Source organism: Aulonocara sp. 'chitande type north' Nkhata Bay, linkage group LG3 (assembly GCF_057382095.1).
Source record: "Aulonocara sp. 'chitande type north' Nkhata Bay isolate Kocher_YH1m ecotype deep benthic linkage group LG3, A_spYH_male_GT1.1, whole genome shotgun sequence".
Taxonomy (NCBI): domain Eukaryota; kingdom Metazoa; phylum Chordata; class Actinopteri; order Cichliformes; family Cichlidae; genus Aulonocara; species Aulonocara sp. 'chitande type north' Nkhata Bay.
In genome coordinates, this window is record NC_141346.1 from 35352887 (window position 1) to 35486895 (window position 134009).

Consider the following 134009-nt stretch of genomic DNA (forward strand, 5'->3'; position numbering starts at 1 on the left):
ACATATTATTCACTTTATAGGGTTTATTTCTGTGATTTCGCACAACCCAGGATTCAAATCATGAATACATAATGGGCTTGGATTTACAACATTATGAAGCAGCCGGCCCCTCTCCCCTGTCAACAGGTTGTGTGGGAGACTTTAAATCACCAAACTGCAGTGTAGATTTATTTTCTTACGCTTCTTATATTTATTGTTTGTTTACTTGCACTGCTGTAACTGGAGCCTCGTGGTCTCGTCTCTCTATATACTGGACTGTATGTAGCGGAGATGACAATAAAGTTTACTTTGACTTCAGCAGCGAGCAGGCGCACCGAGGGCTCTCGCGCTCACTTTTCGCGTGTAGAATTTCGAAAAAACGTCGGTGCAAATTATAAGTCTGTATCATAATGTCCGCTGTTTTAGTGTTTGTTGTTTTTATTTTGTTTTATTTTGCGAGTTGGTTATTAGATGCTGCTCCAGCCAGCCAGAGAATCCCCCGCCGCCCCGCCCTCTCCTCCCTGTGCCGCAAGCAGCAGGCGCACCTCGCAAACGGAGGACGCCCTTACTCCCAGCAAATGGGCGATAGAAAACCGATCGGTGCCTATGCCATTCCCGATGTGAGTACGAGCATTTTTTTTCTTTTTTTTGCCGATGCCCGTGATGCCGCCCCGGGCAACCGCCCGTGTCGCCCGTGTCAAAAACCGCTGCTGCCCACGCCCCACACTGCCGTATTTGGTAAAGTGCTAAAACCTCTTCTCGGGGATGGCTTATAACTCAATAAAGGAACAAATAAGAAGGTCATTACTGGCATGTCGTGCTCCTCACTAGAGATGCTTAGTTGTGTAGCGCTGCTGGATGGGCGTGGAAGCTTACTGCCAGTAAATAAATAAATAACTAAATGAATAATTAAATCAACCGGCAGCGATAGGTCAAAAGTGTGAGTTATGTCATTTTGTGTCAAAATTCTGACACAATAACCCCACAGTATTACTATCTCGAATTTTCTAGTTACTTCTGAGTAGAAATGTCAAGACTCCTGAGTGGAATTTCACAGAGAGGAAGCAGTAAGTGAGGCTGGAAAGAATCACATCAAGCATCCAGAAAATCACCAGGGGCCTCCCAGGGTTGTGTCCTCCTCTCTCCTCTCCTCCCAATAAGCAAACCTCAGAAGACCCGTCTGGTAAAATCGTGAAGTTCACAGATGACATGTCATTAGACTCATCGAGGATGGTGATGAGCGTGCATAAAGATGTGGGGTTGAACGGTACTGTGTGTGCTGTAAAATTCTTCAGATTTCTGGGATCCACAGTCTCCCAGGATCTTAAGTGAGGACAGAGCAGAGGATAGACTTCCTGCACCAGCTTAAAGGTCAGCCTGGCTCAGGAGCTGTTGATCCAGTTCTACTCTGCAATAATCCAGTTTGATCTCTGCTCATCCATTACTGGTTTGGATCAGCCACAGGACTACAATGGTCTACAACGGAAAGTCAAAAATTCATTGGTGCCAACTTGCACTTCATGCGGGACTACATTGCAAACCAATGACACGCTGGACACAAGCTGTTCCAACTGCTCCCCTCTAGGCGCTACAGAGCACATCAGGCCAAAACAACCAGACATCTGTACAGTTTCTGTCCATAGGTCACTCACATATTGTCTACTACTAAAAAACCCACCGTACTTGCTACTGAACCAAAGCATGCATAACTCAAAATTTTGTGATATGATTCCAATACCTTGACTTGCTCACGGGAAAGAAAAATCATTGAAAGAAATATAACGAAACATGAAAAAATATATTTTCCATAATTTGTTAAATATGATGATATTTATTTTTTATGAAAATATGTTTCATAAAATCTGTGGCACAAACAAGCTAGAGTGATAGCGACGGAAAAAATAAATATTTATGTCAATTATTTAAAAATATATTTTTATTAAAAAAAAAATAAAAATCTTTCCATAAACGGATGCAATTCAAACTTATCCTGTCTGGTTACTGTCCGGTTGTAGTACACAACCCTGACCAAACGAGGGCGCTGTTTACGCTCTGTGTGTACGTCGTGTGATCCTTGAGGATATGGTGGTGGATCAGCAGCCAGACAAGACAGCAAGATAACAGCACAGCATACAGCTTAATGTCAAGGACTTTGGAGAGGAGATAAACATATGCTACGACGATTATTAATTAAATCCGGGTTTTTGTGGCAGACCACGAGAGGGAAGCAGATTCTGCTGTAACCGCTGTGTATTTGGAAAGAAGACCTGAGGAGGAGCTCTTACTGGAATCGCTTTGCCTTCTCGCTAACTAGCTAATATGCAACTCTGCGTGTGAATTTGCACGAAAACAAGACTGCTGGATATAACAAGCCGGGGCTTGCATTGACTCCCCTCCCCTTTCCTTTCTCATTGTGATATCCACCTGCTCACATGCAGCTAAAGTCATGCCGGTCTTTCGTCTTGCAGATATAGCCGGTTAGCAAACTAGCTCGGAGGCTCGGCAGGTGAAAGCCGGGCACGCAGCGCTTCGGTTCTGCGTGAGACACAACGCCATGCCGCTGGTTGAAAGAGGCCGATTCGTAGAGCTGACTTCACCGAGCTAACGCTAGCTGCAATTAGCAGGCCGCTGCAATCATCTTCAAGTCAGCTAATTACACAAAGCCACAGGTGAACGGTGGAGATCACCTTTCGCTTTCTTTCTTTGCTGTGCTTACTTGTATATAAGCTCCATCTGCGGGGTGAGCCAATACCCAGTAATCTGCTAATCGGCTAGCCCTTTAGTTAGACAGTAGCGTTAATGCAAAGCCATTTGTAGCGTCTTGGTTTTGCTGTTGTTTACATTGTTAAGAAAAACAGACTGTTTTCTGTAGCTTACAGCTAGCTCGGGTGAGTGATAAGGCTGTTTGTAAACGTGTATATATATATATTTTTTTGTTTCACTAATACACGCAGTTTGATACTTGTGTATTGAGTAATTTGCACTAGATAGCCACATGTACATCACTACAGATCATATTCACTTTGTGGTGGCTTTATTATTTTTAAGCATTATCAGTGAAAGCAAAGTGAATGAGCAGTACTCATTTGAATGGGGTTATTTAGTCTGGGATCTCTGCTGAAGCCTCCACATGTAAACAAGTCTGAGTCAAGTGAGTGTCAGGTTCGCATTAGTATTTCTTTTAACTGCACGTAATCACCGAATATCCAGTTAATCCTCTGAACGTTATTTATCCATGTTGAAGCAGTTACTTTAAACCTGACACAGACAAAAACAAAAAAACAGCAACAAAAAACCCAAAAATGGGATGTTGTTGACCTCCTGGAGCATAGCCAGACATATCAGCCCATTCATTCATGATTGATGATCTTTGTGGAAGTAGGTTGTCCTCTATCCATTTGCCACTAATGTGAGACCTCAGCACCAAGCCACCAACGATCTGTATTTAATTTTAACCACTAATGTAAAGGGGTGAAGACAAACCCTGGGGAGATTTGAGCGTTTATAGTTTTAGCAGCACTTTCCTTTAAATCCTACTGAGCCTAAAACTGGAACCACTGGTGTGAAACATGAAGAGCACTGTGTCTGATCTAAACCCGCAGCCCTGTAGCGTGGAGATCTGATCAAAGCGCAACAGAAAGGCTCATTGTACGGACTGATAGTTGAAGAGGAAACGGAGATCATGGTGGTGATAACAAAAGCAGCCCAGTGACAGCTTTGAATCCCACACCAGGAAGCAGAGGAGTGTCTATAAAGGCTGCAGATATGAGTCTCCGCCAACCCACCTCCACGCTGGACAGGTAGGAGCCTCACATCCGCTACACCCAGACAGTTTATGTGGGTAAAGGTATGCCTCTTTACGCCTCGCTAAAAAAATGTGGTATTCCCAGGTGAGCATTGTTTTTATCTAACGGATGTGCAGTGAGGCCACCGGAAGAACAGCTCAGACGGCTTGTTGACTTCAGGAAAAAAAGCAAAAGATTGCACAATAATGTTCATTTATGTCATTCAATCTGCATCTCCTCTAATAAAACACTGGATGTAGTGCACCCCGTCTTGTTTGTTAATGTCACCACTTTCACCATATATCCCTGCACTGTGTGATCGTCTTTGTGATGCATCTTTGTTGTTTATCATGTGTCTTTCCTCTTTCTCCTGCTGTATACTGTTTTCCCCGATTTGCACGTGCCCATTACCTCCCACTGCTGTGTCTTTGTGTGTGTCATGTGACGGCAGGGCAGCCAATAAGACAGACAACCAACTGTTCAGGTAGGACAGCTGCCCGGTGGTCGCTCATGTCAGGGTTTGGGGGTTAGTGAAGCCTACAGATTGTACAGCTGTGGCAGCAGATTTCTCAGCGGTTGGCTGCTTGTTTTTTTTCACAGTGCTTTGGAGACATTAGGAACCCAAAATACAAGAAAAAAAACATTTTATGACCTCGTTACGTGCACGATCCTTACATGAACACTTAATTTTAAGTGATAAAGAAACACTTTGACATCTTTATCTATATACTGCCGTTTTGTCAAAGCCGCTGCTGCAAGTATAGCTCTGTGCTATGCCTATGTCATAAGAGCTAACCCTTCTGATACCCCTCAATCTAACCTACAGCCCCAATGTTCATGACCCTGGAGATATAACTACATGTGACCATTGACCAACGCATGCAGGTTTAAATGATGGCAATGGTGTTCACCACCTGTGTAGGTGCTACGTAGATTAATTGCAGAAGTCTCAAATCAAACACCAGAAATTGAGAGGGTTCCTACTCTTAATTTGTCAGGTATGGAGTGAACTTGCATTACTGGGTAGCTTAAGCCTCGATTATACTCGTGGTCATGGACACGTACACAGACAGCTGGAGACACCACAGCCGAATATCATTTATGCTATCCTTATTTGAAGTCCACCATGTGGTGCATGTGCATAGTTGGTGCATTTAAATATCCATCCATCCATTTTCTACCGCTTATCTGGGGCCATATCACAAGGCAGCAGCCTAAGCAGAGAAGCCCAACCACCTCCTGTAGCTCATCTGAGTGAACACTGAGGTGTTTCCACACCAGCCAAGAGATGTAATCTGTCCATGGGACTACCCAGGGACATCCTCCTGGTAGAGCACTCCTGGAACACCTTAACAGGAAGGATCCTGTTCAGGTACCCGAATCATCTCAGCAACTCCTTTGTTTGTCAAGGTTATGCTGATAGTGTCTCCTAAGGCACGTTGGTCCGGGGTGAGCTACTTTGCCCAGGATAGATGTACCAGAGCCCTGTAATACCTGGGATAGGCTCCAGCCCCCCTGAATTGGATAAACAGAAGAGCATGGTTGGAAGGATGTAAACCACTGAGTGAAATTAAAGTGTTCAAGTGAAACTACTCAGAGTAGGAAAACAAAGCAAAAGGCTTCTGGAAGGACATGAACTGCAGTGTAGCAGCCGAGATGTTGGTGATTTTTGCCGTCTGCTGCAGACTGTCGCAGTTTAAAACAAAGCTGTTCCACATTTGAGTAGCCAAAACCAGTTTGATTTGAGAATTAGAGAGATTCTCAAGATAAGTTTTTCGTTCAGATTTCTTTTGTTTCTGTTTTCTGATCACCTAACCCTTAAGTAACTGATCGTTTCGGTGCTACTTGCCTATGTGAGGAGCTCTATCTGTCCTGATCACAGCACATTTCTTTGGATTTAAAATGACCTTTGTTTGAATTATTCCCTTCAACCTTCCATCACACCCCTTCATATAAATATATTCCTTGAAGTCATGGCTGCTTTCAGTGTTTACAGTCTGTAATAGTCTGAAGGGCATAGTGATGGTTTAAGCAGCCTGCCCTCTCCCTCAGTCTGTTTCTCTCTGTTGTTTTCTCCGTCTTATTCTTTATTCTGACTTTCTGCTTCTTCCCCCCTTCTCTGTTTCTTCCTTCTTTCCTGTCATGCTTCGCTTTCAGCCCTTTTGCCGCTTGGTGAGTTTTCCTGTCAACTGCTATCTTGTCTCTTCTCTGCTATTCATACACTTATTACTGTTAATACCACAGCAAATATAACCGTGTGCCTCCATTGAATCTCCTTTTCTCTCTTCATTTTCTGCATTCCTGGCTAAGCTTTTTGGCCTGTTCTCTGACTTTTGATTTCTCCTCCACTGACCCTCATGTTTTTCATTTATTCCCTTCAGAGCTTCCTTGTCCCTCCCAGAGCGTTTCCTAAATTGGCCTGTTCAGTATCATGCCATACTAAAGTCTCTTTCTGTTTCTCGTCTTTCAAATCCAGGATCAACAGTTTGACAATTGGGGACTCGGAGCGTAAATCCTCTGGCCCTCAGCAGAGAGAGCCAACGGCAGAAATCATTTCTGACAGTACAGGTAACTGCGACTTATGATGGGTTATTTTTAGTTGCCGTTATATTCTTGTTTCATTTAATGTCATCCCGCCGCTCATTACGGCTTCTTCTTCTTCTCCCCAGGCACTGGACTTGTGCACAGATGTGTGGTCGTGCAAAAGGACCAGCTGGGCTTCGGCTTCACCGTGTGTGGAGAGAGAGTGAAGCTGGTACAGAATGTCCGACCAGGTGAGACAGAGATGCTGCGCCTGCGTTGTCATAGAAACGTAGACAGTGTTAAAAGGTGAACGCAGGTGCAATTACATCACCTTTTGGGTTTTAAAAGGCTCATTGAGCATCGTTGCCAACCTCACCTTAGTTGCAAAACCCAGAGAGGAGTAGAGGCGGGTCTGACTGTGAAACAGCACCCTCACTGGCTAACAGCTTGTGATTGACATGTTGTTAGCCAATGAGTGAGCAGATAATACTGCAGATAATTGCCCTTTTTAAACGTAATTTAGTGAAGATTTGTTGTTCAGTATGGTAAACTGAGTCCTTCTCACACACTCAAACACGTTATGCAACACGCCACAGCCCCACCCATTCATAAGTGGACTTTTTTCTATGCTTAAGTGTTTTCAGGCTAATATTTACTCACATTCACGCCCAAGAGCAACTTGGGGTTAGTATCTTGCCCAAGGATGTTTGGCATGCAGACTGGAGCAGGGATCAAACCACCAGCCTTTATGATTAGTACATGACCTGAGCTACAGCCATCCTGTTATGATGACCCAAAACGAGTGACTGAGACCGTAAACTCGCCAGGATTGTGTTTACAGAATCCAGTTTCCCATCTGTGAACATTAACTAGCATTAAATGAATGCGATACAACAAATAACACCATCTCATTTGCTAATATGCCAGCAGCAATCAGTAGTTCTATTGTTGTAACACCACTTCGGGCTTAACGGCGGCAGTAGCTCAGCTCCAAGGACGGCAAAGTATCCTTGGAACCACGAGGTGCTCTCTGATTCGCTTATCAGAGTGAATGTGATTGAATTTTTGATAGATGGAAGAACAGTGTTTGTATGACTTTGTGTGAGTGAGGCATGTCACCGTGGATTTCTACGAGTCATCACTGTAAAGAACGCTTGTTCAAATGCAGTCTGACCCACGTGCTCTGGTTGGTGACGGATTACAGCCGTGCTGACTATGTGTGAGTTAAATCGTCCTTTATCCTTTGCATGAGTTTGAATGTATGTTTGTATGGATGCTCTTCAGGTGGAGCAGCAGTGAAGGCTGGTGTCCAAGAAGGGGACAGAATCATAAAGGTTTGTACTGCTTTCCATGTCACTGAATGTGGGAATCTGTGCTTTTTGTTCCTATTCAATAGTAACATTACTGATTCTGTCTCTCTTTCTGCTCAGGTGAACGGCTCGTTGGTTGCCTCCATGTCCCATCAAGAGGTGGTAAAGCTCATAAAATGTGAGTATATGTTTGGCTTTAGTGGTTACATGTTTTTGCTTTTCTTGTTTTAACCTCATTCTTTTATCATTTATCATTTCAAAGCTGGATCTTACGTCGCACTTACACTACAAGGGCCGTCTCCATCAACCACCTCCTTGCCCTTAGAGCCCCTCGCCACTGATCACACTCTTAATCAAAGATCATCTCTGGCTGGGGAGGCTGCACCTCCTCCACCTCCACCCTTGCCCTCTGGACTGAGCAGCATCCCCTCCCAAAGGATCACAGGACCCAAACCACTACAAGTACATGAAACTTTCAGGACTGATATCTAGTCGGTAAAGCTTACTTACCAGCAGAGTAAACGTCAGTGATTTACAGGGGTTTTTTTTGTGTGTCACACTCATTTTTTAGGACCCACAAGTACAAAAACATGCGACTCAGATACTCAGGAAAATGCTGGAGCAGGAAGAGGCCGAGCTGCAGGTATCCATGCCACCTGTGCTATTTGTTTATCGATACATATCAGTGAGCTGCCCGTGTTGCAGAAAAATCTAGTGCATGCTGTCTCCCGTTATCACCGTGTACTTGAATAAATATTTTTTTAAGCTCCTTTGGCCTGTTTTGCTTTTGGAATACTAGTTAAGATAAAGTTGTGTGGATAAAATCTGCTGTTTATAACCAGACGGAGACTGACTTGATTTGCAGGACTTGATGGATGAGCAGCTGAGGAACCCGTCGCCATTGCTGGAGGAGCGAATTGAAAGCGCCAAGAGGAGAGCTCACCAAGTCAGAGTCAAGATTCAGCAAGATGTGGTGAGGCAACCCGGCTGTTTTACTCTATTACAGTTTCTGTAATCGCTGAAAAGCTCCTGTAACATTCACTTAATGATCTTACTAGGACAGAGCATACACTAAGACACAATAAAAAGAACAAACCATATTACTAGAAAGGCAACATGACCAGATAAATTCAGTTAAGTTAAAAAAAAATGTTTTCAGGGGAAACATCAAACAGAACGATCTGACTAACATGCTTGGTGCTTTTTTCCATTTGCATCAGGGACATAAAACAATGTCATTCTTTTAAATTGATTTGCTGCTCTAACTGTGCAGTATTGCTCTCATGAAAGACTTTAATTCCTATCCTGCAAACCCTGATTGATCCCCAAAAATGAATTAATTCTATCATAAAGGTAATAAACAAGCGTAACTTCTGTTTAAAGCTTGTGCTTCAAATCCATTTAACTCGCTTTATTTTTGGTTCGTAGGAGGGAACGAGGTCAGAATCTGTCACAGGCTACTTCATAGCAGGAGAAGGTTTGTATCTGTGGGTCTTTGTAAAGCTTCACAATATACAGTGCTGTTTAAAAGTCTCGAGCCACGCGTCATCTTTCTTCTTTCTTTTTTTAAAGAGGAGTTGAGCAACAGGCTTTCTGAAAGTCTTTCAGAGCTTCTATTTGGACTTGTCTGCTTTTTCACTCATCTTCAGTCCAGTCCTTGTACCTGACCATTTTCAGAGGAATGTTTATTTTTTTTAAGCTACTTAACAAATAAGCTGTGTTAAGAATGAAAAAGGAAACTAACTGTAAACTGAACCTAACTAAAAGTGACAAAGATAACACAGTATGAGTCCCATAAAGATATTAGCCGGAAACTTGGCGATTCTTCGCGTTGTGTGCAGTGAGTCATTAAAAAAAGTTTCTAGAGTAGATGAGCGGTGTCTTAAAGTCGTGCCATTAAGAATCCAGTGAGGTGAGGGTCCTTAGTCATCTATAAAACACAGTGGAGGCTCTGTCATGGTGTGAAGCTGGTCTTTTGCACAGCACTCTGTGTCTTTTAAGCTTTATTCACTAAAAACTTTAATGATAGATTTGGTTGCTTCATAATCGGTTTCAATTGATTCTTTGCTTTCACAGGGCGACAATCAATAGACTCCAGTGAAGGAGACATGGAGGTAGGCGCCACAATCTCTCTTTTAATAAGCTTGTTTGTGTGTGCTTGTGCATGTGCACTCATCCCGTCCCGCTCGTCCTTCTTCATTCCCTCCTTCTCCTCGTCCTCCTCCCCAGGCCTTTGAGAGTCCCCACTCCTCCCCCTCATTTTCCTTCAGGACCCCCCTGCACCGGCGCCAGACGTCCGACATATCCACCTTATCTGATTTGGTGAGATTGATGCACATATTCACTGCAAAGACTTTTTCCTCTTTCTGCTGCTGGAGGCACACAGGACTAATGACTGAAAGAATCAGAGGATCATCATCACACGATTAAGATAAATGTGTACTGGAGTGGTAGGAGGGCATGCAGGTCGAAAAGAAAAAAAGAAAGTGAGAGAGGGAGACGGAGAAAGGGCACCACGTTAATGTATCACTTTGGAAATTTCAGATTTAGTGGTGTCATGTGATTGTTACCAAACCAGGCTGAATGTTATTAATCACTTTTATAGAGCAGAGTCAGTAACTGAGGAGACGATGCTGTATTACACAACATTTCCAGTCTGTACTGGGAGTCTGCGTTCGTACCTGCATGTTCTGCATGGTTCACTGTGACACGCCGACCCTTCAAGGCAACGGCTGCTTTCCTTCTCAGACATTCAGGCTGTCGCTTCCTGCCTGTTTCTGCCGTGTGGCACTTTGATTTGCCCTTTCCTTTCAAATGCACCAGACAGTCGCTGAGATCATTTTTCAGCATGAATATATTCATTATTTATATCGATCCCTGCACATGAATTATGTGAATTAAAATGCACATGTGTGTTTTCCAAAGTATTTTCCGTTTTCTGAAATCTGTGTGTGTCTGTTTAAGGGTGGAAAGGCTCAGATCATCGGGCCCGAGGAGGAAGATGAAGAATATGACGGCTATGCATTTAATGAGGTGACATAGATAGATGGATATAATTTTTATTTTTTGGAAGATGTCTCTTCTTTTTTTGTACATTTTCCACCAGTTGAGCATCCCTTCATATTTTTCCCGTCTTTCTCTCAGATGGACGGTCCATACCAAGATATTGAGCTGTTAAAGGCACGACCAGCACACATGGCAGTGTTCATGAGATATGTCTTTACCCAGCTTCTGGATCCCAACCCTCTGGTCAGTTTATATTATCTTTTGCACAAGGTTCAGTAAACTCCCCATTTTCCCAAAATTTGAATTTTATTGCAGTTATGTCATGTTTCAGACTTTAAGAGGAGGTTAAGTGTGGGACGACACTCGAGTTCATATGTGTGTGAAGGCAGATAAGCAAATATTTGTGGCAATACAGTTTAGCTTTTTATTCAAGGCCTCCAATTTTAGTAGTTCAAAATGTTTCTGACAATCCAGAATCTTATGTATATTTCAATTAAATTGGTGCATGTCAGCACTAAGTTACACAAACGCACGTGCATGTCTGTGTTTGATTTCTTACTTTCATGGTTGTTTTCTGTGTTTCTGCATCAGCTGTTCTACCTGTCTGTGGAGGCTTACCTCGGCTCCCTTCCTAAAGATGCCCGCACTCTTGCACCTCAGATCTGCTCCCTGTTCCTGGAACCAGATGCTGTATGTAATGAGTCTAATCCTGTTATCCCTGTATTAACTGACTGGTGATGATGGTACCACAATTATCTTGTGTGCTCCGGTTAAAAAGGACTGACTCTATATTTTTACCATAGAGTAACTGTAAGAAAGAAAACATGTGTGTTTTTGGTTACAGCCCCTGAAGATTAAAGTACGAGAGGAGTATCTTGCTGATATCGGTAAGTGAACTAAAAGCGTGTGTTCATGTTTGTGTTGATGTATCCAGTCATATACAGAATTTTCTGTTTTGTGAAAAAGCCTCCAAAAGTCAACCTTTACCACATTTCATTAAGGTAAATTGGCGAAATGAAGGTCTTCAAACTGTAGCATCATGTTTGTGTGATGTAAGAATTGTGCAGGCAGTGAATTCACAGCAACTCAGTGAGCGCCATTCCTGCCTCATGTCGCCTACCCACTTCCTGCTCAGTGCCAGATGTGGGAAATGTTATTAGGAATGCCTGCTCAACTGTTATTAATGCAAATATCAAATTAGCCAGTCGCATGCCAGGAAGTGCACACATTTAGGCATGTAGACATGGTTAAGATGACCTGCTGAAGTTCAAACTGAGCATCACAGGAAGGTTTAAGTGACTTTGAGTGTGGTGTGGTTGTCGGAGCCAGATGGGCTGTTCTAAAAATGCTGATCTGCTGGGATTTTCCCACACAGCCATCTTTAGGGTTTACAGACACTGGTCTGAAAAAGAGAGTGAAAATGCCTTTTTGATGCATGATGACAGAGGAGAGCGGCCGGGCGGTTTTGAGGTAATGGGAAAGCAACAGTAATGCAAATAACCACTCATTATAATCAGGGTTTGCAGAAGAGCATCTCTGAACACCCAGCACATCAGCAGAAGATTGCAATGGGAGAACAGCAAACTCTGACTGTAATTCATGCAAACTCAAAAAAATTGGACTTGAGAAGACTGGACTGGATGTGGCCTGGTCTGATGAGTCTCTGTGGACATCATTTGGACTAAAATCTCAGAGGAATGTTTCCAGCTCTTTGATAAATCTGTGCCATGAAGAATTGAAGCAGTTTTTAATGGAAAAAAGGGGCCCAACATGGTAGCAGCAACATGTACCTAATAAAGTGGCCAGTGTGTCTCTCTTCCCCCAGTGATCCACCAATGCAGTGCATCTTTTGCCCACAAGGTGGAGCCTGCCAAACAGTTTGAGAGTAGCTAGAGTAAACAAATAGTAGTCATCAAGTTTAAAGGTTCATGTTATTCTGTCAAAGCAAACATGTTATTTATTATTATTATCAATATTAGTTTTATTTTTCCTGCTGACTAACTGTACCCTTTGCTATTATGTCCATTGTCTCATAAGAAAATCGACTTCATGCTCAGGAGGACATCCGGGGACCTCTGTCTGAGCTGCAGCAGCTTGTGCTGCCAGAAATCCAGGACCAGCTGCAAGACTACAGGTACATCACAGAGGATTCATTTTGTTTGTTTATTCAGTGGAAAACATTGTTTTTAAATCCGAAGAAGAGTTTCTCAGAGGGTTACATTAACCTCGTGTCCGTGTGTTTCAACAGGAACAAGCAGATGATGGGTCTCGGTTCTCTGTTTGGAGAAGGAGACCTGCAGCACCTTGATGGAGACACTGTGAAAGAGAAACAGGTGGTGGACAAACAAGTCACCGCCCTGTGGGAAATACTGTGAGTCTGTCTGCATTTATCGTGGTATTTTAGCCCTAAACTGTAAAGTTTAAACCACATCGAGTTCAAAGTGAAGGCAGCGGTTTGTTTTTGTTTGATCGGCTGATTCAGCTTTCTGTGTTGCTGTGTCCAATTAAGTTTATTTACTCGTGCTCTCACCACACGCGCACACACAGACTGAGCCAGGTTTCCCTAGCGACGCCGTCAGTTGTTCGGCGTCCAATAAAACTGTTATTACATATCAGTAAAGCTATCATGACAAAGGTCATTCATCCCGGCCACAAACTCTGGAAAAACCACATGACATTTCCTCCTCTCACGTTATACACACACAGAAGCTGCTTCCCGTCACATGACTGTGGCTCGGTGCTGTTTCTTGCGTTCTTATTTGCACCTGAATAAAGTGGATTTAAGTTTGAGGAGCTCTTTGGAAAAGGGATTTTTGTCGTGGAGGGAGTTAACAACGTTTTGTCTCTTTGTCTTCCTGCTGCAGATCAAAGCACGAGGAGGACAGAAGGTAAAAGAAGAGGCTCGCCTGTTGGAGTGAAATATAACAGCTACACCTGCATTAGAAATTTCCTAATTCTTCAAACCTTCTTTTCTGGTCTCTGCTCTTCACTCCTCTCCTTCAGTTCTCCTCTGGCTTCAGCTGTGATCCTCTACCTGCGTCATTCTGGGATCAAGCCTAGAGACTCCAAGGTCTTCCCCGGCCTGACCACAGAGAAGGACAAGTGGATCACTTTCTTAAAGTCCAAGAAGGTAAGAATGGAAACTTGCCTTTTATCTTGTCACCTTCTGCAGCTGTAATCATTAATGTGACGGCGTCTTGAAGAACAAACAAACTTGGAGAAAGTGAAAAGGACCTGGCCTGTGATTTTCTACCACAGTATTAGGTACACCCTACTGCTACCATGTTGGACTCCCTTTTGCCTTCAGAGCTGCTGTAATTCATCATGGCACAGATTCAATAAGGTGCTGGAAACATTCCTCAAAGATTTTGGTCCATGTTGACATTCATTGACATTCAAGTCATTGTCACGACAATATCCCCCCACACCATTACACCACCAGCTGAACAGTTAATACAAGGCAGGATGGATCCATGCTTTTGTTTATGCCAAATTGAGATCATCCAGATTTTGCAGAAGACAGGAGTGACACCATGTGTGGTCTTCTGCTGCTGTAGCCCATCTGCTTCAAGCTTTGAAAGAGTTGTGCATTTAGATATGTTCTTCTTCATATCTTAGTTATAATGAGTCGTTATCTAAATTACTCTGGCCTTCCTATCAGCTCACTCATTCTCCTCTGACCTCTGACCCATCACTGAGGGACTTTTGCCCGATGAACTGCAGCTCACTGGTAGTCAAAACAAAGAGCAGCCTTTCTTTCTCATTCTGAAGCTCAGCTCAAACTTCAGCAGGTCCCGACTATGTTTACCTGCCTAAATGTACTGAGTTGCTGACGTATGATTGGCTAATTTGTGTTATCGAGCTGTTGAACAGGTGTACCTAACAAAGTGGCCAGTTTCTCTGCATTGATTGCATGATATTCATTTTGATGTGACTGTGTGTTTTCCAATTTTCTCTCTTAAAAGTTGTTGTTTGTCGCACTCGATCTCAGTGACTGAACTCAGACCTCCTCTCCACAGCTGAGCGGTACCAAGAAGGAAAAAGATGGAGAGGATAAAAAGAGAAATCCCATCCTGAAGTACATCGGCAAACCCCGGACCACATCCCAGTCCAGTAAATTAAACAGCACAAACACTTTAGAAGAAGCTTTTTAAATCATCATCCAGGCCCGGCTCATGGTCATGCTTCCTGCGGTCTCTCGACATTGTCTAATAACGGCTCCTGTCAGTGTCAGCTGATGGTTCGCTGACACACAACAAACAGCAGCATGCTGACACACGTGACCCTCTCACTCATTCTGCTTCTATTGATTCCTTTTTGTCCTTTGTTCGCCTTTTAATTGATTTTTCCTGGTTTCATGCATTGATTTATGGGATTTTCATTGTGTCATTATTCTGATTTTTATTGTTGTTTCTGTTTGGCTCGCTTTGATTTTGTAGCATTCCATGTCCCGCTGTCACCCACCGAAGGTACTTCACTTATAATTTCACTTTTAATTTTACCCTTTTGTGCAAATTTAATTTTAAGAATCATACCTGGTGATGGATTTGAATTTTGTTTTTGTTTTTTCATCAACCGTTTCTCCTTGTTGTGTGTGTGTGTGTGTGTGTGTGTGTGTGTGTGTGTGGGCGAAAGAAAGGAATGTTATTTTATTATACCATTAAAGTAATGAGTAACGTTTGTATTGGCAGTCCGGCCTGGCAGCGTGCGGAACATCATTCAGCAGTTTGAGAATAGCACCGAGACCGGCGAGGAAGTCAGCGACGGCGCTGACCCGCAAAGGCTCTCCTCCAGCAGCCTCGGGGATGAAATGGACAGGTAGCTGCGCCTGCAGTATAAGTTCACAGCCAGCTGGCAGCAACTGAGTGAAGCAGACTTTGCTTTATTGTTTTTGTTGGAAGTGGTTAAACTGATTTAGCCTTTTGGGTTTGCTTTGTGCGCTCTGTCCCCACCAGCCCTCTACCAGTTCGCCTGGCTCGCAGCGAGTCACTAAAGGCTCAGGGAGAAGGGCGACGGCGGGGCGGCACCTCAGGAGCCGAGTCTGTGCCCCGCTCTCGTAGCGATGTGGACATGGAGGACTGCGCAGATGAGAGGGACGGGCCAGGCCTGAGGCCTCTGCAGCACAGCGCCTCGTCCTCTGCATCCAGCAACTCTGCACGGTAAAGATTGACCAAGCCAGACCTGTCGGGGTGCTCAAACACCAACACACGCACCTTAGCAGCCTTAAGGCAGGAGCTGAGGTCACTTTATTTGAAGGAGAGACTTTTGATCCCCTGAAGCACATGTAAATAAAGTTTTTTGCCCCTGATTTGACCCTGAGAATTATAGGTTTTCACCTAGTGCCGTCTTTCTCTCCACTCTCTCAAACTCAGGTCTCTAGAGAACCCTACACCCCCATACACCCCTCGGTCTAGACGCAGGTGAGTTAAGCTGTTGTCACAGTAGATGGACAGGGCAAAGGAATAAAGATATGGACATTTGAAGATGAAGTTGGGTTCACAAGCAGGAAAATTTTTACTTTGATCATCTTACAGTACTAATACATTTTAAAAGAACTATTTAGACATGGAGTTACAGAGATGATCGTGGATTCACGGCTGATTATTTTCTGTCTCTTCGTGTGTCGTCCGCCACTGCTGTCTGCCCATCGCTCCATCTCTCTGCGGGTACACGTCGGTCCGCCTCATCCACCCGTGTTTCTGGATCCCCGTGTAGGAGCGTGGAGTCGCCGCTGGCCCTGCTACCCGATGCTGCAGCACTGGAGGATGACGTGATGGATAGTAAGACCTGGCAGGAGACTGTTACCCCTCAGCTCCTTGCAACACTCAGCCCCAGTGAGGTGGATAGACAGGCTGTCATATACGGTAAGAGCTACAGCATTTAATTCTCAGTACAATCAGCAGGTTTTAATTTGCTTTTATTTCCTAATACACATCTCTCACATATGCGAGGTAGTATGACCCTTTCCTCTTTCCTCATGTGGCCTCATCCTGTTCAGAGCTGTTCACCACTGAGGTGTCCCACCTGCGAACCTTACGGGTCCTGGACCAGGTTTTCTATCAGAAGATGAGGACTGTCCTGAACTCTGACGAGCTGGCCTGCATCTTCCCCAACTTGCCTCAAGTCTACGAGCTCCACGGTCAGTGTTTGTCCACCATAGCTGCTAAAGGCCTGTGAAAGTGTTTATACACAGGCCTGGTTAGTGACATTTTAATCAATACAAGCAAGAAAATGGAATAAAGATTGATGTTTGGATGTCTTCATATTAGTTAGATGAGTTAAATATGAAACGTATCCTGTGTAAATGGAAATCCTCCCTTTTTAAGAGCCCTTTGCTGTCCTGCTGTGTCTGTTTGCACACCCGGTGTGTTGTACTTTGAGTTGCTTTGTGTTCACTGCTCTGTGTTGCTAGGTAAACGGCAGCTTTTCTATATGTTTGCTGAGCCTTTATTTTGAGCCATGTAGACACTCAGTGTTAGACCACTGTACTCCCTCACTAAGGGGAAGCTTTGTCCTGATTCTTAAAAATACCCCGTGTGTTGTTTTCATGATTAATTTAAACATTTCCAGGCTTTGATGTTCTTTGTTGCTTTTGTGTCTCTCGTTTGCAGCGAGTCTGTGTGAGGCGATGAAGAAGCGAAGAGAATCGCCGATTGTTCAGGACATCGGGGATGTGATGCTGACCAGGGTTTGTTTTGCTCCTCCCGTCTCGATGGCAAGTAGAAACATGTTTTCGTGCTCCATATTCAGTGTGTTTACAGTTTGTGTGTGTTTGTAGTTTGAAGGGGCAGCCGGCGACGAGTTTCAGGAACAAGCGTCCCAGCTGTGCTGCCAGCAGTCTCAGGCTCTCGAGCTCATTAAGAGCAAACAGCGTAAAGACCCTCGCTTCGCTCACATTATCCAGGTACACACACACACAGCCTCTGACAAAACATGTAAAATATTCATGCAACACACACTTTGATGCTCCTTGTGCTTATTAAAGCTTTATGCAGTGAACACATCATTTTAAAAAAGTGTGTCATTTACTCACAGTTGACGACAGAAGTGTGTTCATGTGTGTACAGTTTGTCAGATTGTTCAAAACTGTGTCACCTTACAATAACTGCACTTCTAAGTTCAACAGTTCAGATTTAAAAGACCAAAGTAAAAGTCACACAGTCGGAGGGGCTGTTGTTTTTACTGGGACTAAAATATTTTAACATTTCATACTTTGTGTGTTTGCCTTCATTTTTAATGACATGGTCTCTTTTGGCACACAGGAGGTCAGTGTTGCATCATTTCTAGAGTTTTGCTTCCCCCCAGCTGCGTTTTCTTTTTCACTGTCTCAGCTCATAGTCTCTCTATTTTTTGCTTCGTGAGAGGACATGAATTCAAGCTTTCCTGTTGGGTATTGTTATGTTATAACACTCCTTACAGAGGAATCTTAGAAGTTCTGTAGCCGCCGTTAGGCTCTTATGATTTAAATGTAGTTTTTCCCAACATCCTTTGCTCTCGTGAAGCCCTGCATCTTCACACTCCCACATCTGTGCTTTCCTGCCGGGATTATACATTCACTGTGATAATCCTGAGCAAGTTCACACCGAACGTACAGGACGCCGTCTTAGTCTGAAGCAAGCCTTCGTTGTTTTACCACAGTGAGAAAGCAGCGAGCAGGAGGTCGTGTCTGTGGCCGCAGCTGCAGTGGTGCACATGCAGGTTTTTATCTGGCTGCTGATCTTTCTGCTTTCTTTTTATGTCTTTGTGTGAAATCTTTGCATTTTCCAGTTAATTTTTCAGGAAGCAAACATGCTCTGTCATTATCATCAAAAACACAGCGGCCACTTTATTAGGTATACCTTGCTAGTTTCAGGTTGGCCTTCAGAGCTGCTTTAATTCGTCGTGCCACAGATTCAATAAGGTGCTGGAAACATTTCTCCGAGATTTTGATCTGTATTGACATGACAGCATGACGTAGTTGCTGCAGTTTGTTCTTCCACTTAAAGCTGCTCTATTGAACTGTGATGTGGTGACTGGATGTGATTTGAGTGCAGTAAACTCATGTTCAAGAAGCCAGTTTGAGATGATTCAAGCTTTGTGACATGACTTGTTGTCCTGCTGGAAGCATCCATCAGAAAATAGGTACACTGTGGTCATAAAGGGATGGACGTGGACGAGGCAGCCTGTGGTGTTTAAATGATCAGTTTGTACTGAGGGTCCAAAGGAACCAGATGTTCACAGTCCCTTAAATCAGTTTGAGCTTCAGTAGGTCATCCTGACTGAGTTGCTTCCGTGTGATTGGATGATTGGTGACTGATTTGTGTTGAGGAACAGTTGTTATTAATCGCTTTATATCTGTGATATTCGAGGGTGCACTAAATAGTTCTGTGTACAGGATAGTTATTATACCGTGTATATGTGTCATAGGTGTAATAAAGCGTATAGTTGTGTTTAAACATGACCGCGTTGTTTTATTTGTTCAGGAGTGTGAGGCGAGTCCTCACTGCCGCAGGTTACAGCTCAAAGACCTGCTGGTGTCAGAGATGCAGAGACTCACCAAGTACCCGCTGCTGCTGGACAAAATCGTTAAATACACAGAAGGTGAGGAAAAGCAGATCCAACATAACCCTGACCACAAACTGAGCTGTTGCTAGGAACCATGATCTTATTTGTTTTTGTTGATTTTAGCGGGCTCATCAGATTTGCCCTTGCTCCAGCGAGCGCACGCGTGTTGCCGAGGGATACTGCAGAGCGTCAATGAGGACGTTAGGGAATCGGAGCACCGGCAGCGCCTCAGCGAGTACCAGTGCAGGCTGGATGCTGCTCCTCAGTTCAAGGTGGCGTACAAGTTTAAAACTTTATTTTTCTTCTGATTTTTAAATGACAACGATTCATTTTTGATCTGTAAATGTTTCGCTTCGTTCTTGTTTCACGCAGAATGTGGACCTCACCACGAAGAGAATGATCCATGAAGGTCCTCTCACCTGGAAAGTTAACAAAGAAAAGCTGATAGGTGAGCATCGCTGTGGTCATTATGTCTCATCAGTTTAGTTTCAGGCCTTCTAACCACAAATATCTGCATTCCTGTGTCAGAGATCCAAGCGCTGCTGCTGTCAGACTGCCTCGTCCTCCTTCAGAAGGGCCCGGACGACCGCCTACAGCTGCGAAATCATTCCAGCAGATTGGGTGGAGGCGGGGGAGGCAGCGGTGACAGCAAGACCTCTTTCAGCCCTCTAGTGAACCTGGCGTCGCTGCTTGTTCGCCCGGTAGCTACAGGTACGCTCGCAGCCTTTTGTTTCTCTGTTTTTGTAATTTTAAAATAATATTTAATTACCTTTTTTTTTTTTTTTTTACTAATTTTATTTTTTATTTCTGTTTTCTCTAGACAAGAAAGCTCTTTACATCATCAGCACCACAGATATGCAGATCTATGAGCTGGTGGCTGCAACAACATCCAAGAAGGAGACGTAAGCTCTTTTCTTTGATTCATTCACATTTACCTGAGGAAACCTGTGCTGTGCTGCACTCTTCACTTAATTTAAAATGTCTTAACTTCTTCTTGTTAAACAGCTGGAAAGATTTACTGGAAAAGGCCATCTCTGCCGCCGGCGGATCGTCACCTCTGATGAATCACAGCTCGATACCCATGTCGTGAGTAGATTTGATTTGAATCATTTCTTTGATGAAATGTCCTGATTAGACAGTGAAAAAATTGAACTTTTCTGTCATTTAATTATGTAACTATCACTTATTTATGTTATTGTCGCATGAGTGGTCATGTTTAAGCAGGAAAAGCTGTCAAACTTTACCAAACTTAAAAGTGCAGAGTTCACATGTTCCAAAACAGTCCGACTGGCAGGATTGGAGTCTTTGGTGGGCTGATTCTGGCCCGCAAGCCTTATGTTTGACCTCCCTGTTTTAAACACAATATGATGATCTGTATGTTCTTTTGATCTGTTTATTTTTAATCCAAAAATATGCGTCATACTCTTTATTCTTCCTCCAGGTCCCCGAGTCTACGCAGTTCTTCCCCCGTCTCGACTGGCAGCAATGCCTACGGAGGTAATGACCACGCCGCGATCGTCAGCCTCAGATCTGTAAACATTCTGCAGATGTTTTAAAAACCTTTCTCCAACTTCGCTGTCTCCCAGATAACTCGATGACGGAGCAGTCAGACTCCACGGAGACTCATTCCAACAGCGACGAGCCCGCGATCTCCCACAGTACGCCTGTGGACCAATCGCAAGCTTTGCTCAAAGGACAAGGCGTGGCGGAGGCCGCTCTGCAAGACGGTGAGAGCCTCCGAGTATTTTACGTTGGATTCTGTTTCTTCTGATTGTGGAACATAAAAAGTAGAAAAGAAAGAAATCAAACCTTTAAACCTGAATCATCGCTAATCCAAAATTCATCCCTTTTAAAAAAATTTACAGTTGAAACCCTGCGGCAGCTCATATTACAAGATTTCGGAGAGGACTGTTGGAGCCACGATTCAGATGATACACCCACCAATGAGACGGCCGCTGAAAGCAACTCATTCACAGAGAGGCAGCGACCGGAGTCTCTGGAGACGGTCCTCAGCTGCTGCACCGATGAATGGGAGGCGGAGCCAGAAGAGCTGCTGCTTGCAAAAGCACCCAAACCTCAGGTTGTGAGGAAAGGTAAACACAGCCTGGCTGCCGAGCACCCATTTTTTCATGATTTTTTTCAGCAGCCGCTCACTCACGATTGCACTAAATTCTCAGATAATTAAACATCTTAAGCTATAATTTGCACCTTTTTCCCCCAATGAGGTGACACGTGGTCACTGTCATCTGGGTGACATCTGGGTGTGAATAATGGCCGCCGTCCTTTGCATGTCTTCTCTCTCACGCACTTTATCTTCTCGCTGTTGAGAACGTGACGGCACACTGGTTGCTTTAGTTCAACTCTTCACTCCTTTACACCTTTCAGTGCACTCCTCTTTTGTCACAAGTCTATCCTCTGTGTGCGTAGCTGTGGTTGCGGGTCCTCCTCCTTCTTCTTCTTCTGTCGCTGAAGACATCACTGATGATGTCACCCTCCCCTCCAATCAGTCATCCAAGTCAAGAAGCGAGGCCAAAAAGCAGGGTAATGCTGACCGACCTGGTCCACAGCTCTAGTTTTTTTATAGGTGTAATAAAGAATATAACATCTGATGTTAGCGGTGTTGATTTTACTCTCTGTTCATTCACTAAAACACTTCTTGTTTTGTTACACCTCTGCGATTCAGGAAATACCTTCTACCTGGTCATGCCCATAGAACAGGGCGAGAGCGTGACTGAAGATCTCAACGACCCCCCTACACCCACCGCCAGCCACTTCCCTCCACCTGTAGAGGAAATGACGTTGCCACAGACGCAGATGGAAGAAGAGCCGGCAGCCCGCGGCCCGGAGGCCAACCAATCAGAGACTATGCAACTAGAACAGGAAAAAGAAACAGGCCATTTGCAGGCTGCGCAACACACTCACGTAATCAGAAACGTGGATGAGATTTTTCATACGATTGAGGAGCTGATGACCAAGTTGCGCCACCTGAAGGTGAGTTTTGTGGAAAAGATGGCAACAAAAGAGCCGCCGGCGCAAGCTGGTTTTCTGTCTGTGCCAACTGGCAACTCCACACCCCCGACCATGTTCAGTGTGTGGTTATTAGACCTGAGTAACAGCAGAAGATTAGATATTAAATGCTTTAAGAAACTTTTGAGAAACAAGAATCTGAAGAGAGGGAAAAATGTGCATAATCATCACAGTTAATCTTCAGTCTGTCCAGTAAAGAAACATACATCATTGTGAATAGGTTTCATTAGCTTTGGTGCGAATGAAGGTGATGACAGGACACCTGTCATAGCCTTAGATTGTGTCCGGTGCACAGATAGTGTAGCTCCCCAAAGATCGTTAACTGTGTCTCCCAGCACAGTCTGAAGGTGTGGAGGAGATGGCAGGAGGTATGCTGTTACATGAGGACGGCTGGTTAGGGTGAAAGGACTCCTGCATAATGACCTCTAGGAGGTCACTCAGGTGGAGGTTTGTGACCAAGCTTTAGTCAGACTGTATTGCAGAGACTCAAGGGCCCAACGTCCTTCAACGTCCCAGGATACCCACCGAGTCTGTCGCTTTGATTGTTGTAAACAGACGGTGTCATCACACAGTTACTTCTATTTTTGCTCACCGTTAAGGCGCAGTAAGCAGCTGCAGTATTCTCCTGAAAGATAGGTGTCGCCACTCACACAGCATCACCACATAAGCACTGAAAGTGGAAGAGAAGTCTCATATTTTTGAAACTGTTGCAGCATATCCCGCTGCGCAATCTGACGATCTCTGAGCTGCTTTACTGAGCCGTCATTTAAACGGTGGTTAAAAACCGACATGATCGTACACTGGTGTCAGTTTTGTCACACACAGCCATGCAATAGGGAGAGAACAGAAAGCATAAAAGCACCATTAGTAGGACCTGTGCTCACAGCCGTGTGCCAGTTAGCATTTGGTGGCCTGTTCTCCTCACAGATGAGAGCAGGTTCACCCTGAACACGTGACAGACGTGAAAGAGTCAGGAGACCCCGTGGAGAACAGTTTGGTCTACCCTTGGATGCTCACAGACTTTCCCTTGCTAGCCAGCGTTCACATACCAGAAATAAGTGTGTTTCCTAAAACTGTTAACTCCTTTGCAGGAGATAGAGAAGGCCCACTATAAGCTTCTGGAAACTCTCAGAGAGTCCTCCATCAGTCAGGAGTCTGAGGACCAGCAGTGTCGCTCGGCAACCGTCTCCAGGACGCCGTCTCTGGATCGTAGCTCAGGAGATGGTGAGCACGCACTGAATTTGCAGCTTGAACTCTTACATATTGTTGGCCGATGATAGCAACTTCTCCTCTTGTGCTACTAATTAATGCTTTCATCCTTCAATCACACCAGGCAAAGAGAGCAGACCTGCGGAGCCCAAAATCCTGTCGACTGGATTCTGATGCGGCTGCATGGTAAATCCATTTGCAGTCGCTCAATCTTGATTGGCAGTCTGACGTAGCTATCCACTTTGGGGCTTCCCCTTAGACCCGGTTCCACTCACCCATCAGCCCCGCGTGCACCAGCCTGTGGCGCAGAACATCAAAAAGCCCGTCACCATTTCTTTGTTTCTGTTGCCCTGATATAACAGGAAGGTGAACTGACTCATCGAGGTTTCTGAGCTCAGTAAGCGCAGAATGAACGGAGTCCACGGAAGTTGAGGAATAAATACGAAGGAAAGGAAGAAAAAAGCAGAAGACAAGTTGACTGTGGAAGAGAGAAGTTGGAAAAATTGAAAGTGGAAATGTGAGCAAGTTTGGATATTTGTGAAGGAAAGAAGTGTTCATGTAATGCTTTTGGAGAACTGGTTGAAGGAACAGAGCAGCAAAAATGTTTAAATGTTAATTTAAAGAAGAAGAAAAAAAAAAAATCAGAGGGACCCGTCACCCCAGCACTTTACCCACAACGCACCTGTCTGTCATGTACGTCCTCTACAGCGGACAGATCAGGGACTGAAGGATTCAGGCTTCATTTAGGGAGGGTGGGGTGGAGGGCTGAGACTGCCTCCTGATGGGGTCTCCCTCCCCCTCCCCCTTCGCTGTTTGCTTTACACCGACTTCACCTGCCACCTCGGCCGAAGGACTGTGTCTATATAATTCAGGTTATTTGCACTGGGTAAGGAAACACACACACGAGCATAGCCGAACTCTCATTCATCTCCTACACCGACTGTGGAAGAAACTCTTAATTCATTTCGTTCACACGCCTTCTTTGAAGCAACAGGAAGGCTTTCATCAGTGCAACATGTTTCACATTTTTGTATTTTGGAAACAGTACTACGCTGTTTACTACTGAAAATGCTGGCAGGATTTATTTTCAGCGCCGCTTCAGGGGCGCACAGGGATCTCAGCGGTTCTTACGTGCTCAGCGGATTCATGCAGTTGCTCGACCGTGTACAGCTGTTGGAACGTTTTGGGGAGATTTACAGTATGTTGAGGTGAGACTCAAACCTGGGATGATTCAAACTTAAGAAACTTGAATTTTCACCAAGAACCTGTTGCCAAATAACCAGACTGGCGTCGCCTGTCTACACTTTAGGGTTTAACTGTGCATCCCTCTCTAGTGTTTTGTGTATATGTGTAGTGACCCACCACGGTGAATACTGCGAACCAGCAACTTCTACCCATTTAATATTAAACCCATAAGTAGTGTTTATATCCTCCCAGGCCTACACTAAGCCATGAAAACGACTGCGCTCCACCCCCACTCCAAGCACACATCCACTTTGAAATTGTGGAAGATTAAAAGCTTTGTAAGAACCTTCTGACATTTTACGGGAAAACACTCAGTTTCGTTGCCTTAGCAGGTGGTTAGCGGAGCTTAGCATCAAAACTGGAAGCTGGGCTTGACCAAAAGTAAGCAAACCCACCTGCTAGCACCTCCAAGAGCCAATTTTCACATCTGAACTCAGCACAGCATTGGGAGAATCAAGTCAGGATCGTTGTCCAAATTAGTTTGCCTTTTCTCACATGTAGCGCACAACGGGATATTTTCACAACTGGAAACACTCAGTCTGGACTTAGTGGGCGCTACCTGGTTTGCAGATATAGTAAATGGGATATGTGGTGCTCTCTAGTTAGCACACTGTGAACTATTTGGATTATTACCTACTCTGTTCTCACTGAGCTTAGCAGGTGGGTTTGTTGCTTCTGGGAGGAGCCAGACTGGCTCTTTCAAGTCCTCATGCTAAGCTAAGCTGGCTAGCTGTTAGCTTAAGTTCTGTATTCAAAGCACATACGTGAGACTGGTGATGGTCTACACATCGAGGTGTGTTTCCCAGAAGTCAGGCCGTTCCTTTAACTATTTTTGGGAACATATTTAGGATTGTTTTATTGCTACTGACATTCAAATTTTTTGTTGAACGCCTTGTTTGAGGCACATCTAACCAGCAATGACTGACACTAAAGCCAAGTGATTTTTCTCTATTCTGTCCTTTTTCTCTCAAACTACATCTGTCTGGTACTAATTCTAATACACGGCAGGACAAAATGTGTATTTTAAACTGCAACTAAATAGCAGTTTAAGTGTTTTTTGTTTTTTGCCTCTTTAATGCTCATCGCGCTGGGCAGAAACACACCGCGCTGAATTTGATTTGAGCTGGTTTCAAATACTAACTGAGGAGTGAGTAACCCTGATTACAAGCTCCATAACTAATCCTAACACTAAACTGATCAAAACCAGGAGCAGATTCAGTCGTTCGCACTGTCAGATTCTGCCATTTGAACGGATGTTTCACTGCCCAGTGGAAGGTTTTTGCTCTTCAGCCACCAACACTGTGTAGGAGAACGTGTGACTGTCAAATCACACGTGTACAAAACATTAAATGCAAATTTTAAAAAAAAGAAGAGAGATGATTAAAGCAGCGTTACTTAATGCCAGGATGGCTGATTTTTCTTTTCACAGCTGTATGAAATTTGTGCTAAAATGTAAAAATGTTTCACCAAAGTGATTTTTTTTTTTAACTCCAGAGGTGTTTAAGGGAACACGTTTTTTTGTTTTCTTTATTCACATTTTGGCGGCTGAGTTTCAAGCACTTCAGACCAAGAGACTGACATTATTACTATTAAACTTTAAAATCACTATTTTTAACACCTTTTCACATCGAGCTGTCAGCACACAGTTTTCACACTCTACATTTTATTTATAATTAAAAAACAAACACAAAGCACCAAATGGTCTGAGCTGGTTGAATGCTAATCTTTTCTTTTCTGCACATCTTTCGGTGTACTGTCCTCTTTGTTCCTCCAGAGTTTTCTAATTCCTACCTCTACACTTTCCTTTTAGTGATTTCCTTATCATTTTTACGTCAGCGCCGCAGCCCTAATGGCTGGAAAGAAGCTAGAATTGATTCCATTGTTTAAAAAGAAGAAAAAAAAAAAACTTGCACAGACAAAACTTCCCTGCACAGTGCAAACTACTGTATGCATAAACACATCAATAACTATCATCTCATTCTTTATTTTTGTGTCTTTTTTTAAAAAGAAGAAATCTTGTTCACATGTAATATAGAGATCAACCCACTTGTTTTATATACGTTAATTTTTTTTTCTGTAAAGCGTTAGTCATTGTATTTGATTTTATTTTTGTAGATATAAAAAAATGATGTATAAATTATTTTCTTCTCCTTTGTTTTTAAAATTGGTGAGATTGTTAGCTGCACAGAAGGAAAAAAGAGCTCATGTCTCAGATTCATGTGTTTTGTGAGATTAAAAAAAGAAACTGGTTAAAGAGGACTGGCGTGCATTGTGACTCTTTGATTCAAATATATTTTGTTGTGCCGTCTTTTGTTTTGTTTTTCTTCTCTCTAAACTTCGACCTCTCCTGTATCTGCACATCAGCCACCTTAGTCATCAGTTATAAATATTTTCCTGGCATTTCTGTCTATCTTTCATGGAACAGAAAGTAGGAAGAGACGATGTAGGAGAGCCCTCGTTTCCTGCCCCCCCCCCCCTGTGATTGTGATAGATTGTAACTGAAAAAGTTAGAAAAGTCTGATTAGTGCGTTTTTTTGGCTTAGAAACCAGATTATTAAAAGATTCATGGACAAGACAGGAAACATAGTTTCAAAATAAAAGCATGAATGAGAGTTTCTAAGGCTTTCTTGGTAAATCTGCTTTTCTGTATTATATGGAAACGATATAAAAATGCAGTTTCCATGTTAAGAGGTTGTAAATAAATAATCAGGTGGCTGTGGAAATACATCCAGGGAAGTTTTTAAGGTTTTTGCGAATATTTTCGCATTGTCTTTGAGTTTGAAAGTTCAGTCTTATTATGAAAATCCCTACCGGAAGCCGAGAATACACTCCAACTGTGCCGGTTCAGTACGTGCGTACGAGACCCCCCTCACAGCGGGACACCGCAGAAGTAGATCGGGGATGAGGTCTGACCCGCAGCCTGTTGTTGATGTTCGCTGGGAGGATTTTATTAAAGAGAAAAGTAAAACAAAGTGTGCGCACAGCGGAGATTCAACATTCACTCCTGCTGTTAACGAGCGAGGAAACTGTGGACAGATGAGAGAAAGTGAATTGGAAGCGTTTGGAGTCGCTTTTGTTGGACACTCTGCCCTCTGGCACCGCTGCTGCTGCTAACAGCGGCTCTTTGTGCTGCAGGCTGCCGCTTTTTCCTTCAGGGAGAAAGGTAGGACCTCTGGAAAAACCTTCCTGCAGGTATTACAGTAGTTTATTATACATGAATTTCTCCAGCACCACAACACTTGATAGAAGCTGGTGCTCAGCCTCTCATCCGTGGACTTTTACGCACAGTGTGCTTAAGGACGCACTTTGCGCCACGCGTGTGGGTAGACTTATTTCACTATCGTGAAATAAAAGACTGGTGACCAACTTATTTGCTGTTGGTCACCAGTCTGTGGCTCACAGCAGCATCACTTCAGCCTGCATGCTCTGCTTTGTTTTAACACCGATTCTCTTTGACGCTTAAAGTAAAATCGCGTTACGTGCAAACCTTCCCTGGAAGCGCCGTCACATCTATCATGTCAGCTGTTTGAGTGTTTGTAGAGTCCTGGATTATTCAACTACTCTGTTTAGGGTTGACTCTTGGAGTGAGGACAGGAGGCAACCCACACCTCGCTGGCTCACTGCCACCCGGAGGACAGGAGACCCCTGTGAGTCACAGAATTAGACATGAGGCTAAACAGCGACAGAGAGTTAAAAACATCCTAAACTGATTTAAAAAATACAAAGTTTCACCTGCTGACGAATGCATTTAATTTAAACATGAGTGGAGGGACACATAGTGATATGAAGGCAATGAAAGCTTTTTAAAAATGCAAATCCACAGATAGTTATCTCTCAGCATCAGCAGAAGTGGAGGCTAGTAAACACTGACAACAACAACTTAGGACTTTGAGGCAGGCCTCTTAAATTCAAATTTAGTTTAAGTGCTGGCAGTCCCCTTTCCACACTGCACGTGGAAAATCTCACATGACAGTGGACTGCAGTGTAAATCAACTAGTGAATCGATTACAGTGGGATAGCCTTATCTGATCAGTGTGATCGATGTGATTAACTGTGTCCTGTCAGCGTGAGAGAGAGAGAGATGAGGGGCTGGTTTTGTTCACATTCATGGCACAAAATAGTTTCCAATCTGTGAGAAACATTTACTGTAAATTCTGACATTTTGCATTAAGTTTGTGTTTGTCTGCAGAGATAAAATATTCTACTTGAGCATGTGTCAGTATGCCTCCCATAGTCAAGGACATCCATGGAGGTTTGCACTCTCTAGACACACAGAGGTAACTGTGGGGCTGTTTTTCACTCAGTCCTGATGGTTTGTAACCACCACTCTCTCATGCTCCTTTTTCTGTTTGAGACAGTATTTGAAAAAAACCCCAAAAAAAACCCCTTTGTCTTGATGAGAGGTATCATGCTCAAACTGCAGCAGCTCTGAAGATAATTTTTCATCGTGTCAACAGGGAATATGAGTTCTTAGGTCAAAGTGATTTCCATTTTTATCCAGAAAGTTGGCAGAGCGCTCTGCCCAGCATGGTGCTGTGACAGGTAGTCCATACAGCCATGTCTCTCTCTAAGGGGGCAAGAATGCCGTTTTATGCCCTGTGGACACAGCAGACAAAAACTATGCTTAGCAACTCATTGCTAAACTCTTCACTTCATTTATGTGTTCCCTCTTTTAGCTCATATACATTCAAAGAAGGTTTTACATGAAAACTGAGGAGACATTTGACTTTTATTGGGATAAAAGTCCTCACTTTTTAAGTAGAGATAGTGTCTCTCTCATGAATCCAAACCTGGAGCTGGTTCCACAGAGGAGGGGCCTGAAAGCTGAAGGCTCTGTTTAACTGTTTGTTCTAAAACATGGCCAGATTTCTAAATAATCAGGTCAGTGTATGTACAGTCAATTATATGTGAGCCACAAGCTCTAGGCCACATCCACACGTACATGGATATCTTTTTCAGTATCAGTATCAAGAGGCCAGTATCACTAATATCATCATCTCACACACATAGCTCTAGCTTTAAACACAGAACTAACTCCAACTTACTTTTTAAGTCTTCTGTTTATAAGGGGCTGTTAATCAGAAGAAAGCTGTCTTAAAAAGGAAGGTGTGAAACAGTTTGTCCGCTGTGAACCAGAAGCTCAGGATTCACAGTTTTCTTTCAACCTGTGTTTCTTCATTACGTCAGTGCAAGCAGATATCCTAATATGTTCCCTGATAAGGCACACATCTCCAGCTGAGAACAAAGAAGCCCCACCCATCTGCTGTTTAAATATTTTGTTTGCTAGGAGTAGCCAATCAGAATAAACTTGTCTAACAAGGAGGGGGAAGGGAACTAAAACTGCTTGTTTTTGACAGTGAAGAGAGGGGGTGCACAGAGCCCGAGTATAAAATGAATGAGGGTTATATTTAACTGTGAGTTATGCAAAACTGCATGAGTGAAGTCTAATAAATATATGGAAGTTGAATATAACATGTTCCCTTTTAAAGATGTGGTCCTCATTTCTGCATTATTAAAATAATAACAGCTTCTACAAAGTAAATAAATCAGTGTGTCAGAGAAATATTGATATTTAAGTGTCAGAAATTTTCAGTGACCCTCTGTGGATGTCAGACAACTCCACATGAAGGTCCGATCTCCTAAAATTTTAACCTACTCATGCGCCTTCTTGGAAAATGTTTGTCTTCAGAAGTCCATGTTTGAATCACATGAAAGCCGTTAAGTAAAACCTGAAGTCTCTAATGTGGAGATGTGATGCTTCAGGTCACGGCACAAACTGAGAGCACGAGGTGGCTTGTTATTAGATTAAGTGTCCGCTTTTTCTGCAGGCAGTTTGGAAAGTACCCATGAGAAAACAACCTGGCTCTATCTGCATGAAAACAAAAACAGATTACAGGTCTGTGGATTCAGAGGAATGTCCTTACAATGATGCCAGATTTGCTTAGTTTAAAAAAAGTCTTGAGGTGTGCAGTTGAGGGATAAGAGAACAGGATGGGGTGCTGCTGAGTTGATGTTTTGGTCGCCACGACAACTGCTCCCCCTCCTGTCTTTTCTCACCGCTAGCCTCCCATTCATCCCCATTGTAGTAGCTAAGCTCCGTTGCCCCAGGAGACCACGGGGGACAGTTGGGGAATGTGGGCGAGAATGCAGATCGCAGACCGACCCACAACAAAACACTGCGGAAGGTTAAATATACCGAAATAAATGAAGCTCACTTTAAAAAGCAACAAAGTTCTTTCTTTTTTTTAAAAACTGCATGTTTCCAAGTTTTTCACGTATAAGACAGCAGGAATATTTTCAAGCGGCTGCCATGTTGGGCATCTGTTCCTGTGTGTCCTGCACACTGGAGACTTGCAGCCTAAGAATAGAAGGTGATGTGGTTGCCCTTCATTGGCTGAGAACACACTTGGAGCCAAATCACTCAGTTTGCTCATTTAAAAAAAAAAGGCAGAATAATGGGCTCAGTTATGCTCTTCCATACACTTAGAGTGCCAACATTTCAACAAAGCTGTCTCTCTTCTTGTTGCCATTCCTCAGTATGTGTCCCTCTGAGACTGTTTTACTTCTGTCTCACATGACAAATTATCTTTTTCCTATCCCTCCTTCTCTTCATTCATCTCTCTGCCTCCTCTCCCCGCTCTCCCTCTCTCTTCTCTCTCAGCTTTCTCTCTCTCCCAAATGGTCTCCATGCCTTTTCCAAACACTCACCCTATGTATAATTAATCTCTCACTCTGTCTTCCTCCCCCATCTTTCCGTCTTCTCCCAAGGCTCCAAGATAGATTCCCTCAGGAGTAAAGTGGATCTGCTGCGCCTCCCTCTGGCCCTCTCTACCAAGTCCATCAGCAACTGCAAGAGCCAGTTGGGAGTGGTCTGGGACAAGGGCGGTTTGGGGACAGGAGTGGCCCGGAAACTCCGCCCACCGCCGATCACTGACATGGACAACGAGTCAACGTACTCGGGATACTCTTACAAGTCATCCCACTCGAGGAGTTCCCGCAAACACAGGTAGAAGAAGTAAGCTGAGCAGCAATGCTGTCCAGTGTTTGTGTTTGTGTCTGACATTGTCCTCATCCTGTTTTAAAATAGCAGAGCATTTCTGAAAGGCCAAGCTGAGGTCATTAAATCTAAATTCTAATGATCGATGAACTTTTCAGTCATATTACAGCTGGATGTCACAACTCTTACAGTAATAAACCAAATCTGTGATTAGGACGTGAGCAGCGAAACTATCGCTATCAAGTACTGTGATCACATGTCATCATGGTGCATAACAACCACATGACAACAAGCGAAAATGACACTTCTGACATCTTAGAAACCCACTGAATCATTTTCATTTCACAACAGTAACATCTAATTTGTATCCACAAAACTTTTAATATTAGACAAATATGCGAAATGCAGGTGTGATTTATCCACACCTCCCCGGTCCTCTGTGAAAAAAGAATTGCCCTGTTTGTTAAATCATGAATTAACTTTGATTAATTGCACTCGGGCTTTATTACTGCTAGACCTGTCAAATCAAGAAATCACAAAAGATCGCAAAAAGCAACACATCATGCCATGACTTAAAGAAACGGCTGACAAACAGCCAGTTATGTCTAAGCCATTTGTAAGGCTTTGTGATTCCATGAACCGCAGTGAGAGCCATTATCCACAAATGGATAAAACTTTGAAAAGTGGCGAAGAGTGTCCTGCCTACCAAAATGACTCAAAGAGCACACTGACGACTCATCTAGGAAGTCGTAAAAGAACCTAGAACAACATGTAAAGAACTGCAGGCCTCACAAGTCTCAGATAAGGTCAGAGGTTATGATTCAACAATAAGAAAGAGACGGCAAAAGTGCCATCCATGCGAGAGTTCAAGGAGAAAACCACTGCTGAGCAAGAAGAACACAAAGGCTCGTCTCACATTTACCAAAAAACATCTTTGACTCCCAAGACTTTTGGAGGAAAAAAGCTGAACTTTCTGGAAGATTTGAGTCCTGTTAGATCTGCATTAAACTGACACAGCATTTCAGAAAAACACCATCATACTAACAGTCAGACATGGTGGTGTTAGCGTGATGTCTGGGGCTGTTCTGTTGCTTCAGGACATGAATTCTGATCCCTACCAGATAATCCTGAAGGAGAATATCCAACCATCAGCTCATGCTCAAGAGCGGAACAAAACGTCTTCCACATGTGAAAGCCTCAGTTTTTTAGTTTTTTGGCACTGCCAGTTTTAGGGGCACTTGCATTTTAATGCAGGCTGTAGGTTTGGAGAACTGTTTTCCCCTTAATAATGAAATCATTGTCTAAAAACTCCAAAAGTTGATTCTGTTCATCTGGACGTAGCGTTTTCAGTGGGAGAACACGTCCAGAACACGTTGGATTTTGTTAAGAAGGTGAGAGATGTCATTATGGAGGCAGATGAAACCGTGGTCTCGTACGATGTTACATCTCTGTTCACTTGCATCCCAGTCACGGAAGCGTTGGAGGTAGTTTGTAAGAGATTACAGGATGACCTCAACCTCAGCAACAGGACCACTCTCAGCATCGACCAAGTGTGTTTGCTTTTCAAACTGTGTCTTCATTCCACCTACTTCACATACAAGGGTCAGTTCTACAGGCAGAAACATGGGTGTGCCATGGGCTCCCCAGTTTCACCTATCGTGGCCAATTTGTACATGGAAGAAGTGGAAAAAAGGGCTTTGCTATCCTACCCTGGAACACCACCAAGCCATTGGTTCAGATATGTGGATGACACCTGGGTGAAAATAAAATCTCAGGATGTACCACAATTCACGGATCACATTAACTCGGTGGACCGACACATCAAATTCACCAGGGAGGATATGAAAAGTGGCAGGTTAGCCTTCTTAGACTGTGAGATTTCCATCAGTAATGGGGGACATCTAAAAGCTGACGTGTACTGTAAACCTACACATACGGATCAGTATTTAAAGTTTGACTCTCATCATCCACTGGAGCACAAACTCTCCCACTGAAAACGCTACGTCCAGATGAACAGAATCAACTTTTGGAGATTTACTTACCTGGATGACTGAGCACGCATCAAGACATAGTCTAAAAACTGCATTTTGTCTTTACTTTAGTTATCTTTGTCTAGTATTAGAATTTGTTTGATATTCTGGAACATGTAAGTGTGACAAATATGCCAAAAACTAAGAAATCTGGAGGGGAGCAACTATTTTTTCACCACATTGTATTGCTATGTCATCAATGGACAGTCCGTTAATTGACATATAAATCATCTGACTAAAATCAAACAAACAACTCTAGAGCACGGGCATTCACTAGTAAATAAACAGTAACACATATCTTTAAAGACACTAGATAAAGTCAACACGCTGGTTACATGAAACAGTAGTGTATAATTACATTATATGTTCATAATAACAATGCAGTAGATTATGGAAAAATATAAAATGATGTTTTTTCTTAAATAGCAGAGTTTCACCACAACCGCTTCTGAAGAATCAGATCAAAATCTGCTGACATGAATTAAGTGTTGTGCGTTTGTAGACGATAACTACTTTTTTCTTGTGGGTGTGCAGGGAGAGAAGGGACAGGCATCGCTCTAAGAATCGCGATGGCAGCATCCGTGGAGAGAAATCTGTGGTCATCCAGGCTCCGGGGGAGTCGCTGCTGGACGCAGATTCCCCCAGAGAGGACGACAGGGTGAGAGATTCATTTTTCATTTTTAGTCTTGTAACAAATGTTCTTCATAGCCGCAGCATTTCTGACACTGACCTCTTCCTTCAGGATGACAACTGGGGTGAAACGACCACGGTGGTCACCGGCACCTCCGTGGACAGCATCTCAAACGAGGACCTGACGCAGCTATCTAAGGACTCAGACGACTCTTCAGCGCTGGAGTGCCGGCGTTACATCAGCCCAGCGCTGGGAGCCATTCTGGGCTTCGTCTCTCTGATCACTCCACTGGCCTTCTTGGCCCTCCCACAGTTCTTGTGGCGGGACTCACTGGACCCTTGTGGCACGCCGTGCGAAGGCCTTTACATTTCACTCGCCTTCAAGCTCCTGATCCTCCTCATCTCCACGTGGGCGCTGTTTCTCCGCCCGCCCAGAGCCGCTCTGCCACGCTTCTTTGTGTTTCGCTGTCTGCTGCTTGCGCTGGTCTTTCTCTTCGTGGCGTCCTATTGGCTCTTCTATGGGGTGCGGGTGCTGGAGCCCAGAGAGACAGACTACAGGGGGATTGTGGGCTATGCGGCATCTCTGGTGGACGCGTTGTTGTTCATTCAGTACCTAGCCCTCGTGCTGCTGGAGGTCAGACACCTGCAGCCGGCTTTCTCTCTGAAGGTTGTGAGGAGCACAGATGGAGTCAGCCGCTTCTACAATGTGGGACATCTCAGGTTAGTAACTGTGGAAAATCAGGAGTATTTGTCTATTTTTTGTGTCTCTTTTTTTTCTCGAGTTCTCTGAAATAATGCTTTTTAAATTTCAGTGACACTTGCTGCAGAGTTTGGCCACGCTGTAGTAGGGGGCAGCATTTCATCACTGTTTGATCTGTCTGGGTCATGTTCGTTTCAACCCACTGCTAAGATGTCCAAAAAAAGCCCACTTTGTTTCGCACATGCATTATTTTCTCCAAACCGCATGTGGATCAACCCACAAAAAAAAGTCCAGATTTTGTTACGAAGTTTTCCCCACAGTGTCGGTGGAACTGTTCAGTCCTACAACTTTGACTGACTCTTGACCTCAATGCATTGCACTAATTCTCAGTTTTAGTCATTGCTCTAGTTTTCCTGCAGTTACCAACCAAACCGCAGTGAGTGGTTTTTAAAATATGCAAAGATCGTGTGGATGGTGTTGCTTTCATTTTCTGTGGGTGGTTAGGAAGTCACGCCTGTGCTATGTGTGTTAGACCCCTCTTAACCTTTGGCTCTGCTGTGAAGCTGCAAGCATGTGCTGGTGGTGCAAGCAGAACGATCGGACTAAAAACTCAACACAACTGCAAAATATGTGGCCATAATTAGGTGATGATTTTATTTAGAGGATTGCAAATCACAATAACAGTCATCTTCAAGTTAAAGACATTATAGATGGAAAAAGGAACAGCCCAGCAACACTCGAGAAGGGGAGAAAAAAAATAAGCTCTGGATGGACCAGACAGCTCAGGAGGGCAGACGTATGCTATAAATGTCCAATTGCACAGCAGGATGGGTGAGAGCTGATAAGGATCACAGATTCAGACGGGATTAGGCCCAGATCCTGTTCAGCTCTGATCATTTTGCACTTAACTCAGGTTGAACATCCTCAGAGTGGACTGAACTCTGATCAACCTTTCTGGAACAGGAGACTCCAAAATTGTCGATCTCACAGTTATTCAAGCCACAGTTTCTTTTGAAACTCAGAGTTTGTTGAACCTGCTTCCTGTAATACGGCCCTGGTGACTGTGGAGGTCATTTGAGTGCAGTGAAGTCATTGTCACGCTAAAGAAACCAAGAATATTGTGACTTTGCGTGTTGCCATGGAGCTGTAAACACTGTGGTCATAAAGGGATGGACATGATCAGCAACGATACTCATGCAGCCTGTGGTGTTTAAATAAAGATCAGCTGCTATGAAGGGACCCAATCTGTGCAGAGGAAACATCCCCCACACCACCAAACCACCAGCAGCAGCCTGAACTGTTGATGAAGGCACGACGGAGCCATGCTTTCATCTTCTTTGTGCCACTACACTTACCATCTGCACCAGCAGGTTGTCTCAATCATGTCTACATGCCTAAATGCAGAGCCCTGTGATTGGCTGATCAGATATTTGTGTTCATATGAGTTGAACAGGTGTTCCTAATGAGGTGGCCAATGCAGCGTACTTCATAGCAGAGGATTGTTGCTGCATGTGATTTATAATTCTTGCAGTGCTGTGCACTTTTTCTTGTTTCACACTGTTATAATTGATGTACGTTGTTAGTCCACAGCAACCGTTTTTTGAGCGGCACTCCATCTGAGTGACTGTTGCTGTTTCTTCCTGTTTCAGGGGCAGTAAAGCAGCGAGGATGTTAAGGTTGCCGACGCTGATAACAACTCTGCGTCTGTTTTAACAAACTTTCTTCCTCTTTGTTGTGCAATGCAGCATTCAGAGGGCCGCAGCGTGGGTTCTCGATCAGTACTACAGCGACTTTCCGGTTTATAACCCTGCGTTGCTTAACCTCCCCAAGTCCATCCTCACCAAGAAAATGTCTGCTTTCAAAGTCTACAACCTGGGGGAAGGTAACAATTCAGCTGAGCAAAAAACCTTATCAGTCCGAGTGAAATAAATGACGCTGAATGAAAAAGCAGTTTTCACCTCCACATGTAAAGCCATAGCTTCAGATTGCATAGTGAATTTCACACAAGCACGAGTCTATTAATTTATTTCTTCCAAATTCTACATGGAATAATAACTGATAAGCTCATCAGAAGTATCAGAGCCACCCGTGTTACTCTGCTCACGAATTAAATGTCACATTTCTGTTCACAGACAACAGCACCAATAACTCCACAGGCCAGTCCAGAGCCATGATTGCAGCGGCCGCTCGGAGAAGAGACAACTCTCACAACGAGTACTACTATGAAGAGGCCGAGGTGGAGCGAAAGGTCCGCAAACGCAAAGCCAGGTACTAACGGGTGTGTGAATACAGAAGCATTCACTGACAAAGATGCAGAAGTTGCAGACTAGGTTAAACTTAAAAGGTTGTTTTCCTACTAAAACACAATCATATAAACATACTCAAAGATAAGAAGGAAGCACAAACACAATAAATGATGTTAAGATGTTTGTTGTCATGAACTAACTAAATTTGTGGAATTCATATTATTACGTTTTTACCTGAAAGTCCTAAAATTATGCCCTTTTTTTTCCCCCCTGGGGTAATAAACATAGAAGTATAGAATTTGTAGTTTGTAATGTACATGACATCGGTTTAGTGGAGTCATGGTCTCCTTAATCCTCACAGGCTGGTGGTGGCAGTAGAAGAAGCTTTTACCCACATCAAACGTCATCAGCAGGAAGATGCAGTCACTTCGTCTCCCAAACACCCGCGGGAGGTGATGGACCCCAGGGAGGCAGCTCAAGCCATATTTGCCCCCATGGCGCGGGCCATGCAGAAGTACCTTCGTGCAACCAGGCAGCAGACTTACCACAGCATGGAGAGCATCATCAGCCACCTGCAGTTCTGCATTACCCACAACATGACACCAAAGGTAAGGAGGGTCAGTTTGTGTGCATAATTTTCCCCAGTTCAGTCCTGGGAGGAGACACACATCCCTTTAGCGTTGTGTCAGGAACGTAGAAATAAAAATATGATACAATAAATGCACTATTTCCAGCTAAAGGTTCAAATAAATGAGTTCTGCTCTTATGTAAGTAGACAAAGTATGAAAACAGTGTGAATTTCTTTTATAAATGTTTTACATTTGATTACAAATTGTGATTGAAATTGTCCAGCATTAAAGTAGTGGCAGCATTTTATTTTGACATCACATCCAGCCACATTAAACAGTGTGATGGAGTTTGTTCACAAACCGTTCTGCGCATTTTCTGCTGTCATTAAAGGCTTTCCTAGAGCGTTACCTCGTCCCAGGCCCCACCCTGCAGTACCTGGACGGCAACAGAGGGCGCCAGTGGACACTAGTGAGCGAGGAGCCAGTGACCGCCTCTTTACGTCAAGGCCACGTCTTCAGCCTGAGGCGCCTCGACCTTTCTCTGATTGTGACAGTAACGCCGCTTCCTTTCTTGCACATAGCCGAAGAGTTTATTGACCCTAAAAGCCACAAGTTTGTCATGAAGCTTCAGTCAGAGACGTCTGTGTAGGAGGGGAGAGGCACCGGGCAAGGCAGAGGAGGGGCAGGATGTCGCATCATATGTACTAATAACTGAGGTCTATTTTTAATGTATCTTTTGTTTGTTCTTTATTTACTTTGTGGTATTAAAAACCTGATTGTTATGACTGTTTATTAGAGAAACGTGTGGCACAGAAAGGTCTTTACTGACATAAATATAGAACTTGTAGGAAAAACACCAAGGCCACAAAAATAGCACGTTACTGACGATCTTCCATTTACTTGCTTGAAAAACTGCTGACTGTTAACTTTGCTCTGTGGTTCTAGTTCCCATTGTTGCATTTTGTTTGCTCTTTAAATTAGATTCTTAATAAATATGATATTCCTGCACTGTTTACCTAAGATCCACCCATGACAGATCTATGGGAAATATTCAAGCATTTTTATTGTTCACAATGACTTTTTCATATGCAATCAGACCTGAAAGGCTTCACTTTATTTTTCTCAGACTATATCTCAGTTCTCTTTTCTATCTTTAGCATCTTCTTTTTTTTACTTTTTTAGTTCCTGCAAGACTGACCTTAAAAGGCAAAGAATGAACGGAAAACTTTACTAAAAGTTTGCCTGACATTTATAGACAGCTTTCATAGCCTAAATGCGGAGACATGAAACCATCTTTGAACTATTTCTTCTTATATTTTTTATTCCACATGAAGAAGGTGAAATGCTAACTTTGTAGTAAATAAGAAATTTTAAGTGAGTCTGGAAGGACAATTTCACTGTTTCTAAAACATGTTTTGTATTGTTTATGTGATTTGGTCACTCACTGTGAGCACCACTCTTAACCTAAAAACGTATTTCAAATTAAGATCCTAAAAGAGTTTCAGTGCATAGGTGCCCTTCATTACTGCAGGGTTTTTTTTATTATGAAACCTGTCCAAGCATTTACACATACTATATGTACAAACGGCTGGACAAGATTAAAGGATGACAATAAAACACAGTGTTAAAAGGAAGATGATTGTATTGTTACACTTAAACTGAAGCAGTAGAAATGCACCTATGCTTAGTTGGCGCAGACATTACACCATGGGCACCTGGAGCTTATCTAGCCCTGCTATGTCTGTGTATGGGGGTCAACTTTCATCGATTATGAGTAGATGAATCTATAACACTAGCTAGAGCTGGTTGTCTGGAGTAATAACAAAGGTATTGATTTTAATGATGGATATATTTATGTGTCTTTTGTCATTCAAAGATGTCTTTTTTTTACATTACAGATAGTCACATCACTGACGACCAGTTTATATGTACATTTGGAGTGTTTTCCTTTTTTAAAATGTAATTGTATTTTTTATTGGGTGTATTTTGCTCTCACTTTGTTGTACTGAAACTAATGTCTTAATGTCCTGAAATTACCACTTGTCTCTGCAGGTCACTGTCTCTTAAGAAAAGACTCTTGGAAAAAAAAGTATTAAATGATGTCAGTCAAACCTCATATGTGTCACCAGATAGTTGAGTTGTGTATTCGTTTTTTGGTCTGAAAAAAGGAAGTGAGGCTGACATACATAGGAGTGTGTGCGCCCTAACACGAGGTGACAAATTTCCACAGTCATGATATTCCATGTAGCTAAAGTTGACTGGAATTTTCCACACTACAGAAAAAATAACCTACAATAATACAAAATACAAATGCTATATAATTGAAAATGAAACCATAAAATACATTTTAAAAAACGGAAAGAAAGAAATTCAAAATGTACCAAATAAAAGAGGATGGTAACTTTGATAACGGACAATATTTTGAAATAAGTGATGAACATATTATAAGAAGAATATGTTATTTAAGGAAAAAGTAGGGTAGTATTTCTGTAGTAAATTGTATGATGTGGTAAAGAGTGTCCTCAGTAGAGAGAGAGTGGTGATTGGAGCTGACTTTAATGGACATGTAGGTGATGAGGTGTTGGGCAGGTATGCTTTAATGGAGAGAAACACAGAAAGACAGATAGTAGTAGATTTGCAAAAAGGGTGGGAATGGGTGTGGTGAACACTTTCCAGATGGAAGACGGGTAGGGAATCAGGAAGTGCAGAGGATAGCTAATCTGGATGACACACCTGGCAGGGCAGTAGGCTTTTTAACCAAACTCATTAACACAGTTTGGTGATTGACACAAAGAGTACTTTGACTGATTTTCAAGAACAAGAGTGATGTGAAGACAGGTCATTGAGATGAAAATGTTAAGGTTTTCATTGGTTGTGACTCATGACTAGGATAGACAGCATTAAGAGTAGATCAGAGGACAGCTCAAGTGGAGCGTTTTGACAAAGAGTCAAGACAAAGATGCTTTGTGCATGTTCAAAGGAGGGAATGTGTATATATTAGACAAACGATGCTGAGTGTGGAGCTGTCAGGAAGGAGGAGAAAAGGAAAAATATTCATGGTTGTAGTGCAGGATGACATCCAGAGGGTTAGTGTGATGGAGGCAGATGCGGAAAGAGGAAGAAGTGATGTATGAAATACAAAAATTACAGAAAGTCAAAGCACTTTGACTGTGTTGACGCCAGCTACCATGAGACTACCAACCCTTTTTATTCTTTTCTCTAAAGGTACGTCGTATCTGAAGCTATGTATCATCCAAAGATGTGTCAGACCTGGAGATAAAAAATGTTTTAAATATTTATATTTTTAAAACATATTATATTATATATATATTGATGTTTATGGTCAAAGATTATATATTTAAAATTTGTATTGATATCTACCCTGTCTTATACTGAAAAGGAGAATGTTGGATGTCTAGACAGATGGAGTCATTGGGATTATCAGTTTGACCCAAAAAGAAAAATATATTGACAACAGATGTTCAGTATGGCCTGCTTATCGTTGAAACTACTGTAAATACTGCTAAAAAAACAACTTGGACATCCACTGTCTTCATGTGTTGATTTAACTATTAAAACCACTCTTAAACGTCATTTATTGTTGATAATTTCCAATTATTTCTAATCAAGATCACCACATAATTATGTGACAGATAGCTGTCATTAGCCATTTTATGACAATATCGTATTTAGAGATGGGTCAAATGAAAGCAAACTAAATTTGTTGACTCATGCAGTGGAGCTGAAATGTTTAAACTTTTAGTTGTAGGTCAAAAGTATGTAGAGTAGTGCTTTTCCTTTCTTTTTTAGTGTTTAGACCTAAGAGACAATGTACATTGTTGCTAAATGTGTTTATATATTTATTTAACAGCAGTGCAAGGTGTTCAACCAGCAGCAGTAGCTAAATCACATCGCGAAGTCTCTGGGTACCTTGGAGAGAGCATCACATTGCCCTCAGGAGTCGACCCATCATGGAGGCTCATCAAAATTGAGTGGTCAATATTCCCCAACATCACTTTGATTGCCACTTATCGCAACAGGAAAATGAACACTGAACGTGTCCCTCAGTACACAGGGAGACTCACTCTTAACACAACATCAGGTGTCATTTATCAGCTTTTTTATTGCAAAGGAATTGCAGTTTTATTTCTTTCTTGATTTGGTTTCAATGCATTTTATTGTATAGGTGACCTAACAATTCACAACTTGAAGCAAAGCGATGCCAGTGAATACACTGTAGAAGTCTTCAACAGCGAGGGTGAAGACTTCTACAGCGAGGGTGAAGACAAAGTACATCAAGTCACAGCAAAACGTAAGTGATGTATAAATAAAAATGTATTAATAATAACAACACACACACATATGAGATGCGCAGATGCGGATGCAGAAAAAGAGGAAGAAGTGATGTAGCAAATACAAAAAAAATCAGGAAGTCAAAGCACTTTGACTGTGTTTCACGTCAACCACCATGAGACTACCGACCCTATTTATTCTTTTCTTTAAAGGTATGTCCTGTGTACATTATCTGAAGCTATTTATCAGACACAGATTTGCCAGACCTGGAGATTAAATACGTTTTGAAATATTTTTACATTTGCTTTAAAAATGAGTAACTTCCTGGTTTCTTAGGTAGTAGTGCAAAACTTAACTTTTGAATTAATCGCCTCACATGCTAGACATAAATGATGTAAATGTTACCCTTTAAATTTTAGATTTGTTCCAAGAAAAGTGTGTATAGTGAAATGATTTACTGTTGTACGTATTATAAAAAAGGAGGATGGTTAGCTGGTGTATAGACTTGGCTGCTGTCACATGGCTTCATTTCCGTTTCTCATACAACTTGTTGTTAACTCTTCTGAAAATGAGACCATATATCCATGTGTTTAGTGTTCATTAACATACATTCCTATTGTACAACCTATTAGCTTGACCATTTTTGTGCGATTTTGGAAATGCTTTGATCTTTATCCTGAAAGATTATATATTTTCAATCTGTATTGATATCTACCTTAGCTTACACTTTAAAAAATAATTAATTAATATAAAATGTCAGAAGGAATTCTCATTCTAGACTGATAGAGTCATTGGGATTATCCGTTTGAACCAAAAAGAAAAATATCTTGACAGTAGATGTTCAATATTGCCTGCTTATTGTTGAAACTACTGCAAATTCTGCACAAAAAACCACCAGAATATCCCAAGAATTTGATTGTTTTCAGTGGGAGAAAACGTTAGATGAACTGAATCAACCTTTTGGGATTTCCTTACCTGAATGATTGATCATCGTGTAATTATGTGACAGATAGCTGTCGTTAGCCATTTTATGAAACTGTCATATTTAGTCATGAAAAGCAAACAAAATTTTACAATTTCTGTATTTAAAAATTCCAACAAAATAACCTGTAAAAATGTCTAAAGATATCAGAGTAGCGGAGTTTTTGAAGCTTAAAGTCACGAGTATTTATAGAAGTTCTTTTCCTTCCTTCTTTGAGTGTTTAAATCTGAGAGAATATGTACAGTGTTGCTAAATGTGTTTTTGTATTTATTTGACAGCATTACAAGTTGTACAGACAGAAGCAGTAGATAAATCACCTCCAAAAGTCTCTGGGTACCTTGGAGAGAGCATCACATTGCCCTCAGCAGTCGACTCATCGTGGAGGCTCATCAAAATTGAGTGGTCAATATTCACCAACATCACTTTGATTGCCACTTATCGCAACGGGAAAATAAACACTGAACGTGTCCCTCAGTACACAGGGAGACTCACTCTTAACACAACATCAGGTGACATTTATCAGCTTTTTTATTGCAAAGGAATTGTAGTTTTATTTCTTTCTTGATTTAGTTTCAATGTATTTTATTCTATAGGTGACCTAACAATTCACAAACTGAAGGAAGGTGATGCCATTGAATACACTGTAGAAGTCTTCAACAGTGAGGGTAAACGCAAAACGAATCAGATCAAAATTACGGCAAAACGTAAGTGATGTATAAATAAAACTGTATTAATAATGAAATCCTTTATATTTTGACTTTTTTGTTGTATCATCTCAATCAACCATCTCTTATTTATCTTATTTAAAGATTTGCAGCATTTATGGACTATTACAGACTATTTTGAATGCACCCATGCTGCATAAATATAAAATTTAGCCGTCTACAATCAAATATACTGCTTGGTTTAAATTAAGCTATGCAGGCTTGTCTTTACTTTGTGTGAATTTATCATTTTCACTCTCCATCCTTGCAGAAAGGCTCCAGCAGCCATCCATCCAGATAGTCACGAGTACATCTGTAGAAAGTGGCTGTTTAATGGTGGTGAACTGCTCTTCTCTGGATGAGGGTGTTAACCTCTCCTGGGGTGTTGAACCAGTCAGTGTGCTCACCATCAACAAGAGTCATCCCAGTGACAGCTCTGCACAGCTTTTTGCATTTGTCAACACCAAAGAGAACTTTGCCAGTTTTACCTGCATCTCCAGCAGAGATACAGAGAGTGTTTCATCCAAACCTGTCACACCAAAGTGTGAGAGTAAGATCTGTGGTAAGTTGTTGAATGGGACACATTCTTTAACATATAAGTACAACATAGGCTGAGATGAAGATTAAACAAAAGATCCTGTATCAGTAACTAGTAGTGGTGTCAATACATCCTTTGCTGGAAGGACTCTAAACTGAAACTAAAACGGACAAACCAGTTGACACAGATAATTCACATATCTGATGATTATGTTTTTGCTTCCTCTGTATAGATTCAAATTGTACAACTCCACCTTCACCCACAACAGAGACACAGTACTGTGCTGGAAAAATTGTTATTTGGGTCTTTGCCACTTTTGGAATATGTGGCATCATATTTTATATGATTTATCGTTATCGAGGTAAGTGGAAAAATAAATCACCTCCAGAAGAAAATGTTTATTCAGTTTCCTCCTCTGTGTGCAGAGCAGTAGAGAGCATTGAAGATAATATGAGGTTAGACCCTCTTTTGGCAACTGTCATGTATTTTAGTATAATTTTCTGACATTGTCTTTTAATGTTATATTCTGCCAACTGAAGACTGGAGACAGGGTAGAAGGAAAACAGGTTTTAATGTCCATCTTTCTTGATGTTACAGTGCAATCATACAGCCCGCAGGGTGACTTGTCATGTATAACTCAGACTGTTGTTACTCTGGTACAACGAAGACGAGGAGGTAATTTCATAACACACTTTACAGCAGATTTAAAACACACATTACCAGAAATATGGCAAAAATGCAAACTGTTCTGATACTGTGAGATCATTGCTGACTAATACAATAGTAGATTATATTTCTTGTTATTTTTTAGTTGAATTTAATGAGAGTGTGTGTTTTCCAGCGCAAAGAAGAACTGACAATCCTGGAGAGGCTTTACAAAACCAGGAAGACCAAGGTGAGCAAATGGGCAAATAGTGAAGTTAGGTGGGAAAACAATGCTTATTTTTTCATAAAATAATTTTACATACATTTCATCAATACTTTCCAATAACACACTTAAAAATGCCATTTGAAACTCTAAACATTTTGATATGAAGAGGAGCAGTTTACATGATTCATATCACTCTAAACAGCTTGAATAGCTCACTGATTCTGATGTTTCGGCGGGTCCGCGCTTTGTGATTAAGCCCTTTTTGCGCTTGATTCTGAAGCTGCAGGTTTTATCTCTCTACAAACTATTTGACTGAACCAGCAGCAAAAGAAGATCCAAACTTCACATAAACATCGTCATGAATTCCGTCTTACTTGTGCTGTTTTGCTTCCACCACGATAAAATCACACTTCATGCACAGCTCTCTCTCTCTCTCTCTCTCCCTCTCTCTCTCTCTCTCTCACAGTACACTTCAAGAACAGTTTCCTGTCTAAAAATCTGTTTTCTGAATTATTCGCTTGCTTGTTATGCACAAGTCTACCGTTGTTTACAGCGCTGTTGGTGGCTGTTACTTCTAAAAAGAAAGCCTCATTTCTGCAGTTCAATACTGAACAAACTTAAACTTTTTAAAATTATGCAAAATTGCAAAATGCTTGGCTATGTCTCTAATAAAACCTCTGTAACTTTGCTCTGCTTCACTTTAGCAGCATCAGGTAATGTTCATATGTTGATTAATGGTTTTCTTTCGTTTGTGATTTACTGCAGAATATTTTTATAAAATCCCAGGCCAGGAAAATGACCTTCATGTTTTTCTTTGTTTTATCCTCAGCTATTTTGACACAAAGGCATCTGCTGTGATGCTTACACACCTTTGATAAAGTCTCGCAACTGTCAGCTTTCTTTTTATAGATATAAAAATATGGAAATGTACTGATGCATGATCTGAATTATAATATTTCTGAGGCAAAATTTCCCTGATTCAAATCGAATTGAATCGAATCGTAGAGCGAATTGACTTTAAAGACACTTTACCTGAAATATAGCAAAAGTGCAAACTGTTCTGACAATGTGAACTTTTACTTACTTGTTGCCCAAGCAGCATTGCAAACATTAGCTCATATAGGCCAGATAGAGATTATTAGCTAATTTTCAGAACCACTAGTTTGCTGGTATATTGCTAGTTCCCAGTCAAGGAGCAGATGTACTTTATTAATTTAGTTTGTTAAAGATTTCTATTTCGATACTGTTTGAATTGTGCTTCATTGTTTGTTTACAGTACACCTCCAGATCCAGGAGGCAACAAGTGAAAATGATGTTAGCTCTCGATGTCCAGCATCAGCTGGTATTCAACTGAAATTGCTATAAATGAATATGAATCAGTTTAGACAATTTATTAAATTCTATTTCTGTTACATTTACATTTTTAGTGGCAGTTCAAAGACAGACAGAGGAAGAGCAGAAAAGAAATCAAAATGAAGATGGCAACAAAAGAGCAAGTGAGCAAAATGAAACAAGTAAGATTTGACATGCACAAGTATGCGAAATCATTAAGCCGAGTGTTATACTATATATAAATGTGGATCTCCAACCTGCTGTTATAAATATTTATATAAGATTATATGTTCATCATGTTCTAGTTCAACACAAGGAGGAGAACAGAGAGCTCATACATTCTTATATAGTTCTATATTGTGTATTGTGTATTTTGTTGTACAGTTATTTTATTTTCAACTTTAATTTATATATTTTATCTTATTCTCCCAGTTAAATTTACCCTTCATTCTAATTTGTGTTGTACAGTTATTTCATTTTTAACCTTAATTTATATTTTATTCCTTCCTAGTTAAATTTACCCTTTTTAATTTTTCATATTTATTTCCTATCTTATTCATAGCCTTTTCCTTTTTTGTTTTCTTTAGGTCACGAGCAGTTGTCCAAGCATTTCACTACATATCGTACTGTGTATGACTGTGTACGTGACAAATAAAATTTGAATTTGAATTTGAATTTGAGCTTGAACAAGAGCATGAAGAACAAAGTGAGCAAATGGGCAGATTATGAAGTTAGGTGGAAAACATGCATTCATGGATGCTTTGTACCATGCCAGTACTACATGAAGACTTAAAAATACTAGTGGACATTCTACTCAAAATGCTATTCGTAGGGTGATGTTTTAGTGTCTGTATTGAATAGTGCCACTTTAACTGCTTGACTCCTTCTTTGTCATTAAGAAACTGCAATAATGTGTGCAAGTTTCTCCTCTTACCTGCTTTGTTGCAAATTGTTTAACTTACTTTGGAAAATGTTGGTCAACATGATTAAGCCTCTGCCTCATGCTATTGAAATCAATAATTTACAAGTTAGAAATGTACAAATGTGGAAAGAGTTGACTACATTTGCAAGCAGCATATTATGCATGTTAATTCCACTCATTGTGTTAAAATAAATATCCATTCACAGCACTTTTTTCCTGTTTAATTATTTCTTGAATTCAAAAACAGTAAAAGCAGCTTATGAATATGTACATAATAATAATAATATGTATATATACAAGAATACTTTCCTATAATTGAAGCAGTGAATGGTAAATCCTAATATTGTTTGCGGTTTAGCATAGAACAAATTAAATCTGGATGTGAAAAATTAAATTATGTACCTAATTTAGCAATGCTCAGTCACATGGTCCCTCATACGTGAATTACCCTTTTACAATTTGCCCAGGGGTGGGCCCATATTTCAAGCACTCTTTAAATGACTCAGTTACCATTTGGGCTACAGACAAAAGGTTCTGGAAAGAAAAGAAGATGAGCTTTGAGGGATATTTTATGTATAGCACGAAGCATTCAAAAGGTACTTGTACCTGAACACAGACAGAAAAATCAGCTTTGCCAAGATTTTACCACGTGCGCTTAGCATTACAGTAACTCCTCAACCAGTTTGGTCTAGAAATAAAATTCAAATAGTTCGTGAATGACGAGAATTATGATGCAATTTCACAGAATTGAAAATGATAAAATAAATGATGATAAAATAAGTCTAGATGGCCTGTATTATATTTAGGTGATAAAAGTTTAAAGGTAAGTTTCTATTTCAATTTTGTGTAGTTGCTAGCATTCATTACACATTTTTTATACACTGCCCAAATAACCAAGTTCCTTTCTACTTTATTATATGTCATAATAGTTTCAAGAATGTCACAACAGCCTCAACAAGAATTCCTGAATGAGTGCGAAGACATGACTGAAGACAAACGGCAGACAACCATCGTATTCGATTGAATGCATTCTGACATAATCTTCAGGTGATGGACTCAGTATAATGAATACATCAGTTATTTAACTGATAAAGTTAAAAATGAAGTGTCATAACTTAGACATGCTGATCGTTACTCACTATTGTATAGGTGTTCAGGATTCTTAAATTATCTCAAATATAGGTTTGAAGGTAATTATGTGTTTTTTCTGCCTTTTTAAAATATTTCATTATCTCAAATGTAAATCTCTCCCTCTCTATTTTTTGCTATTACATGTACAGATGTAAGCTATAATTACAGCAATCCAGTACTGTCCAGATTATTTCAGCTTACACTGTTTTTTTTTTGTTTTTTTTTTTGTGCTGTGTTCAGTTGTGTTTACTGGTGCTTGGTGCAAAATCAAATTGAATGTTCTTTCTGAATTATTTTCCAAATCAAAATAATTTTACCACATGAAAATTTGCATTCTTATATGTTAATTTTAAATGAGTTCACATAAACTCAGGTATATTTGTTTTGGATCATATAATATAATACATTTGTAAATAAATGCACAACCTTAAATACCGTAAATGAGAAACATCCCTCTATTTATAGGTTTGTCGTGTTGGACCAGTGTCAGGACGGTCAAAATCATGTATTAATTTCTATTTGATTCTGTTGGATTTTCTTTACTTTGAAGTTGTACATATGATGGTAACCGATCCCCGAAAGTCAGTTGCAAATTGGTCACAATGCCTTACTACTTCCAGTTTTATTACTTTAATCCTTTAATTCTGCAAAATAGAGTTGTGTGTATATTGTGTGCTTCACTCCATGGCACTACAATGTTGACTCTTACACTAAGTTGGATCACCAAGTGACAGTGGGAGGAAGACTAGTAGCAGAGCCCTTGAGTAAGCAAGAGTCATGTCAGTGGGTGTTCAGAATTCAGGTTGTCACCAGGGCTGGACTGGGACAAAAAAATCAGCCCGGGCATTTTGCCTAGAGACCGGCCCACCAGGTATTATAGGAAAAACCATAAAGCCTTTGAATGAAAACAAACTTTGTTGTGACAGTGATGTACACTGTCTTGTTGGTACATATGTATCAATCTAATAAACTTAAACCTACACCATCCTCCCTATTCTGGTATTCTAAACAGTACTTAGCCGAAACCCAAAGACTGCTTGGTTGAGTTAACCTCCTGAACTATCTACAACATATGGTGGAAACCTGAAATTAAGACAGAGAGGACTAGAGGTGAGACATGACCATTACTGAATATTAAAAATAATAAATGACAGATTTAGTGATATTTTCATAAACTATTTATTTACGACATCAATAAACAGCATGGCAGGGCAAAATATTTTTTCTAACATGGCAACCTTTTAAAAGTGAAAGGAGACAGAAAGACAGGTGAGCAAGAATAAAACTTAACTGACTTTTTGATGGCATTTTACACAAAGTACTAGTACAGTATCTAGAAAATGTGGGAAAATACTGGCATCATGTACAGTAATTTCTTCTGAAGAAATTATGTTAGGACCCTGAAAAAAACTTGCTATGTACAATAATGGATTTCTATACATTTGACATCAGATGAAAACTTTGGTTGTAAGATTCGGATAATTATTTGTTAAAAGCTAGAAATTTTAAATGAGAATAAGAAAGAAAAGTATTTCTTTGTGCCCCCCTTTCCCTGTTAATGTCCTACCTGGCCCCATGGCAAAACTTTGCTAGACCCGCCCCTGCACAGTTACCAGCTGTCAGCTACATAAAAAAGGATCCTGGTGTAAGTTGTCTCTCAGAAACAGTTCATAGCTTTCCTTCAACTCATTCATGTCACCTAAAAGGTAAACCTGTTTCTCCATCACAGCTCTGATGATTCAGTAAGAACATCTCCTGGTTTCATCTTCATGTTTCCCTCTCACCAGATAACCAAACCGATATCATGACCAGCAGCTTTTATGGCTGTGGCTCCAACAAACATCAGCTGATACTAGAAAGCAATACTAGATAAATTCTAACAACAGCTTATCAAGTTTAAAGGCGCTTCTGCTGTTTAATGCGACCTCCGCTAGTTTCCTCTTTCTGGCGCAAAGCGGGAGATAAACAAGCAAGAGAGACGGGACTTGCGGCAGAAATGCTGATCAGCTGATCATTGATCAGTTTCATGATTGAAGTAGCAGCAGGAGAGGGAGGGGGGAGAATGAGAGAAGAAGAGGCAGCTGACAGCGTAAAGACACAGAATAACTCCAGCTTTTTGTCTTTTTTTCTATTGTTTCTGAAGTACGGGACAAATCCCGTTTATTTTCAGCTCAATACGAAACACGTAATATTAACTCTGAATACCAGAGGATTCCGTTTTTTACTGGACGGATGGCAACTCTACTAACTAACCATATGAATAAAATAAAGTTCACCAGTAACATCATATCACCCACCCAACTGTATAGAAACTCCATCATGCTAGCTAGTACACAGTACGAGTCAGCACAACGAAAATAAACTCCACCTAAACTAAGGACCTGCAGTTCAAAAAAGCGCCCCTTCGACAGCCAAACCCATCTGTCCTCTGATTGGATAGTTAAATTTGTGATTGACATGACATTGGCCAATCAGATGAAAGGAAGAAAAATAGGGTCAAAATCCGTACTTGTAACTTGAAGAGTTTCACATGTTTTTTTTTTGGCTAAGTCCACACACAAATTCTTTTTATACATACAAATCCTGATTTACAAGTACAAAATATTTATGACCACAATTTGAGCCCATGTTGCTCTGCTAACATTGTCTTTAACTTGCTTTTTTTTTTTTTTTTTTACAGCACCTAAATCTCCTAATGTAGACACTAACAAAACATTAGGCTTGCATTGTATGGCACAACTTAATTTTTTCTTGGTGTACTGATAGCATGGAGTTTTATTTTTAAACATCTTCCCTTTAAAAAGTGCATCTCAGTCTTTTGTGCTGTTATATCTCTGCGGTGTGGCTAGTATGTATTGCTAACTTTTGGAACTATTGTGAGGCTCCATCATCCACCACTGTTCTAAATAAATGGTCCATTGGAGTGATTGGAGATGATGCGACTCTTCCATCCAACGGCTTTGACAAACAGAATATAACAGTTTGTTGTGATTGGCTGATGGAGAGTCTGGGACAGAATCAGAATCAGAATCAGAATACTTTATTGATCCCTGGGGGAAATTATTTTTTGTTACAGTGCTCCATTTTAAACCAACATTAAGACAAGACAGACAATACGCAATACAGACAATACAGGCAGCACAATTAAGGACTATGCTATGAAGGGGCTTTAACCCTGAGTTAATGAGGATTGTCATGGTTCAAAAACTCTAATTCTGTGTTAACTATCACTTTGTTGGTTAAGATGTCTGTTGATTCAGTGTTTGGGACTGACAATAATTGTAGTAGAATGAGCACTGCATACTATGACTGTGCAGGTAGTTTTTATAACAATAAAAAAAAATACTGGTAGAACTATTGTCAACAAAATAATTATTAACAAAATAATTTACAGTCACATTAATGCAATTAAGTGTATCAGAAGAAAAAAATCATAATATACTCTGTAATTTACATAATTTACACGTTAATGAATTTCCTCATATAGCTTACAACGTCAATAAAAAAAAGAGACACTTTCTCCAGTATTATAATAATAATATTATAAAAGTCACAGACTAAATGTAGTAAACAAATGTTTCCTCTTTTGTTTTCATATTAACCTTGTATTTTCTCATTCTGCTCATTTTATAAATTGTTGTTAAAAGCAAAATGTTAAACTTCACCTTTTTTATGTTTACACAAAAAATGGACAAAGGAAACTGTACACCAACTAGGAAACATCTTGGTAGGGGGACACTGAAACCTTCCTCACACGATTAAGCTGGATCTTGTCGTAGATGGTCTGAGGCTGTAAGTGTGAAAAAAAGACATCAAATCCACAGTTACTTGGTCTGTTTTAACATTAACCAGGATTTACAAAAAGTGAAGTATAAAAAGTGGAGTACTAAATATTGAGCACAAGGTAGGGAAAAGTATACTGTAGCGACTAGAGATGGCACGATACCACTTTTTTATGTCCGATACCGATACCGATATCATAAATTTGGATATCTGCCGATACCGATATGAATACGATATAGTGTTTTTTAATCAACAAAACTGTTTTTTAAAATATCTTGCTGCATTTTGCAAGTCTGCAAGTTCATACTCAAGTTTAAAACAACAACTACACTAAAGCTATTCTGTTATACCTGTATACAAAAAAAATATTTCATAGTTCAGCAATACTGATCAATCTAATAAACTTAGACCTACACCATCCTCCCTATTCTGGTATTTTAAAGAGTACTTAGCGTAAATATTAAGCAACCTAACTAATAGGGTTCCAACTCCCAGCAACAACATAAATAAATAAAAAATAGGGAACCACCCCTCACACTCCACCTCATGATGCTTAATCGACGTAATCAACCTTAATTTGATGCAGTGTGAAAAAAAATGCACAGAAATCAATTATTTTTTCAAGAAATATTAAATAGATTCAACATCTTTCTTCAACAAAATTGCAGACTGCACAGATGGTACCTTCCCAAAGGAAAAAGTACTATAGCTTACTAGGGTATATATATTAGACTTAATAGTCACTATATACAGTAATTGACTTCTATTCATTTTACATCAAATTAAAACTTTGGGTGTCAGATAATTATTTATTAAAAGCTCGACATTTTAAATGAGAATAAGAAAGAAAAGTATGTCTTTGTGCCCCCTTTTCCCTGTTAATGCCCTATCGGCCCCCCTGGCTAAACTTTGCTAGATCCGCCCCTGCACAGTTACAGCCGTCAGCTACGTAGAAAAAGATCCTGGTGTAGAAAGTAATATTAAATAAATTCTAACAACAGCTTATCAAGCTTAAACGTGCTGCTGTTGTTCAGCCGCTGGTTTCCTCTTTCTGGTGCAAAGTGGACCAAAAACAAACAAGAGAGACGGACTCGCGACAGAAAAGCCGATCAGCTGATCAGTTTCACGATTGAAGTAGCAGCCGGAGAGCAAGAGGCAGTCGCTCGTTAAGCTTAACGTGGGAATGCTTTACAAACATTCAGAGATGGACTTACACACTTGCTTTACTTCTCTCGGGGATAACTTTGTCGGAGATGAAATGCCGGGTTGCTAGCGAAGCTCCACATGCTATCCAGACCACCGACAGGTCCGGCATGCCACAGCCGCTCTATCACGTGATGCATACTGCTCCGACGTGCTAACGTTCTGAGGTGAGTTACGGTGTGTTGCAAGTTTTGTGAGGTGCTTTCGTGATATTTAATGGATCGGATTACATTTTTTATTTTTCTCCGATATCCGATCCAGTAATTTAGGTCAGTATCGGACCGATACCGATACGTAATATCGGATCGGTCCATCTCTAGTAGCGACCTGACATTATTTCTCCAAAAGATATCAATTTAGTCTTACAAGAATCTCAAACAAAGTTTTGCTCTTACCCCAGGTTTAACTGCTGGGACTCTGTTATCGATGGTTTCGTACACCGAGCAAGGCTGCATGGTAGATGAAGTCCCCTGAGAGTGGACAGAGACAAGTAAAATCATTGAAAGTAAAACTTTTAGGAAACACATAATTTTCCTAACAAAACTTATGTCTGCAAAGTGTATGAGCATACTTACGTCATCATTTGTAAGCTCACCAATATCAGCATACACAGTGAGGTCATTTGTGTCACTTCCTGGTTACAAATGGAAAACCTCAGATAAACTATTAAAATATGGCACTATTGATGTTATTTTAATGTTAGCTAAAAAATGGACACAATCAAGAGTTTCTTACCAACTTGTTTTTTTCTGCAGCAACAAACTCCCACTATAATGGCTATAGTGACAAGAATCAAACATCCACCAGCTATGCCCACGAAAAGGAAAATGTATTTTCCTGCAAATTATGACATTGTTTACATTAGGAACATGCTAGGATTAAATGAACATAACCAAAATAATGCCAAGAAAACATATGCAGATATGTAGTTTTTACAAGTTGAATGAAAATTTTAACTTCAAAATTTAACCCTATATGCAACATCAACACCTACAGCGATGTGCAAAGGTCCAGAACCGTCTCTCATTTCTTTATATTTTGCTTCCAAGGAACCAGACTTTCCAGAATTTTTTAAATTGGACTTGAGCAACAATTACTACGAGTTTCTGGTAAAGACAAAAAGGTCTTTTGAAGTTTTACTTTGGACACTGGCTGCGTTTTTAAGTCCAAGATACCTAACTCAAGGCGATAACCCTGTGTTGTGTCAACACATAACTAAAAATACATAACGACAACAGCCGATTTTACATTGCACCTTTAGAGTCTTTGGGCCAGCAACCTGTTGAAAAATATACTATTTGTTCACATTTCTTTGGTTTAATACATGAAAAAAAAAAATCCAAAGAATGACACGTTTTGACAAACAAAAAAGTATTTTTGCACCAACAAGGTCATTTTCAAAGAGCTATTAGCTGAACAGTTGTTTATATCTCAGCATGGTGTGCAATGTGTCCTTAAAAAACTGAGGAAACTGGACAAGTGGAGGACACAGGACTGATTAGTCTCTATCATGGTTCGGAGCTGCAATTGATAGAATTAAGAACACAGAAAAGTCTAGAGAACTAGTGATGAAGCCCAATTAAAGAAATACAAGGTAGCTTGCCTAGGAGAAATCAGGCTGTGTAGAAAAATACAGGTGCTGATACCCAATGTTGATGTTAACTCTGTTTTTGCCTTATATAGTGCATTTATGTATTAAATATTTATGTTTAGAAATGCTTCAAAAAGTTACTGCACGTTTCCTATTTTCTTTGCAAAATATACAGAAATGAGGGGTGAGTCAAGACATTTGCACAATCGTATGTAAACTATTTATCCTGCTATATCATTTCACAGATTTACAATATCCATGGTCATGTTTGATCTGAGGATTGCATCAATATACAGGGAGTGCAGAATTATTAGGCAAATGAGTATTTTGTCCACATCATCCTCTTCATGCATGTTGTCTTACTCCAAGCTGTATAGGCTCGAAAGCCTACTACCAATTAAGCATATTAGGTGATGTACATCTCTGTAATGAGAAGGGGTGTGGTCTAATGACATCAACACCCTATATCAGGTGTGCATAATTATTAGGCAACGTTCTTTCCTTTGGCAAAATGGGTCAAAAGAAGGACTTGACAGGCTCAGAAAAGTCAAAAATAGTGAGATATCTTGCAGAGGGATGCAGCAGTCTCAAAATTGCAAAGCTTCTGAAGCGTGATCATCGAACAATCAAGCGTCTCATTCAAAATAGTCAACAGGGTCGCAAGAAGCTTGTGGAAAAACCAAGGCGCAAAATAACTGCCCATGAACTGAGAAAAGTCAAGCGTGCAGCTGCCAAGATGCCACTTGCCACCAGTTTGGCCATATTTCAGAGCTGCAACATCACTGGAGTGCCCAAAAGCACAAGGTGTGCAATACTCAGAGACATGGCCAAGGTAAGAAAGGCTGAAAGACGACCACCACTGAACAAGACACACAAGCTGAAACGTCAAGACCGGGCCAAGAAATATCTCAAGACTGGTTTTTCTAAGGTTTTATGGACTGATGAAATGAGAGTGAGTCTTGATGGGCCAGATGGATGGGCCCGTGGCTGGATTGGTAAAGGGCAGAGAGCTCCAGTCCGACTCAGACGCCAGCAAGGTGGAGGTGGAGTACTGGTTTGGGCTGGTATCATCAAAGATGAGCTTGTGGGGCCTTTTCAGGTTGAGGATGGAGTCAAGCTCAACTCCCAGTCCTACTGCCAGTTTCTGGAAGACACCTTCTTCAAGCAGTGGTACAGGAAGAAGTCTGCATCCTTCAAATAAAATATGATTTCCATGCAGGACAATGCTCCATCACACGCGTCCAAGTACTCCACAGCGTGGCTGGCAAGAAAGGGTATAAAAGAAGAAAAACTAATGACATGGCCTCCTTGTTCACCTGATCTGAACCCCATTGAGAACCTGTGGTCCATCATCAAATGTGAGATTTACAAGGAGGGAAAACAGTACACCTCTCTGAACAGTGTCTGGGAGGCTGTGGTTGCTGCTGCACGCAATGTTGATGGTGAACAGAACACTGACAGAATCCATGGATGGCAGGCTTTTGAGTGTCCTTGCAGAGAAAGGTGGCTATATTGGTCTCTGATTTGTTTTTGAATGTCAGAAATGTATATTTGTGAATGTGGAGATGTTATATTGGTTTCACTGGTAAAAATAAATAATTGAAATGGGTATATATTTGTTTTTTGTTAAGTTGCCTAATAATTATGCACAGTAATAGTCACCTGCACACACAGATATCCCCCTAAAATAGCTAAAACTAAAAACAAACTAAAAACGACTTCCAAAAACATTCAGCTTTGATATTAATGAGTTTTTTGGGTTCATTGAGAACATGGTTGTTGTTCAATAATAAAATTATTCCTCAAAAATACAACTTGCCTAATAATTCTGCACTCCCTGTATTGTAGATAGACTTTATAACGACTTGTTATATGTCCTACACCTGTTGGACACTACCTGGTTCTTGTTGTGTGTCTTTGCTGCACTTCACTGTTTTAAATGCAGACTTCTCACTGACATGATTGGAAACTGTGCAGGTGACATTGGTCTCTCCATCCTGCTCCCTGATGATGTATTGTTGCCTGGGACCAGTTAGTGTTTGTTTTCCTACAGTCCAGTTGTAGCTGACATCACCAGTTGTGCTGCACTCCAGCAGAACTTTACATGATTCATTTGAGGGAATCCAGGTAGAACTGATTTTTATGTCAGGCTTAGCTATGGGCTCTAATGAGAAAACAGAAGGAGAGAGAGTCTGTGTCAGTTCACTTTTTGCTTCAGAGCTTAAAGTATATGTGGAGTTCTGAAAATGTATTATATAAAACTAATAATATATATAACTAACATTACAACGACAAATTCAGATAAGTACTGCTTTGCCAGTTGGTCACATCTGGTCTAAAAAAATGCAAAAAAAAAAAGCTCAAAAACAAACCAAATTGTATAAACTAAATGCTTTAAAGATATATTCTATTCCAAGTTAATTACCATACCAGCTTTATTTATAAAGCACTTTAACATTAAGATCCTAAAATGTACAGGTAGCCAGTGGAGTGAAATTAAATGGCATTAATAAGCTCAGACTTTTTTCTTCCAGTTAAAAGACGCACTGGAGCATTTTGCACAACCTTCAGATGCCTAATGGACGCATCACTAGCATCACAATAAAGGACATTGACAAGATTAAAGTCAAATCAAGAACAATGATGGGTGAGGGTTATGATGAGCAAAAACAAGTAGGATTTGCTATTTGAGCAAATATCTAAATGATTTCATCTTCATCTTAATTTTCAAGTTACTAAAAAATCTGGGAAAGACACAATAACAGATGTGCAGTAAAAAGAACAACAACAAAAAACTGAGGTTGATTAACCATTACAAACTGTTGCATTGTATTTCACACAGATTAGTATCAATAAACAGATATGTAGATATAAAGTTCAAAATATAAAATAAAGTCATTTAATTAGTATTTTACACAATACGTATTCAACATTAACACATTAAGGTGACATTAAGGTGACTGTGAAAGCACAGAAAACACAAGTTAATCAATAAAGTAATCAAGAGGAAAGAAAATTTAAAAAAGAGCTACTGGGGTTTCTTTTCATTAGGATGCTTTTAGAATTAAAACAAACAAGCAAAAAAAAAAAATGTCTCTTACCATGAACTTGCAGAGTGATGGTGACTGAATCCCTTTGCCTATCATTCACCTCTGAGACAAAAGTGAAATCACCAGAATCTTGAAGAGTCAGTTTTCTCACTGTTAAAGTAAAGTCTGTGAGGTTCAGCTCTGATCTGTCCTTAAATGGAGAGTCTTTAGAAACACCCACATCTTTCCCTGCAACTGTTATTTGTCCATATCTCCACGTTGCTGCAGTCACTCCTTCAGTTGGTAAGCCTGACGAAAGCTCCACAGTATCGCCAACGTTTTTATGAATGACGCGTTTTCCACTGGAAGTCTCCACATCTGAAAAACATACAAACAACTGAGTATGATCTTCATGAAAGTTCAAAGTTCATTCAGTTAGTGAGAAAAAAAGACCAAATTGCCTGCAACCATATCCTCTAGTTTTTGTATGAAAACTGTGATTGCTAATGCAAATATAAGACTGAAGACAATTGACATTTATGATATAAGTGACCTTGCAAAGCTAAAATTTAAATATGGTAAAAATAATTACATAGATGTTTCTAGGTTGTACTTTCTCTATGGACAAACAAAAAGTATTTATTTTGTAATTTTAGGATAACTAGAGCAGTGCATGAATAAAAAATGAATAAAAAACAAAAATAAATACTCAACGAAAAAACCAACTGAAGGAATCTAAAGGCAGTTGTTCATTAGTATTATTATTATTATTATTTATAGCAATAATCAATACTTTAACTCAACAATAGTCTGTGTGATTACAAAAAATGCTGCATTTTGATAAAAAAGAAAATGCTGCAAATTTGTGGGCAAAGGTTACAACTGCCCTCTGTGTTGTGAGCTCATCACTTTCGGCCAGTGCTGCAACTGGTGGAGAGCACTCAGGAAATGCTGCTGTTGCTAGTGTCATGTCTGACTCACAGGTTTTTCCATTTTGCTATACTGAGTTTATTTGTCCTTTCTAGTCACTACATGTTTTTTATGTATTTTTCTTTTCTTTTGTTTTTGTTTCTAAATAGAAGAGAATCAACACATAGATCAATTTATGTCTGTACAAAAGACTTCTGAAATGTGTCCACACCCCCATTTCAGTCAGATCAATTACTGCGTAGAACTGTACTGTATGAGATGTTATGCATAAGCATAAGAAGTATACAATAGAAAAATAAAACTTGCATTTTATACTTGAAAATACCTAAAAAATACAAAATAAAAAAATCAGGAAGCAACAGAAACAGAAATGATGATCAGTCCTTGAGTTTCTACATTTAGATTTCTAAACAGATGCAAGAGGAAATCTGAAGTAGCAAAGATGCAAACCAAACTGCCAATTTAGAAATACAAGATGTAACATGGTCAATGTTGATTAAGTTATAAATCCTCAAGTAGGGAGAACAAATTTTTAACATAACACAAGAACATGAGACTTAATCGGGAGAAACTACTGCTCTTAGAATATTTAGGTGTTGAAAAACATTTAAATTTTTAGTTATTTATTTTTTATATAAAGTTCACAAGTTCACATGATATTATAGCTTTAAAGTCACCGCTACATTTTGTAACACCAGGTTTAGAAACTCACAAGAAAAATACACTGCAAGCCTCTTCCAAGGAAGACACGTCACTTCTCAAGAGTTGAAGCACTTCTGATGTACTAACTAAGCATGTATCAGAGTTTATGAAGCAAACAAATACAACACATTAGTATTGTATTTGTGACACACATCTGAGAAAGATCTGAAAGCACAGGTGCACTTACAGTAGAAGCAGACCCAGAGAAGTAGCACAATGCTCTTAACGAAGTAGCTACGATAACAAAGTCGACCACCAAACATCGCTGTGGGGAGAGGAACAACGTCTGTTTCCTCTTCTTGTCTGTCAAACTGTGGCTTCACAAGTAAGTGCAGAGAAAAAACTGAGAGGGTGGAGAGTGGGGGGAGGTTTCAATCAACACAGAAGCAGAACAAGCGGTCTTAAACTTGCATGATATGCAGCAAGATTAATGTAGGCACGCTATTTAAAATCCATTAAAACACATTAAAACTAAATTAAACTTAGTTAAAAAAAAGATATTTGAGAGGATTTTCTAAGACACTGTTGGGAACAGTTAAGATGGACAACAGCGTTGCCTATTTTTGCTATAACAACATTTTTAGGTCACAGAAAGCAGCCTAAATAAATACAAATTCCTACTTACATTAAACATTAAAAATCCTGGGCCCTTATTATTGGTAGTCAGTCCTACTTTGCATTAACAGTACAAACCCTGCATTTACTGCTACAAACAACTGTATCTAAGCTAGATGTGAAGATAAGATGAGAGATTAGAGTCCTTTTCTAATAAGATTTCTGCAAGAAGAACATAACCACATCCTGCCTCAGATATGTTACACTTTACAGAGTGTTGTCCTAAACTTTATTCACCCCAGAATAGAGGAGAACATGGATCCAGATAATGAACTGCAGTTTAAACATTTAAATAAACCACCATCTCTGTTATGACTCAGTTTCTTATTACCACTGCAGCACCCTGTCTGTATATACTGTATGTAGACATACATACATACACATACAAAAATTATATTGGACAAAATGAATAAACAATTAATTAAAGACAAATGTGTTTGAGTTCCCCTCTCCTGAACAAGTCTTATCCTTGCTGAGCTGGAGATTTCTTTACAATAAGGAAATGATTTTGGTCAGGAGGAACACTGGTGGAGCTTTGTCCAATAAGTTGTGAAATATTTCAACACTGCTGCTAAGTGCTGTTTTCCTCTGCACACTGTGTAGATGAAAATATGCTTATTTTCTTATTTCCTCTGCAGGGCTTCAGTCTGTGCTTGCACGATGAGGCCTATAATAGTATATGCCTTAAGCAGAAGTTAGGGTTCTGTGGGGACTTAACACAGGAGGAAGTGAACTACACATCATCAAGATAAAGCTCATTTCTATGCAGCCTGCTCAGAGAAATTACATGTAAAGAGGATATATGACCATGCTGACCTGCCTGGTCTGTCCTGACTGATCTGATTCGCTGCAGCCAACAAAACAAAACACTTTTCAGACACATATATATTTTTAAACACACCCAGAGACAGATGGAGTGAAGTAAGTGTCTCGATGGACTAAGATGTAGGTGTATGGACACCATCTTTATGAATTCCCCAGACAAGTGCCTAAAGAGGTTCGACACTGTCTATCATTGGGGTTTACGTCTTATTACTGCCTGTGGAAACTGTGCACATCACTGCTGTCTGTATGCTGTTGCCAAGTGGCCAACTCTGTCTCTATCAGGAGAATCTCCCATTGGTTACTTTTTATCTAGAAATCTCCTCTTGGGCTGTTTTTTTCTTATCCGCGTCTATATGTGCAAACCCCACAACCAGTATAGCCAACACTTTCACAATATAGAGAACAGCTCTCTTGGTCAGTGTTGCTGCTTTTAATGTCACTCTTGCAATGATAAAGGTTTTTAATTTTAACACCCAATACATATCATTATATAACAACAACAACAACAACAACAACAACAACAATAATAATAATAATAATAATAATAATGGATTGCATTTATATAGCGCTTTTCACAAAGCCCTAATGAGAGAAAGTCAAATATCACACTTGCACTTTACATAATAAGGTTGATCTATTGTATTTTTAGCTTCAGATGAGTGTACGTTAAAGGTGAGTGCATCTTAACTGCAGCTAAGCAGCCAAAGCCTGATCTCCCACAGGCAACAAAAGCACTGGTAAGCAGTTAGGGTTGTATCACAACCCATAAAGGAGAATTGTTGCCTTTGGACAATTTTCTACTTTAGTGTCAGCTTTGCGGTAAAACATAAGCACTCAAAGAAAGAGCCTGTGTGTGTGTGATAAAAAAGCCCAGAAGCGATCACAGCTAATGCAATGATTGCAACAAAATCTGTCATTTAGCTGTCCGTTTGACATAATGGCCGTTCATGAAACAGAGCAATCCACCTTAAAAGTTTCCAGAAGCCTTTCAGTAAATCCCCCCTATATTTGATTCAGTCTGACATTAGTTTATGTTGTTATTTGACTAATGTGTGGAAACTTGCCACCATAACTGTGGTTACATAACTACAGAAAAATGTCACAGCTCAGTCATATCTGTGAACTCGGGTCCTCTAAACTTAAAGTAATAGTGAGCTAATAAGATTGCGTCTTTAAATGAGTATAATTATGAAAACGCTAAAATACTTGGCAACTGTAAGATTGCAACTATGTAGCAGTGATGACTTAGGGCTGATTGCACAGACAGCTACAGTGCTTTTCTCGTATTATGATTCGGATCAGTTGGATTATTTTTATATAGTGTTAGTGCATAACAGCAGTCACCTCCATGTGCTTTAAACTGCAAAGCAAAAACCTTAACAATATAAGAGAGAAAACTTCAGCAGAACCAAACACAAAGACAGGGGCAAGGGCAATAAATGTGAAAACAAAACAGAAGTGGAAGCAAGAGTCAAAGTCAATTTGATTTAAATAGCACATTTAAAACAACACATGTTGACCAAGGTGTTGTACAATAAAAGAAATACAAACGTAGGGAGACATGATACAAGTTAGGAGAAAGAATAATAAAATTAGAAGATTTGAGTAAGAAGTAAGATAAATGAAAGTAATACAAACTCATTCTGATTTAAAAGTCATGGAGTAAAAGTGGGTTTTCAGACAGGTTTTAAAACTGTCCAATGTTGGGGAGGTCCTGATTTGAAGTGAAGTGGAACAATTTAGGAGCAGTTACAGCAAAGGCCCAATCTCCTCTGTGCAAGGCGTTAGTTAAGTAAGTGTAAAGACAAAGATAGGAAGTTAAATGACAGAAAATGCACAAGGAAAGGTAATTACCAAAATAAAACAAGAAGCCAAAAACTCAGAAAAAGGAAAGAAAAAGTTGTGGAAACAGAAGAACGGAACAAAATAAATACAAGGGAGGAAATCAGTGAAACAGACCTGGAGAGAAACTCAAATATTAATCGACACCCAACAGAAAGCCACATACATTATTATACGTGTATGGAAAGTTACTCTTTATGATTCTGTATGAGAAGGCTTTTGCTAAACCTTATGTATATATCGATACAATAAACATAGTTTTAAGACATTTTACAATTTTTGTACTATAATCAGAAATAAGATGGACTAATATTGTCATGAGGGGGGTCTTTATTAAGAACCTGAAACTGTGTAGCTGCTGCAGTGTCTCTTTGGCCAGCACCACTGTGGTTTTCCTGGTGTCACGTGTTCATGTGAAGCAGAGAGAGCTTACCGACAATGACTGAAACTCACAGTGTGGTGTTCACAGTGGTCTCTTCACGTATGTGCACGCCATGAAGTTGAACGTCTTTTAATTTAAATTTTTTCTTGTTTACTTCAAGGAAAATGATCTCTCTGTAAACACACTGCTGATGAAACAAAAAAAGTTTTGATGTTTCCTGTTTAAAGCGTAGCAACACAAACTGTGTGTAACACCTCCCACATCTATGCTACTGACGATCAGCCACTGATGTTACTTCTCTGTAGATCAACATCTTTATGAGTTGTGAGCGACATTGTTTTCACATGTAATCACAAAAAAACATCTGAGCTTCAGTTTCATACTTTTAAATAAATCCAGTGTTTAGGTTACTTGTGTCAGACCTCGCATATCTTTCTCTTGTAAGAAAATAAAATCAGAAAAAAATAAAACTAGCATCATTAATTTTTTTTGAAACTACAAATAGTCTGGTTTGATGATGTTAACAGCAGCTTTATGGCTGGAAACATTTGGTTAACAGATCCGCAGACAGATATTTCACTGGTGGTTTACCGGTATAACTTTGTACCAAGTAGAATTTTGTAGCTGCACTGACTGCATAGTCAGTTAAGATTAGGCTGGAGTTTATCACCATTACCACCATTATGTTTAAGATTTTAATTTTTAATAATATGTCTTTAGATGGCTGACAGCCTCATAGGCTGAACTGACTTGGAATGATCCTGGGAGAAGACATGTTTTCCTTTGGAGTTGTAGAGCTACGCGGGGCTGTGACCCCTTATGAAAAACAGAGGAGCTTTTTATAAATCGTCGAAGATGTCTGCTGTAAAATCATTTTACCCAGGAAAAAGGACAGTTCAAAGGAATTATTCAAAACCCCAAATTACCATGACATTGTTCACTATGATGAAACTTCTGATGTCAACTGTAGCATCAAGTAGTTCAGACATGTTTGTTCAAAGACAGTTACTGTGTACGCTCAGATGAGTCTGACCACGTCTAAATGTACTGAGGCCTCTTAGCCGCTTTGAGATATTACACAGTTTCCTGTTTTCTGAGATATGGTGAGGGGAATTGGATGACACAGTTGCTTTTTAAAGAAGTGATCATACCATAAACACTCCCTTTCCCTTCTCCATCACGTCATTTTCTATTTATTTCAAGCATTTCCCACTAGTTTGTGTATAGGATCAACTGAGCTGGTCAGCCTTTGAGGAAAATAACTGGTGAAAACCTGAAGTGTAACAGATGTGTGGTTAGTGACATTTCGAAACAAGAAGTGATACAGTACTGGTAAAGTGAGGCCGAACAATGACTCATTCAAGAAACAGAACCAACACAGGACACCCTTAAGGGCACTCCCTGAAATATTTACTGGAAAGATCTTCAGCACAAACCCGATGAGTTCAAAAGTTTGTAACAATGTTACAATAAAGTTTCCACCAAGTTAGAATTCAGAGGTGCATGAACACTGCTACAAATAATGACATAGATATTACAATACAAAGCACATTTGTCCTCTAATATTACATATTTAAACGCAGTGAAGTTGTACACTTGACTCTTGCAAACCGCCATAAAAATGGAGCAGAAAGCAAAACCACAGAGCCCCACCACGTGGCTAAAAATGGTAACCAGCAAAAGTGATACCAGTGCCTTTAACCTTTGGCAATACACTCTTCTTCACACACACACACACACACACACACACACACACACACACACACACACACACACACACAAACGCTGAGTTGAGCATGCCTGTGTGTGTGTTTGTGATTAGTGTACATAGACCTGTTACAAACTGTTAACTAACAAAGTTTATCACATATCAACTCAGATGCTGACTGTAGTTCATTCATTCAAACCTTCAGACATTTCAACCGCAGTTAAAAATACTTACCTGCATTAACAGACACATGAGGTCATTGGTAGCTCAAGCTCATGGGAAACAAAGTCTCTGTGATACCAGGTAAATCGTGTGATAGTTTTAATGTTTAGCTTCTTCTGTTTTATATTTTCAAATCAAGTTTGAATCATAATTATGTTTACTTAAGATAGCCGCTAGCTGTTTGCAGATACACAGGAAACCAACTAGGACACTGTTGGTCAGCGTTAGCGGGTGCATTTCATGCTAATATTTCCTCTTGCAGAGACATCTTCCCACAGCAGCACCACTTACATACTTTAAGCAACACTGTTTAAAGAGTCTGTTAATACATTTTTGTCTGGAAAAATTTGTGCCACCATAATTTAGCATGTCAGAAATCTTGCTTTCTATATGTGTGATGGAAAAACTATCAATATCAGAAAGTGCACCAGAGAATACAAAAGAATAAGATGAGCATGGCTTTAGGTCTGCCTTAAAAAATAATGTTTTTAATCCAAATTGAATTACTTTAAATCCATCATTCAATCACTAATGAATACTAAGTTATTAACCCTTACAATCTCTTGCCATACATTATCCAGCATCTTCAGGGCCACTCATTAGTTCAGAACTGTCACCACAGCCGTCACCTACTGTTCTTTAAAAAGGATCATATAAAATAGTCTTTTTGTCTGTGAAATATTTAATACAAAATTAAGATTTTGGCATAATGATTTCTTTGTTATTATACTCTATACTCAGAACTCAATAGGGAGAATAAGTCATGCTTAGTATCTATATTGACATGGACAAGGTAATGTGTTAGGAATGAAAGGCCACATGGTTTAATGATAATTAGGCCACTGTTGTGAAGTCTGTTTCAAATCCACACAGTGGGCTGCTGGATGTCATTCTGTAAGAATCTGACGGTGCTCATCCTGTTCTTCCTTGCACAAAGATGCAGATAGTCCTGCTGATGGGTTAAGGATCTCATACAGCCCAGTCCAGCTCTCCTAGAGTAGCTGCCTGTCTCCTGGAATCTCCTCCAGGCCCTTGAGACTGTGCTGGCAGACACAGCAAACTTTCTAGCAATGGCACATATTGATGTGCTATCCTTGATGAGTTGGACTATTTGTGCAGCCTCTGTAGTATCCAGATATTGCCACATACTACCAGTAATGAGACTGACCACAGTCAAATTCAAAAATAGTGAAAAACAGCCAGAAAAGGTGAGGAGGGAAAAATGGCCTCCACTGTAAAACCATACCTGTTTAACAAACAAACAAGCTTTTATTTTGTCACACACAGAATCATATGTAGTGAAATGTTCTTGTGTCCATGCTGGAGATGTAGCTGCGGCGTTCCACTGCCTTTTTTTAAGCATGAAGGGTCTAGACAGGACCCTTACTGGGTGGGACTGAACTTGCGACTCCTGCTCCAAAGATGTGTCATGTTACCACTACACTTTCCAGCTGTTTTGGGACTTGTCTCATTGTTGCCCCTCTACTGCATCTATTATTGATTGATTTCATCGATGCCAACGCTGAGTCTAATTAAAGGGTCGAGACGTGGTGGTGTTAGACATTGCAACAGCCTGTCCGGTGTACAAATTAGCCTTTGTGCACATGGTTGCAGAATTTTCACTGACACTAAAGTGCAGTCACTTCTTCTTCTTTTCTTCCCAACACTAAATTGGTGTGTTTCTGGTCAACATTGTGTGAACAGGATTGTTTTCATGGTTCCTCTATAAGAGATGTGCTGCTGTGATAGACACACACTTTGAGTCTGCAAACTGGACAAACACTTTGCAACTGTTATTTTTGTGTGCCAGCTATATTTGAGGTCACACCAACAATGTAAAATTAGACGTGGGGCTTTTGTTCATGTCAGTTTCTCACAAACATACTGTGACACCAAAAGTGTAACAGAAAAAGCAACACCTTTTCTCCTGCCATTTGTGTTTCCACATTATTGCAATTATATTTGCCCAGTTAGATTTGAATATATGTGATTATATTGTCGAACACAAAAACCTATTACATTTTCATGCTTACTAAAATGTTTTTGTAATTGTCCTCTCAGACTCTGTTTTTTTTTTTTTTTAAATCACTCTACTCACATACAGCTTGCCTTGCATACTAGGCAAGCTGCTGATAACAAACGGTGATCAGGAGGAAGAAGATGGCATCCGTCTATAGCATGCATCATTGACAGCTAGAGCCAGTGGCGGTCCTAGTCTGTTTGGCGCCCTGGGCGAACACTCCCCCCCCCCCCTCCCCCACCCCCCGTGTTTGTTCGTGTTTTTTGTTTTGTTTTTATTTTGTTTTATTTTGCGAGTTGGTTATTAGATGCTGCTCCAGCCACCCTGAGACTCCCCCGCCGCCCGCCCTCTCCTTCCTGTGCCGCAAGCAGCAGGCGCACCTCGCAAACGGAGGGCGCCCTTACTCCCAGCAAATGGGCGATAGAAAACCGATCGGTGCCTATGACATCCCCAATATACGCTGGCTGATGTCGGGGCAGCATGAGTACCGTGATGCCCGATGCCCGTGATGCTGCCCCGGGCAACCGCCCATGTCGCCTGTATCAAAAACCGCTACTGGCTAGAGGAAGGGGCTGACAACAAGTGTACCAGAGGCACTGATGCTCTGATCATCCCACTAAGGGAAAAGGCCCTAAGCAGCATATTCACAGAGGCAGGAGTCTACCTGCAGCCTGTGACAAGTTACCCTTGAAACAGTAGTGATGGGATTTCCGGCTCTTTTTAGAGAACCGGCTCTTCTGGTTGTTTTGTTGCTTTAATTAATTTATTATTAACAATAATATAAAATTATGCACAAAAGGAATTACTAATGTTAAAAAAGTGGTTTTATTTATATATGTTTATATATAAATATAAACCTCTGTCAGTGTGCCCCAGGGTGGCTGTGGCTACAATGTAGCTTGCCATCACCAGTGTGTGAATGGGTGGATGACAGGTTGTGTAAAGTGCTTTGGGGTCCTTAGGGACTAGAAAAGTGCTATACAAATACAGGCCATTTACCATTTTTTTTTATAAATATATATGGTGGCCCCTAGAGACAAAGCATGTACAAACTCCAAAACACATTTCTAGTGTTAACTGAACTTCCAAAACAGAGCTACCTAGATCACTTAAATTACACAATTGAAAGCATGTGTGTATTGTTTGTGTATTTATACACAGGCACTCATATATATTCAAATAATTTAAAAGAAAGTTCATTTACCTGTTACTACCACACACCAAATCCGGTCGTTGGTACTTGCTGGCTTGTGTAGCCACGAGGTAACAAAAGCTCAACACTGCGCCTGCATCCTGGAGCACTTCTGTTGTCTTTTGTACATGTTTTGGAGTTCGTACGTGCTTTGTCTCTAGGGGCCACCGTAAATATACTTTTATTTATTCACTCCACATAAAATGTAATAAATAAATCATATAATACAAAAACCAAAAATTTACATTTCAACTTTTAACTATTTAAATTTTCACCTTTTAAACAAATTTAAAATGAAACAACACAAAACACTGCAAACCACAACACAATTAAATATAAATTGAAATAAAAAAAGAACATGCACATTCTCTGTCATATGGATCTGCATGAATAAACTTTCTGAATCCTTTGTCATCCGCAACTGAAAATAGTTGTGGATGATTACTATACCTTTCTAATGTGACGTTGTTGTCCCTGGCTCTCTCTCTCTCTCTCTCCCTCCCACTCTGTTCCTGTGCTACTGAGTGTAACTACCGCCCCTCCCCCTCTGCCCAGCGCAAAGCACAAGGCTAATAAGAATAAATTACACAGATTATGAAGATCTTACATGTAAAAACCACTGTACGTTCCTTAACAAAAACTTGTCCTAGATCAGTACTTTTTAAATAGATGTGATTAGTGACATGCAGACATTGATGCTGATTTATTTGTTTAATTGGAAAACTAAATCCAGCAAAGTCACAAATTGTACTCAGTAACCAGTTGTACCCAAACAACGATGGAGTCACAGAGCAGGGCAGGGTCACTCTGCCCCCTCCTGGAACAGTTGTGCTATTGCCACTCAATTTGGTTCAGCTGCTGTTCAGCTTTCAACAACGACACAACAAAGAAACCATCAGAACCAAACCAATTTACGCAAATAGATTGAAATAAAAGTGGTAAATATTTGTATTTATACTTATTCAGTTACATGTGTAGGTATTTCAAAAAACTAATAAAGTTTGAACATGATGGGAAAAAAAGTATATTTTCCAAAGTGGCAAAAACTTTTCTAAATTCTTGGTATATACCTGGTCCACCTTATTCCCAGGCAAGCAACAGTCAAGTATCCTATTGTAAAGTGTCCTTGGGTGACCTGAAAGGCACTCATAAATAAAAATTTATTATTATTATTATTATTATTATTATTATTATTATTATTATTATTATTATTATTATTATTATTATTATTATTATAAGTAGTACTCAGTGTTGTGGAAGTATCAAGTCTCAAGGAAAGGTGCAGTAATACTACACTGCTGTGTACACCAAAATCACATATTTCAAAGTAAAACTCAATAAAACAACATTATTTATATCACTGTGCTTATATGAAAATTAAATAGATTAATCAATTAATTAATGCATTTATTTTAAAAAGTGCTACTGGAATAATAACATAAAATTGTTACAACTGCACACTTTGTTGCTTCAAATAGTGATCTGAAAAATGGTTCCCCATCACATGTTGGAAAATCCAAGACTTTTTCCTAAAGATCAAAAAAACAAAACCCAGTTAGCCTGAATGATGATAGGGGACCCAGGTCAATATTAACTCAGGAAAAGTCTCTGGATTTAACATAGCATAGCAGTAATTTACAGCTGGGAAGTTAATAGAGTTGAACCTGATGATCATGATCCTTCACCATGCAGATTGCATTCTGGTGTCTTGCACCATCAACTCAGCTCAGTAAGTGGCAGTGACACCAACTTATTTTAGCTTTAATTGCAGAAGAAGAAGAAAAAAAGAAGAAAGCGAAGAAGAGCTGTAAATGCAGTAGTTATTGTCTTCAGCGCCCTCTGCTGGGTCAGTAATGATCACATAAGAATGCATAAAAAGAAAACCCATCTGTTTGAAAGCAACAAATGTCAGCACACACTTTGTGTCATGCTTGATTGACAATGTTAATTACATTAAGACTGGTAGAGGGAAAATAAGTTATTTAGTGTAAAAGTCTTGAACCACCTCTCCTTTGTGTATATCGTGATAAGAAAATAGGTGCAGTGATTCACTTAAACATGTTCAAACATACAAAGTAATAGTGTATATAAGACAAAAACAGAGGTTTTAAAATTCTATCATTTTTTACCATCTTTTAGATACATTCAGTATTGGGGTCCCCCCTTTTCCTACAAACATACATCAGGAGTCAGGGGGGTTGTTGTGTCTAAGAAATTACTCAGTTACGATGAACACATTTTCAGACCCATGTACAATGCAGGAAGGTTCATAATTCTAATTTACATTTCCAGCACATGTTGTCCTTCATCACTTTTATTCTATGTAATCTCAGGGTATGATAGTGTCTGTGTAACCCCCCTCTCGCCTCTCTAACATACTTTCTACAGTCTGCCAAAATCCCCCGCCAATTTTCTTGTCCTATGTTTATTCTCAGATCTTTTTTTCCATTTTGTCCATTTTTGTCTCCTATGATAGAAACCAAATCATGCATGGCATAATGCAGACACCCAGAGTCTATTATAGATAAGATGTATTGTATAAGCTGTATAAGGGCTCTGAAGCTGTGGGATTTGGTTTCTTAACAGGACCCTGACCTGTGAAGGGAATATTTCTGTGGCAGCCTTGTTGCATTCTGTTTAAGAGTGTTCTTACTTTTCACAGGGTTTTATGGTAAAAATGGCCTGTATTTGTATAGCACTTTTACTAGTCCCTATGGACCCCAAAGCGCTTTACACTACATCCAGTCATGCACACATTAACACACTGGTGATGGCAAGCTATATTGTAGCCACAGCCACCCTGGGGCGCACTGACAGAGGCGAGGCTGCCGGACACTGGTGCCACCGGGCCCTCTGACCACCACCAGTAGGCAACGGATGAAGTGTCTTGCCCAAGGACACAATGACCGAGACTGTCAGAGCTCATTTGTTACTTTAATGGACTGCCTAATCTCCAAGAATCTGTGTAGATCTTAGGTTTAAAAGTTATGTGGTGACCATAAATATGCTGAAGAATGTCTCGCTTCCAGACTGTTTTTATGTTTTAATGCCAACTTTCAGAAATGTCAGTCTCACTCTTTTAGTGTGCTGATCTATGTATTTTTTTTTTATCTAAAATGATTTTCTGTTTGAGGACCACATGTTTGATGGTTTTGAGCAGCATCATCCTACTTTCATGTTTCATTCTAAAAAACAATTTCACTTCAATTTCAGGTTGAAGCTGAAATGACAAAATAAATGTTCAGTTTAATGCACTTTTAGCAACTATATATTATTAAATATTGAATTAAATATGAACAGATTAAATTATTAAATAACAAACACTATATGTCATAAGTGCTAATATATGTGGAAAACTGGTATGCCACTCTGATCGAGTTCAGAGCTACAAAAGTAGATACTCATGTTAGTTTATGTTGGTTACCCACATGTTTATAAAAAGAAGACAAACTTACATAATTTGTAAAGGTTTACAGAAATTTACATTTTAAACATTATAGTTTTCACTAGTTTTGTTAACAGTGGATTTTAACTAAATAAGCAGTCAAACGGACAGATGTGAGCAAATGACAGAAAAGTTTTTTTTTTTTTTTCAATTTATTGTTTCTTCTCAGAGATTCATAAGATAATTCAAACCAGGTCATATGAAACAGACAGGCTTACATGACACTTTATACATTAAAAATGGTGTTATACCTTCAATGTTACAATGAGCTGTTTGTAATTATCCTCTTAAATCATCCAGTTTTTAAAAAAAAAAAAAATAGTGGTCACTACAGTGGAAGCTATTCAAAAGCTGTTTTCTTGTATGTGTGTCAGTGTTGAAGGTATACTTGCACATAAACCACTATATTGGACACTGATGTGTCTCTCCATACCCTACCACCCACTGGTTGTTTAATGTACTATAGATGTATGACGTGTTTCATTGTAATTATTGTTTTTTAACCCCTTCATGCATGAATTATGACAACCTCATTTAAGATTTGTTTCTTAAGTATTTTTATACATCTTTTCATGCCTAAAGATGCATAAAAATACATAAGAAACAAATCCTGATTGAGGTTGTCATAATTCGTGCATGAGGGGGTTAAATAGGATGATTTGATATAATAATTGATAAAATAATTACATTTAAAATAAGGCACCCAAAAAATACCACAGACATGCAGAACTGCAGCTCGTCTAGTCTGATTTGATGCACTGTATTTGTGATCCACCTGAAATACAGTAAGAATAGTTTAAGAATGTCACAAATGAAATTCTTGAAATCCCAGAGTTCCCATTTATTACTTTGATGGTTCATCATTGTCATACTGTACCTGGTCCAGCATCTTCAGATCCTCTAACTGTCTCATAAACACAACGATCACCTGCAAGTTAATAACAGTTCAGTCAAAGTCACAATAATTAACATCTCCAAATGATCTAACATTGAATAATTCCTGAAGAATATAATATGACTGATGAAAGCAAGTAAACAGTGTTAGACCTGACCGTGGGAAAGAGCCGAGTACACATGCTGTTGATTTTCTTCCTGGATGATTGTTTCAGACTGTGTGAGCCTGAAATAATTAAAACATATTCTTATTAGTAGAATAAACGTATTTTTTAAAATTCCTGCTGTTAATGAGTTTCAGCAACTGTAACGTCTGTGTTGGAGACGGTGTGGAGCGTGGACCCACGTGCAAACATAAGGCCGAGCTGCATTGAAAAACAATACAGAAACCTGAAACACAAAACCTTGAACTGGGAAAGAGAAACCCGAGACCTGAAAAAAACAAAAACAAAAAAACTGGGACTTGGGAGGTAAGAAGAAAGAGGAGAACAGAGGACTAAATAGACACAGATAATGAGGGGATGGGAAACAGGAGGGAACACAGATATGAGAACATAACTGACTCAATGTGACACATGGTACACAGGAGAGGCACAGCATCAAAACCTGAAGACTAGAAATCACAATCCTAAAGATAACTTATAGGGAGCTAGAAATACAGAAGCCTATACCATGAAACACACAAAATCAAAGAATATGGGCTAAAACGAAACAAACAAAAAAAACGACACACCAGAAACACAAACACTGGGGCCCCAAACCCAGGACCATGACACCAACCTTTTGTGACACAGACCTGTAAAAAACAAAACAGAAAGTATTATGAGATTCGGAGATTAGGAGAACATTTTTAATAGTAGCATTAACAAGAAATCTTACCCTTTGACTTTATGCAGTAAAGCAGAAAGAGGAACAGTAGAGTGATCAATACACCAGTAAACAGCCCAGCAATGAACATGAGAAGAGAAGAAGAAGAGCTGCACTCTGAAATCACAAACAGTAATAATTACTTATATAAGCAGAACATGTATTCACAACCTCAGTCACTCTCCACATACCTGTTTCTTTTCTGTGTGAATGATCTTTGCTGCACTTCACAGTTTGAAATGCAGACTTCTCACTGACATGATTGGAAACTGTGCAGGTGACATTGGTCTCTCCATCCTGCCTGATGATGTATTGTTGCCTGGGACCAGTTAGTGTTTGTTTTCCTACAGTCCACTTGTAGCTGACATCACCAGTTGTGCTGCACTCCAGCAGAACTTTACATGATTCATTTGAGGGAATCCAGGTAGAACTGATTTTTATGTCAGGCTTAGCTATGGGCTCTAATGAGAAAACAGAAGGAGAGAGAGTCTGTGTCAGAGCTTAAAGTATATGTGGAGTTCTGAAAATGTATTATATAAAATATAAAATAATATATATAACTAACATTACAACAACAAATTCAGATAAGTACTTTTAACTGCTTTTCCAGTTGGTAACATCTGGTCTAAAAAATGCAAAAAACAAAAAAGCTCAAAAACAAACCAAATTGTATAAACTAAATACTTTAAAGACAGTGAAATTAAATGGCATTAATAAGCTCAGACTTTTTTCTTCCAGTTAAAAGACGCACTGGAGCATTTTGCACAACCTTCAGATGCCTAATGGACGCATCACTAGCATCACAATAAAGGACATTGACAAGAATAAAGTCAAATCAAGAACAATGATGGGTGAGGGTTATGATGAGCAAAAACAAGTAGGATTTGCTATTTGAGCAAATATCTAAATGATTTCATCTTCATCTTAATTTTCAAGTTACTAAAAAATCTGGGAAACACACAATAACAGATGTGCAGTAAAAAGAACAACAACAAAAATCTGAGGTTGATTAACCATTACAAACTGTTGCATTGTATTTCACATGGATTAGTATCAATAAACAGATATGTAGATATAAAGTTCAAAATATAAAATAAAATCATTTAATTAGTATTTTACACAATACGTATTCAACATTAACACATTAAGGTGACATTAAGGTGACTGTGAAAGCACAGAAAACACAAGTTAATCAATAAAGTAATCAAGAGGAAAGAAAGTTTAAAAAAGAGCTACTGGGGTTTCTTTTCATTAGGATGCTTTTAGAATTAAAACAAACAAGCAAAAAAAAAAATGTCTCTTACCGTGAACTTGCAGAGTGATGATGACTGAAGGCCTTTGCTCATCATTCACCTCTGAGACAAAAGTGAAATCACCAGAATCTTGAAGAGTCAGTTTTCTCACTGTTAAAGTAAAGTCTGTGAGGTTCAGCTCTGATCTGTCCTTAAATGGAGAGTCTTTAGAAACACCCACATCTTTGTCTGCAACTGGTATTCCTCCATATCTCCACAGTGCTGCAGTCACACCTTCAGTTGGTAAGCCTGATGAAAGCTCCACAGTATCGCCAACGTTTTTATGAATGATGCGTTTTCCACTGGAAGCCTCCACATCTGCAAATATATAGAAACATATCTTTGTGACAGTCCACTGTTTGAGTTAGAAGTGAGTGAGTCAGAAAAAAACTGGCCAAACTGCCTATAACCTTATCCTCCAGTTATAGTATCGAAAGTGCGTTTCTTAAAGCAAAAACAAAAAAACACACAATTAAAAAAAGGAAAAAAGTATACTTATAGAATGAAAACAACAACTTATGTCAAATAACATTTATGATATAAATGACCTGGCATAACTAAAATTCAAATATGGCAAAAAATATTACACAACATGGCTCTACTAATGATTTTTTATGTTCCTACTTCTACATGGACAACAAATAATTAATAATCTTGTAACTTTTGGATAAATAGCACAACAAATGAATAAAAAAGAAACAAAAAAAAAACACACCATAGAAAATAAACAAATTGAAGTTATGGAAATTAAACTTTCAGGAAGGGATTAGAAAAACATGTGTCTGTTAAACTCAATTGTTCATTAATAGCAGATACTTATAACAACATATACTTTAACAAAACAACAGTCTATGTGATGATCAAAGCTATAGTGTTTTGAAAGAAGAAAAAAAAATGGTGAAACCAGAGAATTCATGGGCAAAGGTTACAGCTGCCCTCTGTGCTGTGAGCTCATCACTTCTGGCCAGTGTTGCTTCCACTGGTGGAGATACTCAGGAAATGCTTCTGTTGCTAGTGTCATGTCTGACTCACACTTTTTTGATAGCACTATAATCAGCTACGTTGTCCTTTCTAGTGAATACATGTTGTATTTTTTTCTTTTTTTTCTTTTAAAATATTTTATTTTTATCTCTACTCTAAACAGAAGAGAACCAACACTTAGATCCAGATGTCTGCAAAAACACGTCCACACCCCCGTTCCTGTCAAAACAATTACTGCATAGAAATGTACTATATGAGAAGCAATATAAGCCTATAAGCATGTTTAAAAGTATATCGTACAACAAACACTGAAAAAAAAAATCAGGAAGTAACAGCAGCAGAAGGGGCGATCAGTCCTTTAGTTCCTTTAATTAGATTATAAAAATTAACATGTTATACTTTAAAGCCACTACTGCATTTAGAAACTCAACAACAAAAATACACTCCAAGGCTCTTCCCAGGAAGACACATCACTTCTCTTCCACTTCGCAAGAGAAGTGCTCCTGACCTCCAGGTACTCTTGTTTGCCTCATTTTAGAGTTAATGAGGCAAACAAATACAACACGCCACAGAGATCTGAAAGCACAGGTGTACTTACAGTAGAGGCAGACCCAGAGCAGCAGCACAATGCTGTGCATGAAGTAGCTACGATAGCAAAACCAACCACCAACCATCGCTGTTGAAAGAGGAACGACGTCTGTTTCCTTCTGTCAAACGGTGCTTTCACATGTTAGCACAGAAAAAACAACTGAGAGTGTTGATTGGGGGAGCTTTCTATTAACACAGAAACAGAAAAATCCGTCATTTACTTTATCAGAGATGTGAAAGTAACAGAGTTTAGAGTAACTATCTATTAACAATTCAGCAGGAAGCATGAAGCACCAGTGACTGCTGAATATCCAACAGCACAGCTTTGTATATACTGCATGTACATACTGAGAATCACAGTGTGCAAAAGTGGATGAGAATAGATAAGATAAGAGGGATAAAAATGACTCGGATGGACAAGTGTGTGTGAATATCCTTTCCCCTGAAACAAGGGCACGGTTGTGCATGAAGAATAACAAAACATGCATGTTTTCTTGTTTTCTGCAGATGATGGTTTAACTGTGCTGACCTGCTGATCTGACTATCTGCAGCTAAATTACCAAAACTTAAATTTAAAATGCAGGAACTCCTCTGTGCAAAAGCTATGCTATTTGTTCTACCAGGAATATATATTGTTAGGTCTGTGTCACCAACAAATTACAAAAAGAAAATACAAACCAGTAAATAAGCTTCCTGGGGCTTTAGCTTTAATTATTAATCATTTTAATAATCCTATTGCGCTTTTTCTTAATTTGTTCTACTAACAATAACACAAACACACCAGAAGACAAATGGCGATCAGGAGGAACAAGAGATGACTGCTCACAGCATGCATCACTAACAGATAGAGGAAGTGGTTCATAACAACAGCATAAATATACCTGAGGCACAGAGGCTGTGTCCATGATACCAAAAGACACATAAGCAGCATATCATCAGAGGCAGGAGTCTACCTGCCTGTTAGAGGGATGGGTGAAAAATGCAAGTTGAGGGTTATATTGAAGAGTAAATGTATAAAATGGGGTAAGGACCCGATGCAGGATTCAGAATAAAGTGACAAACTGTAATCGTTTCATTTTATGTTCTTCTTCTTATTATTTTTTATTAAATTTTAATTTTATTTATTCCTTCTTTTTCAACTTTTCAAGAGGCTAAAGCGTGCCTGGACTATTGAAACTTCCACCAAGCAGGTCCCACATCGCCCCCTGGTGGTTTGACTGTCCCTTCTTGTGTCAGTATATTTCTGGGTTTTCCTGTTGAACACATTCATGGTAATCATATTTTTTGTCTCTTTCTGGGAAAATGCAACTACATTTACTATGACAGGTATTTCAGCTTCTTTTATTCATCTTTAAAATGACCACATTTTTTCTTCTGAACCAGTTCAAGTTAGTAATTGTTTCCTAACAGCCATCTTGGATTCAAGTGATGGTTTTAAAATGTTTCTGAACAAAACCCTGCACACATTTCTTTTTTCTTGGTATCAGTTTTGCTTAAGGTTTATGTATTGTTAATATTAATGCATAAACAAATACATGAGTACCTAAACTTTGGTTCTGCAAAGTTTGGCATCATGTTGTTTGTACAGCTGAATGCATTTCATTTATCTTCTTGTGGGTGTCTCCTGGTTCATTTTACATTCACAGATAACATGATTAAATAGCATCAGTGTCAATGAATTATCAAGTCTCAAAGAAAAGTGCAGAAATTCTGCACTTCAGATTCAGTACAGGTGGTAACTGGCTTCAGATAAGTTGAAATAACACTCCTCTGTGCTGTGCTTAATCAGTCAATTAATGTATTTATTAAAGAAAGTGCTACTGGACTAATAGCAAGAAGTCATTATTTTACACTATTTGTTGTTTCAAATACAGATGTGAAAAGTGTTTAAACATCACATGTCACAAAAATCCTTTTTAAAAAAAAAAAAGAATTAAAAACAAAACAAAACAAATAACAGTTTCCTGGTGATGTTTGAATCCCTGTCTAACATGGCTAAATCTCTTCCTTCTCCTTCCTTTCCAGCTGAACGTGGCTCCTTTAGATCAGATCGCTGTGATTCATCATCTTCTCTGCCCTGCTGGTTTTGCTGTTTGCTTTCTGTGAGTAGGTTTGGCTTCAATTTCTGTGAAGTAGAAATAAAATTAAACTAAAAAAACAAACACAATAAAAGTTAAGAAAACAAGAAAGGTGTTGCCACAGCATATATGATGAAAAATAATAAAATAATTCTCCAGGAAAATCAACAGCCTAGCAGAATATGTGCCACATTGTTAAACACTTTAATGTTAAAATGTGGCTGCATTATAAATGACACCAGTTGACAATCTGATGAGACAGCATGGCATTTTTATTTTTTATAGGACTGATGTTCATGAAAATCTCCAGGCAAGACTGCAGCTGTGACACAAGTTTGTATTTGTATTTGTTAAAGGTAAATATCTACCAGGGTGTTATTGTATTTGCTCTTTCATACATGTTTGAAAAAAGTTTGAAGTAATTTGATTAGAAACATTGATGCAAAGCTGGATAATATTCAGAAGAGTGAGTGATCTAGAGTTGCATAGATTCAGCAAGGTTTTTTCCCATTTTGCAGAGATTTTGCTTTTTTATTAATATGACAGCATCACACAGTTGCTGTAGATTTTTCAGCTCAACCACATCCCAAAGTAGTCTAGTACTACGTGCTAAATCTAAGCAGTGTATACATGTAGCTGATGCGTTTAGTTATGTGGACACAAGACTGATGGTATGTATTTGCTGCAACGAGACCTCTTTCTCAAATATTTATTTATGTTTCTTGTAATTGAAGGGCAGTTTCATTGCTGCTACTCACAGCGTTCTACTGGTTTTCATATATATGTTTGAAAACGTAGTAATTTAATTGTAAGTAATTTGACAGAAGACAGAAATGAAATGCTCGGCAGTAGTCAGGAAAGTGAGTTGTGACTAACAAAGTACAAAACGTTTTGATGAGGTGTTACATTCCGATAAGAAATGCATTGATGCAATACAAAATATCTTCAGCAGTGAAATAAGCATAGAAAGACCTGTGTGCACAAAAACAATGGGGAAGTCTAATGTGGGTAGGGAAAATACATTACCTAAGTGCAGTACTGTCATTGTCCTGAGTCTGACGAGTCAGTGTTTTGTGTTTCCTTATATTTTTGTATGTGCTTGTTTATTCTGTTTTATCCTTTAAGGTTTGCTATTTGTTAGGGTTTTGTTCTGTGTCTGCCTTCTCCCACTTCTCTGTGTTCCCTCTGTCTGTCTATGGCAGGGGTGGGCAACTCCAGGCCTCGAGGGCCGGTGTCCCTGCAGGTTTTAGATGTGTCCTTGAACCAACACAGCTGATTTAAATGGCTAAATTAGCTCCTGAAGTTCTCCAGAGGCCTGGTAACAAACTAATCATGTGATTCAGGTATGTTGACCCAAGATGAGATCTAAAACCTGCGGGACACGAGCCCTTGGGAACTGGAATTGCCCACCCCTGGTCTAGGTGTCACACGGTCTGCTTGTGAATCTGTCTGTTTAACTCAGTGTCTTGTCAAGTTCTTTGTGTCTGCGAATTTCCTGTTTTATTCTGAAAGTCTCTTTCTCATGTGAATGTGTTTAGTGTACGTTTCTCCTGTCCCGTCAGCTCTGATTTCTCCCAGGTGTGTTGCCCTCCTGTCTCTCATCCCCTTGATTACTGCTGTGTGTATTTAAGCCCTGTGTGTTCTCCTGCCTGTTGCTGGTTCGTCTGCGTTCATATCCTCCGGCTCCCTGAGTGATTTCCCTGCGTCTCTCTGTTCCTCTCCACGTTCGGTTATCACTTCAGGTTTGCTTTTTAGTTTTCCCAGTTTAGGTTCTCCGTTCTGTTTCTTGCCTCCCCTCCCTTAATAAAGTCTCCTCACTTCAGAAGTACCTGCGTTTTGGGTCCTTAAATAATTCCACGACACGTACTGCAGAACCTCATATCACCTCATATCACATCATTGTCATACTGTACCTGGTCCAGCATCTTCATGGCCTCTCATTGTCTCATAAACACAAAGATCACCTGCAAGTTGGCAACAGTTGAGTCAAAAATCATAATAAAGTGTAAATGGTCTAACATTTAATCATTCTTTAACAGTGTAATGTGACTGATTTAACAGTGTTAGACCTGACCGTGGGAAAGAGCCGAGTACACATGTTGCTGACTTTCCTCCTGGTTGATAGTTTCAGACTGTGTGAGCCTGGAATTATTCAAATACATTAATATTCATGCAATAAAAGTATGTTATTATCAGTAGAACAAAAGTATTTTTGTACATTACTGCTGTTAATTAGTTGCACTAACCTGTTGCAACACAGATCTGTAAAAAAATAGATAAATAATAATTTTGCATATTATTTGCATTTGTATATTAAAAACATATTTTACTAATGAACATGATAAGAGAAGAAGAACTTAACCCTGCAATAATAAACAGTAAGCATAGTTCAGAGTTTCTTACCTGCATGTCTTTTATTGCAGAGACAAACACCCACAGCTGCACTGAATATAATGACAAGTATCAAACAGCCACCAGCTACACCCAGGAAAAGGAACACGTGTTTTTCTGAAAATTAACACATTGTTCATTAACAGCAGCCCATAATTAAATAAAAATATCAGCATATCATCAGCATAATATAAATACATCAGCTCTCTTCCACAGTTTCTACCACATCATTGCTGATCTTTATTATAAGCATTTAAAGAAACATCAAAAGAAAGAAAGAATAAATATGCACACTGGACATACCTGTTTCTTGCTGTGTACTGTTGCTGCACTTCACTGTTTGAAATGCAGACTTCTCACTGACATGACTGGAAACTGTGCAGGTGACATTGGTCTCTCCATCCTGCTCTCCCTGATGATGTATTGTTGTCTAGGACCAGTTAGTGTTTTTTTTCTTACAGTCCACTTGTAGCTGACATCACCAGTTGTGCTGCACTCCAGCAGAACTTTACATGATTCATTTGAGGGAATCCAGGTAGAATTGATTTTTATGACAGGCTGTTTAGTTATGGGCTCTAATGAGGAAAAAAGAGGACAGAAGGAGACAGTGATAAGTAGTTTAGCAGGACAATAGTCTAGACAATTCCATATATATTGCTTCATATATTTCATGTCTTCAATATGTATCTTATGGTCACAATTTTTTAGCCATCCTTCTCCCACCAACGATGTCGAGATCCAACTTTATTAGATCCGATTAAAATCAAGGCACTAAAAAAGACTAGAATTCTTGGAACAGAGTTTAATACATTGAATCATATGAACAGCAGGAAAAATACATGCATACATCTAGCAAGAGAGTTACATAGCAGAAAGCAAGCAAAGCTAAACCCCGGGGTGTACAGCCTTAAGCACAGACAGCAGAGTAACAGAGTAGAAGTAGTAGTAAAAAAAAGTGCTGGGGTGTCATCTGTATCCCCGCCCCTTGCTGCTGGATAACTTTCCCACCTGTCCTCCAGCCAAACACAGCTGCAGGGTCAGGTAGCAGCCAAGGTCCTGGCCAGTGGCCAGTCAGGACTCTGGCTACCCTTTAGCTTTGGCTTATCACAATAGGTCACAGGTGTCAAACTCCAGGCCTCGAGGGCGGGTGTCCTGCAGGTTTTAGATGTGTCCTTGATTCAACACAGCTGATTTAAATGGCTAAATGACATCCTCAACATATCTTGAAGTTCTGCAGTGGCCTGGTAATGAACTAATCATGTGATTCAGGTGTGTTGACAGAGTCCCCTCGAGGCCTGGAGTTTGGCACCCCTGCAATAGGTCGTGACACGGTAAAACATCGCACATTAATCCTAATTATTAAATCTTACACAGTGAGTGGCACAATCTTTTAATATAGAATCTTATAACTACATTAAAAACTTAAGTGTAGATTCATAGTGTGTGTGTGTGTGATTATATCGTATGATACTGAAATCGTGATGTTTTCAGGATCTCTGTTTAGTGTTACTGTTTTGGTTGTGCTGCATGAAAGACTTGGGGGAGGTTAGTTACCGGAGCTGGAGAGTGAGTTATTCAGGAGAACTCTCCCCTTACATTAACTGCCCTGTTACTGTACCATCTTAATAAACCATGTGCTTAAGACTCTACGTGAAAGTTGAAATATATATGTTCAGTACAGATAAATATATAGTGTATATAGTTATATAGAGTCACACATAAATCCACCACAATCTACAATGTAATAATAATATTACATATAAATTTATATTTATATAGTATCTTACCATGAACTTGCAGAGTGATGATGACTGAATCCCTCTGTTTCTCTTTTGTTGCTGAGACAAAAATGAAATCACCAGAATCTTGAAGAGTCAGTTTTCTCACTGTTAAAGTAAAGTTTTCCAGGTTTAGCTCTGATCTGTCCTTAAATGGAGATCTTTTAGAAACACCCATATTGTTTTCAATGTGTTTGTCTGCAATTATTAGTTCTCCATATTTCCATGTTGCCGCAGTCACCCCTTCAGTTGGTAAGCCTGATGAAAGCTCCACAGTATCTCCAACTTTTTTATAAATAACATGTTTTCCACTGGAAGTCTCCACATCTGAAAAAAAATATACAAATACCAAGTATAATATTTATGAAAAGTAAGTGAAGAAAAACAAGACCAAATTGCCCCCAACCTTATTCTTTTGTCTAAAAATGCTAAAATACCAGATTTGGATAATTAAAAAAAAAATGTATCACAGAATGAGGAAAATATGTCAGGTGCCAAAAATTTAAACAGGTAACTGAATAATATGCCACCAATATCATTAATTCTATGTTGCTGTTACTAGATGGAAAAACAATAATAATGGAAAAACACAGAATTATAAAAAAAATGTTGCTGTTAAAAAGTAAGTGTTCGTTCAAAGTGGTTACAATATTAAATACAATACCTTTGATTAGTAGTTTAGCAGCATTTTGTAATGTTTACGCTCAATGGAAGAAAAGCAACACTTGGATCCACTCATATATTTCTGTTAAATTTCTAGAATGTCCAACTCTCTCCATTACTATCAAAGGAAGTTATATATTTATACAGTTATAAATATGTGGTAAAGCATACCATAAAACCAGCACTTAAAAATATACAAGAAGCAAGAGAAAGATAAAGAATTATAAATCCTGAAGTTGGTTTGATTTGATTTCCAAACAGAAGCAGCAGGATCTCTGTTGATGTAGCAAAGATGCAAAACCACTTGTAAGTGCAAGTGGATGAAAGTTATAAATACTCAAGCAGAGAGAACAGACCTGTAACAAACTTTTTTAATTAAGAGAAAACTTTGACCTTCAGAATAATTAGGGGTTGATAACATGACATTCTTTAAATATTTCTTTAATATTAATGCACATGTTATTATTATAGCTTTAACCCCCGCTGAATTTAGTAATACTGCATTTGGAAACACACATGAGAAATACAGTGCAAGCCTCTTCTAAGGAAGACACACCACTTCTCAAAAGCAGAAGCACTTTTGACCTACACACTCTACCCTAACCATGTATCAGAGTTAAATACAAGTTTTACAAAATACATGCATCACAAAGATCTGAAAGCACAGGTGTACTTACAATGGAGGCAGACCCAGAGAAGCAGCATAATGCTGTGTATGAAGTAGCTACGATAACAAAGTCGACCCCCAACCATCGCTGTGGGGAGAGGAACGACGTCTGTTTCCTATTCTCATATATCAAGCTCTGCCTTCACAAGGAAGCACAGAAAAAAATAAATAACCGAGAGCGGGTGAGGTTTCAGTCTAAATAGAAGCAGAAGAAACGGTCATAAGCTGGCCTGATGTACACAGATCAGCTATAAAATATTAAAACAAAAAGTTAAACAAAAAATATTTTTAGCATATACCATTGCCTGTTTTTACTATGTCACAGAAAGCGGCCTAAATGTTCAGGACCACTACAAAATGCTACTTACATCTAATAGCAATCCTTGGCCCCAATTACTAGTCAGTCCAACTCTGCATTAACATTACAGTTCCTGTGTTTACTGGTACAAGCAGCTGTGTCGGAGGTCAGAGTTTCTATCTAATTGTATTTCAGCAGGAAGGACATTTATGTGAGTGCTGGGCCAAGCTTCATTCACTATTCACTCCTGCATGTCCGACATAGAGGGCAGTATGGATCCAGTAGATTAACCCATCAAGTTTGCCAAGTGAGTGTGTTTATTAGTTTGAATTGGACTTAAACATTTTAAAAAACACCAACTTTGCTCTGTAATGCAAGAGGAATCATCAAGCACTGGCTACAGCTGACATGTTTCATATCATTCCTATTTTTTATTTTTTTTACAGGAAGTGATTTTGGTCTAAAGTGATACTAGTGAAACTTTGTCCAGTATATCAGTAAACATTTAAAAAGCCCTGCTAAGCATTGCTTTCTCATTCTCAATATGTAAAGGAAAGCAATGCATATTTTCTTGTTATGTCTGCAGTGTTTCTGATCTTGCTTGCATGATAAGGCTTTTAATAGCACAAAGCTTAACCAGACTTTGTGGCTTGGGTGGGGACTTGGTATACAAGGAAGTAAACGACAAACAAACAACATTATTTCTATGCAGCGTGACATGATATTGCTGAAGTTATTGTTTTAAAAATAAGATTAGGACTATTTGTATATAATACACTCAACAAAAATATAAACGCAACACCTTTGTTACTGCTCCCATTCCCCATGGGATGGACGTAGAGACCTAAAATTCATTCCAGATACACAATATAACCATCCCTCCCAAACAGTGGTCACAAATCAGTCCAAATGTGTGGTAGTGGGCACATCTGCTATATTGAGATAATCCATCCCACCTCACAGGTGTGCCACATCAGGATGCTGATCTGACATCATGAGTAGTGCACAGGTGTACCTCAGACTGCCCACAACAAAAGGCCACCCTGGAATGTGCAGTTTTGTCTCACAGCAAAATGCCACAGATGCCACAAGCAATGAGGGAGCGTGCAATTGGCATGCTGACAGCAGGAATGTCAACCAGATCTATCGCCCGTGCATTGAATGTTCATTTCTCAACCACAAGCCGTCTCCACAGGCGTTTCAGAGAATATGGCAGCACATCCAACCGGCCTCACAACCGCAGACCTCGTGTAACCACACCAGCCCAGGACCTCCACATCCAGCAGGTTCACCTCCAAGATCGTCTGAGACCAGCCACCCAGACAGCTGCTGGAACAATTGGTTTGCACAACCAAACAATTTCTGCACAAACTGTCAGAAACCGTCTCAGGGACGCTCAACTGCATGCCTGACTCCAGCTCGTCGCCGTAACAGACTTGTGTGGGCAAATGCTCACATTCGATGGCGTCTGGCACGTTGGAGAGGTGTGCGCTTCACGGATGAATCATGGTTCACATTGTTCAGGGCAGATGGCAGCTGAGAATGTCCCAGTTCTTGCATGGCCAGCATACTCACCGGACATGTCACCCATTGAGCATGTTCGGGATGTGCTTGACCGGCGTATACGACAGCGTGTACCAGTTCCCACGAATATCCAACAACCTCGCACAGCCATTGAAGTGGAGTGGACCAACATTCCACAGGCCACAATTGACAATCTGATAGACTCCATGCGACGATGTGTTGCACTGCATGAGGCAAATGGTGGTCACACCAGATACTGACCGGTTCTGGGTCCCCAGACCCCCAATAGCGCAAAAAACTGCACATTCCAGGGTGGCCTTTTGTTGTGGGCAGTCTGAGGTACACCTGTGCACTACTCATGATGTCAGATCAGCATCCTGATGTGGCACACCTGTGAGGTGGGATGGATTATCTCAATATAGCAGATGTGCCCACTACCACACATTTGGACTGATTTGTGACCACTGTTTGGGAGGGATGGTTATATTGTGTATCTGGACTGAATTTTAGGTCTCTACGTCCATCCCATGGGGAATGGGAGCAGTATTTTTGTTGAGTGTATGTAGGAACTCCTGTTTGTAAAAAAACAAAACAAAAATGTATTCTTATTTGTCTGCCAACATTACATATTGTTACAACTTTGCACCGTCATGCAAGAGGAATAATCAGACACTGGATGCTGCTGACATGTTTGTTGTGAATGAACTCAGTTCTACCACTGCACTTTGTCTGTTTAAACTGATGTGTTAACATTGTCTAACTGCTGCTTCCTCATAGCTCAGCAAACTAGCTGCAGAAGTGACAAACTAACAGTACATGACTAATAGCAAAAATGTATCTACAATATTATATGAATCATCTGATTAAAACAACACACTTCCGCAGCTGATCCGACACATTATTGTGTCCTCAGAAACAATTCCATTTTTTATGTCTATTATGTTTTATTCAACTTCTGTGTTTTATTGAATTTCCATTGTGTTTCATATGCTTCTGTTGCACTTTTCTGTTTTTTTTATTTTTCTATTTGTCTTCTTAAATTTCAGTCTGTTTGACCCTGGCTCCCTTGAAGTCTGGCTCCTCTGAACCAAAATATAAATATATGAAGTGTTACTGAAGACCTCTGCACTGTACTGTATTATATAAAAATAAATATAGGAAATATGTATTAACTATTACCTATTAATATCTATATAGTATTTTATCAAGGGTAAATAATAGATTCGAATAGAATAGATCTTTATTGTCAATGTTACAAGAATAATGAAACACAGTTTGTCATCTCTCTGTTAGCAGCATGTAGATTTTTACATTAAAATTCCTTTAGAATAAGAGAAAAAAAAGACTTAAAGTTTGAGAGGTATCTACACAGGGAATGTATGTAACAACGTAAGTATCTACACAGATATGTACAAGTTATATATGTAATAAAGGAGCACATGCAATATAAGGTGCAATGTGATCAGTGGTAGTGCACTTTGAGTTCTTCACACAAAACTTTTTGCAAACAACATTCCTTCCTCTAGTCTTACTAGTCTAGTCCTAATCGGTAGGACTAGAGGAAGGAATGTTGTTTGCAAAAAAATTATGAAATTATGTAAATGTCCATAAATATTAACAGCACAGTTAATCTTCAATCCGGGTAGAGAGGGGGTGGTGGAAATAATGCACACCACAGTAGAAAAAACCCCCAAATCAGTTTCTCACCATCAGCATTTGTGTAGAAGCGTGCACTGAGAACTAAAACAAAGACTGGAATCTCATCAGACAGGTTTATTAAACATTTCCAACTTAGACAAAAGCAGAGATCAGATAATACATTTCTTATTCATAAATGACTTGCCAAACATAATATAGGCATTTACAATCCTGAAAAAATAAATTTCAGAACATGTTCTTGGACATCTTAAATGTTGCAGCTCGTCTAGTCTGATTTGATGCACTGTATTTGTGATCCAGCTGAAATACAGTGAGAATAGTTTAAGAATGTCACTACTGAATTGCATGAAATCTCAGAGTTTTCATTTATTACTTTCATGACTCATCATTGTCATACTTTACCTGGTCCAGCATCTTCAGATCCTCTAACTGTCTCATAAATACAACGATCACCTGCAAGTTAATAACAGTTAACAACATTAAATGATCTAACGTTTAATCATTCTTTAAGAGTTTAATGTGACCAATCAGAGCACGTAAACAGTGTTAGACCTGACCGTGGGAAAGAGCCGAGTACACATGTTGTTGATTTTCTTCCTGGTTGATTGTTTCAGACTGTGTGAGCCTGAAATAAGTAAAATATTTTATTATTAGTAGAACAAAAGTATTTATTATATTACTGCTGTTGATGAGTTTCAACAACTGTCACATCTGCTGTGGCAGATGGCGTGGATTGGAGAGAGTGTGAACCCAAATGCAGACAACAGAGATGGAGAGGAATGTTGAGAGAAAGCAAAGAAAAGCTGATGGGAGAATGCGATAAACTAATGGAAACCTAAACTGTTTCAGTTCAGCGTTCAATACAATCCTCGCCTCACAACTCATCAGGACACTGACAGACCTGGGCATCAGTTCCCTCATCTGCAAATGGTTACTGGACTTCCTGACCAACCGCCCCCAACATGTCCGGCTGGATAACCACTGCTCATCTACAATCACAATGAACACCGGTGTACCACAAGGCTGTGTGATGAGCCCTTCCCTCTACTCCCTCTCCACCCATGACTGCAGACCTGCCGATGGTTCCAACACCATCATTAAGTTTGCAAATGACACCACGGTGATTGGCCTCATCAATGACAACGATGAGGCCGCCTACAGGGAGGAGGTGGATTGTCTGGCTGAGTGGTGTGAAACAAACAACCTGCTGCTCAACACTGAGAAGACCAAGGAGCTTATAGTGGACTACAGGAGGAATGCTGACCCACATCCACCCATCCACATTAAAGGGACGGCTGTGGAGCGTGTGAGCAGCTTCAAGTTCCTGGGAGTCCACATCTCCGAGGATCTCATCTGGACGACCAACTGCTCCAAGCTGGTCAAGAAGGCTCACCAGCGCCTCTTCTTCTTGAGGACTCTGAGGAAGAACCACCTGTCCTCAGACATCCTGGTGAACTTCTATCGCTGCACCATCGAGAGCATCCTGACCAACTGTATAACAGTCTGGTACGGGAACTGCTCTGCCTCGGACCGGAAGGCGTTGCAGAGGGTCGTGAAAACTGCCCAGCGCATCGCCGGAGCACCACTTCCTGCCATAAATGACAACTATAGGAAGCGGTGTCTGAAAAGGGCTGGGAAAATCATCAAAGACCCCAGTCACCCAGCACATGGACTCTTCATCCTCCTGCCCTCTGGGAGGCACTACAGGAGCCTCCGGACTAAGACCACCAGGTACCGGAACAGCTTCTTCCCCACAGCTGTCAGACTCCTGAACTCTGCCTTCTGACATCTGACCCACATTAAACTCATGGACTGAACATACACACACCCACAACCACCTACACACACACACAATGGACAAAAACAAACAAATGGAAAACTACACCCTAATACGTCTGTGAAGGTTCTCACTCATCCAGGTCATCGTAGTCAAAGGAGCTTGCAAAGAAAAGCGTCTGGACTTCTTTAAGTTACTTGAAGACGTTTCACCTCTCATCCGAGAAGCTTCTTCAGTTCTAAGGTCAAATGGTGGATAAAATAAATAAAATTAATAAATGATCACAGACAGAAGCAGAGCAAATCAGGATGAAAGTCTCAGCCACGCTCTCCAGTGCCAAAGTCCCTCCATCCAACCTCACAATACAGGAAAAGAAGGCCGTCGCTTCCCTGAGCAAAGACCACAACATTACTGTTTTACCAGCTGATAAGGGAAGATGCACCGTGGTCCTAAACACTACAGATTACCACACAAAGATCACTACTCTCCTCAGTGACAACAATACCTACGAAGCCTTAAAGCGAGACCCCACAAGCAGCTACAAAAAGAAAGTTATAGCTTGCCTTCAAGACTTTGAAAAGGACAAAATTATTGACCGCCTTACATATCACCGCCTTTACCCAGGGGATGCCATACCCTGCATTTACGGACTTCCTAAAATCCACAAGGAAGCTGTCCCACTCAGACCCATAGTCAGTAGCATAAACTCAGCCACTTACAACATTGCTAAACACCTTGCTACCATCCTTGCTCCTCTCATGGGGAACACCCCACACCACATCAAGAACTCCACCGACTTCACCGACAAGGTCCAGAAACTTACCCTGGATCCAGATGAAACCATGGTGTCCTTTGATGTAGTCTCTCTCTTCACTTGCATACCCACCACGGAGGCCGTGGAGACTGTCAGAAAATGACTACAAGAAGACAGCTCCTTGAAAGACAGGACCAACTTCACACCCGATCAGATCTGCACACTGTTAGACCTCTGCCTCACCACTACATATTTCAAATACAATGAAGGCTTTTACAGACAAAAACATGGCTGTGCCATGGGCTCCCCCGTGTCACCTATTGTAGCCAACCTTTACATGGAGGAAGTGGAAAGGAAGGCTCTTGGCTCTTTCAAAGGAAGAGTACCCAGCCACTGGTACAGATATGTGGACGACACCTGGGTCAAAATCAAGACACAAGAAGTGGAATCCTTCACTGCGCACATTAACGCCGTGGATAAAAACATCAAGTTCACCAGGGAAGACACAAAGGATAACTGTTTGCCTTTCCTGGACTGCGCTGTGCACATTGAAGAGAACGGCAACCTCAACATCGAAGTTTACCGGAAGCCCACACACACGGACCAGTACCTCCTCTTTGACTCCCATCACCCTCTGGAACACAAACTTGGAGTAATTAGGACCCTACACCACCGGGCAGAACATGTTCCCTCTAAGCCTGAAGGAAAAAAAAGAAGGAACACACACATGTAAAGGAAGCACTCAAAACGTGCAGTTATCCTAAATGGGCGTTTTTAAAGTCAGCAAAGAGGCACAGAAAAGAAGACCAGACACCAGCGAGGGAGGATAAGAAGGACAGACGCAACAACATTGTCATCCCCTATGTAGCCGGTGTATCAGAAAAACTCAGGAGGGTTTTCTCCAAGCATGACATCCCGGTGCATTTCAGACCCAGCAACACGCTCAGACAAAAACTGGTTCACCCGAAAGACAAAACGCCAAAACACAGACTTAACAATGTGGTGTATGCTGTACAGTGCAGCGAGGAATGCCCAGACCTCTACATTGGAGAGACCAAACAGCCACTTCACAAGCGCATGGCACAACACAGAAGAGCCACCTCCACAGGACAAGACTCAGCAGTCCATCTGCATCTTAAGGATAAAGGACACTCTTTCGAGGATGCCAATGTTCACATTTTGGACAGAGAGGACAGATGGTTTGAAAGAGGAGTGAAAGAAGCCATCTATGTCCACTGTGAGCGACCATCTTTGAACAGAGGCGGGGGTTTACGACACCAACTCTCTGCCATCTATAATCCAGTTTTGAGATCCCTTCCCAGACGCCTTAACGCCCACTCACATCCTGGGCCATCTGACCTCAGGAATTCGCATGATAAGGTGGGGCCAGGTTTCAGAATGAACACACCCGAAACTCTGGCTGATTGGGACCCACACCCAGTTTCACACCTTGGCTCAGGCGATTAGAGGCTCATCAGGGGGTCCTTTTGTCCCTCTGTGGGGGGATACTCCCACTAGGTTTATATGTGGGACTCTCCACCATTTGACCTTAGAACTGAAGAAGCTTCTCGGATGAGAGGTGAAACGTCTTCAAGCAACTTAAAGAAGTCCAGACGCTTTTCTTTGCAAGCTCCTTTGACTATACCCTAATACACACAAAAATAACATGGACTGAACCACCACTACTGTAAATGCTGTATAGACAATCATTCTGTACAATAAAATAATTATAATTCTACAACTGTTTACAACCGTTTATAACTTGCATAGCTCATATTTCTGTATAGCTTTATATTTCATATTTCAGTGTAGTTTTCATATTTATATCCTGTTCACAGCCTGTACACACTTATAGTTATAGCATATTCATAACATACCCTCATACTGTGTACATTGCAACATACCCATAATAGACCCATATTTTGTACACTCATACTTATAATAATATATATCTATATAATATACCGTATAGATATATAGATATATCTATATATCTATATTATTGCTAAAGCACTTTCTGGATGGATGCAAACTGCATTTCGTTGGCTTGTACTTGTGATGTGCAATGACAATGAAGTTGAATTCTGTTACATTCTTACTGTGGAAGGTTAAACATAAAAACACAAGAGGCATAGAAAAACTACACAGAAACCTGAAACACGAAACCTGGAACTGAGAATGAGGAACTTGAGACCTGGTAAAACCTGGGACTTGGGAAACATGAGAGAGGTAAGCAGAAAGAGAAAAAAAAGGGACTAAATACACAAGAATAATGGGGGGCTTGGAAACAGGAGGGAACAGAGCTCATACTAATCAGAAACAAAGAAATGGGTAGGAAGCAAAACTGAATAAACTACGGGAAAAACAACTGAATTTTTTATTTCGAGCATGCAAATATAACTGAAACAACAAGAGAAAAGAAGAAAAAAACTTTAAAACCAACAGGTTTAATCAATATCTCTATGTCTACACGATGTGTGTGCTCGAAAAGGAGTAGGATGAAGTTTACACTTTTTCTGTTCCTACTGAGGAACAATCAAAATAAAACAGGAAACATGAGACAAAGCCTGAGACGTGAACAGACATAAGAACATAACTGGGTCGATGTGACACATAGAAAACAAGAGAGGCACAGTAACAAAATCTAAAGACTAGAAATCACAAAATACTAAAAATAACTAAGGGAGGTAGAAATACAGAAAACGAAAACATGAAAAAACACAAATCAAAGAGTATGAAAAAAACAGAAAAAATTTCGTCCCCACACCGAGGACCATGACACTGACCTTTTGTGACATAGACCTGAAAAAAAAAGTAAGAAAAAAGTATTATGGGATTAGGAGATTAAGAGACCATTTTTAATAGTAGCAACAAAAAATCTTACGCTTTATGCAGTAAAGCAGAAAGAGCAACAGTAGAGTGATCAATATTCCAGTAAACAGCCCAGCAATGAACATCACAAGAGAAGAAGAGCTGCACTCTGAAATCACAAACAAAAATTAAAAAAAATATTTAATGATTTTAATAAATTATTAAAACAAAACAGTTATATTGTATTCACAACCTCACTCTCCACATACCTGTTTCTTTTCTGAGTGAATGATCTTTGCTGCACTTCACAGTTTGAAATGCAGACTTCTCACTGACATGATTGGAAACTGTGCAGGTGACACTGGTCTCTCCATCCTGCCTGATGATGTATTGTTGCCTGGGACCAGTTAGTGTTTGTTTTCCTACAGTCCACTTGTAGCTGACATCACCAGTTGTGCTGCACTCCAGCAGAACTTTACATGATTCATTTGAGGAAATCCAGGTAGAATTTATTTTTATGACAGGCTGTTTAGTTATGGGCTCTAATGAGGAAAAAAGAGGACAGAAGGAGACAGTGATAAGTAGTTTAGCAGGACAATAGTCTAGACAATTCCATATATATTGCTTCATATATTTCATGTCACTTATGGGCTCTAATGAGGAAACAGAAGGACAAAGAGAGTCTGTGCCAGGTCACATTTTACATCACAGTTTAAAGTATATGTTTGTGCAGAGTCCTGCAAATCTATTTTATAAAATTAGGCCAAACATCAACAACTTCAAACAACAACATTATCAGTCCCAAAGTTTATTAAATTGGGGCAACTACTGTTAACTCCTGTATCAGATGGTCTCATAGTATCTAAACCTAAAAATTAAAAACCACCTCAAAAACAAAACACATAAAAAATGAAGACAAGAGATTAAAACTCAGTCAAATAATGACCACTATATAAATTATGATAAAATACACATTTTATCTGTAAGCTAAAGGATTTGCTACTTGAGGAAAATATATAAATTAAGCTATGTCTCTCAGGAAATCAGGAAACAAAACCAGACAAAAAAGATGTGGAGTATAAAAGGGAGGTTGATAAACTATTTCAAAATATCACATTGTATTGTATCAAGATGCTTGTTTACTCAATAAAGTATCTTACCATGAACTTGCAGAGTGATGATGACTGAATCCCTTTGTTTCTCTTTTGTTGCTGACACAAAAATGAAGTAACTACGATACATACAAATACTGTTTACCACTGTGTCATGTTGTCATGCTCGCTGGGTTGGACCCAGGGTTAGAGTCTACTTGTGTGGTTCCTATTTTTCCTGTGTCATGTTATATCCTCCAGCAGTCTGCATATTAAATTCAATTTTGTTTATAAAGCGCCAAATCACAACAACAGTACCCCAATGTGCTTAAAATTGTAGCGTAAAGACCCTAAAATAAAAATAACAGCAGTTTTCCTTCTCTGGTTAAATTCTAGGTAAGTCCAGGTATCTTGGTTTTGTTATATTTATAATGCCTGTCTGATATCTCTGTGTCCTCTTTCCAAGTTTGTTTGCCTTTCTGTCTTTGTGTCAAGTTGGTCTTTCTTTTTCTTCCGGTTTTATTTTAGAGTCAGACAGTGTAAGTTCCTGTTTGTCAGCTCCTGCCTCATGCCAAGTTTATTCTATATATTCTCAGCAGTAAAGCTGCTTTTAAGTTTACTTCTCATTTTTCAAAGAAGAAAGAAAAACTCATGAGCTCACAAGGAGATTTTTTATTAACAGTAATCAAGGACTTTGTTTAAAAAAAAAAAAAAGGGAAAAAAAGTCTCTTACCATGAACTTGCAGAGTAATGGTGACTGAAGGCCTTTGCTCATCATTCACCTCTGAGACAAAAGTGAAATCACCAGAATCTTGAAGAGTCAGTTTTCTCACTGTTAAAGTAAAGTCTTCAGGGTTCAGCTCTGATCTGTCCTTAAATGGAGACTCTTTAGAAACACCCACATCTTTGTCTGCCACTGGTATTCCTCCATATCTCCACGTTGCTGCAGTCACACCTTCAGTTGATAAGCCTGATGAAAGCTCCACAGTATCTCCAACTTTTTTGTGAATGACGCGTTTTCCACTGGAAGCCTCGACATCTGAAAAACATACAAACAACTGAGTATGATATCTATGAAAGTTCAACATGTGAGTGAACTGGTGAGAGAAACAAGTCCAAATTGCCTGAAACCTTATCGTGAACGTGTGATAGTTAAAGTAAAAACAACAAAATCTGAAAAAAAACAAAATAAATCTCTTTGCAGAATGTGAACATCATCACACATAAGTGACAACTCTGATATGACTGACTTGGCACAACAAAAATGTAAACATAGCAAAAATGTTTACACACTACGGCTCCATGAAATGTTTTTAGGTGTTTCTCTGTGGACAAGCATGAATTCATAATGTTGTCATTTTCATATAAATGTGACAGCAAATGAATTTAAAAAATGAAATAAAGTGTCAGAAGCTGTTTCCCAGGAATTCAAAAAATGTCTGTTAAAGGTAATTGTTGATTAGCAGCAGTTAGAACAATAATAAATACTTTAGCACAACAATACTCTGAAATGGCAAAGCTGCAGCTATCAGCTGTGTTCTGAACTCACTCATGTACCACAGTTCATGAGGCAACAAATACAACACGTCACTAACATCTGGAAGCAAAAGGTTTACTTACAGTGGAGACAGACCCAGAGCAGCAGCACAATGCTGTGCACGAAGCTACGATAACGTCGTCCACCAGCCATCACTGATACACAGCCTCTGTTTCCTCTTCTCATCTGTCAAGCTGTTTCTTTACAAGTAAGCACAGAAAAAAATTACTGAGAGTGGGTGAGGTTACCATCAAAATAGAAGCAGAAGAAGTGGTTATAACCTAGCCTGATGTACACAGATCAAAGCAATCACACACTTAATAATTCAACTATTAGACATTAAAGTTACAGTTAAATAAAATATATTTAAGAGGATTTTTTAAAAACACTGTTAGGTACAGTTACAGAAAGTAGCCTAAATGTTCAAGAGAATCACTATAAAATCATATTTACATCAAACAATAGCCAGTTTTACTCTGCATTAACATTACAAACTCTGCATTTAATGCTACAAACAAGTGTATCTGAGCTAGATGTAGAGGTCAGAGATTAGAGTTTAATAATAACATTTCAGCAGAAAGAACATAACCACATCCTGTCATCAGATATTTTAAACTGCTGTCCTAAACTTTATTCACTCCTGCATGTCCACAATAGAGTACAGCATGTACTGAGATAATGAATCGGAGAGTGAGGGTGTTTATTGGTTTGAACTTGACTTAAACATTTAAAGAAGCAGCAGCTTTGCTCTGTCATACAAGAGAGATCATCAAGCACTGGCTACAGCTGACATGTTTGTGGTGAATAAAGTTGCTTCCACCACAGTCACCACTCTGTCTGTGTGTACTGCACGTAAATACTGATATGCATGAAGAAACGACAGATAAATATTAAAGAACAGTGAGGTGCACAGACAGGAGGCTGCTCTCTTCAGGGGAAACGTTTCTTCCCCTGAAGAGAGCAGCCCATGATCAATCCTGTTTTTAAAGGAAATGGTTTTGGTCTAGAGAGATACTGGTGAAACTTTGTCCAGTGCATTGGCAAATGTGTTAACAGTTTTTAAGTGCTGCTTCTTCATAGCTCTGCATACTATATAAATAGCTCTTAGTGTGGTGCTTCTGTCAAAGTCATCTGTGGTTAGCTACAACTTTATTTCTCATGGAAGTCAGAGCAAAGTGCTTATCTGTAAACACACAAGCATTAAACATAAGTCATAATGTATCAATCAGATCGCTCTGTGATGCTCACACAGCAGATTAACATCATTGTGACTAGTGATCGATGTGAAAAATGTAACAGTATTTTGGGTTAGTGATGCTAGCAGTGGTTTTATGGTTGGAAATGTTTGGTTAACAGATCAACGCACACATATCTCACCAATTCTAACTTTGTACTGACTGCATAACAATGTTCATCCACATGACCCTTAGGTTTAAGATATTGGCTTTTTATTTCTATGCCAAAAAAAAGCTGATGGTTATATTGCTCTGAAACATTGTACAGAAATCCATTTGTCTCACAGGACAAACTGACTAATTATTTTGAAATATGAAGAAGTGGAGAGAATGACACTGTTTCTTTCTGCTCATACCACAAACACTCCCTTTCTCTTCTTTCTTCACACAATTTCCGACATCAATTTCAAACTGCTCTACAGTAATTTAAAAATAGTCCTTGATCATTCAGCAGAATCATCTGAGCTGCTCGGAGGCTTATTTCAGGCCTTTCAGGAAAACACTTGTTGAAACCCTGAGACGTCGCACCATCTTTGCTAACATTTCAAAAGAGGTCATGCAATCCTGGTTTAAGTAAACTCCAGAGGACAGGAAGTGATCGTCTGCTGCTCTAGGTGCATTACTTAGAGATGCACATCCCTCTTATTCACCATTAATTATGGATTTCTTCTCAGTTGAGGTTACTTTTAAAGTTAGTAATGCCCTTCAGATCACAGTTCAGTGTCACACTGCCCCCTGCTGGTATGGTTGTGCTGATATGATGCAAAATAAGAAAATACAATAAAAGCTTTTGGAGTCTATCATCATAAAAAAAAGTTTATTTGGGTACATGCACATGTTGGCGTTAAAGAAAATGAAATGGAAGACGGTGAGGCTGAGAAAGTTAAATGGGACAAGATGGAAGTGAGGGTGGCACTTAGTAAAATTTGAGTTTTGGAGCAGAGCAGGGCAGCTGGTAAAAACAGAAAAGTAGTCATACTCTCTAGACTAAGAATAGCTCATGATTTAAATTCAACCATTAACCATTAAATTAAACTATTGAGAAACTTAAAAGAGAAATGACAAGAAAATGAAACTGTGCAGCATGTGATGTCTGAATGTAATGAACATAGGAGAACCAGAGAGATTTCCAAGATAAAATACAGAAACAAGGGTCAACAGGAGCTAAGTTTAGGTATTTTATTGTAGAGGGTATGCATGATGGGATTACAGTACTTCTGAAAGTACTGTAATCCTCTCTTTAGTTTTAAGCTAAAGAAAACATCTAAATTGAGTCTATGGATAAAATGTAATACACATTGCCGGAACCTCACCATGCGACACAGGCGGAAGTAAAGAAAGGAAAGGCGCCATTACTGTTACTGCCCCACGTGTGTTGTTGTGTGTGAGCTGTCGCAGTAACAATGCCTCCAGTTCAGTATCTGAGAGAGTTTATCGACAAGCGACTAACTGCTGCTGCTGAACATTTTCTTGGAGTTTGAAAAAAATGATCGTCCAGTACGAGGAAGAGATCAACCGTTGGCGCAGACTGCTGGATATCACCTGGAAACCCGAAATAAAGCTGCACAGGACAGACATCCCACAGCAGCCTGTCTGTAAGGAGAAGGTTCTCCCCGAGCAGCAGCTCTGGAACCAGGAGAGGAGCTCCAGTCTTGACCAGGAGGAACCAGAACCTCCACAGATTAAAGAGGAACAGGAGGAACTGTGCAGTCAGGAGGTGGAGCAGCTGGGACTGAAGGAGGAAACTGATACCTTTATGGTGACTGCTGCTGAGGAAGGAGACCACAGTGAACCAGAAGCAGGCAGGGAGCAACTCCTCGCTCACAGCTCTGCTGTAGCTGACAGTCAAGAACACAGATTCAAGATCAAGTAGAAAAAGACACAGAAAATCCCACTATGTCAGAGAGCGTGTGTAACTTTGATAAAAGTAGTACGTCTTTAAAATGTGATGTGTGGAAAAGCTTTTAAGTTTAATTATCTAATGAAGAGACATTATACATTTGGGGTGGCTGTGGCTCAGGTGGTAGAGCAGATCAGCTGATTATAAGGTCTGCATGTCAAATATCCTTGGGCAAGATACCACGGTAACCCCAAGTTGCCCTCCGATGCGTTCATCGTGGGTGTGAATGTGTGTGAATGTAGATTAATTTGCACTTGTGTTTAGAAGTGCTTGTCTGAGTGGGTGTGAATGGGTGAATGAGGCATGTTGTATACAGCGCTTTGAATACTCTGGGAGAGTAGAAAGGCACTATATAAGAATCAGTCCATTTACACTAGGCTGGTGATTGTAATTGGGGCAGATTTCTTGTGCAATGGGAAGTCCTCATGCTGATCACCTCCAGCCTAATAGGTGGTGGTGACTCCAACATCATCTGCAGTTGGGAAGAAGTAGTAGAAGAAGCAGCAGCATCAGAAGAAGAAAGAGAAGAAATACTGTGGTTGTTATCTTAGTAGCAGTGTGCTCTGCTGGATCATTGACATGATCTGTCAGGACAATCATATATAAGTGCATGAAACTGCGTAAAACTCAAAACACACCTTTTCTCTTTGGCGTTTAACCTAGTGTGAGTTGTCATCTGTGTTAAACTTCTTATCCTTTGTGTGACCCTTGTATTCTTGTTCTCTTATTTTTTTCTTTTTGTACAACACTTTAAAACAAACTAACAGCTGACCAAAGTGCTTTAGAAACAAAGTGAAAGTTTGTCTGCATGGATTTTAGTTTTGACAGCATTTCTTAGACCACATTTTTTACAACTGTATATACTTTATATTCTGTGTATTTATTATTTCACTCCTATTGCCTGTTCTTATTGACCTTATCTTCAACGTATGCTGTCTGGTTGCTTGTTAATTGTCCCTTGGGAAATAAAATAAAGTCTTCTTTTTCTGAATCTGATCCTCATTTTAGATTCGACAGCATTTCTAGTAGAAATTGGCAGATGAGTTAAGGATGAATTTAGGCTGTGTATCATCTCTGTGGGCGTGTCTTGATTTCCAGATTACATACGATCAATTAGTACTCAATGTTGAGGAAGTACCAAGTGTTAAGGAAAGGCACAGTAATACTACACAGCTGTGAACAACATATTTCAAAATAAAACTCAATAAAACAGCATTATTAAAATTCATTGTGCTCATATGTAAATTAAACAGATTAATCAATTAATTAATGCATTTATTAAAGACAGTGTTACTGGGCTAATAACATAACACTGTTATGTTTGCACACTTTGCGGTTTCAAATACTGATCTGAAAAATGGTTACTCATCACATGTCATAAAAAAGAAGAACAAAAACCCTCCAAAACAGTTAGTCTACATGACGAATAGGTCACCCAGGTCATTATTAACTCAGGAAAAGACTCTGGTTTAACATTTTAACATTAGTAGGCCTATTAAGAGGAATATCAGGAATTAGCAGCTTAAAGGTTTACCAGGAAGCAACCAGTGTTGGAAAGGTTACTTTAAAATGTATTCCACTACAGATTACACAATACATGCCCCAAAATGTATTTTGTAATGTATTTTGTTACGTTACTCAATGAGAGTAACGTATTCTGATTCTGATTACTTAATATATTATCATGCTTTTTACAACTACATGAATGTGCTATTGCTGTGTGATTTATTACTATTCATGAAGGTTATTCCCCATACTAATACCAACTAGATTTTAAATAAAATGAGTGACATTAGGTAAGGCTGCACTTTTAGCAGTGATCTTGTATAGAAAACTATTCCGCGCTTATATAAAACAGGTCGGCGGCTCCTAAGGGACCTCTGGCTAATACGTCGGGTTCTGTGTCGGGCTCGTCACCGAAAACTAGCTTTACTTTGTTGTCTGTGTCAACTTTGCTAGCGAGAGACAGAGAGAGGCGTTGAAAGGCTGCTCCAACGGGACTTATTGTTTCGGAGGAAAACACAAACACAGTGTACAGTCGAGTCTTAACAGCTTACTTACACTCGTCAGGCACTCTTTTTGGCTGCAGTGGTTATTATTATATTTACATGGTCCCATCTGTTTCTTGTCAGTGACAACTTGTACTTTCCGAAATGTTCCGACCTTTTTCTCCCTCCCTCGCACGCAGACATCGGGTGTGGCAGTTTATGCTCCCTGCAGCACGGACTACACTGCCCATGAGGCTACATTCTTTAGGGCTGTGCCTGTAACACTCTGCCTATTGCCTTCATATTAAATCATATTTTGAATAATATTTTTTAAAAATATTTCTGCACAGTAGAGGTGATCTGGTCCGCGAGATTGAGACACAGGCACTAGAGCCTCTTAATGCGAATTACCAAAAATAAAGAGGGCATAGCCTAACATATGAAACAGGAAAAGACCACCGTGTAATCTATTTATTTCAGCTAAGTAACAAAGCGAAAATATAAATGTGCCTGTTTGATGACTTTGTTTAAAAGTCAAATTATGTAAATTAAATGTTATTTAACTAGTGTATTGTGCCAAGTTGGTGGTGTTTTAGTACTTTGTCTTGTTTCTGCACATAAAATGAACTTGTCTTTTTGTGTGTGTATGTATGTGTGTTTTTCAGCATCAGTCACTACTGAAACAGCAGCAGAGATCCAACCACAGCAGATAAGTCTACAGCACGAGGATGAAGATCGGCTGTAGTGTAAAATGTGTTCTCCAAGGGTAAAAGAAACAGCGCACCTGCTGGAAGAAAACCAAAAACTGAAACAAGAACTGCCCAAAAAGAAATTAGACAAGGACTTCCTGAAAGACAACAACTCTAAAGTGAAGTTCTACACAGGGCTGCCATATTTTGCTTAACTAATGGGGGTGCTACAACAAATTAGCCCCAGTTTACCAGATACTGACAGAAGAATTTCTCATGTTTAGATGCTCTTGTTGACTCTCATACGTTTAAGACTAAACCTACCACTTGAACATGTTGCAAACCTCTTTGATATTAGCTGGACAACCACATCCACTGTGTTTAACATTACTGTGAATGTACTGTATGCCCACCTCAGCCCATTGGTGCACTGGCCTGGAAGACATTGCATACAGGCCAGTACGCCACACCAGTTTGTTGAGATGTTTGGTGACCATGTGACAGTTATTATTGACTGTTTTGAACTTTTCATAGAGAGAGCACAAAATGTACGCGCTAAGACAGAGACATACTCCACATACAAAAGTAGGCACACAATGACATATCTCACAGGCATCACACCACAAGGGACCATCTCTTTCATTTCTAAAGGATGGGGAGGGTGTACCAGTAATAAACGTATAGCTAAAACATCTGGCTTTCTACAGAAGCTTTCACCTGGGGACATAGTGCTTGCAGACCGGGGTTTTGATATTAAGGAAAGTGTTGCCTTAATGGGTTCCATTTTAAAAATCCCAGCGTTTACCCGGGGTCGTAGTGAGCTACAAGCAAAAGATGTGGAAGAGACACGAAAACTTGCACATGTCAGGATTAGGGATGGGTATCGTTTAGGTTTTATCCGATACCGGTGCCAAATCGGTACTTTTTTTTTTTTTTTTTTTTTTTTTTTTTTTTTTTTTAAATGACATCAGAAACAGCAGTATGCGACATTACGTGATGGCAGAGCTTCAGTTCATCCTTTGTCTTTTTTTTTTTTTTTTTTTTTTTTTAATAAATAGGACAGGGGGAATGAATGAGAGAAAGAGGGGGAGAGAAAGAAAGAAAACCAAAGGGGAGAAGAGACGGTGAGAAGGGGGGGGAAGAGAGAGAGAGAAAAAAAAAAAAAAGAACTCCTGGGTCACCTGTATGGAGAAAAAAAAACAAACAAACAAAAAAAACAAACAGAGGAGACAGCAAACAACAAAGAGCAACATAATAATAGAGAAAACAAAGCACCATCACAATAAACTAGCTAGCCATAGATATCAATATTTACTAAATAATAAACGATATTGTGCAGCACGCAAGATAGACAGCGCACAGTGTGCTTTGAGGTAGCAGCCAAGAAAGCTTTAGTCCGCGTCTGTGAATACCCATGTGTGCATACCTGTGTGGATCAGCATGCTTGCATTCCAAAGGTTTCTCCATGTAATGATCTGCTAGGGAGTGTGGGGGGGCCACAGCCCCGTCCTCCAGGGTGTGAAGCGGGTATGGAGGAGATCAAAACTCCAGACATCCAGAGGCCCCCAGAACACAAGAGACCATGGAAGACCAACAGAGGGGCAGCCGCGCCACTGTTCCAGTAAGAGCTGAGGAGAGTCCCAGATGAGGGCTCGCCCAGCAGCCGCGGAGCAGAAGTCAGGGGGAGTTGCAGTGACGCGCCCGTGAGCTCCGCCGGCCCCCAGCCGCGCCTGAGTGACCGAGCCCCAGGCCGAGAGGCCGGGGGAACCCCACCTCCAAAGGGGCCCGAGCGAGCCCCAGGCCCCAGGCCCCGACAAGCGGCCGCCAAGGATTGAGCCGGTGTGTACCCGGACGCCCACCCCCAGACACAAAGAACCACCAACACACCGACACCTGAGGGAGTCCGCCACCGGCAGGGGAAGTGGTGGTGGGTGGAGATAGGCCTCCAAACCTTGGAGGGCCTGAGGTGTCCCCAGAGAGGTGGCGTCTGATACCCAACCTGACATATAGACACAGACATACAGGCACACACAGACACAAACATCCATTCCCACCCTCATGCTCTCATATGCACTCACTCCACACTCAACCAACGTGGAGACAGACATAAAGAGACGCTGTACACACAATCACACTCCCCAAGCGTACTCTACAAACCGGGTCTAGGTACCCTTGTCCCTGGAGGGGGGAATTGCACCCAGACCCAGGTGGTGTTACCCTTTTCCCTGCGGTGGGGAGAGGCAGACCACCCCGACTCCGCAGCAGCAGGGAGGCCCCACACCCCAGACCGCAGTCGGACGGCCAACTCCTCCTACTAGCCCTCCCGCTCCAGCAGGCCGCAGAGAATGGGGGTGGGAGAAGACTCCAAACCTCCCTCCACCCGCTCATTGTAGTGTTGATGCATATGTGTTCTAAGGTGCAATTAAAACCCAGGAGGGCATGGAGCTACCTGCCATGGAGCAGCAGGTAAGCGCATAGTCCCTCCTGCTAGCCCTCAATGACTAAGTGTATTTAAAATTGAGAGGTGGGCAACGACGTCAGGGGTGAGGTATACACCCTGATGGTAAATTGGACTCCGTGATTGTGCCCACCCCCAAGATCCTATATGTATGTGTAATGAGAGTGTGAATAATGTGAATGTCTAAGTTGTGGGATAAAATTGAGGCAGAGGCAGCCAGAAGGGGACAGGGGGGGGGGGGGGGGGGGTAGCCTCCTCTGCACCCTGGTGACATACCCCCACTCCAAGGCCCTGCATGTGTGGGTGGTTGTGGAGGAGCGGGAAGAGGGAGGCAGCTGGAGATGGTACTTTTGAAACGGTGCCGGTGCTCAAACGGTGCTCAAACCGGTGCTTAAAGAATGGAGAACACAAAATTGGTACAAAAACCTCTCATATTCAGCGGGTTTTTGTAAAAAGATAACAATGTTAGCATTTTCTGCAGCTATGGGGCATATATGGTATCACTCTTAGCTGGAAGCAGTGCTTAAACAATGGAAAAAATACAAACTTTGTCCAAAAACCTCTCATGTTTAGCTGTTTCCCTCTTTTTCTTTGGTCATTTTAGCCTTTTTGGCCAGGGTGAAGGGAGCATCTGCCATCAAACAAGAAGACAGCCGCATGTAGCTATGATGATGTTTGCTAGTTCACCTTACATGCATTAATGTAATAACGTGGTTAGCCTACTCAACGTAAATTACACACGAACAACATTAAGCTACTCACGCAGAGAAGAATGGCTGCTGCTGCCATCAAATACGTCGCATTTCTCGGCTTTTTAAAAAAAACCGCTATGCGTTGCCAGGTGTTTCATCGGATTTGAGGTGTTACCTCCTTTGACAGTATCACAGTATCAGCTTAAAGCACTTGTTGCAGGCTGCTGAGTTTGCATATTTTGCTGTGAAGTACAGCCAGACTTTTGACCGCTTCGCCTTGGGCATTTTTAATCTGTAGCTCTGCATAAAAGAACGTACGTACCTGGACCCACCTACTATCCTCGGAAACGTAAAATGATTGGCTAGAAGTGTATCACAGCTCAGGAAAAAAAAGCACCGAAATAAAGCACCGAAATGTGCGCTGCTTTTCGGTCTGGTTACTACCGTTTATGTCAGAACCGGTGCCATCACGGCACCGGACACCGGTACCCATCCCTAGTCAGGATCCATGTTGAACGAGTTATAGGTTGTCTACGCTCAAAGTACTCCATACTGAATGACACCATAAGTCTAGGTTTAGTGGTGCCGTGTGAAGGTGAAAAAATGACTTTGCTGGATAAGATAGTCGCTGTTTCATGTGCGCTCACAAATATGTGCCCAAGGGTTGTATTGAAGAAATCAAGTGATGAATAACTGTTTTCCAATATGTTGTTTTGAAAATGTTTTTTTTTTTTTTTTTTGCATTGTTGATTTGTTTTTCACCGAAGCAGCTAATAAAGCATGATGGAATACAATTTAGCCTCTTTGTTGTAAGATTCTATAATAAAATGAAACAATAATGCCAGTTATAAATAAAGACAATAAATGGAATGAATTATGAAACACTTATTTCATTTCTATTGAATCTGAAAATGTTGTGTAACACTACAACCTGAAAAGACGAATAGATTGCGTTGGCCTGTACAGGAGAAAACATTTTAACGACAGCTGTAAAATGAAATAGTCCAAATCAGAAAATAGATACAGCAAAGTAAACTGGTCCTGGGCTTGTTGCAGGGATCTGAAGTTACTAAACACTCACACTTAGGACCATATAATTATAAATACGAGCGTGATGAAAGTCGGGCAGCACGCTAACGTCTTTAGCCCACTCTGTATGCTCGTATTTGTCTGACCCTTTCACTCCTTTGATTTTTTTTTCCTCGTATCTTTTTTTTGCCTTTTCGTCAAGTCTGTCTTTGTACGGACCTGCCGTGTTCTCCGTTGTTTTGTACATAACTGTTTTGGGGGAAAATAAGTAGGGATTAAAACCGTAGAATTAATGATTATCGGTGCTGGAAATGCTAGCGCTTGATGCAGTGTTTTGATTTTGCTGCCACTCGTACCTACAATGCAGCGCGCGCAAGTCACGTGGTCTGTCGATCTCTATTATGAATACCACCTTTTTAAACAGTAACTGTAACAGAATAGAGATACTCATATTTTGTATTTTAAATACGTAACGCCGGGACATGTATTGTGTTACTTCCCAACACTGGAAGCAACAATAGGAATCAATCATGATCCCATTTTTTTCACCGTGCAGACTGCATTCTGGAGTCTCGTACGATCAACTCAGCCCAATAAGTGACAGTAGCTGTATCCCAATTCAGGGTCTGCAGCCTTAAAGGCTGCATTTTAAGGCCAATTACGTCACAGTGGCGCGCCGAAGGCTGTCCCAATTTAAAGGCTGCTTGAAATGCAGCCCTCAAATGCGTCCTTCATTTCCCTGAATTTTAAGGCTGTGGCGGTGTAGACTTCGTGGCCCCAACATATCCCAACGCGGCAGTCGGTGTGGATAATTTTGCCGCAGACAACAGAAGTGTAGCGGCCGAAGAGTAAAGTAAGTACTGAATATTATGCCACTTATTTATGTGCAAATGTTTAATAATGGGGAACATTAAAACATTACTGTTGGCCACATGTCGGCAAAGTTATTTGCCATTAGCGATGTTTGTACTTTCAGCGTTTACTTGGTTTTAAAGCCTTTAAAATAGAATAATACAATAGCTGACCTTAATCTCACAGGGAATGTGATGATTTATGGATAATTAAAGTCAGTCATGTATCCACAAACACAACAAGCTGAAAGTCAGTGCTGCGCGGTTTGCAGTCCTGAATATCATGGCACAAGCAGGATTCACTGCACTGTTAATGTGACTCTGTTATATTGCTGCCTCTGTTCGGTGGTGTCGAGGCAAATGGGCTTTAATGTGTGTTTGAACGAGCTGACGGTTCACTCGTTAAGCTGAAAGACAGATGCTTTAATCACAGGAGTCACACATGTGTCCACTGTACCATCTGGGTACAGTGAAATATGCAAGTGAAGAGAGAGGTTTAACATGGTAAATGGCCAGTCTTTTCTAGTCTAGTCCCTAAGGACCCCAAAGCGCTTCACACTACATTCAGTCATTCAACCATTCACACACTGGCGATGGCAAGCTACATTGTAGCCACAGCTGCCCTGGGGCGCACTGACAGAGGCGAGGCTGCCGGACACTGGCGCCTCTGACCACCACCAGTAGGCAAACATGGGGTTAGTATTTTGCCCAAGGATATTTGGCATGCAGCCAGGAGGCAGCCTGGGATCGAACCACCGACCTTCTGATTAGTGGCTGACCTGCTCTGCCACCTGAGCTACAGCCACCCCACAATAACACAAACACTAAATCCTCCTTTGCATCCTCCCATATTTAAACCTAGTGGGGGGTTACTCCCACTAGGTTTAAATCTGGGACTCTCCACCATTTGACCTTAGAACTGAAGAAGCTTGTCGGATGAGAGGTGAAACGTCTTCAAGCAAGTTAAAGAAGTCCAGACGCTTTTCTTTGCAAGCTCCTTTGACAATCTTTACTGAAGCTCAGTATTAGACACAGAGTTCAATCACATGTGCTGTACCAGTGTACCTGCACATGTGATGTGACAATAGAAGTGATTTGATTTGAGAGTTCAAACTCACTGCTGTAATAACTAATAATGATTAATATAATAACTATAATATTGGCCATATCATATTTTCACTGACTTTAGTCTCATGAACAACATTAACTAATTGTTATTTACTAGCTAATCTTATATGACTGTTCAGTACAGATATGAAGCCCAACAATCATGTTTTACAGTCCTGTGGTCTCAGCCTCAGATACTTATTAAATCACACAAAGCTCATGTAGAAACAAACAAACAAAAAAAATATGTTCTCCTTCATTTCTGTCAACCACCGTCCCATTTCACAAGCCTCGCACTACCGGCCTTAGCGGTCTTTGAGTACGCGGCCCTTGAGGACCGTTGAGGCTGTGTACTTTAAGGCTGCAGACCCTGAATTCGGATACAGCTAGCGACAAACCAACTTCTTGGATTTAACTGCAGAAGAAGAAAAAGAAGAAGAACTGTTAATGCAGTAGTTCTTGTCTTCAGTGCCCTCTGCTGGATCAGCAATTATCATATAAACATGGATAAAAAGAAACCCAATCCGTTTGAAAGCAACAAATGTCACCACACACTTTTGTTATGCCTGAATGGCAACATTAATTATATTAAGACTGACAGCAAAGTAAGTTATTTGCTGTACTGTGCAAAAGTCTTTAGCCACCTCTCATTTGTGTATCATAAGAAAAGTAGAAATAGGTGAAGCGATTTATTTAAACATGTTCAAACATACAAAGAAATAGTGTATATGAGACAAAAACAAAGCATTAGCATTTTTTTACCATTTAAATTTTTATTGGATTTTCAACTTGAAGAATTGATAGAAAAAATGAATAAATATAAATTAAACGTGATCTGTTGGCACAGGGTTCAGGGTGATTGCTTTAAAATAATCCTGTAAGCTGTAACTAGACCAACCATAATAACACAAAGTGTTCTTTAAGATACATTCAGTATTGGGGTCTCTCTCTTTCCTGAAAACATACATCAGGAGTCAGGGGGATTGTTTTGCCTAAGCAATTACTCAAGCAATACTACTAACAGATGAACACATTCGCAGTCTCATATAATGCAGAAATGTTCCTAATTCTAATTTACATTTCCACCACATGTTGTCCTTCATCAGTTATGTTCTATGTAATCACACAGTATCTGTGTATGATTTTGTGTTGTGTAAACTTCCCTCTTGCCTGGGAGCCAGGTCTTCGGTGCCGAAACATACATGTGTGTCCTTTCAATAGAAGTTTCCCAGCATAAACTATCACAGTGTGTTGGGTCAATTTCTACACTGCCAGCCAATTTTCTTATCCCATGTTTATTCCGAGGTCTTTTTGCCACAGTTTAATACTAGTGGATTCGTCACCAGCTAAAAGTTTTGTTAATTTATAAAAATGTTATTGTGGTAATTTCCAGTAGTCTAAAATGGGATTTTCAAGGCAAATCTGGGCACTGTTTCTGATTTGTAAATATTTCAGTGTTGTTTACCCTCTAATTAATATTTACTCATTAATTCTTTATAAGATTAAAATTGTCAATTTTTGTATAACTCTCTAATGGTAGATATACCACTAGACTGCCACTGCTTTCAATATAATGGTGTTTTCCCATTAAAAATGGTGGGATTCAACCACACAGGGGGCATACCTCTGTGAGTGGTGTGATAATTTTGTACATTTGATGTACTTTGGCCCGTAATAAGGATGGGGTTTTTCAATTAAATTTGATTTATACAACAACAGTCGCCTCAAGGCACTTTATATTGTACAATAGATCCTACAATAATAGATACAGAGAAAAACCCAATAATCATATGACCCCCACTTTGGCGACAGTGGGAAGGAAAAACTCCCTTTTAACAGGAAGAAACCTCCGGTAGAACCAGGCTCAGGGAGGGGTGGCCATCTGGGTGAGGGAGAAAGGGTTTTACTCAGAGTAAATGTGGAAGTGGAGTCGTACTTGGAGCTGTCTGGAGATGAGGTGGAGGAGGCTCAGATATTAGAACAGGAAGGTAAAAGTTCAGATGGAGGACATACCAGGTTGTGAGGACACTGACATAGGGCTCTGAAGCTGTGGGATTTGGTTTATTCTACAGGACACTGACCTGTGAAGGGAATCTTTCTGTGGCAGCCTTGTTACATGTTGGGAGCATTCTCACTTTCCAGAGGGCTTTATTCTTTCCCTTCTTATCAGAGACATCACAATAGTTTCTTACTTTAATGGACAGCCTGATCTCAAATAATCAGTCTTATCTTGTTGAATCAGCTAAAACCAGAAACCAGTAGATTCAGATCTTGAGTTTCTGAATCATGTGGTGGCCAAATATCTGCTGAACAATGTTTCACTTCCAGATTATTTTTAGTTTTACTGCCAGCTTCAGATGTCCGGTTCATTCTTTTTAGTTAACTGATTTATTTATTTCTAAAACATGGTTGCCTATTTTCTGTTTGATGGTTTTGAACAGCAGTATCCTGCTTTCATGTTTTATGCTAAAAAACAATTTCAATTTATTTTTAAAGTTAAAACTGAAGTGATAAGGATGGGAAATGTACAGTTTAATGCACTTTTAGCAGTATTAAATACAATTAAAAAGACAAAAGGAGAACCTTTAAACTTGTAGCTGCTGTGTGTGTATGTGTGTGTGTGTGTGTGTGTGTGTGTGTTTAGTCAAGTGAAAATGTTCTTATTTCCACTTCTAGATATCATAATGACTAAAAACATCAGAGCCCTACATTAATCAATCCTTATTATGGACAGTTGGTGTCATCAAGTTTTGTTTTTGAAGAGGAAAAATGTCTGCAATTTCAATAGACTTGTGCTCTCTACAGGAAAGGGCAGAGCAGGTACCTGCTGCGGAGACTCAGGTTTTGGAGTGAAGGGCTCACTGCTGAAGACCTTCTATGACTCTGTGGTGGCCTCAGTCATGTTTTATGGTGTGGTCTGCTGGGGTGGCAGCATCTCTGCCGACAGGAAGAGACTGAACAGGTTGATCAGAAGGGCCAGCTCTGTTCTAGTATGCCCTCTGGACCCAGTGGAGGTGGTGAGTGACAGGAGAATGGCGGCTAAGCTGTCATCCCTGTTGGACAATATCTCCCACCCCATGCAGGAGACTCTGACAGCACTGAGCAGCTCCTTCAGTGGCAGGCTGCGGCACCCACGGTGTGGGACGGAGAGATTTCGCAGGTCTTTCCTTCCTACTGCTGTCAGACTCCACAACAAAGACTTTTGCAGCTGATCAAACACACAAATGTGCAATAAGGCTGCTACATGTGCAATTCTTTTTCTGACAAAGTTGTACTTTTGTATTTTCTTACTCAGTTGTATATAGCATTTGTATTCTATTTTATTCTATTGTATATAGTATTCTATTTTATTCTATTGCATTCCAGTGTTTTATAATTTCTGCTACACAACTTTGCACTTTTGCTGTAATGAAACAAATTTCCCACCTGTGGGACTAATAAAGGTCATCTTATCTTATCTCTGTTAGCCAAATTTGGCATCAATAGAGAGCCCAGGATGTCCCCATGACAGCACAGCAGGAGTCATAGATAGCATGCCTGGTGCTTGATGTAGTGCTTGCAGACTGCTATCCCCAATAGGGGACAAAAATTAATTACTGGGACTTATGAGGATATGTGTGAAAAGTTGAAAATATAAAGACTTGACACCACCAGAAGGAGCCTTCTGTTTATATCATACTGGGGAGCTAAAAAAAAGTTTTTATGGGTTAATAAAAGTCTAATTTGTTTGAACTATGGAAACCTACTTTAGAAGAGCATAAAAAATATTCACAGATTCTCTTTAATCAAAACACATGATCTCTATAGTTTGCAACAAGCTCACCAATCAAAAAATTGAGCCTACCATAGCATAATAAAAAATTTGAATAGGTATAATGTGAAGAAAAGTACTTTTAGGCTCTTCAATTAAATAATGAACCTTTAAAACATTTACTATAGTTTTCACTAGTCATGTTGACAGTGGATTTGAACTAAATAAGCAGATGTGAGAGAAGTGTTTCCCTCGAAGATTCAAAAGAAAATCCAACCAGGTCAACCAACATGAAACAGACACAGGCTTTCATACCATTTCATACATTGAAAATGGTGTTAATCTTTAAAGCAGCAATGAGCTGTTTGTAATTATACACTTAAATCATCCTGTTTTTAAAAAAAAATAGGATTTGACATAAAAATCACATTTAATTTAAGACATCAAAAAAATACCACAGATATGCAGAACTGCAGCTCGTCTAGTCTGATTTGATGAACTGTATTTGTGATCCAGCTGAAATACAATAAGAACAGTTTGAGAATGTCACAAATGAAATTCTTGAAATCGAAGAGTTCCCATTTGTAACTTTCATGGCTCATCATTGTCATACTGTACCTGGTCCAGCATCTTCAGATCCTCTAACTGTCTCATTTCACTAACTGTCATGTCTGCTGTGGCAGATGGTGTGGAGTGGAGAGAGTGTGGACCCAAATGCAAAAAATGTAGACGGAGAGGAATGTTAAGAGAAAGCAAAGAAAAGCTGATGGGAGAATGTGATAAACTAACAAAAACCTAAACTGGGGACAGTTAAACATAAAGACATGAGGTGCAGCAGGAGTCATAGATAAAAACTGTAAAAACCTGGGACTTGGGAAACATGAGGGAGGTAACATGGATAAGGAGGGGATGGGGAAAAGTAGGGAACATGGACATGAGACTATAACTGACTCGATGTGACACATGGTACACAGGAGAGGCACCACAATAAAACCTAAAGACTAGAAATCACAAAATCCTAAAGATAACTTAGGATTACAAAGCTAGAATTAGAAATACTAAACCATGAAAAACACAAAATCAAGGAATATGAAAACCACTGAGTCCCCAGACCCAGGACCATGACACTGACTTTTTGTGACACAGACCTGTAAAAAACAAAACAGAAAATATTATGAAATTCAGAGATTAGGAGAACATTTTAGTAGCATTAACAAGAAATCTTACCCTTTGACTTTATGCAGTAAAGCAGAAAGAGCAACAGAACAGTGATCAATACTCCAGTAAACAGCCCAGCAATGAACATGAGAAGAGAAGAAGAACAGCTGTCCTCTGAAATCACAAACAGTAATAATTACTTATATAAACAGAGCAGTTACATTGTATTCACAACCTCAGTCACTCTCCACATACCTGTTTTATTTGTGTCTGTGTCTTTGCTGCACTTCACTGTTTGAAATGCAGACTTCTCACTGACATGATTGGAAACTGTAAAGGTGACATTGGTCTCTCCATCCTGCTCCCTGATGATGTATTGTTGCCTGGGACCAGTTAGTGTTTGTTTTCCTACAGTCCACTTGTAGCTGACATCACCAGTCTCCAGCAGAACTTTACATGATTCATTTGAGGGAATCCAGGTAGAACTGATTTTTATGACAGGCTGTTTAGTTATGGGCTCTAATGAGAAAACAGAAGGAGAGAGAGAGTCTGTGTCAGGTCAGGTGTTGCATCACAGTAGATGTTTGTGCAGAATTTAGCAAATTTATTATATAAAATTAGGCCAATTAACAATAACAAAGACAAGTATTTGACTCCAGGTATCTTGGTTTTGTTATATTTATCATGCCTGTCTGATGTTTCTGTGCCCTTATTCCAACTTGCTTTTCTCTTCTTGTGTCCAGTTGGTATTTCTGTTCCTGTGTTCTGTTTCTACCTGTTGTATTTTAGTGTCTTGTGTCTAGTTCTACTTCCTTTGTTTTGATGTGCTCCTACCTATTTCCTTTCCATGTGTTATACTGTGTGTATATATTCAGATTTTCCTTGCCCTTTGTTGTGTTCTGCCTCAAGTTGTTTGTGCTTTTCTTGTACGTTTGTCAGATTTTTCACTCCTTGCTAATGTCAAGTTCATTCATTTTCATTTCATTTATTTATTTATAAAGCACATTTGGTGGCTTTTTGAGTTGCAACTGTGACATTTACTAGTCGCATCATTGTTCTGACACACAAAACAAAGGTATCGACTAGGCTACAAACTAACTACACAACACATTTACTTAAGACTCCAAATAAGCTATAAGTCACAAATCTCTGACATCTCAAAACTCTCAATCTGTCTCTCTTTTGCTCTCTCTATGTCACTGCGAAACATTGAAACGGTCGAAAACACTTACGTTCCAGTCCTGCGCATGTGCAAAAGCGAGTGAGAATTAATGAATTTGAAGAAAAACTATCTGGAGTGTGTACAAACTGCTATTAATCTTTTTTAGGGCTTCAAAATTGAGAGCAATCAAAACAACTGCTGTATAATGCACTCCGCTATCTTTATTTAATTGGTCACATGACTGCATCACATGACTAAAATCCATCATTGTTTTAGAAAGTCTGCGTTTTCGAACGTCCACACTGTGACGGGACAGCTCCATTTTGAAATGTATGCATTTTCGAGAGCGTTTTCAAAACACAGCGTTTTTCCTTGAGGACGGGAGGCCAAAACGGAGGCTGGGGAGAGTTCCACAGCTCGGGAAAACCTCCTTTGTTATACCAGTGCCAAAGACTCCACGTCCCAAGGACCTCAACTGCTACAGGTCGGTGGCTCTGACATGCCACCTGATGAAGATCCTGGAGCGGTTGGTCCTGACTCGGCTTCGGCCCCTGATGAGCTCTTCACTGGACCCACTTCAGTTTGCCTACCAGCCTGGCATTGGAGTGGATGATGCCGTCATTCACCTCTCTCACCTGGAGACCGCTGGGGGCACTGTGAGAATCATGTTCTTTGAGCTCTCCAGGGCCTTTAACACCATTCTTCCCACAGTTCTGAAGGACAACCTGGATAATTCAGAACTGTTCCTCTTCAACATTTACACCACGGACTTCTGCCTCAACTGTGCCCAGTGCTTCCTGCAGAGGTTCTCTGATGACTTCCTGATGACTCTACAATAGTCGACCTCATCATTGATGGGGGCGACAGGGAATACAGAGAACTGACCCAAGACTTTGTGGACTGGTGCCAGCAGAACTACCTCCAGATCAACGCTAGTAAAATCAAGGAGCTGGTGGTAGACTTCCGCAGCAACCACTTAACATCCAAGGTATGGACATTGAGGGTGTGGATAATTACAGGTACCTTGGTGTTTATCTGAACAATAAACTGTACTGGACTCACAATTCAGATCCTCTCTACACAAAAGGGCAGAGCAGGCTGTACCTGATGAGAAAGCTTAGATCTTTTGGAATGAAGGGCCCACTCCTGAAGACCTTCAACGACTCTGTGGCAGCCTCAGCCATCTTTTACGGTGTGCCTTGCTGGAATAGCAGGATTTGTGCTGAGGGCAGGAAGAGACTGAACAGGTTGATCCGAGGGCCAGCTCTGTTCTAGGATGCTCTCTGGACCCAGTGCAGGTGGTGAGTGACAGGAGAATGGCGGCTAAGCTGTCATCCCTGTTGGACAACATCTCCCACCCCATGCAGGACACTCTGACAGCACTGAGCGGAGGAGAGGATTACATAGGATCAAAATTCATGATGCAGGCTAAAACCACAAAAGGTGACACTTTCATTTGTGGTAAAAACAAAGTACAGCTCGCTGAACTATGAATCCCAAACAAAAGGAGCAAGAATTGAAGGCGTGTCCATGAGCCCGCTAAGGTCTGCTGAGGTATCTGTGAAGTAAACTTCATCATCAGATGGTGAATCCATGCAAATGTCCTGCCTGCATAGATAAGTCTGTGGAGAATTCACATTGCAGTACAACAACTATGAATGCACCCCGAGAAGGGGACTTCAAAGAAGTATCACAGGAATGATTACTCCAGCTTTCTATTTACAATTTAGTGTAATCAGGCCTTATAAATAAGAAGATAAGTAAAGATTTTTTTTTCAGTTGTAGCCCTGCTTCTACACTGTTTCCAAAATAAGTAATGAAGATGTGAAGCTTGGATAATAAAAAAAGGCATTTTAGTTTCTTTATTTGTCCTCCTTCATTTGTAAAAGCACAGAAACTTCAAACACAAATGAGTAGAAGTCAAAACTAGAATGAAGGCTCCAAATTTGATCTTATTTCACTTTGAATCTGGTGAAACTTTAGTCCCAAGGAAAGCTGCACTATATATAAAGACACAGGGGGACGCTGTTTACTAAGCATTTAAAGACACGCTAACACTTAACGCTTCTAAAGGGCTCAGTAAGTCTGCACATAACTTCACTCATGCTGTAACTACCACCACAAAACAACTGTAAGTGAAAACAACATTGCAGCATTGGCAGGGACAGCAATAACAGTTACATAAACATAAAAAATACAGTAATCACAGCTTAAAACTCAACATTAAACACACTGTTCCACAGGCACAGCAGGGAACTACACTCCAGCCACTCCCAACATGTCACAGTATATAAAGTGTATTTATATGGCACACAGAATCAGATAACACAATGAAAAATCTGCCTGCAGTTTTATAAAGTTTTATAAAATTAAAAAAAATTTTTTTTTCAAATGATACTTAATCCATTCAGGATATAGAAAACATCAGTACAGATACTGAACTGAACTCAAAGCCACATCATCAGATAAAGCTCATTCATAATGAAATGGCAGCTTTTTAAAAAAACAGGCATGTTTTCTTCTCATTTCTTCTTTCAATGCTTTGTAAAATTCATATGAATTGATTCTGAACAAGGATAAGCAGAAGCGAATGGATGGATGTATAAAGTAAATTCTGTCCTGCATTCAACTGCTTTTGTTTGTTATTAATCTGGAAGAACATAATCATGATTATTTAATGGTTAAAGGTGATTTGGTAATGAATTTACTCAATTTAAAACCTATTTGATAATCATTACAGTCACAGGTCACAACATGAAAATTCCTTGTGTTTCTTGTGGTTTGATTTCAGAATAGACCGCTTTGTCAGCTGCTTCAGTGGCTGATTTTCCTGCAAATAAAAAACATTTTTAGTAACATCTTACTTCAAACTGACAACTTTACCCATTTATATAGTTTTCCCTGATGGATAAATGAAATGTAAAAGAGAAGAAAATATGGTACCTATTTTATTGCTTTGCTTACTTTTGTTACTGTTGCATTCAGCCTTACTGTAGGTGGCATCTGCGTACAACAGGCTGTCATCTATGAGAGGATGGACAGATCATCAGGGTAAAATAGGATGACATCCTTACCTTTACAGTTACAAATCCACTTCCAACAGATCTGGGGCTCTGTACAAAGCTTAATGATAATAGCACCATCACTCAAAAAAGTTGGTATAGGGGCAACATAAAGCTGGAAAAGGAAGAGTTGCAAAAAAAAGCTAATCTTAGACAGGTACGATTTGCAAAAGTTCACCATTCTGCAAATAAATTGTATAGAAATTTTTATTTTATTCTCTGTCATACTGCAGGCTTACTGGTGATTCATCAGATATTTAAAAGTCGAATGGAAAGCAGAGCCTTCAGCTTTCAGATCATCTGATTGTTGTGGTTTTCTCTGTATTACTGTAGGGCCTTTATCTCACAATAAAAAGTATATGAGTCAATTGTAATTTAGCCCTATATAAATAAAACTGGATTGAACTGAATTAACTTGAATTCTTACCTTTCTTAGTGAAGTTTTTAAGCTCAATCAAAGAATATGTGAAATCCCTGCATTCTGCTAAAATGAAGAATTAATACATAAAAATGGAACATAATCACAATGAGTCTGCATACTTATATGAAACTATAAATGCATTACCCTTTTCTCTGTCATCGTAGTCTCTGATTGATTCATATATACAAGCATCACCTGCAAAAACAAGTCAGTGCTAGATTAATAATGAAATTTCTATATATGAATTTGATTATCTTTTAAATAAAAAAACTGCAAATGTCAGAGTCAAAGTATAAAATAAATAAATTAATAAATAAAGCAACAATAGCAAAACTTGTCATAGTTAAGGCTGACCTTGGAGAGATTTATTTTGGCTGTGTTGAGCTTCTTCCTGGTTGATCATGTGTTGAGTCCTGGTGAAGCATAAAATGTAGTAAAACATTTGATTTGATAAGAAACACAGGTTGTAATTCTACTATGTAAAAATGTGAAGTAGGAGATTTGAACCAACCTGATAAAAGATTTATCTGTAAAAAAGACAAGTACATGTTTTTCTTTTAATTGTTCTGGTGCTGTGACATTACATGGAGTGTTCAGGATACATCTGTGATTCTGAATAATTACATAATAATGGGATCATAATAAATCTCGTATCAGAAGGAAAAAGTCTCACCTTTTAACAGTTTGATGTGACACAGCAGCAGAAGAAGAAGAAGAATCAGTAAAATTCCACAAAGAAGTCCAGCGATCAACAGAGTAGGAAACGTTTCAGTCCTGGACTGTGCTGTAAGAAAGAATAACATTAATTATGAGGTGAGGTGCAACCAGGTAGCGTCAGATGGACTAAAGCATAATGTCTCTTATAATATTATAAAATAGAGCCTCACAAACACGTGGAATAATCACAAAGTATGCATATAAGTGTTAAAAGCTTCTTTAGGCTGCTCCCTTGTCACAAAGACTCGCCTGATATTGCAGAAATTTTTGAAGAGTCAGTTTAATATGATGGATACTTTGTAGTGTTTATGCCACAATATCCATGTTTGTGAAGCCCTGGAATCTGACCTGGTGCTTTGTGATAACTTATCCATGCTTATTTTGAATGAAGAAGGTTCAGCTTTAAGTTAAAGTACCCTCTGACTTCAGCTGCTCAGTATTTCAGAGTCGGTCTTAATCCCTCCTACAAACTTGACATATATTTTACTATTCTCCTAATGTTAAATTAGTTCTGTTTGCATCTTGTATGATCTAAATTACTTCATATTTTCTGTTCTGAAGGTAGTTCAGATCTACGGTGATCTATAATTTGTGTGGTTTCTAGTTATAATCTGGATTATTTTATGTTGTAATGTAATATATTATGCTCCATAAATTTGTCCTGTTTTGTTATTGTTGTTGTAAAGTGTTGGTAGATGTTGTAAAGGCGGTGTGTAGTGGGCCACCATGTGGTGATGAAAGGTGAGGCAAGTAAGCAGGAAGGAACAGTTTTCTGACCGTCATTGTGATAGTTGTTTCAGATATAATATCATAGAAATGTAAACGGAGCTCCTACTAGAGACATATGTTTTCTACTTTTCGGGTTTGCTACCAAAAGGCATACAAGTGATCTAAGAAAAGGACGAGTCAGAAACTTTACATCCTGCAGAAGTGGCAAAGAAGGACCGAAGATTGCCGCTACACCATCTATGGCTAGTGTAAACCAAGGGTTTTACAACAGTGTGGTCACCATAGGATTGCACTGGCCTGATGTTGTGAGCATTCAACATCAGTATACCATCTATTTAGGTTTACAACAACAAATAAGAAGCAATAAGATCAAACTGCCATGCTATGAGTACATCCTTCTTTTTGCTAAGCACAGGACGTTAAAAGGGTCCAAGCTGTATTAATACTGATGTAATTCACTTTCCTCTACTCTGTCCTCTCACACAGGCTCATAGTGCATTTTATCCTTTCAGTGCATACATTTGTTTTGCTTTAATTCATTATGATGCTTTATGTTATTTGTAAATTACTCCTTTCCATTAATTTATGTGACGTCTCCTTGCTCCGACCACAACAACAGATTCACAAGAAGACAGAAGGCTTCTCATAATAGATACAAATAGAAACATGAAATCAGCAGAGAAAACTTAACACAGTATATTGATAATCATGAGTGAATGTATATTTCAAACTAAATTACTGAACTCACAGGTTATCTCAATGGTGACTTCATCACTTCTATAAGTGTAGTAAACTGGGTTTCCTCTTGTTCCTCTGCAGCTGTAGATTCCTCCTTGAGATACTCTGATATCTCTGTTTTGTTGATCTCTGATTTGAACTTCAGAGGTTGTTTGGGTTCGTCTGACCCACTCATATTTCCATCCATCAGAGCTCTGCACAGAGCAGGTCAGTGTCACACTGCCCCCTACTGGTATGATTGTTGTTCCTGCTGTCAGTGTGGCCCTGGGTCTATCTGATGTTATGAAAAAGGATGAAACACAATGATGCATTAAATGTCTCTTCCTCATGTTTTGGTTTAGATAACAGAAACATCGTCACTTTAAACTTCATGAAGCTTTTGATGTTTCTTATGTTTCTTCTTTTCCTTTAGAAATGTAATTAAATTGAATTTCATCCATAATTGCTGTTGTTAAAACTCACACACCTGCTAATGATAGATTACAGAGTCTGTGAGTATTGTAGCACTGACTTTACTGTGAACGAAGTAACAGGTACAGTGATCTTGGTTAAAATTCAAGTTCAATGACAAATTGAATTAAATGTTCTCTATTTTATAATTCAGTTGAGCATTTGAACAGGGATCTACAGCATCTACATTTATGCTGTCAGTCACTGAAGACTTACCTAATACAGTTATAGAGACAGTATTACTGTTCTTTATATGACCTGAGCTCACCCAGCTACCAAAGCACTGATATTCACCACTGTAACCTGTAGATGTAATTTCTAATCTAAAGTCTTTGTCTGCGTTGTAGGCCACAAATTCTCGACCGTCCTTCTTGATTTCGTAATACCAGTCAGTGTCTTCTCCTTCATTCATGTCACATTTGAAGGTAGCAAACTCTCCAATGAAATAACTGGACGAGCTGGGTTCAATAGTTAGCACAGCATCTAGAATCCAACACAACCACAAAGTTAACAATCTGAAACACTTTTATGCACGAAACAATCTGTGACAGTGCGTTCATACACTGTTCATATATTGTTCATATATATATTTTACTATTCAAAACACAAACTGTGTTTATATTCATAAAATTATAAATATAGTGATGAAGAATGAAATAAAAACAAAAATGTGAGGTGCTTAAGACTGATAAAGTAGTTAAGATTAATATTTATTGAATAAATAAAAAAGTTAAACTTTTCAGTCACCTTGAGTGTTTCCAGTGTAGAGGAGGATACAGAGCACTATAATAAAGACAGAAACTTCAGACATCAAACTAAAGGCACTCACATATGTCTGTGTAGGTTGTCGGTCATGCAGATCATGTATTTATGCTATATCTGAGTGTCTAAGGAGCTCGGTGAGAAACTGATTGGAATTCTTTAAGTTTCCTGAAGGTGTTTCATATCTCTGCTGAGAAGCTTCTTCAGTTCTAAAATCAAATGGTGGAAAATCCCAGGCATTTCAACCCTAGTGATGGAATCCCTTAAGAAATCTGAATTCTTATCTGTTTATTTCTTCATATCTATTTGTGTTATTTCAGCTGTTACATTATATACGGTACACAGCACCTGGAACACAAAAATATGAAAATGCACAGAAACATTAATAAACAATCTTAATGTGGTGTATGTGTGTGTGTGTGAGAGAGAGAGAGGATGTCAAGTCTGAGTGTGTATGTGTCTTAGTCATGAAATGTACTTGATAATGAGGGTGGCAAGTTGCAATAACAGACAGACAGAGATGGATCGGGGAGAAGTGGGCCATTTGCAGCCCTCAATAGTACCAAAGACTTAAAAGGTTTCAAAATTATTTTAAGACCTTGCCTCACCCTATACATGTGGCCTACTGACATCACCTGATGCAAAATGTTAGTAGGGATTGAGGATCCCAAGGAGGGATCTTTGAACTGCATTGTAGGTGGCAGACAGTAAAGAAAACCACCACTAGGGTTTAAATACCTTCATTCTCAATCTATTGGTTTTAGAACTGTAGAAACTTCTCAGATGAGAGGAGGAGTGTCTTCACAAAACTTCAAGAAGTAAAGTTATCTTCTGTCCAAGCTCTGTAGACACTCAAATAGCTCATAAAAAACACTTGTGGTTGTACCAGTGTCTACTATTGATTGATTGATTGAATCTTTATTTTGAACATGTTGAAAAAGTATAAAAAATAGAATTAAAAGAGACAAATGAACAAAGCAAACAAAAGGAAAACGAGCAACCACAACTCCAAATAACGTCCATGTTCAAAAAGGAGCAGGAAGAAGCATAAGCTTATTTAATCCCACCCCTTTTCCACTATCTAGTATCAATAGACTACAGAAATACCTCCTTGCAATTACATTATATGTTATGTGTAATTTTTTTTTTTTAATATATACACATATATGTTTCTATCTATCCATACATACGTATATACACACATACGCACATATACACATTTTCAGTAACCCCATTAACACCTCAAGGATACACAACCTACAATTATATATATATATATATATATATATATATATATATATATATTAGGGGTGCAACGATATTCGTATCGATATTGAACCGTTCGATACAGTGCTTTCGGTTCGGTACGCATATGTATCGAACAATACAATTTAAAAAAAAAAAAATTATTATTATTTTATTTTTTTTTTTGTCCCGTTTGGATCTATAGCCATCAGAATTGTTGTCTTGAGGCCAAGAAAGATGCCAAGAGGATTTATTTTACCAAGTGGATCATCATATTGGTCCATTTGATTGACCTTTATTATAATTATGAATTTATTTTATTTTCAGTTGCAAACGGGACAGACATGACTGTGGGATAGGACAGGGGGAAAGAATGAAAGAAAGAGGGGAGAGAAAGAAAGAAAACCAAAGGGGAGAAAAAAAAATAACAATACAAAATTTGTAATTTATTTTATCAACTTTCCTTCTGACGATGCTGTCTGTGTTGAGCGCTCAGTGAATCTGCGTTCGACTACTCCGCCTAGGCTGCACTGTCCAGCGCAGATCCACTGAGCGCTCAACACAGACAGCATCATCAGAAGGAAGAGCGCAGGGCAAGCTAGCGAGACAGAAAGTTAAGCTCTCCTCGCAACATGGACCTCCCCCACCCTCATTCAGATCTGGCGTTTGGAATTATTTTGGTTTTCATGTGACGTATGACCCTGAAGGTAAGCGAGTCATGGACTAAAGTAAAACAGTATGTTGGATGTGCCATGCAATGCTCAATTACATGGGTGGGAACTAGTGTGTTAGCGCAGTTAGCTCGTTAACGTGTTGGCCGTCTAGCCCCATGCACGGGGCGATCGGCGGTAGCTCGTTAACGGAGATTTGCCGTGTTGTGGCGTTAAGGTCATTTCAACGAGATTAACCTGAAAGCACTAGTGGGAACACAACGAATATGACTGCACATTTACGCCGACATCATCCTAGTGCAAAGACAAAGATGAGTGATTCCTCAATCAGATACAGGGCTCGCAATATCGCTAGCCCGACGTCCCGGGGCTAGCGATTTTTTCAGTCGGGGTACCAAAATCTATCTCTGCCCTGTCCGTCGGGCTATTGTAGGAAAAATATATGTCAATGCTTTTGCATTCTTTCAGAAATGTAGCTGGGTAATTATGTCATTGGCATCGGTGAGCCACTGTCAATATGTGACATATTGAAGTCGCGTTTGAATTTGCGCTTGTTTTTTTGCTTTCACTTTGCAATCGTGCGAACTGTGTATAGAGAGCGACAGCACTGATCTGTGAGTGATGATAATTTGTGCACCAATTCCTCTGACATCGTCTTATCGATCGTTAGCTTACAATGCAAACATGACAAGTGAAATCTCCCGCAGCTTAAACATGTGAGAGGTTGATCGCACAGATAATCGCTGACCGTTATGTGTGTGTGTGTAAAAGCAGCAGGATATATGATATATATTTTATATTATTTTAGTTCTGCTGAGCCAAGTAAGACAGGTCAGGGTGAAGAAGTGACAGCCAAAGAAAAGCTTACCACAAAACGGAGAAGTTATGACAAATCAGACTATAAGGCAAAAAGAAAGTGCAGCTTTATGGTTTCATGGACAAAAGAATTTCTGTGGCTGCAATATGACGAGCTAAATAACCAGGGGTGCACATAAGTGGAGCGCATTCGCTGTCAAAATAAAAAACACGTACAAGGGTTAGGGTTAAATTTAAAAACTGTACTTTTGAGTTAAAATATATATTTATAATTTTAATAAATGACAAATTAAAAAGGCATGAACATTTTTTTTGTATCGAAAAAATATCGAACCGTGACACCAAAGTATCGAACCGAACCGAACCGTGAATTTTGTGTATCGTTGCACCCCTAATATATATATATATATACCCATACCAACATACCCGTGCATGCGCACACACATGAAAATATTAGACAAGAACACCCTATCAAATCTCTACCTTTTCCCTGTACCCTGTAAAAACCATATCCTTAAACCGCTTTTTATATACATCAAATAATCACTGATGGAGAAACAAACCTTTGTTAGATAAACTAAACCAGCTCCACTCTGATCTGAGTCAGTGCACTAAAATCTAATCCAGTCTACAAACAACCACGTTGGTAACAAACATGAGAGTCCTCTGATCACATGACCTGAAATGGTACAAATGACTGATGCTCTGTTCTTCTTACTAAAACATGTTTATGGATCAGTATGAATCAAACAATAGGAGTCAGTGATGTACTCACAGAATAGGCCCAGCTCACAGAGCAAAGTGGCTCCCATCCTCACATCCAGCAGTGACACGTCTGAAAACTTCTACAACTTTCTGTAAAGAGAGAGAGTGAAGCAGCAGCACAGCAGATACCAAAGAGCTGTGAAGGAAACAAAGATTTTTTTCAACTTCTTCTCTCAGCTTCCTTCCTTTTCTCACTGACATGACATACTTAACAGGATCTGACCACAGCATGACGTGTTTATGCTCTTTTATATTCATTTCAATTTTCATCTGTCCAGGGTGTACCCCACCTCTCATCCTAAAACAGCTATGTCAGGCTCCAATCCACCTGAGAACCAGAACTTCATAAACAATTAAGAAAATAGATTCATAGAAGAATAAAGTTTTAACTGATGCTGATAAACAGAGATGTCAATATAAAACTAAAACTACATCTGAACTGACAAAGCTGAGCTTGACTCATTTAGAATTTCATTACACTAATGCAGATTTTGTGAAATTGTGGTTTGGTGATAAATTCACCCACATGTCGTGAGCAAGCTCAAGCTAAACAGAAATAGTGTTGTTAACCAGAAGTGGGCGTGAGGCAAGAGGAAGTCCTGCCCCCTCTCTCAGATTAGAACGCTATGACCTTAACAGTGCTGCTGTGTTTATGGTGATGTCAGCTGGGCTAAGTTCCTGAGGCTCATGGGTAACTTGAAAATTGTTGGCCACATCAGTGTGACAAAGTTTCACACTTTGTACTTTATTTTTTGCAGAAGAATAGGAAGAAAATAAAAAGTAGAAACACAAAGTTGCTTCACCCACACTTACACCTGTTTATTTGTATTTATATTTATTCTTAAATGGGCACCTGCTACACACAGAGCTTAATACAAACAGGACAACTCACTGGCAGTGAGTGTTTTCCCTTTTCTGGCTTCTGCAAACCCTCAAAGTGACAGAAGCTTTAATTTCATTTGAAAAAAAAAAAAACTCACAAGAGATACCACAGAGTGGTTTTTTTTGCAGAACTTTTCTAGTTTTAATGACTATTAAAAGTTAAAAACGTAAGCCACATTTAAAAAGCTGTTTATTCTGTACAGTTTAAGTACTTTAAATTTCACTGCAATTCTATGATCACCATATAATGATGCATGTCGGTGGACAAATATGTGATGCAGATGAGCTAAATGGCTTCTGTTGAGGAGCTAAATAAAGGCCTATTATAACTTTTATCTGGATCAGTCATATCAGATAGAAACTGCTACATCAACAGTTTTGTAGCAGATAAATTCTTTGCTGTTTTTTTGCTTTTGGCAGAACAGGAAGTCTTTAATGTGCAGGAGTATACTGAGTGTTAACAGGGCAAATTTGTCTAAACTAGCTGCTGGGGCAGTGCAGTGCAGTGCAGTATGCATCCCGGGTGTTTGGATAGAAGGTCCAGAGTTGTACTGTCCCTGTATTGGTCCCTGTGCTGCCTGGCTGGCCTTGTGTGGCTACATGCGTTTTGGTTTTCTCTCTCTCCTCTCTCCTGCTAGGTGCTGCCTGGGCGGAGCTCATTGTGGGCTCCAGCCCTAGGCCCTCACACCTGCAAGCAATCACCTGTGGTTCATCAACTTGTCTGCTCTCACTACTTAAGGCAGAGGCTGGGAGCACCTGCCACTAGGCTATTGTGTAATGTTTGTTTGTGTAGCTCTGGCCTTAACAAAAGTTTTGAGCTCTCTCTGTGTTTTCTCTTGGTGTTAATTATTCTATTCTTGTATATAGATCTTTCGTGCTTTGTCTGGAACCCTGGTGACTGGAATCTGTACGGTTGTGCCGCGATCAAGTGTGGCATATGTGAGGAAGGAGATTCCTGTGTGAAGTGAGCCGACAGTGAGGAGCTGTGTGAGAGAATTACTCTGTTTCCCTGATTCTCCCATGGAACCCTGGCAATTCTGGACACCCCCCCCCCCCCCCCCCTCACCTGCATTTAGTGTGCTGGAAATGTGAAAATAAATAATTGTTCATTGCAATTGTGATTGTCTGCCTCTGAGTCCATCCCACTTTGTTGTGACAATCCCATGTTTTAAAGTCTGCATACCGCTATAAAGTTGGGTGAGTGGATTCCAGATTATCATTGTCAACACTTCTGTTCTCCTCAAATTTTACACCTTTTCAACACTAAAACCATATTTTTAATCTCTCTACTACTGCAGTATAAAACCATTTAATTCAATTCAGGTATGTATATTTTTATTACATTAAATTTAAAGAGTGAAATGGTAGTATTTCTAAAGTTATTTATTGATATTTATATTATGAAAAGCAGGTTTTTGACATTTTAGGTCTTTTAAGTTTTTAGGTAAAATAAGCACACACAAAACAAAAGCAAACAACAAGAACACAAAGCTGGCAAACCCACCCGATTGACCAAAATCAACTCAAAATACTCCCACACACAACAGAACCTCTCTTCCTCCGTATCTCTGAATAGAATGATCAGTGGTTTGCTGTCTCTCACCATCAAAACACTCCACAAATCCCACAAATGATACACTCCCTTATAAACCATTGAATCAGGTACTAAAGCTTCGGACATCACTGATCACGTGACTCTGGCCAAATGAGTCAAGCCTTGACACTGTGCTTCGGAAGCAGTGGGTTGGTTTCTTTTGGTCACATGCGCTGGAGCGTCAGCTTCAAGCGGGCCATCACTAACAGGAAGGAACCTCTGGCAGAACCAGGCTCAGGGAGGGGCGCCCATCTGCTGCGACCGGTTGGGGTGAGAAGGAGGAGAGGATAGAAGACATGCTGTGGAAGAGAGACAGAGGTTAATAACAGATATGATTCAATGCAGAGAGGTCTATTGACACATGATGAGTGAGAAAGGTGACTGAAAAGGAAAAACTCAATGCATCATGAGAATCCCGCAGCAGCCTACGTCTATTGCAGCATAACTAACCCTAACTATATGCTTTAGCAAAATGTTTTAAGCCTAATCTTAAAAGTAGAGATAGTGTCTGTCTCCCGAATCCAAACTGGAAGCTGGTTCCACAGAAGAGGGGCCTGAAAACTGAAGGCTCTCCCTCCCATTCGCTTTTAAATACTCTAGGAACAACAAGTAGGCCTGCAGAGTGAGAGCGAAGTGCTCTAATAGGGTGATATGGTACTACAAGGTCATTAAGATAAGATGGGGCCTGATTATTTAAGACCTTGTATGTGAGGAGCAGGATTTTGCATTCAATTCTGGATTTAACAGGAAGCCAATGAAGGGAAGCCAAAACAGGAGAAATATGCTCTCTCTTTCTAGTCCCTGTCAGCACTCTTGTTGCAGCATTTTGGATTAGTTGAAGGCTTTTCAGTGAGTTTTTTTGGACATCCTGATAATAATGAATTACAGTAGTCCAGCCTGGAAGTAATAAATGCATGAACTAGTTTTTCAGCATCACTCTGAGACAGGATATTTCTAATTTTAGAGATGTTGTGTAAGTGGAAGAAAGTAGTTCTACATATTTGTTTAATATGTGCGTTGAAGGACATATCCTGGTCAAAAATGACTCCAGGGTTCCTGACAGTGTTACTGGAGGCCAAGGTAATGCCATCCAGAGTAAAAATCTGGTTAGATACCATATTTCTAAGCTTTTCAGGGCCGAGTGCAATAACCTCAGTTTTATCTGAATTAGAAGCAGAAAGTTAGCGGCCATCCAGGTCTTTATGTCTTTAAGACATTCCTGCAGTTTAACTAATAGTGTGTGTTATCTGGCTTTATGGATAGATAGAGCTGGGTGTCATCTGCATAGCAGTGAAAATGTATGCTATGTCTTCTAATGATGCTGCCTAAGGGAAGCATGTATAATGTAAACAGAATTGGTCCTAGCACTGAACCCTGTGGAACTCCATAATTAACCTCAGTTTGTGAAAAGGACTCTCCATTTACATGTACACATTGGAGTCTATTAGATATGATACAAACCACTGCAGCCTGTAATACCTACAGCATGTTCTAATCGCTCTAATAGGATATTATGGTCGACAGTATCGAACGCTGCACTAAAGTCTAACAGGACAAGCACAGAGATGAGTCCACTGTCAGAGGCCATAAGAAGATCATTTGTAACCTTCACTAAAGCTGTTTCTGTGCTGTGATGAGCTCTGAAACCTGACTGTAACTCTTCAAATAAACCATTCCTCTGCAGATGATCTGTTAGCTGTTTGACAACTACTCTTTTTGATATGAAAGGAAGGTTGGAGATTGGCCTATAACAGGGGTCGGCAACCCTGGGCACGTGTGCCACAGCTGGCACGCAAAGGGTTAACTGTTGGCACGACCGAGACGGCCGCCGCTCCGAGTGTCAGGTGAACTAAACTTCAGGTAAGAAGTTATGACCTGCAATCTATCTGGGTCAGATATAAACCAAGTTTAGGTGGAGTTTATTTTCGTTGTGCTGACTTTTTACAGTCAGTTACAATAACTCGTACTGCGTACTAGCTAGCATGACAGAGTTTCTATACAGCTGGGTGGATGCTATGATGTTACTGATAGTGAACTTTATTTAATTCATAAGGTTAGTTAGTAGAGTTGCCAACCGTCCCGTAAAAAACAGAATCGTTCCGCATTCAGAGAAATTATTACGCGTTTCGTACTGATCTGAAAAGGAACACAGTTTGTCCTGTACTTCAGCTAGAATGAAAAAGACACAAAGCTGGAGTTATTCTGTCTTTTCACTGTCAGCTGCTTCTTTTTCTCTCTCTCTCTCTCCCTCTCTCTCCTGTTGCTACTTCAATCACGATCTGATCAATGATCAGCTGATCGGTATTTCTGTCGCAAGCCCCTCTCTCCCTTGTCTATCGCCCACTTTGCGCCAGAAAGAGGAAACCAGCGGATGTCGCGCTAAACAGATACACAGATAAACAGATACATTGGTAGATTCGAGACAGAATTCACAATGTGTTTTCAGGACGTTCAGGTGTATGGACCAATATTTTCTTTTCTGATCAAACCAGAAATCTTTAATGAGCAGCTGGATTTGTCTTGCATTAACTGGCTGAGTTAATGCCAGTTAATGCGACATCGAAATGCAGCTGATTGAAATAAATACCTCGGCTCTGTGGGGGTCAAAGTTTGCAGAACTACGAACGCAGCTGGAATCCACAGCTGTGCGTGTTCGTGGAGCTTGAATTTTCACCTGCTGGACATCACTACCTGACAAGTTTAACTGTCTTCAGAACATTGCAGAGGCCTTATTGACAGTATTTGGCTCTACATATCTGTGTGAGCAGATTTTCACAAAGAGTGTCCTCAGGTAGCCGTCTGAATGCTGGACACCAGCTCTGGGAGACCAGAGATCACATTAACATGTGTATCTCTGTATTAACAAACATGCCTTATTGGCCCAGTTTATTTTCTTATCATTTTTGTGAGGAGACCATAAATAGCATTTGTATTTTCTGTTGTACAGTTCATTTGCTGTGTTGGAGTTCTTGTGATGGATAAAAAGTGGGGTTTTTTTTGCTTCAAAATAGCTGATAACTATTCGGTGATAGCTGCCAACATCTGCGAACAAATATAATTCTATAAAGTGATTCTATATAGTGTGTAACTGTTCATGTAGAGCGTCATTACATTTATTGCTAATGCAATCATATGGAACACTGACTTCTGAGGAAATTTTAGATGGCACTCATCATCAGAAAGGTTCCCTACCCCTGCTGTAAGCTGTATAAGGACTCTGAAGCTGTGGGATTTTGTTTCTCTACAGGACACTGACCTGTGAAGAGAATATTTCTGTGGTAACCTTGTATTGTGTTTAAGAATGCTCTCACTTTCCAGATGGCTTTATTCTTTTCTTGCTTATCAGAGAAATCAAGGTCATTTGTTAATTTAATGGGTTGCCTAATCTCCAAGAATCTGTCTGACTTGTTGAATTGGCTAAAACCAGGAACCAGTAAATTCAGATCTTAGTTTGACAAGTTATGTGGTGACCAAATATATGCTGAAGAATGTTTCACTTCCAGACTGTTTTCAGTTTTAATGCCAGCTTCAGAAATGTCCATCTCACACTTTAGTATGCTCTTAGCTTAACTCTTAGCTGCTGTGTGTGTGTGGTCAACTGAAAATGTTCTTATTTCCCCCTCTAGATATCAAACAATCTGTGCAATTTCAGTCATCTTGTGCTCTGTGAGGCCACAACAAATGTGGCATCAATAGAAAGCCCAGGATGTTCCCTTGACTGCACAGCAGGAATTATACATTGCATGAATGATGCTTGATGGTAAAGTCTAATTCGTGTGAACTATGGAAACCTACTTCAGAAGAGCATAAAAATATTCACAGATTCTCTTTAACCAAAGCAAATGATCTGTATAGTTTGCAACAAACTCACCAATCAAAAAAAATAGCCTAGCATAGCACATAGTAAATAAAGATTTGAATAAGTATAATGAGAAAAATAAATCATTTTGATCCACTTCAAATAAATCATTAATAAAATAACAACAGATTTTCAAATACTAAATAGCAAACAAAATTTGTCATATGTGTATAAATGGTGTGCCAATCTGGTCGGGTTCAGAGCTACAAAATCAGAGCCAACTTATATAAATTCTACTCATGATAGTTTATGGGGGTTACCTACATGCTTATACATAGAAGAAATAAGATTATAGATAATTTTTGAAGGTTAACAGTATTTTACATTTTAAACATCTACACACGTCTGCACTAGTTTTGTTGACAGTGGATCTTGAACTAAATGAGCAGGCAAACAAAGATTCACAAGATAATTCAAACCAGGTCATGTGAAACAGACACAGTCTTTCAAGCTATTTTATACATGAAAAATGTTGTTAAATCTTCCATGTATGAGCTGTTTCTAGTTATAATCTTGAATCATCAATAAAGGATTATTTGATACAATCATTTTTAACTTAAAACACCAAAAAAAAAAAAACACCAAAAAAAAAAAAACACAGACATGCAGTACTACAGCTCCTCTAGTCTGGTTTGATGCACTGTATTTGTGATCCACCTGAAATACAGTAAGAATAGTTTAAGAAGGTCACAACTCAATTACATGAAATCCCAGAGTTACTATTTGTTACTTTTATGGCTCATCATTGTCATACTGTACCTGGTCCAGGATCTTCAAAGCCTCTACCTGTCTCATAAATACAACGATCACCTGCAAGTTAGCAACAGTTGAGTCATAATAAAGTGCAAATGGTCTAACATTTAATCATTCTTTCTAAACAGTGTTAGACCTGACCATTGGAAAGAGCAAAGTACACATGATGTTGATTTTCCTCCTGGTTGATTGTTTCAGACAGTGTAACACTGAAATTATCAAAATACATGAATATTCCTGCAATGGAAGTATGTTATTATCAGTAGACCAAAAGTATTTTTGTACATTAAAGCTGTTGATTAGCTGCACCAACCTGTTGCATATTTAAAAACATATTTTACCAATGAACATGATACGAGAAGAAGGGCTTTACTTTGCAATAATAAACAGTAATCATAGTTCAGAGTTTCTTACCTGCATGTCTTTTATTGCTATGTCTTTTATAGAGCTGCACTGAATATAATGACAAGTATCAAACATCCACCAGCTGCACCCAGGAAAAGGATCGAGCATTTTTCTGAAAATGATCACATTGTTCAAAGGAGGTTGCAAAGAAAAGCGTCTGGACTTCTTTAAGTTACTTGAAGGCGTTTCACCTCTCATCCAAGAAGCTTCTTCAGTTCTAAGGTCAAATGGTGGAGAGTCCCAGATATAAACCTAGTGGGAGTATCCCCCCACAGAGGGACAAAAGGACCCCCTGATGATCCTCTAATTGCCTGACCCAAGGTGTGAAACTGGGTGTGGGTCCCAATCAGCCAGAGTTTCGGGTGAGTTCATTGTGAAACCTGGCCCCACCTTATCATGTGATTTCCTGAGATCAGATGGCCCAGGATGTGAGTGGGCGTTAAGGCATCTGGGAAGGGATCTCAAAACTGGATTATAGATGGCAGACAGTTGGTGCCGTAAATCCCCGCCTCTGTTCAAAGATGGTCGCTCACAGTGGACATAGATGGCTTCTTTCACTCCTCTTTCAAACCATCTGTCCTCTCTGTCCAAAATGTGAACATTGGCATCCTCGAAAGAGTGACCTTTATCCTTAAGATGCAGATGGACTGCTGAGTCTTGTCCTGTGGAGGTGGCTCTTCTATGTTGTGCCATGCGCTTGTGAAGTGGCTGTTTGGTCTCTCCGATGTAGAGGTCTGGGCATTCCTCGCTGCACTGTACAGCATACACCACATTGTTAAGTCTGTGTTTTGGCGTTTTGTCTTTCGGGTGAACCAGTTTTTGTCTGAGCATGTTGCTGGGTCTGAAATGCACCGGGATGTCATGCTTGGAGAAAACTCTCCTGAGTTTTTCTGATACACATAGGGGATGACTGAGAACCTTCACAGACGATCACATTGTTCGTTAACAACAGCTCATAATTAAAAGAAAAAATAACAACAATGGGAATATCATCAGCATAATATAAATAAATCAGATCCCTTCCACACTTACTATCACATCATTCATGATCACTAATATCATAATTTAAAGAAACATTAAAAGAAAGAAAGAGGGAGTAAATATGCATACTGGGGGATGGGCTGGTTGCCAGACAGACAGGTCGCCAATCTGTCGCAGGGCTAACACATAGACACAGACAACCAATCACACTCATATTCACACCTATGGGCAAATTAAAGTTTCCAATTAACCAATCCCCACTTTTATATAATGTATTATATAAAATTAGGCCAATCTACCACGATAAGCTTCATTAAATCCAGAGTACTATTAGTACTATTCTGTTGGTCATATTTAGGATAAAATGTGTTCAATAAATAAAAAAAAAATCTGAAAATCAAAATGCATAAATAACATACATTAAAAAGATCTAAGAATTAATTTTATTGTAAAAATAGATAATCAAATAACAGGAACAAAGAAAAACATCTCTGATTATTATATAACTGGCGATGAAAAATGAATATTGGTATTGTTGTAATCTACAGGGTTCACATTTGAGCAAATATAACAACTGGATTTTGCCTCAAGGTGTGTGTAGTGTTTGTATTACTTCCCTTATTTAAAAAAGTGATGGAAAGACAAAAAATGATGTGTAGTGTCAAAAGGATGTCACACTGAATTTCACAAGGACTTATATGCGAGTTGGTATATGTAGGTATATGTGAACACATATACATAATGTCATGGCTGTGTGCAGGCAGGCAGAGAGGAAGGAGCCAAAATGCAGGACTCACGGAGGCGAAAGTAAACTCAGAATAAACTGCTTTATTGCAGGCTGCTGATCAAACAGAAGACTAACTAAACTGGAAAATATAAACTAACAGGCAGGCAAAAACAGGTAACAACGGATGAGAGAAAGGAGGGGAACACACCTGGGAGAAATCACAGCTGACGAGACAGGGGAAACATAAACTGTACACACTCACATAAGACAAGGACCTTCAGAATAAAACAGGAAACTAACAGACACAGAGGACCAGACGAGACATCATGGACAGACAGAGGGACATACGGGCAGAGAAGACTAAGCACAGGCAAAACCTAAACTAAACATGAGGGCAAGAGAACAAAACCTAACCCAGAAATAATAATCATCATCATCATCATCATCATCAGATAGCTAAAGAATCAGAACATAATTATAATGAGCATAATCTGGAAACACACCAAAATAAAAGAAACTGAAAAAGCAGGGTCAAAATGACCCAGAACCGTGACACATAATTAGATGTGGTTTATCTGTCCTGTCTCACGTTGGTGTGGTTCTGGGTTTTCTTATGGTTGAACACATTCATGGTAATTATGGTTTTTTTTTGTCTCTTTCCGGAAAAATGCAACTACATTTTTATGACAGGTATTTCTCT

At 39.8% G+C, this 134009-nt stretch overlaps 7 protein-coding genes and 1 pseudogene across 26 annotated transcripts; 3 read left to right on the forward strand and 5 right to left on the reverse strand.

Moving 5' to 3' along the window:
• The first annotated feature begins 2045 nt into the window (after window positions 1–2045).
• Window positions 2046–26642, forward strand: arhgef11 (Rho guanine nucleotide exchange factor (GEF) 11). Of its 12 annotated transcripts, none has more exons than XM_086278302.1 (43): window positions 2046–4248; window positions 5922–5936; window positions 6241–6332; window positions 6434–6538; window positions 7572–7621; window positions 7718–7775; window positions 7860–8059; window positions 8169–8240; window positions 8463–8570; window positions 9026–9074; window positions 9674–9711; window positions 9827–9919; window positions 10562–10630; window positions 10742–10846; window positions 11195–11293; window positions 11448–11490; window positions 12641–12737; window positions 12852–12974; window positions 13468–13491; window positions 13607–13733; window positions 14623–14716; window positions 15043–15072; window positions 15295–15421; window positions 15559–15762; window positions 15976–16023; window positions 16319–16467; window positions 16602–16742; window positions 17215–17291; window positions 17382–17507; window positions 19066–19183; window positions 19271–19419; window positions 19520–19595; window positions 19676–19858; window positions 19968–20049; window positions 20153–20233; window positions 20589–20644; window positions 20734–20874; window positions 21013–21240; window positions 21575–21688; window positions 21831–22138; window positions 23266–23398; window positions 23508–23569; window positions 23746–26642. In XM_086278302.1, exons 1-42 carry the CDS (start codon window positions 4046–4048, stop codon window positions 23555–23557), a joined length of 4485 nt encoding a protein of 1494 aa, XP_086134428.1. In that variant the 5' UTR covers window positions 2046–4045; the 3' UTR covers window positions 23558–23569; window positions 23746–26642. The 12 variants fall into 12 exon arrangements, with proteins under 12 accessions (XP_086134428.1, XP_086134479.1, XP_086134418.1 ...); XM_086278353.1 differs by having other exon boundaries at window positions 2046–3779; window positions 4216–4248; window positions 23508–26642; XM_086278292.1 differs by having other exon boundaries at window positions 2046–2648; window positions 3582–4248; window positions 23508–26642.
• An 874-nt stretch (window positions 26643–27516) lies between these two features.
• On the forward strand, window positions 27517–39928 carry LOC147335349 (vang-like protein 2). Its single transcript, XM_086278388.1, has 8 exons — window positions 27517–27791; window positions 31397–31634; window positions 34190–34313; window positions 34398–35005; window positions 36731–36867; window positions 37118–37253; window positions 37593–37839; window positions 38192–39928. Exons 2-8 carry the CDS (start codon window positions 31564–31566, stop codon window positions 38447–38449), a joined length of 1581 nt encoding a protein of 526 aa, XP_086134514.1. The 5' UTR covers window positions 27517–27791; window positions 31397–31563; the 3' UTR covers window positions 38450–39928.
• A 2303-nt stretch (window positions 39929–42231) lies between these two features.
• Window positions 42232–49062, forward strand: LOC147335350 (uncharacterized). Of its 6 annotated transcripts, none has more exons than XM_086278401.1 (10): window positions 42232–42305; window positions 43354–43584; window positions 43669–43779; window positions 44051–44341; window positions 44550–44678; window positions 44915–44992; window positions 45159–45212; window positions 46465–46530; window positions 46616–46702; window positions 48372–49062. In XM_086278401.1, the coding sequence occupies exons 1-10, from the start codon at window positions 42269–42271 to the stop codon at window positions 48464–48466; spliced, it is 1179 nt and encodes a 392-aa protein (XP_086134527.1). In that variant the 5' UTR covers window positions 42232–42268; the 3' UTR covers window positions 48467–49062. The 6 variants fall into 6 exon arrangements, with proteins under 6 accessions (XP_086134527.1, XP_086134534.1, XP_086134542.1 ...); XM_086278408.1 differs by lacking the exon at window positions 48372–49062 and adding an exon at window positions 47108–47650; XM_086278416.1 differs by lacking the exon at window positions 48372–49062 and adding an exon at window positions 47108–47650 and having other exon boundaries at window positions 46616–46684.
• Window positions 49063–50515: 1453 nt separating this feature from the next.
• On the reverse strand, window positions 50516–60111 carry LOC147335351 (uncharacterized). Its single transcript, XM_086278451.1, has 7 exons — window positions 59999–60111; window positions 58252–58557; window positions 57048–57314; window positions 54295–54396; window positions 54135–54193; window positions 53955–54029; window positions 50516–52363 (listed from the first exon to the last, which is right to left on the reverse strand). The coding sequence occupies exons 1-7, from the start codon at window positions 60072–60074 to the stop codon at window positions 52286–52288; spliced, it is 963 nt and encodes a 320-aa protein (XP_086134577.1). The 5' UTR covers window positions 60075–60111; the 3' UTR covers window positions 50516–52285.
• Window positions 60112–72209: 12098 nt separating this feature from the next.
• LOC147335352 (uncharacterized) lies at window positions 72210–76783 on the reverse strand. 2 transcript variants are annotated; one of them, XM_086287491.1, is made up of 8 exons: window positions 76695–76783; window positions 75128–75433; window positions 74015–74284; window positions 73836–73940; window positions 73737–73752; window positions 73115–73182; window positions 72940–72990; window positions 72210–72837 (listed from the first exon to the last, which is right to left on the reverse strand). In XM_086287491.1, exons 1-8 carry the CDS (start codon window positions 76768–76770, stop codon window positions 72803–72805), a joined length of 927 nt encoding a protein of 308 aa, XP_086143617.1. In that variant the 5' UTR covers window positions 76771–76783; the 3' UTR covers window positions 72210–72802. The 2 variants fall into 2 exon arrangements, with proteins under 2 accessions (XP_086143617.1, XP_086143618.1); XM_086287492.1 differs by having other exon boundaries at window positions 72911–72990; window positions 73110–73182.
• A 1722-nt stretch (window positions 76784–78505) lies between these two features.
• On the reverse strand, window positions 78506–84373 carry LOC147335353 (uncharacterized; annotated as a pseudogene). Its single transcript, XR_015128601.1, has 8 exons — window positions 84272–84373; window positions 82941–83258; window positions 81448–81728; window positions 81166–81270; window positions 81009–81024; window positions 80837–80904; window positions 80676–80726; window positions 78506–78809 (listed from the first exon to the last, which is right to left on the reverse strand). The product of XR_015128601.1 is annotated as an uncharacterized LOC147335353 (transcript).
• Window positions 84374–87715: 3342 nt separating this feature from the next.
• LOC147335354 (uncharacterized) lies at window positions 87716–101038 on the reverse strand. Of its 2 annotated transcripts, XM_086278548.1 has the most exons (9): window positions 100909–101038; window positions 95796–95912; window positions 94909–95214; window positions 93354–93626; window positions 93158–93253; window positions 93060–93075; window positions 88300–88367; window positions 88145–88195; window positions 87716–88042 (listed from the first exon to the last, which is right to left on the reverse strand). In XM_086278548.1, the coding sequence occupies exons 2-9, from the start codon at window positions 95896–95898 to the stop codon at window positions 88008–88010; spliced, it is 948 nt and encodes a 315-aa protein (XP_086134674.1). In that variant the 5' UTR covers window positions 95899–95912; window positions 100909–101038; the 3' UTR covers window positions 87716–88007. The 2 variants fall into 2 exon arrangements, with proteins under 2 accessions (XP_086134674.1, XP_086134665.1); XM_086278539.1 differs by lacking the exon at window positions 93060–93075.
• A 14684-nt stretch (window positions 101039–115722) lies between these two features.
• On the reverse strand, window positions 115723–120708 carry LOC147335355 (uncharacterized). The gene is made up of 10 exons (XM_086278526.1): window positions 120597–120708; window positions 120066–120332; window positions 119410–119673; window positions 117889–117999; window positions 117727–117742; window positions 117570–117628; window positions 117360–117410; window positions 117222–117278; window positions 116697–116756; window positions 115723–116562 (listed from the first exon to the last, which is right to left on the reverse strand). Exons 1-10 carry the CDS (start codon window positions 120658–120660, stop codon window positions 116480–116482), a joined length of 1032 nt encoding a protein of 343 aa, XP_086134652.1. The 5' UTR covers window positions 120661–120708; the 3' UTR covers window positions 115723–116479.
• Window positions 120709–134009: the final 13301 nt, after the last annotated feature.

Coding starts and splice junctions, on each gene's coding strand:
- arhgef11 (XM_086278284.1), top strand. CDS start 4,046: ATGTCACCACTTTCACCATATATCCCTGCACTGTGTGATCGTCTTTGT. Junction 9,075..9,673: donor CTACTTCATAGCAGGAGAAG/GTTTGTATCTGT, acceptor TTGCTTTCACAG/GGCGACAATCAATAGACTCC. Junction 23,399..23,507: donor GGATCGTAGCTCAGGAGATG/GTGAGCACGCAC, acceptor CAATCACACCAG/GCAAAGAGAGCAGACCTGCG.
- LOC147335354 (XM_086278539.1), bottom strand. CDS start 95,898: ATGAGAAGAGGAAACAGAGGCTGTGTATCAGTGATGGCTGGTGGACGA. Junction 95,215..95,795: donor GCTCTGGGTCTGTCTCCACT/GTAAGTAAACCT, acceptor TATGTTTTTCAG/ATGTCGAGGCTTCCAGTGGA. Junction 88,043..88,144: donor ATCTGAAGATGCTGGACCAG/GTAAAGTATGAC, acceptor ACTGTATTTCAG/CTGGATCACAAATACAGTGC.
- LOC147335351 (XM_086278451.1), bottom strand. CDS start 60,074: ATGTTTGGTGGTCGACTTTGTTATCGTAGCTACTTCGTTAAGAGCATT. Junction 58,558..59,998: donor TCTCTGGGTCTGCTTCTACT/GTAAGTGCACCT, acceptor TATGTTTTTCAG/ATGTGGAGACTTCCAGTGGA. Junction 57,315..58,251: donor CATCACTCTGCAAGTTCATG/GTAAGAGACATT, acceptor TTTTCTCATTAG/AGCCCATAGCTAAGCCTGAC.
- LOC147335349 (XM_086278388.1), top strand. CDS start 31,564: ATGGACAACGAGTCAACGTACTCGGGATACTCTTACAAGTCATCCCAC. Junction 34,314..34,397: donor CCCCCAGAGAGGACGACAGG/GTGAGAGATTCA, acceptor CTCTTCCTTCAG/GATGACAACTGGGGTGAAAC. Junction 37,840..38,191: donor CCCACAACATGACACCAAAG/GTAAGGAGGGTC, acceptor CTGTCATTAAAG/GCTTTCCTAGAGCGTTACCT.
- LOC147335352 (XM_086287492.1), bottom strand. CDS start 76,770: ATGGTTGGTGGTTGGTTTTGCTATCGTAGCTACTTCATGCACAGCATT. Junction 73,941..74,014: donor TTCACACAGAAAAGAAACAG/GTATGTGGAGAG, acceptor TTGTGATTTCAG/AGTGCAGCTCTTCTTCTTCT. Junction 72,991..73,109: donor CGGCTCTTTCCCACGGTCAG/GTCTAACACTGT, acceptor ATTAACTTGCAG/GTGATCGTTGTGTTTATGAG.
- LOC147335355 (XM_086278526.1), bottom strand. CDS start 120,660: ATGTCTGAAGTTTCTGTCTTTATTATAGTGCTCTGTATCCTCCTCTAC. Junction 120,333..120,596: donor CTACACTGGAAACACTCAAG/GTGACTGAAAAG, acceptor GTTGGATTCTAG/ATGCTGTGCTAACTATTGAA. Junction 118,000..119,409: donor AGTCACCATTGAGATAACCT/GTGAGTTCAGTA, acceptor TCTTTCTTACAG/CACAGTCCAGGACTGAAACG.
- LOC147335350 (XM_086278401.1), top strand. CDS start 42,269: ATGAGACTACCGACCCTATTTATTCTTTTCTTTAAAG. Junction 44,993..45,158: donor GGTACAACGAAGACGAGGAG/GTAATTTCATAA, acceptor TGTGTTTTCCAG/CGCAAAGAAGAACTGACAAT. Junction 46,703..48,371: donor AAGTGAGCAAAATGAAACAA/GTAAGATTTGAC, acceptor ATGTCATAATAG/TTTCAAGAATGTCACAACAG.